The sequence below is a fragment of the Peromyscus leucopus genome, chromosome 5, assembly GCF_004664715.2.
Source record: "Peromyscus leucopus breed LL Stock chromosome 5, UCI_PerLeu_2.1, whole genome shotgun sequence".
In the NCBI taxonomy this organism is placed as follows: Eukaryota; Metazoa; Chordata; class Mammalia; order Rodentia; family Cricetidae; genus Peromyscus; species Peromyscus leucopus.
In genome coordinates this window covers 108,294,006-108,421,881 of record NC_051067.1, presented here as the reverse complement: position 1 = coordinate 108,421,881, position 127,876 = coordinate 108,294,006, and the positions used below count along the sequence as shown (strand labels likewise).

Sequence of the window (127,876 nt, the reverse complement as noted above, 5' to 3'; positions counted from 1 at the left end):
GCGTGTTCCCCTATGACTAGCTCACGTTTGTCTGTTTTTTTTTTGTTGTTTGTTTGTTTGTTTGTTTGTTTGTTTTAGACAATTTCTTCCTAAGTAACCCAGACTGGCTTTGAACTTAGGATCCTCTTGCATCAGCATCCTAAATGTAGGGATTACAAGCATGCACCACCACATCCATCAGTTCTAGTAAAAACCTAGAACTCAGAGGCTGGAGATGGCTCAGTGGTTAAGGGCAACTGACTACTCTCTTAGAGGACCCGGGTTCAATTCCCAGCACCCACATGGCAGCTCACAACTGTGACTCCTGTTCTAGGGGATCTGACACCCTCATATAGACATACACACAGGCAAAACACCAATATAAATAAAATTTAAAAAAAGACTAGAACTCAAGCTTTCCTGCTCCATAGATTGAGGCTGTTTGTTTGTGTGTTTGTTTTTCAAGACAGGGTTTCTCTGTATAGCTCTGTCTGTCCTGGAACTCGCTCTGTAGACCAGGCTGGCCTCTGCCTCTGCCTCTGCCTCCCTAGTGCTGGGATTAAAGGTGTGCGCCCAGCTAGATAGAGGCCTTTAACACCATAGCCATACCACAGTCACCAACACCTTCTTCAACGAATTCTGTCCCTGATACATAATTTTAGGATCAAAAATAAGATAGATAAACATAAGACCAGTTTCCCTGTCTGCCTGTGGCCTGCCATGTCTGGGTGCCTGGGCTACATGCTAACAAAGGCACCTTCCTATCGATCCAGGCTTTGACAAAACTACAAAACAGGGTTTGGGGAGTGCACACCAAACATGAATAAGGCCCTGGATTCCACCCTCATCCGCATAGACACGGGGGTGGGGGTGGGGGTGGGGGGTGTGCCTACTATAATCCCAGCACCTGGGGAGTGGAGGCAGGAGAATGATAACTTCAAGGCCATCCTGACTTTGAGCCCTGAGAGCCTCAAACAAGCAACCCCAAACTACCAAATGTCCCTGCAGTCACTGGCTGTGTGACCTTAGGCAAGTTAGTGTCCCCTTCTGTACCTGAGCCCAATGCCAAAGCAACCACTGAGGTGCGAGGGTTGGGCCTTTGAAAGGCCCAGCCCTATCTCCCCATCCCAGGGGATAGTCAGGATGACAGCATTTCCCATGAAGCTAATGGGGAACCTGAGCCCACAAAGAGCACAGCTTCATCTGTAGAGGTACTGCCTCTAATCCACATCACCCACACCGTCTCTGCCAGCCCACCCGGAGGCTGACCCCTCCAGTTTAATGGCTTTCCAAGCACATACCCAGCAGCCTTTTGGATTTCTGCTTCTTGGCTCCTCCTGCCTCTTAGCCCACCAGGAGGCACGGAGGGAGAGGGCTCTGGTATTTCCTTTCCCACTGATGCTCCTGCCCAGATCTGGCACTGAACAAGATAATGGAAATAAAGAGGCGTTTCCCCCCATGGGGCAGCCTTGGCGTTTATTTTTTTTTCCTCCCAGTTATGTAAAAATACATATTTTAGATCATTGCTGGGTGTAGGGAGTCTTTGGGGCTTTGATTTCTTCTGCCCAGCAAGCGCTGGCCATGGAACTCTGTGATGGCTCTCATTGACTCCTGCATTACACTCGGACAATTCAATAAAAAGGATTTTCAACAACAATTAAGGGCAGCAAGGACAGGTCAGGTCTGAAGCACTTTTGAGGCCTGATGCATCTCTTCAGATTTCTTATCAAGACCTTTTCTGGGCTTCAGAGAGGGTCAGAAAGGGCCACTCACCCTGCCCGCCCCCCCCCCCCCCCCCCACCCCCGCCCCGGCTGTCCAGACTGAAGAAAGAACACAAAGGAACTCCCTATACAGTTGGGGCCTTGTGAGGCAGTGAACTTCCTCAGTTTACTCTTCTGTCAAACAGGCATAAACCTTGAGTGTGAAGATCCACTGAGCCAGTATGTAGAGACTGCACTGTGGGAGCTGAGTTATATACCACTCACCCCTAGTCTTGGGTGGTGGTTGTCTTGCCATAGGGTCTCTAGCCCAGGATGGCCTCATATGATGTAGGTAAAAAGATAAGCATACATTTCTGATCTTCCTGCCTTCATCTCCGGAGTGCTGAGATTTCAAGTTGTGTGCCTCCATACCAGACTTCCCAGGTTGGCGGGAGTGTGTGGGAATCCAACCCAGGGTCCTGTAAATGCTAGGCTAGCACTCTACAAATTGAACTGTATATCCCCAGCCCTTAGAAGACTCCCCTACATACTCTATAGCACTTTCATTATTGTTAGTAGAAACTGAACCCAGGACACAGGCTGTGTGTAGCTATATCCCTATCCCTTTTTGTACTTTCTTTTTTTTGAGAGAAGGTCTCAACTAGTTGCCCAGGCTAGCCTTAAACTCATCCTGTAGCCCAGACAGGCTTTGAACTTGTGACCATCCTGCTTCGGCATCAACTGAAAGTTACAGGCCTGGCTGGCCATGCAACACTGTTCAGCAGCTGTCTAGAGAAACAGTCCGTGGAGAAAAAAAAAAAAAAAAAAAACATGAGTACCCTGGGAACCTCCCCAGCTCCAGGCTCTCTTTTCCCCCACACCCACCAGAAAAGCCTCTTAGGCTATCTGTGGCCTGGGAAAAACTTTCACACAATCCAGCTAATCATTTAGAACTTCTCAGGGTCATTTGCATTTTAAAGAGGGTGCTGGGGGCTGAATTTGCTGCTGACAAAGGAATGAAATCCTCAGAGCTCGTGCAGGGGACTTAACCTGATGTGTTGGATGTGCTGTGAAGAGGGTCTGTGGTTGCACCCAATGCTTCTCAATTTGGGAGGAGAAAAAAAAATTAAAATCCAGGAGTTAGGAACCTGGGAATTTCCGGCCCTAACAGGGAAAAGTGCCCTGGAGATCCCTCCGGGAAAAGTACAGACTGTCCCACTCTGAATGAATGGCACTCAGCCCTCGGTGGATCAGAAGCTATAGGCTTCTCCACTGCACAACCAGGCTATGGCTGATGGACTTTCATTTCCTGGATGCCTTACTGGTCAACGAGGAGGCTAATGATTAACCCCCTGAGCAGTCTTGGACTGCAAAAACCACTAATGGCTTCTCAGGTGTAATGGCACAAGCCTTTAATCCTAAACACTCCGGACACAGAGGCAGGCAGATCTCTGTGAGTTAGGCCAGCCTGGTCTATATAGACAGTTCCAAGCCAGCCATGGCTACATAGTGAGATCCTATCAAAGGGCCAGGGGTGTGGGTATGGGCGGGACATGGTTACTTGCATATAAACAATGTACAGTCTCCTTATGAAAGTCATTTCCAAGATGGTCAGTGATAGTGCAGGCCCTTAATCCCAGCACTGGGGAGGCAGAGGCAGGTGGATCTCTGTGAGTTCGAGGACAGCCTGGTCTACAGAGTGAGATCCAGGACAGGCACCAAAACTACACAGAAAAACCCTGTCTGGAAAAACCATAACAAAAAAAAGTCATCTCCAAATTACACAATACAGTGTGGATGTTGTACATTGCTTGTATATGCTCTCCTGGAGCTCTCTATATAGACCAGGCTGGTCTTGAACTCACAGAGATCCACCTGCCTCTACCTCCCAAATGCTGAGAAAAATGGTGTGCCTTTACTCCCAACTCTCAGATCCAATTTTTAATTTAACTTTATCATTCTTTTCTTTTTTGGATACAACTTTTATTATAATCTATCTATCTATCTATCTATCTATCTATCTATCTATCTATCTATCTATCTATCTGAGGGGAAATGCCAGGGTGTGAATGGAGTATGGAAGTCATAGGACAGATTACAGATAGACTCTCTCCTTCTATCCTGTGGACCCTGAGGGTTGAACTCTGTCATGAGGCTTGGGGACAAGCACCTTTACCTGCTGGGCCATCTCACTGGTCCAGATGCCCTTTTTTTTTTTTTTATAGCATATCTGTGCGCATGGTGTGTATGCAGTTGCAAGTGCACATGTGTCCATGCGGAGGCTAGAAGCTGACACATCGGAGGGTCTTCCCTTTATTTCCTTTGGGTCTCTCAGTGAGCCCAGAGCTTGACAATTCTGACTAGTCCAGCTTACTCTTTGACTGATTTCCTGCCATGCACCCACATGACTCTCATTTTATTTACTTATTTGTTTAAAATGGGCTCTCACTATGTAGTCTGGCTGTCCTGGAACTCACAGATCTACCTGCCTCTGGCTCCTAAGGAGTGCTGGGATTAAAGGCGTGTGCCCCCATTACCATACCAGAGTCAAAATTTTAAGCAAAAATACATCATCAGGGGTCAGTTAGATGGCTCAGGAGGTAAAGGGGCTTGCTGCCAAACCTGACAACCCCGAGTTTGACTCCTAGGACCCTCATGGCAGAAGGAGAAAACTGACTACCACACTTGTGCTATAGCATGCCTTTGCACATGAGTGAATAAGCGTAATAAAAACGCACACACACAACACTCCAGAGGCTGGGCCCTTCCTATAGCACAATATGCAAAATCAGGAAATCCTCTGGCTGTTCTCTCTTCAGAAGCTAAGATTCAGTCGGTGTCAGCTGATCCTCCAAGTTCTACATCACCTTGTGCTTTGTAGCCCAAGGGACGATGACTCTCTAGCTCGGCTCCATTATCTCATTGAGTCACACAGCAAGCATTTATGAAGTACTCCCGTGTCCCTGATGCTCTGCTCAACACAGGGGACACGGAAATAAACAAAATATGGCCCTTGCTTTTATGAAGCTCATAAGATAGTAGGGCTGTGGACAAATAAACATTCATCCATTTATTTATTAAATACTTACAGAATGTAGCCAGGTGGTGGTAGCACACGCCTTTAATCCCAGCACTCAGGAGGCAGAGGCAGGTGAATCTCTGAGTTCGAGGTCAGCCAGGGCTACATAGAGAAATGTGTCTTCAAAAACAACAACAACAAAGACCAGGAGTTGAAGGCCATCTCCAGTGTCTTAGTTTGAAACCCTGTCTCAAAACAAACAAAACAAAAAGACAAAACAAGAAATACTTAGAGAATGCAAAGTATGTGTCAGGCGTTGTGCTAGAGGCCAGCAATTCATCAGTACACATGATCTCTGCAAGTGTTACAGCTCCCGGGGGACAGGTATCCTGACTTGTCAGGAAGTCAGGCTCTACCTGAAGCTGTGAAGGGACAGCCGTGGTTTCAGGGTCAGGGTGGGGCTCTTTGGCTGGCCCTCTTATCCTATAATTTCACCTGTCCTCATCCAGCACTTTGCCGTCATAGTTTGCTTTCTATTGATAAAACCCCATGACCACAAAGCAACATGGGGAAGAGAGGGTTTATCCCCTGGAATTAGAGTTACAGATAATTGTGAGCTGCCATGTGGGTGCTGGGAATTGAACCCGGGCAGTTATGAGCTACCCAATTGGGTGTTGGGAGCCAAACTCAGGTCCTCTGCAAGAGCAGCAAGTACTCTTAATCACTGAGCCGTCTCTCTAGCCTTTTATTTATTAATTTAAAAAAAATTTTTTTTACTTTTTTTTTTTTTTGGTTGTTGTTATTGTTTTGTTTTGAGATAGGGTCTCAAGTACCCTAGACTAGCCTCCAACTCACTATGAAGCTAAGGATGACCATGAACTTGTAAATCCCCTGCCCCTACCGTCCCAGGGTGGAGATTACAGGTAAACACGATCATGCCCTGTTTGTGAGGTACTGGTGACTGAACCCGAAGCTTTCTGCATGCTAAGCAAATACTGTACCAACTGAGCTACATCCCCAACCCTTTCACTTTTTATTTTGAGGCAGGTCTCACTTAGTTGCCCAGACTGGCCTTCAACTCATTCTGTAGCTAGAATCTATAATTCTCCTGTCTCAGCTCTCTAGGTAGCTGTGATTACAGGCCTGCACCCTGAGTCTAAACCTTGCTTAATTCAGCAGGAAACAGTCTGTTGCCCTGGCTGAAACTCCAGTCCCAGGGTAGCCAAGAGTAGGCAGCCTACAAGTGGCAAGGGCACCCAGTGTTACTGTTAGTCTCCTCGGAAAGATGAAGACGTTGGGAGTCTGGAGAGAGGTCTTATTTTTAACGTTTATCTTTTGTTTTCCAGTGTTGTGTACCAAGATGGAACTTCCAGTATGGTGAGGGATGAGGAGGAACCATAAAGAGGACTGGGTCCAGGGGCAGTGGGGGCAGGCCATCCTGCAGCTTACTTATAGAAGAGAAATTTTGGCCCCAATTTACAGAGGAAGCAGCTGAGCCTCAGAGAGATGATCACAGTTTCATGGTAGAGGCCGCCTTGAGGCTGGGGTGGTGTAGGTCCAGGACTAGTCCAGCATTAGCTCCCTACACAGACTTAACATTTGTTGGTCTGGGACTGAATCCCTGAGGCCTACCAGGTTTTTGTTTTGCTTTGCTTTGGTTTAGTTTTTGTTTTCTAGTGATTTATTTATTTTATGTGCATTGGTGTTTTGCCTGCTTATATGTCTGTGTGAGGGTGTCAGATCCCCTGGAACTGTAGTCACAGACCATTATGAGCAGCCATGTGGGTGCTGGGAATTGAACCTGAGTCCTCTAGAAGAGCAGCCAATGTTCTTAACTGCTAAGCCATCTCTCCAGACCATGCCTATTAGTTTTTGTTTTGTTTTTTGTTTTTTTTTTGCTGTGGGATGGTCTGTATGTCAAATCTGTTGCTCAGATTGGTCAATAAATAAAACATTGATTGGCCAGTGGCCAGGCAGGAAGTATAGGTGGGACTAACAGAGAGGAGAATTAAGGGAACAGGAAGGGAAAGGGAGTCACTGCCAGCCACTGCCATGACAAACAGCATGTGAAGTTGCCCGTAAGCCACGAACCACGTGGCAAGGTATAGATTTATGGAAATGGATTAATTTAAGTTATAAGAACAATTAGCAAGAAGCCTGCCACGGCCATATAGTTTGTAAGCAATATAAGTCTCTGTGTTCATTTGGTTGGGTCTGAGCAGCTGTGAGACTGGCGGGTGACAGAGATTTGTCCTGACTGTGGGCAAGGCAGGAAAACTCTAGTTACAGTTTTTTGTTTGTTTTTGTTTTGTTTTGTTTTGTTTTTTGAGACCATGCTTCTGGTTTTAAGTCCCAAGTCCATCTCTGCATCTCTGTTCTTTATTTGTTTGGTTGGTTAGTTGATTGGTTGATTTTTTTTTTTTTTCTTGAGACTATGTAGCCTTGGCTATCCTGGAACTCATTATATAGAGCAGGCTGGCCTCAAAATCATAGAGATCCCCCTGCCTCTGCCTCCCAAGTGCTGGGTTAAATGTGTGCACCACCACTATACTTGGCCATTTGCTTTGTTTTAAAAGGATTATTTATTTTTATTATTATGTATGAGTATTTTGCCTGCACATGTATTTGTGCATGATGTGCCTGGTTTCCTGCAGGTTGTGAGCAGTCATGTGGGTGCTGGGAACTGAACCCAAATCCTCTGCAAGAGTAGGAAGTGCTCTTAACTGCTGAGCCTCACTCCAGCCCCTTGTTTTTTGCTTTTTTGTTTTTTTTTTTCTGAAACAGTTTTGCTATGTATAGATTGGCTTCACATTCATAGTCCTCCAATCTCAGGCTCCTGAACGCTAGAATTACAGGCATGTGTCCAATACCACATACTGCTTAATAACAAGCTTTTGAACAAGCCATTTAAACTCTCTGTCAGGTCTGGGGATTTAGCTCAGGGGTAGCATGCTTTCCTAGCAAGCTGAGGTCATGGGTTCAATCCCAGCAGTGAAAAAATAAACAAGATCTCTTTCTGGACTTCCAATTCTTTCGTCTTTCCAGGAAAATAGTTAGAGCACTTACTTTATTGAGTAAGTTTAAGAATTAGGTGAGGTGCTGGTCTGGGCAGTGAACACCTTTAAATCTCAGCACTTGGGAGGCAGAAGCAGGTGGATCTCTGTGAGTTCAAGGCCAGCCTGGTCTACAGAGTGAGTTCCAGGACAGCGAGGGCTACACACAGAGAAATCCTGTTTTGTGGGGTGAGGGGAAGACATCCAGGACTATGTAGAAAGACCTTGTCTCAAAAAAAAAAAAAAAAGGAAAAAAAATTAGGTGAGGTAACCTAAATAAACATGGCAGACAGGAAATGTTAAGTAAACATTAACTATTATCATTTCCACATTGCACATTGCTCAGGGGCAGGGCTTTCCCTGAGCCAAGTCCACAGATAGCAGGCCCTCTCCAGACTAGAGTTAGTCAGGCTTCCTGACCAAGGGTGAGAGGACTCTCCCCCATTGTATAGATAGCTTTGGACTTAGTGTCCCAAGAATGACCGATTAGGACTGCAGGATAACTCTTGAGGCACCAAGATCTGCAGCAACGTGTCCCACCTCCAAGCAAAGAAGACTCTACCTCTCCCTCTCAGAGCCTGGGAATCCGGCCAAGATCAAATCCAGTGGAGATGGAGCGATAACACCCCCCCCACTCCCCCACCCCCCGCCCAAAGAGTCATCCCTCTTAGGATTGGCAACCAATGAAATAGCTCCCTGCCAATTTCAGCCTGACTAGAATCAAAATACCAAGAGATGGGCTGGGAATTTACTTTGTATGTGTGTGCATGCATGTATGTGCTATGTGTATATGCTGTGTGTGTGTGTGTGTGTGTGTGTGTGTGTGTGTGTGTGCTGTGTGCATGTGGGATATCTAGAGACAAACAACTCTGCTTTTACTTTTTTTGAAATAGACAGGATCCCATGCAGTCCAGGATGGTCTAAAATTCACTCTGTAGCTAAGGCTGGGCTTGAACGCCTGATTCTCCTGCCTCAACCTCCTAAATGGTAGGATCACAGATATGTGCTACCATGCCCAGATTGTTTTGTTTTTCAAATTAAAATACTGTTTTCTTAGACTTTATCATTGAATACTAGATGTGTAAATTTTCCTTATGATAAGGAACTTTGAAGCCAGACATGATAATACACACTTGTAATTCCAGCACTAAGGAGGCTGAGTCAGGAGGATTATAAATTGGAGACCAGCCTGGCCTACATAGTGAGTTCCAGGCCAGCATGGACTACACAGTAAAACCCTCCTTCAAAAACACCAAGAGAGGAAAGAAAGAAACTGTGACTCCCACTATTTATTTATTTTTTTCCAATCCTAGGGGGTAACCAGACATACTGGAGGAAACTGGCTGGTGTGATCTGAAAACAAAATTGTTTTTCTTTACTAAGTCTCAGTTTCCCCTCTGAAACTCACCAGCTTAGAATGTCCCCAGTTTTCTTCTGCTCCAAGAACTATGAATTTGAGTTGATTTAATTAAATTAGTTAGTTTACTCATTCATTAGTTTTTTTTTTTTTTTTTTTTTTTTTTGTTTTGTTTTTTTTTTTTTGGTTTTGGTTTTTTGAGACAGGGTTTCTCTGTCATTAGTTTTTTTGAGAGTCTTTTTGTGTAGACCAGGCTGGCTTCAAACTCACAGATCCCCGTTTCTGCCTCCAGAGTGCTGGAAGTGAGGGTGTGTGTCACCACGTCTACTCCCTTTTATCTTTCATTTTCAGTTTTGTGAGATGGGGTCTCCAGGATCCCAGGCTGATCTGGCATTCATGAGGGTGATCTTGAACTTCTGATTCTTTTGTTTCCACCTCTCTGATGGAAGTCACAGGACTGTGCACCATGTGTGCATTAGCTATGCTGTCTACAAGATGAGCCTCAAGACTTTGTCCATGTACGCACTCCCCCTTCGAGCAGCATCCTGGTGCTCCCTAGCCATCTGAGCAGCATCCTGGTGCTCTCCAGCCTTTTTAAAATCTTTATTATTTTGAGATAAAGTCTCATTAAATTTTCAACACGGCCTTGACCTTGCTCCATAGCCCAAATTGATCTTGAATGTATGATCCTCCTGTCTCAGACTTCCCAGTAGCTGGGATTATAGGCAGCACTGTGAAGCCTGGCTGACTTTGAGCTTCTCGACATTGGATGCCATGTACTGTTTGGGTCACCTGTTTCTTCTCATAGGAGCTTGGAGTTAGTCTCAAGGAGTGGACTTTGTGGATAGTGTCCACTGATTTTCAATTTTCGGCTCAACCTCCAGAAAAAGCCCAAAAGGACTATTTACAGTTACAGAACAAAATAGAAATGTTCTAAATAATACACGATGATTAAAACTTGCTACAGAACAAAATAGAAATGTTCTAAATAATACACGATGATTAAAACTTGCAAGTCAGGCACTTGAGAGGCCGAGGCAGGCACCATGATGCAAACTGGTGCCTACTTGTATTAGGGAAAGCTTCATGGGAAAGCTGTGATTCTCTTCCCACTTAAAGAAACTGAAAGGTGATAAGATTTTTCCATGGCCAGTAAACGGCAAAACTGGGGTAAGCCATGGTGGACCAGACACTGTGCTAAACACCTCAACAGGAAAACCCATCCTTTGGGCCACTGCCCTCTCCATTACAAAGAATGACCCAACCAACACAGTGCTAGGGTGATCAACTGTCCCCATTTGCCTGAGATGAAAGGTTCCCAGGGTAGAAGACTTTCCTTGATAAAACCTGGGCAGTCCCAGCCGGGCGGTGGTGGCGCATGCCTTTAATCCCAGAGTGAGATTCAGGACAAGCTCCAAAACTACACAGAGAAACCCTGTCCGGAAAAAACCAACCAACCAAACAAACAAACAAAAAAACCCACCTGGGCAGTCCCATATGAATTTCTATAATTTGATCATCCCAGAGTCAGTGAGCATTGTGTGACCTTGCACACTTAGAGACTAGTGTGTGTGCGCATGCTCCCTTACGCCTGTGTTGGTAGAAGGGCTGAGTCTGATTTTCCCAGGTTTTATAGTAGGCAGGCTGGAGCCTGAGGCAAGTAGCAGAAACTTCCTGCCAGGGGAGGGAAACAAGAGTCATAAAATGTGGTCAAAGAACAAAGTTCCTAAAGCGGTCAGGGACAGTTCCAGAGTCCAGACTTTAGGAGAGGAGCCGGCATTCTTTAACGGCTCCGAGGTTTTAGGCTACTGTCAGTCAGTGAGTCAGTGAGTCAGCAAACACTCACTGAGCACCCCAGCCCCCACTAAGTCCCGAACTGTTGAGGGTGGGTTGTCTCTGTCTTCAAAGGGCTTTGATCTGGTAGAGCAAACAGACAAGGAAACCAGGGACTTAGAATCCAGGGCAGGGACTGCTGGGACGGCTCACGTTAGGAGTGTTTCCTGCACTTCTAGAGACCAAAGTTCAGTTCCCAGCACCCACATCTGTCAGTACACAACAGTCTGAGACTCCAGCTCCTTCTGGTCCCGAGAGGCACCTGCATTCACATGGCAGGCACACACACACACACACACACACACAACACACACACACACACACACCTTTTTGGTTTTGTTGTTTTGTTTATTTGAGAGAGAGTCTCAACATGTAGCCCCAACTGGCTTGGAACTTGCTCTGTAGACCGGGCTAGCCTCGAACTGTCAGAGATCCACCTATTTCTGCCTCCTCAGTGCTGGGATTAAAGGTGTGCCCTACCATGCTACCTCCTAATGAAAGAAAGAGAGGGAGGGAGGGAGAGAGGAGAGGAGAGGAGAGGAGAGGAGAGGAGAGAGAGGAGAGGAGAGGAGAGGAGAGGAGAGGAGAGGAGAGAAGAGAAGAGAAGAGAAGAGAAGAGAAGAGAAGAGAAGAGAAGAGAAGAGAAGAGAAGAGAAGAGAAGAAGAGAAGAGAAGGCCAGGTGATGCTGGCTCACTCCGTTAATCCCAGCACTCAGGAGGCAGAGGCAGGTGGATTTCTGAGTTTGAGGCCAGCCTGGTGATATAAAGAGCAAATTCCAGGGCAGCCAGGGCTACACAGAGAAGCCCTGCCTTAAAAAAAGGAAAAAGAAAAGGGGAAAAAAAAAAGAATCCAAAACAATAAGCAGGATGGTATCTCCAACATTTAATTCCCAGTAGAGTTGGGCTCTTGGCCACTTAGAATGGCCCAGGCATTAGTGCTGGGGTGAGGTTCCAGGCCACCCGCTATCTGGCTTTATTTATTTTTTTTTTTTTATGGACTAGAGAAAGTCACTGTTCACTAACCACTATGAAAACATTCCACACAGTATTTTAGCAACCAAGTGGGCCATATTCATGGTTGGAGTTAGGTGCCAATTATTGACTAACCAGATGATGTGATTGAGAGGCCCAGGGAAGACTTGGCAGTGGAAATATCAACCAGATGAAGCAGGCCTGGGGATGTAGTTTAGCTGTGAGAATACTTGCCTCGGGCTAAAGAGATGGCTCAGTGGTTAAGAGCACATGCTGTTCTTCCAGAGAACCCAGGTTCAATTCTCAGCAGCTCAAGTCAGCTCACAACTGCTTATAACTCCAAGATCTGACACCCTCACACAAACGTACATGCAGGCAAAACACCAATGCACATAAAATAAAAAAATAAAAATAAAAAGAGTACGTGACTCGTATGCACAGAGCCCTGGTCTCAAGCCCCATACTGCACAAACCAGGAATGTGGTTCACATAAGTAGTCCAGGTATTGGTAGATAAGGCAAAAGAACCAGGAGTTCAAGGTCATTTTTAGCTATATAAGGAGTTGGAGTACAGCCTAGGCTACAGGAGACCCTGTTTAAAAAAAAAAAGAAAAAATCATAAAACTGAGGGAACCAGAGTTTGTTTGTTTGTTTGTTTGTTTTTTTGAAAGGCCAAAGGTCACCACTTCCAGGGAAAAGCAGGATGATAGGACTCCTGAGGAGAAGAAGATGACACCGGATTTAAGGTAGGGAGTGAGCAGGGGTGTGGACTGCGCTGATTGTGAGCAGTATTTTGCCCTGAAACAACAGGGAAGTGGAGCGCTGTTTTCTCTGTTTGTTTGTGCCTGGGATGGAACCCAGGACCTCACACATACTAAGCATGTGCTCTACCATGAAGCTACAACCCAGCCTCTGTTGCAAGATTCTTCTTCTTCTTCTTCTTCTTCTTCTTCTTCTTCTTATTATTATTATTATTATTTAATTGTGAAATGTTTTATTGAGGCTTGCCCAGTAATTGAGTAAAACCAAAACTTATTATAAGCCACAGTCATCCTAGGGTCCATTCTTGTGTATGTGTGTGTGTCGGGGGGGGGGGGGGGTGTAGCCCTGGCTGTCCTGGAACTCGCTCTGTAGACCAGCCTGGCCTTGAACTCACAGAGCTCTGCCTGTCTCTGCCTCCCAAGTGCTGGATATAAGATGTACACAACCACTGCCTGGCTAGCCATACCAGTCATCTAATTATTATTATTATTATTATTATTTTAAAGATTTATTTATTATGTATACAGAAGAGGGGTGCTAGATCTCATTACAGATGGTTGTGAGCCACCATGTGGTTGCTGGGAATTGAACTCAAGACCTCTGGAAGAGCAGTCGGTGCTCTTAACCTCTGAGCCATCTCTCCAGCCCTTAATTATTATTTTTAAATGGAACTTTATACTCTCCGCTGTTGATTCTTTTTGGGGGGTGGGTGGGTGTTTGTTTGTTTATTTGAGACAGGATCTCTCTATTTATTTCTGGCTGTCCTGAAACTTGCTATGTAGACCAGGCTGGCCTCAAACTCTCAGGGATCCTCCTGCCTCTGACTCACAAGTGCTAGAATTAAAGGTATGTGCCACCAAGCCCAGCTCAGCTATTAATTCTTTTTAGTTCTTAGAAGTGTTAGTTGGGCATTGGTGGTTCATGCCTTTAACCCCAGCACTCAGAGGCAGAGGCAGGCAGATCTCTCTGAGTTTGAGGCGAGCCTGGTCTATAGAACACGTTCTAGGACAGCCAGGACTGTTATATAGAGAAACATTATCCTGAAATGTTGTGTGATGCTTTGTTTGTGTTCTGAGAAATAAAGCTTGCTTAGAGATCAGAGGGTGGAGCTAGCCACTAGTTAACCATAGAGGTCTGGAGGTCTGTACAGACAGGAGACAGGAAGTGTCCAGGCTGGGCTGAGACAGGATCTCACCCTTTTGGGTCAGAGGATCTGGAGAGGTAAGAAGTCACTGGGGACTGTTCCTTTGCTTCTCTGATCTTCAGCTTTTACCCCGATATCTGACTCCTGGTTTTTATTTGTTTTGTTTTGTTTTTTAGATTTATTTATTATGTATACAGAAGAGGGCATCAGATCTCATTACAGATGGTTGTGAGCCACCATGTGGGTGCTGGGAATTGAACTCAGGACCTCTGGAAGAGCAGCCTGTGCTCTTAACCTCTGAGCCATCGCTCCAGCCCCTGTGACTCCTGGTTTTTATTGATAAGATTAATTAGATTTACACTTCATCTGGCATCCAACTTTTGGGGCACAAATTCATGAAAAAGCCACTGGCACACATGGGAGCTGCATGTGGGGGGCTCCCCACTGGAGTCACCACCCTACTGGCGAGGTTCTCCTTTTTTTCCCCCAAGCCCTCTCAGCAAGTCTGGGATTTTTCTGTTGCGGCCTCTCTATAGCTATCTCCACAGGCACTTGGGCTCCAGACTCCACCGCAGAGTTAGCCTCTCACCACCACACATGCTTCTTTCCCACAATCCCCTGTGTGTGTTTTTCAGACAGCTGGCTCCCTCTCCTGGTGGGCTGTGAGCTTTCCTGGGACCCCCTCCTTGGGCTGCTGCCACACTAGGTAGCTGCCTTGACACCTGCTCAGGCTTCTACTGTTCTACGCTGCTGTCAGCCTCACACTTCACCCGCATCTTCACCGTCATCGTCAGCAGATTTGGTGAGACAACTGGGAATTCTTAAAGGGGGGAATTAGTTAAAGAGACAGAGACAGAGGTTTTTTGTTTTTGTTTTTGTTTTTTTCCCATGTTGAAAATGGGAAACACAGAGCTGGAGAGATGGCTCAGCATTTAAGAGCACTGGCTGCTCTTCAAGAGGACCCAGGTTCAATTCCCAGTACCTACATGGCAGCTCACAACTGTCTGTAACCCAGCTCAAAGTGATTTGACATCCTCTTACAGACATAAATGCAGGCAAAACACCAGTGCACATGAAATACAAAACAAAACAAAAAACCCATGCAATGATAGTGCAAGCCTTTAATCCCAGCACTTGGGAGGCAGAGGCAGGCGAATCTTTGTGAGTTCAAGGCCAGCCTGGTTTACAGAGTAAGTTCCAGGACAGGCTGCAAAGCTGTGCAAAGAAACCCTGTCTCAAAAAAAAAAAAAAAAAAAAAAAAAAAAAAAAAAAAAAAAAAAAAAAAAAAAAAAAAAGGAAGCACTATTACGATGGAGGAAGTTAGGTCTCTGTATGATTACACAATGGATGGTTTAAAAATGGAGCAATTAGATGAAGGGATAATCAACTGGGATTGACATAATGTTAATTAATCATTTTGATAATTCTTGTTTTATCCATAAAAAAGTTGGTTGTTTTGAGTGCCAAGATACAAGCCTTAGAAAAACTTTCTAAAACTGATTGTAGAGATATTCAGACCCAAACAGAGGAATTTAAAGAAGAACCAACCTCACTATTACATTATAAAATTAGAGAGGAACAGCCCAAGGTCATCAAATAACCAACCTTAATTATCCAGTCTCCTTAGGGGAACAATTGCCAAATGACAAGTATCCCCAAGGCTATGTAAGAGCTGACTGGATTCCTATGGAAATGTTAGATTTGAAGAAATACAAGGAAGCAGTAGTGTCATATGGTATGCCGATTTTATACGACAGCCTTTGGAAATGATTCGTGTACAGTTTCCTCAATCCATAATTTACCATTGTATGGATGATATCTTTTTTTTGTTGTTGTTGTTGTTTTTGTTTTGTTTTGTTTTTGTTTTTCGAGATAGGGTTTCTCTGTGTAGCTTTGCGCCTTTCCTGGAACTCACTTAGTAGCCCAGGCTGGCCTTGAACTCACAGAGATCCGCCTGGCTCTGCCTCCCGAGTGCTGGGATTAAAGGCGTGCGCCACCACTGCCCGGCTTACTAGCTGATTTTAATGTAGATACTTTAGAGAAAATGTTTGAAGAAGTAAAGATTATCAATTGCTCCTGAAAAAAATACAAAGAGGAGATTCGATTAATTACCTAGGATATAAAATAAGTTTACAAAAAATTCAACCCCAAAAGGTACAAATCGTGAGAGATCAATTGCACACTCAGTGACTTTCAAAAATTGCTGGGAGACATTAACTGCCTACTACAGCCCACAATTGGATTAACAGCTCAAGAACTGAGTAATTTGTTTCAAACCTTACAAGGTGACAAGGACTTAAATAGTCCAAAAAAATTATCAGCTGAAGCTGAGAGATAATTAGTTGGCTTTGGTAGAAAAAAAAGTTACAAGATGTACATGTGGATTGTTTGGATCCAGAACTTGATTGCATTCTGGTTATTTTACCTTCTACAAATTCCCCTACAGGAATTTTAATGCAGAGAGAAGATAATATTTTAGAATGGAAATTTTTAATCACACATAGTAAAAAAATAAAGAACTGTGTAGAAAAGATTCCTGATTTTTAAAAGGAAAAATTGAGATTTCATCAATTAGCAGGAACAGACCCGGAAGAAATTGTGGTACCTTTTACTAATGCTGAAATTTCCTCTTTATTGGGAAAAAATGAACATTGGCAAAGAGCTTGCAGTAACTTTTTGGGAGAGACTAACAACAAATATTCCCAAAGCAAGATAATTCAGTTTGTAAAGAGACCTAACGGGATCATTCTTCACATTGTATGAGGAACACCAATTTCCAGAGCCCCTACATTCTATACTGATGCAAACAAGTCAGGAAAGGCAGGTTATAAATCAGGAAATTTGAATAAAGTGGCTCAAAGCCCTTATGATTCTGTTCAAAAGTCAGAATTATATGCTATTCTCATGGTATTATTAGATTTTCCAGAACCTCTTAATATAGTTACTAACTCTCAATATGCAGAGTTTTTTACATATTGAAACTGCTGAATTCAGGGCTGGAGAGATGGCTCATTGGTTAAGGACACTGACTGCTCTTCCAGAGGACCTGGGTTCAAATCCCAGCACCCACATGGCAGCTCACAACTGTCTGTAACTCCAAGATCTGACACCCTCACACAGACATACCTACAGGCAAAACAGCAATGCACACAAAACTTTTTAAAAAAGTAAATAAATTTAAAAATGAAACTGCTGAATTTATTCTAGATGATACAGAATTGACTTTGTTATTTTTTCAGTTACAAGAAATAATCAGAAATAGAAATCACCCTTTATATATAACACATATTAGATCCCATATGGGTCTACCAGGTCCTCTAGCACAAGGTAATGATGAAATTGATCAACTATTGGTAGGAAATGTACTAGAAGCCTCAGAATTTCATAAAAAGAATACCATGTCAATAGCAAAGGTTTGAAAAGGATTTTTCCATCCCTTGGCAACAAGCCAAGGAAATTATAAGAAAATGTCCTACTTATTCCTTGTATAACCAAACTCCACTACCTGCAGGAGTAACCCAAAGGGTACTCAAAGAAATGAAGTTTGGTCTGGACAGTGATGGTGCACACCTTTAATCCCAGCACTCGGGAGGCAGGAGCAGGCAGATCTCTGTGAGTTCAAGGCCAGCCTGGTCTACAGAGTGAGTTCCAAGACAGATTCTAAAGCTATACAGAGAAACCCTGTCTCGGAAAAAAAAAAAAAAAAAGACAAAAAAAGAAAGAGAGAGAGAAAAAGAAAGGAAGAAAAAGAGAGAGAAACGAAATGTGTTTCATTTTGCAGTTTGGAAAATTAAAATATGTATGCCATAACATAAATACTTTTTCAGGGTTTCAATGGGCGACTGCTTTGAGTTCTGAAAAGGCTGATTCTGTGATTACACATGTGTTAGAATTTATGGTCATCATGGGGATACCTGTACAAATTAAGACTGACAAAGCTCAGCATATGTCTCTAGTAAAATGAAACAGTTGTTTGCATATTACAACATAAAGCATGTTACAGGTATACCACACAAGCCTACAGGGCAAGCAGTTACAGAAAGATCTAATCAAACTCTAAAGGATATACAGAAAGGGGCAATAAAGACACCCAGAGATAGATTATAGAATGCTTTATTAACTTTGAATTTTCTAAATGCTAATGAGAAAGGAACAACAGCTGTGGAGAGACACTGGGTAATTGGAAAAAAAAAAAAAAACTACTGAACTAATTAGCCTGTATACTTTAAAATTAGCCTGTTGACCTCAGAATGGACACCAGGCTATGTGTTATGTTGGTGAAGAGGTTTTGTTTTTGTTTCCACAGGAGAAAAGAAAAAGCTATGAATACCATCAAAATTGATAAAGATTAGATTTGGACAAGAGAGACCTCTTGATTAGAAGAGGTGATAGTTCATCAACCAGCATGACCTTTCAATCTAAACTAACTTATGAGACTAACAAATGCTTTTCATTGATCAGATATAACTTGCCAAAAGGGAAACTCCTCAGAGTTAGAGTTGGGACAGGGTTTTGTTTTTGTCTTTCTAGGAGAATAAAGGCATCCAGTTAAGGTATTTGAAGACCACTGGACAAATGAGACATCTGAAGAAAAAGGACGAATCATCCAGAGAAAATGTCCCAAGAAAAAGAGTAAATTGACCTATTGGGGGCTGGAGGGATGGCTCATCGGTTAAGAGCACTGGCTGTTCTTCCAGAGGTCCTGAGTTCAATTCCCAGCAACCACATGGTGGCTCACAACCATCTGTAATGAGATCTGGTGCCCTCTTCTGGCCTGCAAGCATGCATGTAGGCAGAACACTGTATACATAATAAATAAATAAATGTGTTAAAAAAAATTGACCTATTGGTATATCACATTTCTAACAGGATAAAATTTCATATATCTTCCCAAATGTTTGTTTCTTCTGTTCTCTACACACATATATTGCAAATGGTCTTTTTGTAGTCCCAGTTTGATTAAAAATTAAAGATGGCTTTGGAGTTGGAGCATGGCTCGCTCCTTCTCTAAACCCAAGCATGTTTGTTAAAAGGAAAATCCAAAATCTCTGTCTCATGTCAGAAGAGCCACCTGATATGGGACAGAAGAAAAAACAAAATTAAGGGACTATTCTATTGCTACTAATCTCATAATTCTTTGGTATTATTTTGACTCTTTGAAACTTTTGAAACTTTTCTTAAGGTATAAATATTATCTCAAAAATTATAAAATTTATATATATATATTTTCAACTTTTTGTCATGATATTAATGGTTATATAGAGAACTAATTCTAGAAAAAGGTTTCATCTAATTTCTTGTATGTGATTTTGGGTTTGAATCTCTATCAGATAACTAGGAATTAATTTTTATACTCTGGATGTATATAACAAATTATGGTCCTTTAACCTCTTTGAGATCTGCTGCATATGACATTTAAAATGTTTAATTTTCTGCAGTGAACCATGCCCATGCCTAACAGTGACCTTGAAAGTCTCCGAGAGGAGGAAGGGACCCCACAATAATGATTCTACCAGGACCGTGATAACACCACTAAGCTGACAAACACCACCCAAAGATCAGCTTTGGACTACAAACTGCTACCCCTTTCTAACTCTTCACCTTTTTATAATAAACAGAGGGAGGAATGTTAGTATTCAGGCAGCTGTACTGGCCTGCCCTCAGGATCACATCCTGAGGATATGTCCTCAGCTGCAGCGCTAAGAGCAACCCGTTGTGCGCATTCACAAATTCTCTACATTCCTTTATAAAAGGTGGGCCTGGGGGCTGGAGAGATGGCTCAGCGGTTAAGAGAGTACTGATTGCTCTTGCAGAGGACCTGGGTTCAATTCCCAGCACCCACATGGCAGCTCACAACTGTCTGTAACTCAAGTTCCATGGGATCCAACACCTTCACACAGACATACATGCAGGTAAAACACTAATCAATGTACATAAAAAAAGGGGGGGGGTTTGGGGATTTAGCTCAGTGGTAGAGCGCTTGCCTAGCAAGTACAAGGCCCTGGGTTCGGTCCTCAGCTGGGGGGGGGGGGGGAAAGGGGGGAGGCAGGCCTTGCCCACCTCCCATCTCTTTCTGTTCTGCTGCTCTTGTCCCCAGGGACTGGTCTCCACCCCCTTCTTGTCCCTTCTCTTTCCTCTTCCAATAAACCTCCCATGTGAGCCCTGTTGTATGGCCTGACTCCTTTCCACCATTTTTAAATAAATCATAGCATAGCGGCCGGCAGGGACAACATGGTGGCAGGAACAGTGAAAGCAGGTTGGCTCCATTGCCTCTGCAGTCAGGAAGCAGACAGTAATTTTTTTCCCCATTGTTTTGAGGTAGGGTCTGATGCAGGCCAGGCTGGCCTTGGATTCCTTTCATAGCAGAGGCTGGTTATAGACTCCTGATCTTCCAGCCCACAGCTCCTAAATCCTGGGATTACAGGTGTGCACCTCCATGCTACCTCCTAATGGCAAGATTTCCCCACCCCCATCCACCCACCCCCCAGAGCTGAGGACCAAACCCAGGGCCTTGGGCTTGCTAGGCAAGCGCTCTACCACTGAGCTAAATCCCCAACCCCACAAGATTTTAAGGAACTGAGCAGTCTGATGGAGCTTGCATATCTTCCTAGAAGACATCAAGGGACTAAAATTTTCAAATCAAGTGCCTATGCTCTCAATTGATATGTGTACCAATTCCCTATGGCCAGCGAGATAGCTAGAAGATTCTGATTGGGTAAGATCGGGTCATTGAACCAGTGCTAGGAGTCAGCTTCCCAGGACCACATGGACAAATTCTGGGAGGATTAGTTTTGGTGCCTGATTACAGAAGGTTCACTCCACATGTTTGCCTCCATGAACCTGGGCAGAACATAGAGGCTAGAGGGTGTGGCAGAGATTTTCTTAGTGGCTGGTGAGTGGGAGAGGTGTGGCTCTTTAAGGGAAAATGAATGTGTTCTCATTCAGAGGGAGCTGATTCTGTGCACAGAAAAACTAGTCCTTAAGCCCCAGCTGGCTCCCTGGGAGTCAAGAGGAGTCAGTCCCCCCGGGGCAGGCTGAGGACCTTCTCTGCAGAAACTTCCAATGGTATAACAAGGTGGGACTGACCTTGGGACTGAGTCCTGACCCCGACAGGGCCCCCTTTCCAGAACTGACCAACAGTTCTCAGTCTTACACATTTTCCCTCTTCTAGAAGTCCGAAGGGCCTGTGCCTGCTGGGGGTGGCTTGGGGACCAGTTTCCTGTAGCCATTCCTCTTCAGTAGACAAAGCTTAGTCACAGGTTGACCTAAAAATTTCAAAACTTTTTTTTTTTTTTTTAAGAGCCCAAAATAGAATGACAAATGGATTCTGGGGCCAAGTGTGCAGTCTCCGCTCCTGAGACTGGTTTATGTCAGCCCATCTCTTGTGAGCTGGCAACATCCTGTGGCTTCGCCTGTACGCATCTGTTTAAAGGCAGAACTGGGCCTTTGGTGGTGCTTGAGGACAGAGACCCTGAAGCAAGGCACCCTGGGCTCCAGTCCCAGCTCTCCTGCTCACCAGACATGCAAATTATTGGCTCGGTGAGCTTCCATTTCCCCATTATGAAATGGCTTCATGATGTCAGTAACAGCACTTCCCATTCAGTTAGCTGTCTGTGAATCAGCTAAGGAGCCCTGTGCAGACCGGTGTCTGGCGCAGAACACGCGGGGGTGAGTGGTGGCTGGTGCCGTACCACATCAGCAGCTTTCTGTCCTTCTCGGGAGCTGAGGCCGGCAGGACAAGGCCAGGGCAAGTTTGTCTGGTTTGTCAAAGTGTTTCCAGTGCTGGGGGCGGGGAAGGATGGGAGCTGGTGGAGGTTAGTAGCTGTCAGTGGATGAAGGACTCAACGGCCTTTACTCTGGGAGCTAGGACTACTGAACTTGGGCAGGCTATGTGACCGTGGGCCGTTAGCATCCCCTGTCTGACTTTGGTAAACCAGATTAGTGTTGTGCAAACTTTCCAATCAAGACCCCCAATAAAAAATAAATGACTTTTAAATTGTGCTTTAACACATTGAAATTGAATTTCTACAATTTCTATGATATACCACTTCCTTGCCAAGGAACTATGTACTGTATATTTTAATTTGATGTTTTGATAGTATGCTTCACTTTATCCTCTTCCTTTTTTTAGGGGGGGTTGCTGTTTAAAATGGGGTCTCAGCCTGGGAATGTAGCTAGCTCAGCTGTAAAGTGTTTGCCTACCATGCACAAAACCTTAGGTTCTATTTCTGGGGTCTCTCTCTCTCTCTCTCTTGTTTGTTTTTTTTTTTTTAAGACAGGGTTTCTCTGTGTAGCTTTGGTGCCTTCCTGGATCTCGCTCTGAAGACAAGGCTGGCCTTGAACTCACAGAGATCCACCTGGCTCTGCCTTCTGAGTACTAGGATTAAAGGCGTGCGCCACCAATGCCCGGCTCCAAGGCTCCAAGGTCTCTTATAGCCCCGGCTGGCCTCACACTGCATCCCCGTAGCCAACATGAGCTAGAATATCTGATCCTTGTGCCTTCACTTCCTGAGTGCTGGAATTATAGGTATGTGGTTTCTTCAGTTAATGCACATTCCACAAGTTCTGAACTGAGCTACACCCCCTTCCCATGCTTTTATAATTTTATAACTTACATTTGTACTTTTAATCTAGATTCCTTGGGCCAGCAAGACTGTTCAGTGGATAAAGGCACTAGCCACGAAGCCTGATGGTTTTTGTTCACAGAAGGAGAAAACAAACTCTCACAAGTTCTTCCCTATATAGGAGAGAAAGGGGTCAGTCTGGATGCATGAGACCCTGCCTCAGAAAAAATTAATCATCATGTTTTATTTTTAATTTATATTTATCTATTTTGTATGTGTGAGCATATGTGTGCCATGACACATGTATGGAGATCATAGAACAACTTCCTCGGGAATTGGTACCCTCCTTCTATCATATGGGATCTCAGGGATCAAACTCAGGTCATCAGATTTGGCATCAGATTTTAGCTCCTGGGCCATCTCATGGCCTCCACTCAGTGTTTTAATCACCTATAGACACATGCTAAACTAAAGAGAAAATTAAGGAAAGAGAACCACGAGTATCAGAAGACTGGTTACCTCTGGGGGATGTGAGGGAGCAAAGCCAAGAAGGATCCTTTAGGTAGATATAAGATATCCTTATGTTTGATGCTGTCCTGGTCACTGTTCTGTTGCTGTGAAGAGACACCATGCCCAAGGCAACTCTCAAAAGAAAGCATTTAATTGGGGGCTGGCTTACCGTTTCAGAGGCTTTGTCCATTATCATCATGGCCGGGAGCATGGCAGCAGGCAATCACCATGCTGGAGAAGTCTCTGAGAGATACCTCCTGATCCACAAGCAGGGAAAGAGAACTGGGCCTGACGTGGGCTTTTGAAACCTCAAAGCCCACTCCCGGTGACACTTCTTCCAACATGGCCACACCTTCTAATTCTGATAATTCTATCAAAGAGTTCCGTTCCCTAGTGAATAAACAATTAAACATATGAGCCCAAGGGGACCATTCTTATTCTAATCATCACAACTGATACCAAAAGTTAAAAAGAAAGGAGCATAAGTATTACACTGAACACAGATTATCCACATACCAATGAAACAAACACACCAGGAATGAGGCACTATAATCAATCCAACTCCATAAACACAAAGTGCCTTCAAAAATTATTGTTGTAAGATTTATTAGGCGGATCTCTGTGAGTTCGAGGACAGCCTGGTCTACAGAGAGAGATCCGGGACAGGCACCAAAACTACACAGAGAAACCCTATCTGGAAGAAAACAAAAAACAAACAAGAAACAAAACCAAAGATTTATTTATTTACGTGTATGAGTGTTTTGCCTGCATATATGTATGTGCATGCATGGCACCAGCAGAGATCCCCTGGAACTGCAGATGGTTGTGAGCCTCCATGTGAGTGTAGGAACAGAACCCAGGTCCTCTACAAGAGCAACAAGTCTCTTAAGCACTGAATCGTCTCTTTAGCCCCTTATTTTATTTATTTATCTATCTATCTTTATTTATTTTAGACAGGGTTTCACTATGTAACTCTGGTTGGCCTGAAACTTGCTCTATAGTTCAGGCTGGCCTCAAACTCACAGAGATCCACCTGCCTCTGCTTCTTGAGTGCTGGGAGTCATCACATTCAGTGCCTTCAAATTTTTAAAGCAAACCTTTCTGTCCCATCACCCCGTCCTGCTCTCTCCTTCCCTCGGAGCAGCTAATCTCACCGTCTGTGCGCCCTTCAGGAACAAACTTCCTTCCTCTGCCTGTTCTGTAGAATGCTCTGTGATACTCACGAGTTCATGATGAGTGTACCACATCAGTAAATGCAGATGCACCCACATGGCAGCTCACAACCATCTATAGTGGGATCTGATTCCCTTTCCTGACCTAAAGTTGTACGTGCAGATAGAAGACTCATATACATAAAATAAACAAATAAATAAATCTTTTAAAAAATAAATAAAAATAAAAATTTTGGTGCTGAGGATTGAATTCAGGGCTATGCACGTATTAACAATGCTAGATCATGGAGCTGTGATCCCACAGTGTTTATTCTTATATGCTGTTACTAAAAAAAAAAATACTTCTGGGGGGTGGTGGCACACGCCTTTAATCCCAGCACTGAGAGGCAGAGGCAGGCGGATCTCTGTGAGTTCAAGGCCAGCCTGGTCTACAGAGTGAGATCCAGGACAGACACCAAAACTACACAGAGAAACCCTGTCTCGAAAAACCAAAAAAACAAAAACAAAAACAAAACAACTTCATGTATGAGGCCTGCTTATTCTGCAGAGCTTTGCAGAGTTGTATGGGACAGTTGTTAGGATCAGTTTCTTAGAGTTACTGAGTCAAGAATGGCATGCACAGGACTGCAAAGAGGGCCCAGTGCATAAGAGCACTCAATGCTTTTGCAGAGGACTCAACCCTTTCTCAAAATCTCCCACATTGGGAGGCTCCTGAAACTTTTTCCTGGCCTCCACACAGGCATGGACACACATTCATAGAAATAAAAGCAAGAAATCTTAAGAAATGAGAATATGTACACGTTACGGTTTGAGCCTTCTGTTGTGCCCACAGCAAGGAAGGCGTGACCCTCTCTGAGAGGTCTGGCAACCGGCCTGGTCCTTTACGGTCTTTGTTTCTGAAGTTAGCCCCGTGGTTAGTCATTCAGCAAAGCCGTGCTAACCGTTCCCAGGACCTTCTCGTGGTGTGGCAGGAAGTGTGGTGGCTTCTCAGCGAGAGAAGAACAAGAGGCCTCTATTAGAATGGTATCCGCCAAGAGCACTTCCTTAGTACAGAGTTTGGTTTGCTCTAGGGCAACTCTCTGTAGGCTGATGTGGGACTTCGTCCCCTGTGGGGAAGATGATCTGGGGTCCAGGACGTGCCTAGACTACTTGGCCATTGGTCCCTATTCTTCTCACTTAGTAAATACAGATCACCAATAGCATTTTGTTGTTGTTGTTGAGTGTTATTTTGTCTCATAGCGTGTGTGTACTTGGGGGAGTTGTGAATATGTGTGGGTTGTGCATGCGCACATTCATATTGTGTGGGTGATGGCTGGGCCCTAGAGCTGGATGGCCTGGACTCAAATGTTCTGCTTCCTAGCTGTGTGGCTCAATATGGTGCAGGTGCCACAGTGCACTGATGCAGGTACGTGGAAATCCTGTCACCGGAGGGCTGACAAGCCCAGAAGGCTTTCTGGAACAAGAGGTAGTATCTAGACAGGAACCAAGTCTCAAGACACTTGCAGGTTAATCCAGAGGCAAAGTGGCTTTGCGAGAGACCGGCCATTAAATCCCATTATTGGAAAAGCACCTCGGAGAGGCAGAGGCTTCTCTTCTCGGATTTCAACTCAGCAATCACAGGAGTCCCAGGAACTGTGCTCAGCGCTGGGGATGGAGTGAGTGTTGGAGATAAGACGTCAGCTTGAGGCCGATGGGGGAGATGCACTTGAGATGTATGACAAGCAGACTCTGGGTGAATGAAATGGCTTCTCCCTGTTGCCAAGTCCAGTGACCTGAGTTAGATTCCCAGAACTCACATGATGGAAGGAGAGAGAAACAACTCCCACGAGATGTCCTTTGAACTCCATCCACATGTGCACTATGGCACTTGGACCACACATACAATGAGTGTAAATTAAAAAACATTCACCTAATGCAGTGGCGCACGCCTTTGAGCCCAGCATGTGGGAGGCCAAGGCAAATGGCTCTCTGAGTTTGAGACTCGTTTGATCTACAATAGCAAGTTCCTGGATAGCCAGAGCTATACCATGAGACCTTGTCTCAAACAAACAAAGTAAATTAAATTTGGAAAAAGAAAGAAAAAAGAACAGACCCTGTTGAGATCTGCCAGAGGAAGGCACAAAGCATCCCAGCCCAAGAGCAGTGAATTCCACTGCTAGGTGTGAGGAAGCTTTGCAGAGCAAATGTTTGTAAGAACTGAGGGCAGTCAGGCCTGGCGGCTCATGCCTGTGATCCCAGCACCCAGGAGGCTGAGCAGGATTGGAGGTCAGCCGAGGCTAGCTAGTGAGTTCCAGGCTAGCCTTGACTCTGGTCAGCCCCTGACTCAAAAACAAACAAAACCTATTAGCCAGTATGAAAGGGAAGATACCCGGGGTGGGGACGCTGAGGTGTCACGGTGTCAAAGCCGACGCTGCAGCAAGGGGGAGGGAAACTGTCTCGTGTGGCCGTGTGGCCTGTACCTGGAAACGGGACAGGTCAGCAGGGCTGGGTCTTTTGGACCAAGGCCAGGAATGAGAGGACTTGAAATAGCCTGCTCCTTGTATTTCCCTGAAGGGGCCGTGGGAAGGCAATGCAGGGTTCTGGCGGAGAGGGAGGAGAGCTGTGTTCTAAGAGACTGCTCTGGAAGGCACAGGCTCCTGCTCTCCACTCAATGGGGAGGTCAGTGGTCTGGCCTAGGCCAGAGGAAGTGGGCGCAGAAAGGAGGAGGCAGTGCTTGTCAGCTGACCCGAAATCCAAGGCCTGATGTTATTCCCTGGTGGCTTCGAGGGAGATGTCTAATATGCCTAAGATAATAAAGGCTCCTGACACTGGCCAGCAGCAACCTGATAGGCTTGTTGATGCTGACTAGGGAGCCCATGTTGAGAGCCACTGAATTATTAGAGGAGGAAAGAGCGCAGTTATTGAAGGGGAATGACTTATTTCATCTCCTGCTTCCTGACTGTGGCTAGGACGTGACCAGCGGTCTCAGGCTCCTGCCACCCAGACCCCCTGCCATTGTAGATTGTACCCTTGAACTGGGAGCCAAAAGCAAGCCCTTCCTTTAAAAAATTCATTCATTCATTCATTCATTCATTAAAATTAAATAAAAAAAAACATTAAATCTGGGGCTGGAGAGAGCACTGGCTGCTCTTCCAGAGGTCTTGAGTTCAATTCTCAGCACCCACATGGCAGCTCACAACTGTCTGTAACTGTTGTCCCATGGGATACAATGCCCTTTTCTGGTGTGCAGATATACATGCAGACAAAACACCCATACACACACACAAATCATAAAAAAGAAAAGACTTAATTCACTTTATTTTTCTTGTATAAAAACCCTGATGTGGTGGCTACATCTGGGGTCTAGGTCCCCTGAAGAGAGACTCTGGTGCCGGTTTTCATAAGATGCTCAATGAATTCCTGATAATGAGACTTGGTGAACGCAGTCTCTTTCCAGAGGTCGGGGGTCAGGTAGCTGGAGGTCTTGGAGACGATGGCATCAAAGGTGGCCTTGGCAAAGTTGCCCAGGGTGGCAGTGCAGCCCCTGGCTAATGTGTGGCAGTCATCAACACCGGCCATCATCACCAGCTTCTTGGGCACCAGAGCATAGAAGACGCCAGTGCATCCAGGGACAGGGGTGAGGTGCACCAGCATAACTATGGCAGCCTGTCACCTTGCACGGGACACTGGGGGCTCGCCGGTCTCATTCCCCAGGAGCCTCTCCACACAGGAACAATGGAAAGCTCGGCTGAGAGGATGGCCCTTACATGACCATTGTAGTCTCCAACAGTGACAAAACCCTGGTCCGCTGGCCAGCCCAAGTCTGCTTCTGCACTGGCATGATCTTTAGAACCTCATCCTTTGGGGATGTGCCAGGAAAAAGTCAATAATCTCTCATTCCTTGATGGGCAGGCAGAATAGGTAGATCTCTTCCAGGGACTTGGAGCCGGGGATCCACTCCTGAAGCTTTACCTCCCTGAGCCCCTGTGGCCTCGACCTAGGACATGACCTCTCAACATGACCACAGCCCCAAAGAACTCTGCTGAATGTTCCTCGGAAGTCCCAGGGGGCCTCCTAATTAATTCTGCCCGCCCCCACTCCTCAAGGCCCTCCCTCTGCATCTCCCGGCACCTATCTGCCATTTGGTGTTTTCCTGAAGAAGAAGCAAAAGCCTGGAACAGAGATCTGCCTCCTCTGCCTCCCCAGTGCTGTGTTTAAAGGCCTGAGCCACCACCGCCCCGCCAAATAAATCTTTTTAAAAAGTACATTAAATAAAGGACTGGTGTGATGACTGAGGGGTTGCGTGTTTGGCTGCTCAGTCGTGAGGACTGGAGTTCAGATCCCAGCGTTCAGGTAACAACCTGATGTCCCTCAGACGCCTGGACCTCCAGCTTGGAGTGATCTCATGCCCCTGCCTCTGACCTTGCACACACCCACACATAGGCACATGCACCTTGCCCAGGTACACATACCCATGTGCATGCACGTGGGCGAGCACACACACACACACACACACACACACACACACACACATCTTAAAAAAAAAAAGTAAAGTGACTTAATTCTATTGTTTTTCCTTCAAGGAAACAATATATAAAGTACACAATCCCCTGAAGAGTGTATCAAGTTGGCTGTGGTGGCACACTCCTGTAATCTCTGTAGTTGGGAAATGGACTGATACAGGAGAAAAAAAAAATTCAAGGTCACCCTCAGATGCATAGTAAATTCGAGGCCAGCCTGGGCTACTTGATTCGGTCTCAGAAGACAAACAACAACAAAGGTTGTCAGTGTACAGGTGTAGGCCTCCTAATAATCTTGATTCTTTCCACAAGACACAGGGAGGAGCGGAAGGAGGAACGGAAGGGAGATCACAGGTGGAGGACAGCGTGGCAAAACTACGGAGGGAAGGAAGGAGGACCGGCCAGCTGGGTGAGCAGCCGACTGCCTAATAACCTCGGAATTGTGTAGCACTAGGTTCAGATCTCAGGCAAACCTGTGGACTATTCTCCGCCGTTCTGTCATCTGGGGATCCGTGAATGGAATGTCACTGTACCTGCTGTATCTTAGATCTTGTTGCTCTGGATATTTGAATGAAGTCTGATTTTTCTAAACTGTCCTGCAGATGTGCTGGCACAGAGCAGACGCTTCAGCCGAAGGGGATACTGTGATCATCATCAGTATCGTAACTGCGATCATCATCAGCATCATTACTCAAAGTCTACAGATGGTTATTTGTTGGGGATTCACAGTGGCTGCTTGGTCACAGCTCCAGCCGTCCTTTGAGACCTTTCTGGTCCTTGACCCATGGTATCTGGCACCTCTGCACAGGGATTGTCCCTGTGCCATCTGCCTGCTTCCTCGGCCCCAGGCTTTGTCACAGCAGGGCCCGGCCAGGCTCCAGCAACACCAAGGGCAGACCACGGGACAGCCTCATTCCCCCCCAGCCCCCACCAGTCGGCACAGGGCGTCCTGCATCCTCTCATTTGGGAACAGGTCTGTGCTGTAGACTCAGGAGTGACTCAGTTTTACTTCTCTGTCCTGAAAACCACCCTGGGGAGGAGATGAGAAACACGAACTAGAAGAGGTGAGATCCCTTCACACCGCCAGCCACTTCTCCTTCCTCGTCCTTTTTCTTCCTCTGTGGCTGGTGCGGACTTCTCTTTCCCATCTCTAGTGGGAAGCAGAGCAGAGTCTGTGGGAAGCTGGGAGCGACGCCTCTCCTTTCTGGAGTCTCCTGGCTGCCACACAGCACAGAACTCTCTCCAGCACCGGACCGAACATATCCACTTGCTTGTCCCGTAGACTTCGCAAAGGCAGTGTTCAGAAGTGACTTGGGACTGGGCGGAGTGGTGTATGGTGCACATCTGGAGTTGCCGTACTGAAGAGACTGAGGCAGGGGGATTGCAGGATTGTAACCAGCCTGGGTTACAGAGTGAGACTATCTCAAAACAAAACGACCAAAATTGGGGGCTGGAGAGATGGCTCAGCAGGTAAGAGCACTGGCTGCTCTTCCAGAGGACCTGGGTTTGATCTCCAGCACCCACATGGTGGCTCACAAACTTCTGTAACTAACTCCAGTTCCAGAGGAGCCAATGCCCTCTTTTGACCTCTGCAGTCATTGCACACATTCATGCAGTCAAAAATATCCATACATATATAATAAATAAAATTCTAAAGTTAAGTAAAACAAACAAGCAAAAACTGCCTGGGCCTGTTTTTAGTTCCATGCACATGCCTTTAATTCCAGCAGAGTCAGGCAGATCTCCATGAGTTCAAGGACAGCCTACAAAGCCTACATAGCAAGTTCCAGGCCAGCCAGGGTTACTTAGAGATACACTGTCCTGAAACAAAACCAAAATGAAACAAAACAAACAGAAACCCCAACAAAACATACACACAAGATAAATAAAGTTAATTAACTAAAAAGTCCAAAGAAGAAAAACAGAACACACACACAATAAACAGATAAACTCAATGTAATAAATAACTTAAAAAAGAGCAACAACAAAACATAAACATGAACGCAGGAGTCAAGACTGCCTATGCCAGGCGGTGGTGGTACATGCCTTTAATCCCAGCACTCGGGAGGCAGAGGCAGGCGGATCTCTGTAGTTCAAGGCCAGCCTGGTCTACAGAGCGAGATCCAGGAGAGGCGCAAAGCTACACAGACAAACCCTGTCTCAAAAAATAAAACAAAAAACCAAACAAACAAGACTGCCCTTTTCCAGCCTGAAGAGGTCGCTGTCATCAGCGTCGTTGCCTTTCCTCTCCCGCAGTGCTGGTGTGAAGCCGTCCTCCCGAGTAGCCCTGAGTCCAGTTCTGGTCTCTCCCTCCAGCCCTTTACTCGCCTCAGCTCTGCAGGGGTCACCACTGTGACCTCCTCGCTTGTCCTTCCCAGACCCACTCTCCCCTGCTCGGTGCTCTAGACCCTTGATCCTTGGCAGAGACTCTCACTCCCTGGGTACTTGGATAAACTGCATGAAGAGACCCATAAGAGATGAGGTGGGAAGGAGATGAAATTGGAGTGTCCCCAGGAGAGGCTGTGTGCCCACGACCCCTGCTCTCGTCATGTGGGCCCTGACCCAGGCCTGCAGCCCTCTCCATTTCCAGCTAAGACTGTCTTCTCCTTGCCCTACTAGTGTTCAGAGAAGAATGGCTGCCTGCTTGCTAGTCCAGGGACACCCCGGTTGGCCACTGTCCTGGTTTGCTCTCTATGGCTGTAATAGACATCATGACCAAAATCAATCTGGGGAAGAAGGTTGTTTGCCTTACAGGAACTCAAGCGGGAACCTGGAGGTCGGACCTGAAGCAGAGGCCACGGGGAGCTTTGCTTACTGGCCTGCTCTCCATGGCTTGCTCAGTTTGCTGTTTTACACAACCCAAGACACCCCTGCCCAGAGGTGTCACCTTCCATAATCGCTTGGGCCCTCTCACATCAATCATTAATCAAGAAAATGTCCCAGAAGACTTGCCGAGAGGCCAATCGGATGGAGGCATTGTCTCAACTGAGGCTCCCTCTTCCCAGATGACCCTCCTGTGTCAAGCTGACAGAAAGCTAACCAATACAGTCACCCTCGTTAAGTGGTTCTTAACCAGGGATCCAGGTGGGTCAAGAGATCAGCTCTTGTCACCAGCCAGGTTCTCGTCCCACCCTCCTCCAAGAATGGAGTGGGCAGACAGGGAAGAGTGCAAATGGGAGGTACTTCGCTGCCAATTTGAGATTAACAAGCTTGTAGAAGGCAAACAACTAAAACAGACTGCAATGTAAACTTTCTTTTTCTTTTTCAAAATTCAGGTCTTAAATTTACGAGTTTTTTTCCTGCAAAAGACCTTTGACAATCATTTCAATATGTGGTGTGTGTGTGTGTGTGTGTGTGTGTGTGTGTGTGTGTGTGTGTGTATTGTTTATTTTGAAACAGGGTTTCTCTGTGTAACCCTGGCTATCTTGGCATTCATTTTGTAGACCAGGCTAGCCTTGAACTTAGAGATTCACCTGCCTCTGTCTCCTGAGTGCTGGGACTAAAGGTATGTGTCACCATGACCAGCTTTCAAACTTTAAATATATTGAAAAAAAATTTTTTAATTTTAGACTTATTTATTTTATGTGTATGAATGTTTTGCCTCCTTGTATGTCTATGAACCAAATGTGTGCCTGCTGCCCAAAGAGGGAGTTAGATCCCTTGGAACTGGAGTTACAGATGAATGGGTCATGACGTGGGTGCTGGGAACTGAACCTGGGTCCTCCTCTGCAAGAGCAGGCAGTTCTCTTAACCACTGAACCATCTCTCCAGCCACCTGCATCTTGGAACTGAAATGAAACAGCCTTCACAGTGTGGGGTAGCCCACACAATTCAAGGGATGATCTCTGCGATGGACAAGATGGCCTCACAATACGGGATGGTCCTCCCTCACTGCGCACTGAGGGATTCCACAGATGAGCAGGAGGACATCATATCCACAGCAAGATGCCAGCAGCACAGCTTTCACTACAGGGGATCCTGTAGCTGCGAGTTTACTGCCCTGTCACCAGGCTGTGAGTGGCTCATCATTTGCACTCCTGGAAGGGACTGTTTTGAAGCACTAGCACTGGAACCAGGGTTTAAGTGTGATTCACACCACTGTACCACTGGGCTACGAATATCCAGGCTTGCAGGTGATTCTGAGCACGTGTGCCTGTCTCTTGAAAGCACTCTGATGCAACCAATCACTTTCACTTTCTTCCTCCCTAACCACTCCCCATACAGATACAGGAGGGCCCCACATCTCTTTCTCTCTCCCACTTTTCCTTTCCCTTTGTTTTGCTTTATGATTGTTGATTGTTTTTGAGACAAGGTGTTCCGAATTCCAGGTCGGTCTTGAGTTTGGTATATATAACTTGAACTCCTGATTCTCCTGCCTTTGCATCCTGCATACTGGGATTAGAAGCCCATGCACCCTGCTCATACTTAGCATATATGTTGATTTAAATTTAAAAACTTAGCAAATGGGCTGTTTTGTTTTTTCTTTTATCTATTTATTTATTTTTTGGTTTTTCGAGATTGGGTTTCTCTGTGTAGCTTTGCGCCTTTCCTGGAACTCACTTGGTAGCCCAGGCTGGCCTTGAACTCACAGAGATCCGCCTGGCTCTGCCTCCCAAGTGCTGGGATTAAAGGTGTGTGCCGCCGCCGCCGCCGCCGCCGCCGCCGCCGCCGCCGCCGCCATCACCACCACCATGTGGTTTTTTATTGTTAACTTGGCACAACCAAAGTCACTTGGAAAGAGGGAGCCTCAATCGAAGTAGTGCCTTGATCAGATTGGCCTGCAGCTGTGGCCCGTGTCTGTGGGGCATTGTCTTGATTGATGATGGATGTGGGTGGGTGGACTCAGCCCATTGTGGGTGGCACCATCCCTAGGCAGGTGAGTCTGGGGCCTGTGTAAGCAAGCTAGTGCACGAGCCAGAGAACAAGGCAGTAAGCAGTATTCATTCGTCCTCTCTGGCTTTTTGTTCCTTTCTTGCTCTGGCTTCCCTCCGTGATGAACTGTAACCTGGAACTGTGAGCTGAAATAAACCCTTTCCTTCCTCAAGTTGCTATTGGTCAGAGTGTTTAATCCTAGCAATAGACTAGCACAGAAATGAAGCCTGGTATGGAGACAGATGTTTATAAACGAAGCACTCAGGAGGCTGAGGCAGGAGGATGACCTATATAGTAAGACCCCGTCTTAAGCATAATAAGGGTCTTGTTTCAATGGGAAAGGGGGTACTCTATGGCTTTAGGTCAATTGGTAGAGTGCTCAGCTAGCATGCATCAAGCCCTGGTTAGATTTCCCAGTATGTAAAAGCTGGGGTGGGAATAATACATAAAATAAAGTAAAAATTCAGTCCTCATTGCTGGAGGTGGCTTGTGGCTCTATTTGTTTTTAGTGTAAGTATAGACTGTTTCCGTCATTGTAGAAACTTCTATTGGACAGCATTGTTTTAGAATTTCTCGCACATTTAAGTAAAAAAAAAAAAACCTTGCAAAAACAAATCAAAAATCCATGTAGTCCAACTTTCTCCATTTCTACTCTGGGAGCATTGCCCTTTAAACACAGTTCTCTATCTTTCTCTGTCAGCCGGTTCTCTTGGATCTTTCCACATCAGCGCACAGCAATGTTCCTCGTTCTTTATTTTCAGTGGCAGCGCGTTCCAGGAAATGGGGCACGTTATTGGAGCAGACCCCACTAGTGGATGAAAGGTCACTGGCCATCTTTTGCTTATGCAGACAGTGCAGTGGTGGAATGAACGGCCTTTGTTCCCATGTCATCTTGCCTATGTGTAAACGTCCATCAAAAACGACCAGAGGAATCAATTCTAGCGCACCAACTGGATCAGGCTCCTGTCCCCGCGGAGCGCACACTGCTCCTGCTCTCCTCCCAAGCCCCTGGAAACATCCTGCCCAGCTCTCCATCTGGGCTCAGCTCGGGCTTCCCCTCACTAGGATCACATTCCCTTTCTCAGGCTGGAACCCTGTGCGGGAGGCATGAGGCTGCATCTCCAGGGCCCAGCCCAGGCCAGGCACTTAGCCAAGCCTTGATCCATGTCTGCAGAAGTCTGAGTCAGGCATGGAGCTCTAGATGCCTGTGTTTTCCTTTATTTATTTTTTGTGTGTGTGTGTGTGTGTGTGTGTGTGTACAGTGTTCCTGAGAGCATGCATGTAGGCAAGGGTCAAGAAGGCCAGAAGAGGGGGTCAGTCGGATCCCCGGAGAATCTTTAGGATAAAATACCGAGGGCTGTGACGTGGCTCAGCTGTGGAGCACTTGCCTAATACACGTGAGGCCTTGGGTCGAAAGCCCAGTATCTACCTCCCCTCAAACAAACAAAGCACCAAGTGCAAAGCAGGACTTTCTCCTTCAGTGGAAGTAGGTCTACTCTCTATGTGGTTCAGCGCCACCAATGTTTTAATACCTTTGCTCATCCACCTTTTTTTCTTTCTTTCTTTTTTTTTTTTTTTTAAATTGGTCTTGGCATAGCCCTGGCTGTCTTAGAATGCAGGATTAAAGGCATGCACCACCCTCTGGCTTTATCACTGTTGTGCACATGCCTGTGACCAGCACTGGGAGGCAGAGCAGACAGATCTCTGTGAGTCGAGGTCAGCCTGGTCTCATATGAGTTCCAGGACAACCAGAGTACATAGTAAGACCTGACTTAAAAAAAAAAAATAAATAAAATGCAGGCTGGAGAGTTAGCTCAGCGGTTAAGAGACTTGCTGCTCCAGCAGAGGACCTGGGTTCAGTTCCAGCACTCCATGGCAGCTCACAACTGTCTGTGCTCCAGTTCCAGGGATCTGACACCTTCTTCTGACCTCCATAGTGTACATACATACATGCAGGCAAGGCACTCATACACATAAAATAATAAAATAAATCTATAAGAAAGAAAGGAAGAAAGAAAAATGCCACAGAACTGCCCACTGGCCTGTCTGACAAGGTAATACCTCACTGATGTTCCTCTTTCAGGATGACTCTAGCTTATGGTAAGTTAATAAAAAACTCACCAGCACACCAGATGTGGTGGCACATACCTGTAATCCCAGCACTCGGGAATCAGAGGCAGCCAATCTCGGTGAGTTCAAGGCCAGCCTGGTCTAGGTGAATCAGGGCTACAAGGTGAGACCCGGTCTCAGAGAGAAGAAATAGTAATAATGCTGCTGCTGCTGTAGAGGGCAATTGAGAAGATGCCCAACACCAATCTCTGACATCCCCAGCACACACCTACACACACACACACACACACACAAAAAGAAAAACAGAGAGGGCTATCCAAGGATGGCGTCCCTGACAGGCTGGGTGGTGTCTGAGGAAGGGCATGCCAGGCAAAAGGCAAATGTAGAGGCCCCCAGGTAGTGGGTTTGATTTGGAGGGAGGAAATTTTGACCACAGTGTCCTGCAATGGGAGGTCTTTCGGTCGTGAACTTCAAGCACTAGTAAGTCCTACGTATGAGTCAGCACTGTCTTTCAGGACTGCTGCGGCAGTCAGGTCCCGGGATGACACACAGACTCTTCTGTCTGTCCTGCCCTGATAGCCACTGAGCCTTGGCTTACTAAGAGGGCAGTGGGGACAGGAATAACAGGGCCAGATTCCAGCATTCCTGACCCACCCGTCTCCTTTCAGATTCCCACCCTATCGTGCAGCTTGCTGGGAAGAGCACGCGGTGATGTGAAAGGAACGGGCAGGGCTCCTGGACCACCTCGAACTTGGAGAGGGCCTAAGAACAGACAACAGTGAGAACAGCAGCAGGTTCCTCTTACGGAAACTTAGCTGCATGTCAGGCCAGGCACTGGGCGTTCCTCAAACATCACCTCACATTTGGGCCCTTTGGGAGAAGTGACACACACACACACACACACACACACACACACACACACGCACACGCACACGCACGCACGCATGCACGCACACGCTTGCGCGCGCATCCCCCGCCCCCATCCCTGCCACACAAGGGGCTGCACTTTAACCAGGACGCTACTTTCTGACCCACTCCCAGTCTGCCCTGGGGCCCTGAGAGAAGAATCTCGCTGTTCCTGTCTGCCAGGTCTGCAACCCGACACAGGTCCAGGCAGGCCCTGGCCTCCCCCTTGGTGACTGGGGATGGCTCAGGGAAAGAATCAGGTTTTGCCAGCTCCAGAGCTGAGCTGAGTCAGGACTTTTCCCTGGATTTCCAGGGCTGGGCCTGGTCCTTCACTCAGCCTTTAGCCCAGACGTGGAGGAAGATGCCCAGCATTGGGCACCCCGGGTCCCATTCTTCACTTCCTACCACTAGGCTCTTGCGCTCCAGACATCCTAGCCTGCCTGCTGAACCCCACCCGGCCCTCTGCATAGAGCTTTTCACTTTCTGTTCCTCATACTGAGGCACAACAATCTTAAGCTTGCTCTCTGAAGCCTTTGCTCACACAGCCTTATTGGCTGCTAGAACGGAGTCCTCACTCCGGCCCTCCCCCTTGCAGATCCCAGCCCTCTCCCCATCCCAGGCCTCTCTTCCCTTTTGGCTAGCCTCTTACTGCATGGTAAGCCCTACACATTTTTTTTTTTTTCTTTTTCCGAGACAGGCTTTCTCTGTGTAGCTTTGCGCCTTTCCTGGATCTCACTCTGTAGCCCAGGCTGGCCTCGAACTCACAGAGATCCACCTGGCTCTGCCTCCCGAGGGCTGAAGCCCTACACATTTTGTTTTTATGAGACGCTTTCGCACGCAGCCCAGGCTAGCCACAAACTCTCTATACAGTAGATAGCCAAGGCTAGCCTTGAACACCGATCCTCCTTCCACCACCCGAGTTCTAGGATTACAGGTATATGCCATTGCACCAAGCCTCTCTACAGATATTTTTGCCCAGAGCCCCTGACATGTCTGAGTTCGGATTTTTAGCGGCTTACTGACTTTCTTTTTCTCCAACACTAACATGGTACCTGGTATAGGACAAGTTTGATTAATAAATAGTTGTTACATGAACAAATACAAAAGCCCTGAGATAATGCCCACCTCGCTACAAAGGACCCCAGAAGAGGCTGGAAGGGCTGATGGAGAGCACGGAGTTCAAGTCAGGCGGGTAGTCCTGCCTTAGAGCGGGACCAGCCTAACATCTGAAGGGTGTTTTGTCCTGAACGCTTGCCCTTTGGTCTCGGCTGCAATCTCCGACCGAGTGGGTGTGCCTTTTGTGTAACTTTGTGCATATTGGGCAAGGGTTCTACTTCTGAGGTGCTTTCCCAGTCCTTGCAGGGTTTTTCTTCCTGTTTTTCGTGTGTGTGTGTGTGTGTGTGTGTGTGTGTGTGTGTGTGTGTGTGTAGGTGTAGGCTGGGAGGCACCTCAGTTGGATGTTGTTCTTTAGAAGCCACCAGCCTTGTTTTGCTTTTGTTTTGCTGTTTATTGTTTGGTTTTTTTGAGACACAGTCTCCCTATGTAAGTCTGGCTGTCCTGACACTTGCTGTGTTGACCAGGCTGGTCTAGAACTCACAGAGATCTGCCTGCCTCTATCCCCTGGGTGCTGGGATTACATGCATTTGCCATCATGCCTGGCAGAGGTTTTATTCTTGATGATAAAGAGGGCTGGAGGGGTACCTCCGTTGGCAGAATGCCTGCCTGGCACTCATGAAGCCTCGGATTCAGTTTATAGTGCTTCATAAACAAGGCGTGGTGGGGCACTCCCGTTATCTTGGCATTTGGGAGGCAGAGACTGGACAATCTGGGAATTTGAATTCCAGACCAGCCTGGGATATTTGAGACACGGTCCTTAAAGGAAACAGAGAGCCCATCCTTGGGCTCCAAGAGAACTAGAGCTGAATCTGTCTCCGTTGTAGCTCTTCCTCTCACTGTGTCCATCAGGCTGGTCTGGAACTCTCAATCCCCACGTCTTAGTTTTCCTCTCAATTACTGGGACCGCAAACTCACACTCTGGTGAACCACCGTGCCCAGCACTGACCCTAACTCTCAATTTCCTTTTTTACTTTAAATTTATTCTTTGCTTTTTTTTTTCTTTTTCTTTTTCTTTTCGAGACAGGGTTTCTTTGTGTAGGCCCTGGTTGTCCTGGAACTTGCTCTGTAGCCCAGGCTAGCCTCAGACTCACAGAGGTCTACCTGCCTCTGCCTCCCAAGTGCTGGAATTAAAGGCGTCGCCACCACACCCGCTAGATTTATTCATCTTATTATTTTATGTGTACAAATGTTTTGCTTGCATGTATGTCTATGCACCGTGTGGATGCTGGTGCCCATGTAAGTCAGAAGAGGGCTTTGCATCCTCTGGAACTGTAGTTATGAATGGTTGTGAGTCACCATGCAGATGCTGGGAATTGAATCTGGGTCCTCTGCAAGAGCAAATATGTGCTCTTAACCAGAGCCATCTCTCTGGCCCTCAATTTCCTTTTAAAAAGGAAATTATAAAAAAAAATTCCCTCTCCAGGTGGCTGACAGGTTTGAGGGAATGTAAGTGATTCTTTGGTGAAGGTCATGGCCGATCACAGCCCAATAAACAAGGACTGCTGTTGTCCACAGAGACACCATCCCCATCTGAGGATGGTACATTTTCCATCACAGGGCTTTTACACTCAATGATTCAACAAGTATTTACTGAGCATGTGCTGTGTGCAGGCAGGTCTGTCTTCACAAGCGGACTTCCATATAAGGTATGCTACAGCCAGTGGCCCCGTGGTGTGTGCTCTCCCCCTTCCTGGAGTCCCTACCCTGGCAAGCCAGGCTGGGACGCAAGCTACAGATGTGGTTTGGTTTGGAGAATGGTGCCCTCTGCTGGGGAGAAAGGGAAGTTCCTTTGGGATAACCGCAGCAACTGATCACTGAAGATGTCCCAAGCAGTCGGGGAGTTTCCAGGAATTCTTCCCACTGAAGTTCACTCTTCAGGAAGGTTCCATGTATATGGAACCTATCACTCCCTCAGCCTCCTACGTCAGTGGTGCTAGCAATTTCCCTTACACAGTCCACCAGTGCAAGGCACCCTGCCGAGATGAAAACTTTTTACTCACCCATTTACAAGTAAGAAAAAATGAGGCACAGAGAGCTGAAGTGATTTGCCTAAGGCCTTATCCAGAAGTGCAGGACCTGAATTTGACCTCTGAACCTTGCCTCCTTAGAAAAGTTGTAAGGGAAGCCAGGTGGTGGTGATACACACCTTTAATCCTGGCACTCAGGAGGCAGAGGCAGGTGGATGAATCTCTGTGAGTTCGAGGCCAGCCTGGTTTAGAGTGAGTTCCAGGGCAGCCAGGGCTACACAGAGAAAGCCTGTCCTGGGGGAGAGGAGCTGGTGGGAGGCAGGAAGGAAGGCTCTGCCCTCATTTCTCTTATGGGAGGTGGCCCATAGAGTTCCCCAGTGAGCCAAACTAGACATCTATGGGGTGGGCTGCTGGTGGGGTTTTCCAGGGGGACTGTTCCAACTTTGTCATGGTGGCCTGTCACCCAGCTGACCTCACAGACAGCCCCTGCCTTGGCTGGACACCTGGCCACCGTTCTCTACTTGGGTCTTAAAACCCCTCCCAGGCTATGCAATGACTGGACGTATGGAATTACCTGCACCCTAATGGAGGAAACAAAGCATTGCTTAGGTCAGCAACAAGGTAGGAGACCTGCTACGAAGTGAGCCAGGCTGACCTCACTTGGGGTGAGGGGAATTAGTGAGGAGGATGGGAGGAGGAGGCTGAGGAGACAGGTCTCAGGGAATGTAAGATCTTCCTCACGGGAAAGCTCCAGAGCTTTTGATTTGCTGCTGTTTGAGACAGTCTCACCATGAAGCTGGGGCTGGATTTGAACTCCAGCCCCACCTTTCCCAGGACTGGGATCTTTGGTATGTGCCACCACATCTATCCTTAAAGATTCACTTTTTCTTTTTTCCGGGGTTTGGCGCTTTTTAGAAGTCTGGGGAGAGATTTGAGACTTGAAGACAGCCGACCCCAGAGGTCTTTTCAGGCTGACTAGTCATCTCAGGTTGAACTTTCCACTCCAGACCGCCCTGATCTCAGCCAGAACTGCATCCTCAGCTCTGTCAGCAGGTTGGAGGTGGCTCTGAGGCCTCTACAGAGATGGATGCCCTGGACTGTGTGACGTTGTTGTTAGAAACAAAACAAACCCCTAGAACTTGTGTTCACAGACGGTGGTGAGAGCAAATCAATACCAAAAACTGGGTGCGATGGAGCCAGCAAAGGGCCGGGCAAGCTGCTCTGCAAAAGTGAAACACAAAACGTGGGTGCAACACACGGGGGGGGGGGCATTGGAGGACCCACACACTACAAAACATAGGCGATTAACCAAATACCCTGCAGTCCTCATTAGCACGGCCGACCATCAGGGGTGTGTGTGATAATTGCTCACCAGGAATGGAGATGGTGACTCACTCTCTGAAAATATTTTGTTTTTAAAAAAATTACATTTTTTTTAGTTTGTGTGTTCCTGTGTGTGTGTGTGTGTGTGGTGGGTCTGGGGACAGCTTTAGGAAGAAAGTTCTTTCCTTTCACCGAGTTGGGTCCCAGGGATTAATGAATTCAATTCATCACACTTGGCCTTAGTCACCTTCACCTGCTGAACCATCTCACCCCTGGTTCTTGTTATAGAACCCAAGGACCACAGGTCCAAGACCTCATTTTGCAGATGGGAAGCACATCCAAAGCAAGAGAACTGTGTGGCACCCCCAACCACAACCACACATCCCAACCACCTCTTCCAGGCCGGTTCTTCCCAGATACCCAGGTGGGTGATTCGTCCCTTCGTCCCAGGTGTCTAGGTTCATTCACAGAGCTAGGTTTGGCTGTGAAAAGCCACTTCTCTGACACCCTCTGCAAGTCCCAGGGGAGAAGCCGGGCTGTTGGGTTTTGTGACTAGCTGCGGCTGCAGATAGGATTTCCCTGCTTCATTCAGTCTCTGAGAGGGGAGTGAAAGATAAGGGCAGCAGGTGTGACTGCCTGGGACACCCTATCCTCCATACCTGCTTATCAAGGAGAGCAGGGGCGGGGGGGGGGGGGGGCAGAGGCCAGGGGGCCCCAAACAGGCAGGAGCAGCCTCAGTAGCAGGGCTAACACACAACAGATCAAGGATAGGTGAGAAACCTACATAATTCCCTTAAATATTTTTTATTATATTTTTGTTAGTGTGCATGTGCATGGGTATGCAGGCCACGGTGCCCGTGCGGTGGTCACAGGACAACTTGGGAGAATCTACCACGTGAGTCCCATAGATCATACTCAGGGTTGTCAGAGCTGGTGACAGGTACCTCACCTGCTGAGCATTGCACCGGTCCCATAATTCCCTTTTGATTTCTTCATCAGATGACATTAGTTGTCAGTCTTGATATCAAACCTATGTGGGCACCCAAATCACCTGGTGTCTGTGTAACTCACCACGGGCTCCATCCCCTGCATGATATTCATCAGGTGACAGCTGGGGCTTCTAAGTCTAGACTGGATTTGAAGTACAGCTGCTTCAAGGATTTAAGCACTCCGGGGGCTGGAGAGATAGTCCAACTTGGTTCAGCTCCAGAGTGACAGGACCAGACAATGAAGTTTCCTTTATCTCATGTTCTTTAGAGGCCATTTTAGGTTTGACTAGAATTTGTCCTCCTTGATGGAGAATTCCATGGAAAATTACCAACTCTATTCTAAGAACCCAAGGGTCACGATATGCCAGGTAATTTATCTTGGTTTCTGTTAAACTTGCCTCCTTTTGCAAACCTGCCCCTGCAGCTAACTGCTTATCTTAGCTTCTGTTAAACTACCTGCTTGCACAAAACCTCCCTCTGCAGCTGCCAAACAAGAGACCAGAATGTGTTTTTTGCCTTTAAAAGCCCCTTGCTCTAAAGGCTTGGGGTTATATTTGGGTCCCAGATATCAGAGTGCAGTCCCACTCAGCCAGAATAAAGACTTTCAATTGGCTATGGACTGCATTTGAGTGGTCTTTTCTAGTGGGCTTCCCATTACACCAGCACCCACGCGGCAGCTCACCACAGGCTGTATGTAACTCCAGGTCCAGAGGACCTAACACCCTTTTGTGGCCTCCCTGGGTACCACACACACATGGTACACATACATACATGCAAGCAAAACATTCATATACATAAAAATAAACGTTAGACAAGAATCATCCACTCTTAGTCAGGGGTGGGGTCTCACATCTGTAATCCCAGCATTTAGGAGGCTAGGGCAAGATGATCGTGAGTTTGAGCCCAGTGGGCTACACAGACCACTCTCCAAAAAGAAAATAAAACAAACCAAACAGGGGGCTGGAGAGATGGCTCAGAGGTTAAGAGCACTGCTTGCTCTTCCAAAGGTCCTGAGTTCAATTCCCAGCAACCACATGGTGGCTCACAACCATCTGTAATTAGATCTGGTGCCCTCTTCTGGCCTGCAGGCATATGTGCAGACAGAACACTGTATACATAATAAATAAATAAATCTTTAAAAAACCCAAAAGAACAAAAAACCAAACAAAAGCCACTCTCATGGGAAGAAACATCCACTGTAATCTCATCAATTTTTTTTCAGCCAGACATTATTCTTTTCATTCATTGAAAAGAACAATTTTGTTGATGGCCATACTTAATGTACTCAGTATCTTCTGAAACAAATTTTGTGGGTCTGGAGAGAGAGATGGCTCAGTGGTAAAGGATGATGACTTCTCTTCTTGAGGACCTGGGTTCAATTCCTAGCACCCACATGGCAACTCACAACTGTCTGTAACCCTAGTTCTGAGGGATCCAACACACTCTTCTGGCGCCTTCTTGGGCAGAGGGGGCACTAGGCACACACATGGTAGAGTCATACATACAGGGAAAACACCCATATACATAAAATAAAACAACACCAAAAGAACAACTTTGGACTCCACTTTAAAGATGATGTCATCCTGACTCCCGGGCAGTATCAGGAACATTCTAATTTATTCTAATTTGACCAACACTCTGAGTGAATTCTCCAATTTCCCATTTTGCTTGGTTTTGACATATCATTTAAAAACAAAACAAAGTTAAAACAAAAAACACCAAAACACTCCCACAAAGGAATGAGGCCAAGTTTAAAGAAGTCTGCAAAGTTAAGTGCTGTGGGGCTTGGGAAGTCCTGAGTAAGTGGCAGTACTTACCATGAGGCAGGTTATCAATCCATCCAACCTTTGTTTGTTTGTTTGTTTGTTTAAGACAGGTCTCACCACAAAGCTCTGGTTGGTCTGGAAAGCATTTTTGTTTTCTGAGACAAGAGCTTTGATATATAACTCAGGCTGACCTTCAATTTGAGAGCTCCTGCCTCAGCCTCTGCATGCTGGGATTACAGGTAGACACCACCCACGATCCCTCTCTCCCTTCCCCCCAGTCGCTGGCCTCAGACTTGCTGCGTAGCTCACAATGACCTTGAATGCCTGATTTCACCTCCCAAATGCTTTAATTGCAGGCTCGGCCACTCAGTTCCCGGGGAAGGAAGTTAACTTGGGTTCTCTCAGAGCTCTGAAGCTGCAGGAAGAGGAGGCTGGTACCCACCTCTGCCTGTCACAGAATTACTTCCTCCTTCCTGCCCTGAGATCAATGGAGCCCACAGAGCACTCGAATGAATGCTGAGCGCATCTATACCGCAAGGGGGAGGCTGAGAAGTGAGGGGGTTTGCAAGAGCTTATAAAAAGTCTGAGAACCACTAAACAGAACTCTTCTCATAAATGCATGGTAGAGTATGAGAATTAGAATTAGTTAAGCATTTTGTTTTAAATCCACTCTCCTACCACTTCTGGGAAAAGTCTGTTTAATAAAAAAAATTCCAGAACATTTACACGATTGTCATCACTCTCCATCTACACGCAACAGAGAAAATAAAAAATGCAAGACAATTTAGACATACTCAGTAAAAAAAAATAATGATGATGATGCAACGATCCATCTCAATGTGAAGCCTCAAGGCCTAGAGATCAGAGAAATGCACCAGGACCAGTGAGCCCTGCAGGCTTCTCTTCCGGAAGGCCTGAGGGGACACTGACCCCTCCCCACCCCCAGCCTCTAACTTTTTGAGAAATGCATTAAGAAAAAAAAAAAAAAGGCTACAGTAAGAAGCCTCTTCTAAAGAGAGGGCATCAGAGCAAGTTGGCCCTGAAAGGGCAGGGCTGAGCATTGTGCAGTGGTGAGAGACCTCTAGAAGTTCAGCGATCTGAAGCAACCTTGGCTGAGAGGGAATCAATGTCAAAGTCAATGCCACACCCTTCCATCTGAAAGGCTTACAGTCCAGCCTTCATGTCAGAGGCAGTGTGCTACACAGGTCGCTTCCTGGCAAGCTCCAGAGTCCTCGGCCGAAGTGGAAGCTAGGCTCCCTTGGAGACGCTGCTGCGACCTGATCTTTAGTTCTTGCTGGATGGCTTGGGCTGGGTAGCCTAGTCATCCTCGCCGCCCCCATACATGTCAGCCAGCTTCTTGAATCGACTTCCCCATTCATTAAGGTAGTTGTAGTCCTGGTCCTGGTCGGAGGCGGAGGAGGTGAGGGAGCTCAGGGAGGCAGCATCGGAGCCACTGCCCTCGTAGTCAAACACGAGCAGGGAGTCGTAGGGCGGAGCGGTAGGGTCCGTGTTAGCAGCCTTCAGGTTCTAGAGCAACAGAGACCAGCAGTTAGGAATGGCAGGATGGTGACCTGTGGTGGTACTGTGTTCCCCAAAATATCGTGCACCCTAATAAACTTACCTGGGGTCAGAGAACAGAACAGCCACAATGTTAAACATTGATGTTAGGCAGTGGTAGCACACGCCTTTAATCCTAGCATTCCAGAGGCCGAGATCTGCCTGGATCTCTGAGTTTAAAGCCACACTGGAAACAGCCAGGCATGGAGACTCACACCTTTAATCCCATGAAGTGAGCTTTTAATCCCAGGAAGTGAGGGCAGAAAGCAGAAAGGTATATAAGGCGTGAGAACCAGGAACTAGGCTGGTTAAGCTTAACATGTTCCAAAATCCATAAGGACAGGCCGGATCTACCTCAGATAAATGTCAACATAAAATAATAATGATTCTTTTCTCTCTCTAAGTTTTTTCTGTGCCACCAGCATCTTGTCAAACAGAAAGTTCTTAGCCACAGCCAAGAGGGATACATGTCTCCAGAGCAAACAGATGACAGACAACATCCCACAACGCCTGTCTACCTCGAAAGACTCCCCTTCTCCATTACCCCAAGAGCCAACCAACGTCCAAAAGTCAGCTGGAAGCAGTTTTTGAGAGGAACGACGCCCCTATTCCCATCTACCTGCTTTTTTTATAAGCGAAAGTCTGGGATGTAAGGATTCTGTCCTTAATTACATCACCAGCCTGCGATGGCATCCTAACCTAAAAAGCGGGTGGGCCCTCTGTGTGCCCCCCTTCTCTTCCCACTCTCTTTCCTTCTGTCTGCCCCCCCCTCCTCTGGCTTGTGATTCTTCGGATCAGTACTCTCCTCTGCCATCATGGCCGCCACGAGCAGCGCCAGAGCGTAACCAACATTGAGTACATACGAAACCTTAGTAGGCTAGTACCTGACAAATAGTTGGACATCATCTTTATACTTGCAAATGTGGGAATTAAGTAAGAGAATTTGCAAACTATCTAGAAATTGTCTAGATTTGTCCAGGTGTGAGCACCCGTGTGTCTGATCAGCTTTCCAGGTGTGAGCACCTGTGTGTCTGATGCAGCACTCTTCTAAATAAAGCTCAAAAAGAGAGGCTTGTTGCTGGACTGCTTCCAACAGGCAAAAGGGGCAAGCAGGTGTTTCCATCTCTGCAGAAGACAGAACAGAGGATGGGAGAGTGTGTGTGTGTGTGTGTGTGTGTGTGTGTGTGTGTGTGGTGTGTGTGTGTGTATCAGAAGACAACTTTAAGGAGTCTGTAGTAGGCTCACATAGACCTCCCAGCTACCTAACTTATGGCTCTACAAAATAACTTATTTGGGGAGTTAAAGCTGGATGAGGGTCACATTCAGGTCAATGGAGGCCCAGTCTTGGGGAATATGTGTGGGGTTTCAGAGGCTCCAGCGGTCTCGAAAGTTCCGAGGGATTCCAGTGCCAGGCAAGTTCCAGGACAGTCAGGGCTACATAGTGAAACACTATCTCAAAAGACAAACAGGCCGGATTGGGTGGCCCATGCCTTTATCCCAGCACTCGGGAGGCAGAAACAGACAGATTGCTATGAATTTGAGGCCAGCCTGGTCTACAAAGAGAGTTCCCGGACAGCCAAGGCTGTTACACAGAGAACCCTGTCTCGAAAACAACAATAACAACAACCAAAACAACAACAACAAAAACAAAAAACACCACCAACAACAATAACCAAAAACAACAACAACAAGAAAAAAACAAACAAACAAACAAAAAACAAAAACCAGAGGCTGGACAATGGCTCATCCGCTAAGAACACCGGCTGCTGCTCTTCTGGAGCAAAGGGTTTCGATCCCCAGCAGCCACATGGGGGCTCACAATTGTCTGCAACTCCAGTTCCAGGGGATCCAACACTCCCTCTGGCCCCTGGGGACCCTGTACACATGTGGTTTACAGACTTGAAAGTAGGCAAAACACCCATACACACAAAATAATAAAACAAAATAATTTAAAAACAAGCAACAAAAAACAACACATGGGCTGGAGAGAAGGCTCCGAGGTTAAGAGCACTGACTGCTCTTCCAGAGGTCCTGAGTTCAAGTCCCAGCAACCACATGGTGGCTCACAACCATCTATAAAGAGAGCTGGTGCCCTCTTCTGGCCTCCAAGCATACATGCAGGCAGAACACTGTATACATAATAAATAAGGATTAAAAAAAATAACAGAGAGAGAGAGAAACCTTACACATCAAAAATCCAAATCAAACCTAAGTTGTCTGATTCCAGAATACTTTCCTAATAACTCAGTGCTTGAATAAATGATGAAACTATTTCTACAAATTTGGAGTTTATGGAGGAGGAAAGAGAAGCCCACGGATACTCGAGTGTTCAGAGCTCACATAGCTGGTGGGTAGAGCCAGGATTTGAACTCAGAGTCAGCACAGAAAGCCAGTGTTTGTTCTCCCACGCTACTTGTGCTTGACTCAGGGCTGCTGTGGGTTAACCTGCCATGCCTTACCTCGATGATGAAGTTGCCGATTTCATCTGGGTTGGCTGGCCGGGGACGGTACATGGGTGTGGGGATGAAGGTTGGTGCCACATCGTTGCGGAGAACCACCTCGGGCCGGGCCTCTAGCCCCCGGTGGAGTTGGGTGATGTCATAGTCCTTTATGAAAACAAATGGGAGCATGGCGTTGAGAAGGTACCCCATTCCTACCAGTTACACCTCACCCCTCTGATGCTCTGCAAGAGGCCAGAGACCCCAGAAATCCCTCATCTCTACTGCCCCCCCCTTCTTCCAAATTAAGGGCAGACTTGAGAGCCACTTGGCTGGGGCAAAGAGAATATGGTACCAGACATCGTCCCAGGAGAGGGAGTTGGTGGCCAGTTCTTCAGGAAGACCTATGCCTCTGTCAGGGCTACTCAACATAGCTAACAGAGGTTGTTGGGTGGTCCAACCACTTCCACAATGGGCCTTGGGAGCATCCATATCTGCCACCTAGTCCCTCCAGTGACCCACCTGGTCCTCTTCGCCACCACCCTCTTCACCATAATAGAAGACGTTGTCACGGGTGTCATCCTCTGGGAGCAGAAGGGGCTCTTTGACCTTTCTTTTCTTTCTCACCAACAAGAGGAGCGCCAGCAGAAGGGCTGAAAGAGTGGAGAAATGTGAGTACTCCCCCACCACGAGGCCAGCCAGGACTGCAGGCCCTCAGAGCACAGTGCATTTAGTTACTTAGGGATTTTTCAGAGAGGGTCTCATGTAGCCAGAATTAGTCTCACTGTCTAGCTGAGACTAGTCTTGAACTCCTGATCCCCCTTGGGTGACAGCTAGTTTTAGTTGTCAACTTGACTACATCTAGAGTTAACTAAAACCCAAGCATCTGGGCACACCTGTGAGGGATTTTTCTGAATTAAATCATTTGAACTGGGAAGACCACTTTTAATCCAGATCTTTTGAGGTGGGAAGATCCTCCACCTTTAATTTGGGCCACACCTTCAGCTGGCAGCCTAGATAAGGACATGGGAGAAGGAAGCTCACTCTCTCAGCCTGCTTGCTCTCCCTCTGGCTGGCGAGTCCATTCCTTCACTGGCATTAGAGCCTCCTTCTTCAGGATTCTGGTGTAGACTGAAGACCGGCTGAGAATCCAGCCTTGGGGACTGAACAACTACTGGATTCTTGGACCTTCTACTGGTAGACAGTCAGTGTTGGACTAGCCTGTGAGCTACCCTAATAAATCCCCTTACACACACACACACGCGCACACACACACACACACACACACACACACACACACACACACACGCTCACTCACTGTATCGGTTCTGTTCTTCTAGAGAACCCTGACACTCTGCCTCCAAGACCTCCCAGTGCTGGGATCCAGGACTGCGCTACGATAACCAGTTCTATAGATTTAGAGCCCTCCAGTCTCTGTCCTCCATGTACAATCACAGCTTCACCTTTAGGTCTCCACGCAACGTCGCCTCCTCCTGGGAGCATCATGACTCCAATCCTCTCGCCCGCAGGCCTAGCATTTACTACCTCAGACTTTCCATCGATATCCTCTAAGTTAGCCACGGACTTGAAGGTAAAATAAGTGATGTTGATACACTGTAGTAACTATCTGGAGGCAAACGCTGAATCGGAATCTGAAGGGGAGGACTGGCTTCTAGTGACACAGTTGGAAAGACTGGCAAAGCATCTGCCTGGGGAGAACTTGCAACTAAGGCCAGGCTGCTCCTCCCAGACGTTATGGGGTGCCCCCTCACCTCTGCCGCGGCAAACTCTCTTTGGGGTTGCCTATGATGATGATGATGATGATGATGATGATGATTATTGACTGAGAGAAGCATTGTCTCTGTGACTAGACAAGACAGACCTAGCTTTCTTTGGGGGGTCATGGCTTCTCTGGATGCACACCCAGGAATGGACTAGATGTGACTTCTTTTCTCTCTTTTCCTCCCCACTGGGTCTGGGGAAAGGCTAAAGGTAAACTGGATTTCCACCTGAGCCCAAGGCTTATGTGTTTGTGCCTACTCACTTCTCTGTTTGGCCTGGCCAGGCATATCTCTTCCCACAGCAGATCGGCAAAAGGAGACTGTATTTCCTTATTCCTTATCCTCCTCCCCCAGCGCCACCACAGTCCACAGTCACCACAGTCCATCTCACTTCCTGTTTTTAGATAGGGTCTTAGAGCCTACACTAGACTTGAACTTAGGATGTAGCCAAAAATGACTTGAACAACTACTTCTTCTTCCTCTTCTTCCTCTTCTCCATCTTCCTCCTCCTTCTTCTTTCTTCCTTTTTGCTTTTTGAGAAAAGGTTTCTCTGTGTAACAGCCCTGGCTGTCCTGGAACTCACTCTGTAGACCAGGCTGGCCTGGAATCCAGAGATTCGCCTGCCTCTGCCTCTCGAGTACTGGGAAGGCCTGGCTCACTTGGAATTTCTTATTCTCCTGCCTCTGCTTCCCAAGTACTGGGACTGCAGGTACTTAGCACCTTGCCCAGTTTTTTTTTTTTTATGTGGTTCTGGGGAAGTAGCCCAGGAGTTCATGCCTGTTAGGCAAACATTCTTTTATTAAACTCCAAGTTTCTGTTACATAGCTTGGTACTCAATAAAGGAAGTTTTGTTCAACTAAGGCAACATGTTATATTCTGTATTTCTAGGTGACTGTCTACAATCAAATACTCACAAATTCTTGTGAAGTCCACAGAAGTTTACACTCTGTCAAGGCCCAGTTCTCTTAAAGCCGACTCTTTTTTTTTTTTTTTTTTTTTTTTTTAAAGATTTGTTTATTTATTAAGTATACAGTGTTCTGCCTGCTTGTATCTCTGTAGGCCAGAAGAGAGCACCAGTTCTCATTACAGATGGTTGTGAGCCACCATGTGGTTGCTGGGAATTGAACTCGGGACCTCTGGAAGAACAACCAGTGCTCTTAACACCTGAGCCATCTCTCCAGCCCTTAAAGCCGACTCTTAAAACCTGGCTCATTTCAACTTAGTCTAAGTACCTGGATGATGTAGGAGGGAGACTGTCTTAAGAAGTCTTGCTTGCCCTTAACAGTTTATGAGATGTGACCAGCACTAGCATGATGGTTAGTTTTAATTGTCAACACAACACAATCCAGAATGACCTAGGAAGAGAATCTCAAGGATTGCCTAGATCAAATCTGCCAGTGGGCATGGCTGTGGGGGATTATCTTGAGGTAGAAAGTGCTGCCCACTGTGGGTGGCACCATTTCTTAGGCAGGGGATCCTGACTTGTATTCGAGCGAAGAGAGTGAACATGAGTTTGCATGTATCCAGTCTCTCTGTTCCTCTATTTTTATTGTATGTGTAGGGGTGCTTTGTATGTCTGGTATATGTATATATCTGGTGCCACAGAAGCCAGAAGAGGGCATCAGATCCTTGGAACTGGAGTTACAGATTGTGAGTCAACACGTGGGTGCTAGAAATTGAACCCCGGTGTCCTGAGAAAGAGAGCAGCCAGGCAGGGCTCCTACCCGCTGAGCCATCTTTCCAGCTCTTTTCATCCCGTTTTTGAGACAGCCTCACCGTGATGCTCTGGCTGGCCAAGAGCTTGTTATGTCAAGCTCACAGCAGTCCACCTGTTTCTGCTTCCAGAGTGCTGGGATTAAATGGATATACCACTGGACCTGGCTGTTCCTCCCTGTCCTGGATTGAAACCTGGAGCTACGAGTGGAAACCAACCTTCCTCCCTTAACCCAGCGAGCAAACGCCTTACCTGGCTCCTATGACTCTCGTGAACATCAGGGGACTGACTGGATAGCAGTGGGGAATCTAGGGACTGAGGCAAGGTGCAGGAGGCCTCAGGGGCCAGTTCCAAAATTCCATTATTTCTGCTTGCTCAGCCCCAAAGGCTTGGAATCACTGCCAATCTTTCTTCCCCCAAGCTGAACGAACTCTCACCACCATACTGCCATCTTGGTATGGCCACCCACCATCTTCTTACCCGTAAGTTATGGCAATAGTCTCCTGCCTCCACCCTGGCCCTGCACAGTCTTTTCAGTAGAAATTCCATAAAATTCACGTTAGCTCATAGCACTCTGATGCTTCAACTCTCCTGGTGACTGTGCAGTCACCCAGTCTTTCCGGCAGTCCACAAGATCCGTTACAAGGAGTGTGCGCCTGTCTCCCCTCTGACTTCGTTCCCTGCTTCTCCCCACCATGGCATTGCAGTTTCCATGCACCCCAGCGCATACGTTGTTCTGGACATCTGCTTTTCTTCCCTCTTCTAGATCTTTAGTTATTTAACACTGCCTTAGGCCTGTTCTGTTCATCCTAGTTAAGACCGCAGACTTCTGACCCTGTCGCTCCTCTGGCTTCCTCTCTCTTCCCAGCAGCACCCGACTGCTAAACCACTGTTCTTAGCTCTCTGTGCTGCAGCGGCCATTCTGCAGGGGCAGCCCCTGCATGTATTGTTCCATGCTGCACCCTCACCCCCACCCCCCACCCCCATCCCTACCTCCTGGTGCCTAAACACTGGTTGGGGAACAGTATCGGAAGTGGTGAAGGCCCATCCTTGTCCCACACCTATCTGGCTGCTATGAGCACTGTGTGTGAGGACCAAGCCAAAGAGCCCTTTATAGCAAAGAAATCTGGGACTTCTATGTGTATGCATGTTTTGTTTTTTTTTTTTGGTTTTTTGAGACAGGGTTTCTCTGTGTAGCTTTGTGCCTTTCCTAGAACTCACTTAGTAACCCAGGCTGGCCTCGAACTCATAAAGATCTGCCTGCCTCTGCCTCCCAAGTGCTGGGATTAAAGGCGTGCACCACCACCGCCCAGCCGCATGTGTTTTTTGAGACAAGGTTTCACTTTGTAGTCCAGGCTGGCATGAAACTTGTGATCCTTCTGCCTCAGTCTCCCCCGTGGTGGGATCACAGGTATATGCCACTATACCCAGCTCAAATCTGCATTATTGTTATTTTGGAGACTACTCTCACAATGTAGCCCAGGCTGGCCTTGAACTTGTGGTAATACTCTTGTTTTTGCTCCAAGTGTTGGGATTACAGATGTGTACTACCATGTCCAGCTCTGAGAATTTTTGTTGTTGTTGTTGAGACAGGGTTTCTCTGTGTAGCCTGAGCTATCCTGGAACTCACTCTGTAGACCAGGCTGGTCTGGAACTCAGAGTTCCACCTGCCTCTGCCTCCCAAGTGCTGTAATTAAAGGCGTGCCCCACCACTGCCTAGCATAGAAATTTTTATTTATTTACTGTGACTACTATTATTATTTAATTTTTTTGTTTTTTCCAAGACAATTTATCTGTGTAATAGCTCTGGCTATCCTGGAACTCGTTTTATAGACCAGGTTGGCCTCGAACTCAGCCTGCCTCTACCTCCAAAGTGATGATATTAAGGTGTGGGCTACCACACCCAGCTATTCTGGTTTTTAAGCTAGCACACAAAGTAACATGTGCTGCTGCATTTTGTTCCTGTCTCCGCTGCCCACTAGTGCTGGTCGTCTCTGCCCGCACAGTGCCCCTTCCGCTTTCCTATCACATGTAATCTGTCACCTCTTCCTGCTTCTCCCCTTGGGATCCCCATGCTAGCTTCATGACCTGCAAATGCATACAGATAAGCACACACATGTATGCACATGTACACACAGAAATATATTTACATATATAATTCTAAATCTGGGTCCCAGATGAGAGAGAAAACACGCGGGTAGTGTCTTCCCAAGTCTAGCTTACTTCACTTAGCATAATGATTTCCAGTTGTATCCATTTTCCTGCCAATGTCATAAAAGAAATTTGTTTTTTAACTAAACACGTCTACCTTCTGGCCCAGTGATTCTTACACTGTGGCATCATTTAAAAGCCCTCAGGGCTTGTTAAGACACAGGGAACTAGGTCTTACCCCTAAGGTCTTACCCCTAGGTCTTACCCCTAAGTTTTTGGATCAGCAGTTCTGCAGGATGGCAGACATGAGAATCTGCCTGTTCTTTTTTTTTTTTTTTTTGGGGGGGGGGGGCGGTGTCGAGACAGGGTTTCTCTGTGTAGTTTTGGTGCCTGTCCTGGATCTCGCTCTGTAGACCAGGCTGGCCTTGAACTCACAGAGATCCACCTGGCTCTGCCTCCGAGTGCTGGGATTAAAGGTGTGCGCCACCACTGCCCAGCCTGCCTGTTCTTTTTAAAGCAGGTTTATTGAGTACCCTGCAAGGGATAGCCAGCTGGAGTACCAAGAGGTTGCCTGAAGCAGAGTCTGCCTTTCTAACAAGTCCCTGCTTATGTCTCAAAATGACATGACAGGAAGACATTAGCCTGGCATGTTCTAGAAGTTCCAGAAACATCTACTGACTAAATGATATTCTCAGAATTCAGAGTTTAAAGAATGGATGAGTTGGGGGAGGAGACAGCTCAGTGGTTAAGAGCACTGGCTACTCTTGAAGAGGACTGGGTTCGATTTCCAGCATCCACGTGGCAGCTCAGAGCTGTCCAGAACTCTAGTTCCAGGCTCTCTGACCCATTATGGCTTGTACAAGCACACATGAGGTGCACACACACACACATACAGGCAAAAACACTCATACACATAAAACCAAAAAAAAAAAAAAAAAAAACAGAAAGAAATGGATGAGAAATACTGGATGCTCTCTTAGTTTCTGAGAAAAATCAGGACTCTTAACTACTGAGTTACACATGGAGGCACATGGTACTCACTCAGCAGAGCCAGGACAGCACCCAGGATGGGGAGGACGAAACCTCCCTTCCAGGGTGGGGGGCAGATCTCCACGTGGCCATGGCAGTCACACACAGTGGCTCTGATCATGGTTAGCTGCTCCCTGTTGCCATGGTCAGACAGAGAAAGGTGCAAATCATAGGTGTCTTGCTTCAGGAACTTCTTCAGGGACAAGGCCACGGTGTCTCCTGGAGAGACAGATAGTTTATTGGTCTACGGACGTCATATGTGGTGGGCACTGAGTAGACGACGATAAAGGTTTAAGAAGAGCCTTTGTCTAAGTGTAGCGCTGTGATGGAGTACCACCTGCTTAGCATCCCTGAGGCTCTGGGTCCAAGCCCCAGAACAAAGAAGGAAAGCAAAACAAACATCTCCAAAAAACGTGGCTGAAAGAAAATTTAACATTGTGAGGAGTACTGGGTTACAAAAATCCCTTCCCTTCACTTTTTAGTATATTTTCTTTATCATCTTACTATTGTTGTGTTGTTTTGGTTGCTGGTGTGTGTGTGTGTGGGGGGGCACACATGAGTTATGATGCACAAGTGACGATCCTAAGAAAGTCTTTTGGGAGTCAGTCTCCTTTGAACTGCTGGGTTCTGGGAGCCAAACTCAGGTCCATCAAGCTTGTGCAACCCTTTTAGCCTCTGAGAAATCTTGCTAGCCCACAAAATTAGTTCATCTCTCTCTTTTTTAATGTGTATGGGTATTTTACCTGCATGTATGTCTGTACGTCTGTGCATCATGTGTGTGTTTGGTGCTCTTGGAGGCCAGAGGAGGGTGGTGCTGGATCCCCTGGAACTGTGGTTACAGACAGCTGTGAGCTGCTACAAGGATGCTGGGAATTGAACCCGGGTCCATTGGAAGAGCAGCTTCCAGTGCTCTTAACCACTGAGTCATCTCTCCAGTTCCAATTAATTCATTATTTTAAAATTAACTAATAAGTTTTTTACAAGACAAGAATTTTATTCTGTAGTCTGGGTTGGTGTCAAACTCATGGCAATTCACTTGCCTCAGTCTCCTGAGTGCTGGGATTAGAGGTGTGAGCTACCATGCTTGGCTGTCATTTTATTAAAAACAAACAAGAAGGCAACTATAGTATTAGTAAAATGTGAGGTTCTGAGCCAGGCGGTGGTGGTGCACGCCTTTAATCCCAGCACTCAGGAGGCAGAGGCAGGCGGATCTCTGTGAGCTCGAGGCCAGCCTGGGCTACCAAGTGAGTCCCAGGAAAGGCACAAAGCTACACAAGAGAAACCCTGTCTTGAAAAACCAAAAATAAATAAATAAATAAATAAATAAATAAATAAATAAATAAAATAAAAATAAAAAATAAAAATGTGAAGTTCTGGAAGTCATGTAATATTGCATCAATATGCCTGGTATCATCAGCTGCTGGACTAGTCTTTGCCTCAAAAGAATACATTATAAACCAGGGAATGGCGGTACATACTTTTAATCCCAGCACTCAGGAGGCAGAGGCAGGATGATCTCTGAGTTTGAGGCCAGCCTGGTCTACAGAGTGAATTCCAGGACAGCCAGGGCTATGCAGAGAAACCCTGTCGCAAACATTATTTTAAGAAGTAGCTAACTCAATTGGTTCATATTCACATTAACTGGTTACCTATCATTTTTGATACAGGGTTTCCCTGTATATATATTGTTCTGGAACTCACTCTGTAGACCAGGCTAGCCTTGAACTCACAGAGATCCACCGCTTCTGCCTCCTGTGTGCTAGGATTAAGAAGGTATGCCACCACTGCCTGGCCTGGTTACCCATCTTTAAACAAGTATTTATTTTATTGTATGTGTATGAGTGTCCTGCCTGCACGTGTGTATGTGCACCATGTGTGTGCTTGATGCCCAGGGAGGCCAGGAGAGGGCGCCAGATCCCGACACTGGAGTTACAGATGTTTGTGGGCTACCGTGTGGGTGCTGGGAATTGCTCCTGGGATCTCTACAAGAGCAACACATGCTCTTTTCTTTTTCTTTTTTTATTTTAAAATTTTATTTAATGTATACAGGTGTTTTTCCTGCATGTATGTATATGTACCACATGCACACCTAGTGATGTGGATACCAGAAAAGAACATCTGATCCCCTGGAACTGGAGTTGCTGGTGGTTGTGGGCTACCATGTGGGTGCTGGGAATGGAACCAGTGTCCTCTGGAGGACAGCTTGTTTTCTTAACCACTGAGCCATCTCTCCAGGCCCTGAAACGGATGCTTTTAACCACTGAGAAATCTCTCCATCCCTGGCTACCTAATTTTGTTTCTGTTTCTATTGTGGATGTTGTTTGCTTATTATTTTGAGACAGGGTCTCATTATATAGCCCTAGAACTCACTAGGTAGATCAGGTTGGCCTTGAACCCCCACAGAAATCTGCTTGCTTTTGCTTCCTGAGTACTGGGATTAAGTGCAGTCACGCGTAGCCCTGTTTGTTTTGTTTTTGAAGACATCTTTTAAGGCTCCTGAGGGATTTCAAAGGCTGATATAAAGCTAAGGAAGAGCACTTGATAGCCATTTTTGAGACCATTAATTCTGCAACCCACAGATGCTGCAAGAGGAATGTATGTGGTCCTATTGTGGACACCTACCACCCAGCTGAGCTGGCAGCCTCCTGCTAACCACTGAGTTACCTTTCTCGCTGACTTCTGCTATCCAGTAGATGTCCGAATCATGTGTTAGCTGGGCCTGGAAAGGGGAGGAGTTGGGCGACAGGTCCTTGTCTGTGATGTTCAACACTTGAGGCACAGGGCTTTGGTTACAAATGGTGATCTGGCGAGGTTCTGGGAGTGGGCCATGGTCGTTGATGTCGGTAAGCGTTAGCAGGAGGGTCCCAGTGCCAGTGGTGGGAGGGCTCCCTGTTCACAATTACACATACAATCTCTTCAGCTTTTGCTCTTGTTCTCGGTTAGTGAATGAACCAATGTTAAGTTCCCCTATGCCCTACTCAATCAGCCTCTAAGTGACTCCTGGTTACCACCCAGCTATCCCCTCTTAAGTCCCTCCATACACTAACTTCATTGTAGATCAAACTGGCAATGGTGAATCCATGGCAATCTCACCATAATTCTAATCTATGTCCACAGCAGACATTACTAACAAATCACAGTGCAGCTACAGCTACTACATTCAAACAGCCATTATAATCGATCACAGAGTAAAACCTACTTGCTACCTGAAGCTAGTACAGTTGTCTACTGATCAACTTCATGGAACTTGAAGCTTCAGAGAAACCTGTCTCAAGTCCTTGGTTCACTAAATGTCAAGCAGAAATGGCATAATATCATAATCTCCCTTGGTTATGGTGCAACACCACTAACCACTTGTGGTATTCCTAGCAGTCCTTGGCAGTCAACTATCAGCAGAAACCGACAGGCCAATTTAGAGTTCAGTGAACTAAAAACAAGCTGAAAAAGGAGTCCTCAGTACCTCACTCTACACTGCATCTCTTGGGATTCAGAAAAATTAGGATCGTAGCAGTCAGGCCTTTAAATCCAGACTGGTTTGTCAATCCCCTCCCCGCCACCATCTCCTGCTAAGGAGGGAATATGCTGTGTCCTATGCCCTCGGTACCAGGTCTGCCTGTGGAAGGACTGGGTGAAAGCTCTCACCATCGTCTGTGGCCAAAACTATGACTTCATAGATGTTGTTCCTCACAAAACGCTCGTCCTCACGATCCAAGATGCCTGCAGCCGTGACTTCACCACTGTCCGGGTCCATGGTTAGCCAGCCAGCTGGGTCTCTCAAGATGTGGTAGCTGGACAGAAAGTTGAGAAGGGTCACAGCTAGCAGACTCAGGATGTTCAGAGCCTCCTCAGACCACCCGTAGAACCTTCAGCCTTGAGCATGGCCGGAAGGAGGGCTTTGGTGCAAGGATGATAGTGACAGTATTGAACAAACATTATGGTGAATGGCACAAGCCACCCAAGTGGCACAAGCCACCCAAGGGTACCCACGTACTTGGCTGACCTGGTGCCCAGTTCCCAGGTACCTGATCTTCTGAGCCTCCTTGTCTGGGTCCTGCGCAGTATAGACGCAGACTAGTTCCCCAATAGAGATACCCTCCTGGGCCTCGATGACTTTGGAAGGTGGGACAAACACAGGGGCCTCATTGACATCTTCCACGTGGACCACTACGGTGGCAGTGGCAGTCGGGAGCTTCACCACAAAGGAAGCCTCGTTGGCCACTTCTATGAACAGGGTGTGTTGGCTCTGAGCCTCAAAATCCAAGCCCTAGGAGAGAAGAAGCAGCTGAGGCAGCATTTTGTGAGGTGGCCTGTGGACATCAGAAGGGTCACAGTGAAGGGACCATGGCTCTGGCCAGCAACAATCCTGCCCCCTCCTATTCCCTATCACCCCCAAACTCCCTGTGTTTCCTAAGGGGAAACCTACTGGGGTTTCTCAGACCACCCCAAAGGTTTAGCGAGGCCTGGAAGGTTCATTCTCAATGGGGTGGTGATGTCCTCTAGGACAGCTGAGAGGCTGTGGGGCATATTAGTCGTGATGAGGGTGCCTCTGGTACCCAGCCTGGGGAGGATGCTGCATCAAACCAATGCTATGGATAAAGAACCACTTCAATGTCTCTTGTGACTTGCCAATGTCCCCATAGTCGCTCATATACTCACTGGAGTAAGAAACCTGTTTATAATTAGAATCAAGAACATATTTAATATATAAAGCAAGCTTTGGTGTGGTTTTAATATAGACTGAGTTCTCAAGGAATGCAACTTCTGAAAGGGGCTTGTAATTTAATTTGTTTAGAACGATTTCAGTTGTTTATTCACTGTTCTGAATACCAGTGGTGGTAATGCATCACCAGGCCGACATACAGGGCCCACTGCACATGGAATGTTCTACGCACAAATGCAAACATCTGACCACATCGCTGTGCTTTCTAGTGCCTCTGTCCTAAACATAGCTCACATATCAAAATATAGGAACCTCTCCTTCTATTTTATAATTCTCTATCTCTATATATTACAATCTGATAATATAGTACATATTTATAATATTTTTTTTTCCTGCTCCTCTTTCTATTTGTTTATTTAGACAGGGTTTTACTATATAGTCCTGGCTGACCTGGAACTATTTTTGTTTGTTTGTTGTTTTTGAAGACAGGGTTTCTCGGTGTAGCCCTGGCTATCCTGGAACTCACTCTGTAGACCAGGTTATCATCGAACTCAGAGATCTGCCTGTCTCTGCCTCTCGAGTGTTGGGATTAAAGACGTGGGCCACTACTGCCCAGCTTGGCCTGGAACTCTTAACTATTGAGCTTATCTCTCAATCCCTGGCTTGGAATTCAATATGCAGACCAGGCATTTGAACTCAGAGATCAACCTACCTCTCTTTGGGATTAAAGTTATATACCACCTGGCTTTTCATTTTTGTGGTGCTGCCAGGGATCAAACCAAGGGCTTTGCAGATACTGAGCAAGTGATCTATCACTGAGTCAGAACCCCAGCCTTTTCTTCTAGAAAGTACTGAGTTGGCTAAATTGTGTTATATATGGACTTCATTTCGAAACATAAGAGGTACTACAATGAATTTGTTTCAAAAGAACATATCTGAAATGTCATCATTCATCTATTTAGTATATTGTTTGTTTTAAGGCAAGGTTGGAATGGCCTGCTATGTAGACCAGGTTGGCCACAAACTTGCAGTAATCCTCCTGCCTGGGATTATAGGCCTGTGCACCATGAGGCTAGGCAGTTTTAAGAACTGCTTCTCACACCAGGCCATTCTCTACCACGAACTAGAAAGACAGCGAAGGCTGATGAAGGCTCTTTTTCTGTTTTCTTTGAGGTAAGGTCTTGCTATGTAGTCCAGGCTGGCCTCAAGCTCATTAAATCCTCCTGCCTCTACCTTCTGAGTGCTAGTAATCAAGTGTGTCACCATGCCCAAACCAGGCCCACATTCTTTTTTGGTGCTGAAGCCTGGGATCAAACCAAAGACCATTCATTCATTCATTTATGGTTTTTCAAGACAGGGCTTCACTGTGTGCCCCTGGCTGTCCTGGAACTCACTCTGTAGACCAGGCTGGCCTCGAACCCACAGAGATCTGCTTGCCTTTGACTCCAGAGTGCTGGGATTGAAGGCGTGCACCACCACCGCCGGGCCTGGTTTGGGCATGGTGACAGGCCCATATTCTTGAACCATCAATTATTGTTATTATCTTTTCTTGTTGAACTAGTCTCACTGTATAGCTCAGGCTGGCCCTGAACTCACAAGTGTGGGATCATAGGTGTGAACTACCCTGCCCTGCTCCCAAAGACTCTTTGACCTACTCTTGCCCTGTATCCTGATAAAAACAAGTCCATAAAAGAAAAGGGCCCTGAGCTCCACCGCTAGTACCACCATAGTCTCCCAACCTCCAGAGCCCTCCCAACAAAATCCATAGCAAGACCCTGTTTCAAAGCCTAAATAAGGGGTTCTCAGCACACGAGCAAGGGACAGTATCAGGAAGGAGCCACTGTCTTGGTGCAGTCCCCAGTGATGGCCCAAGGGAAGTGGCCTGAGGCAGGTGTCCTTTGTCCTAGAGGCCCAAACAGACCTACCCTCTTGGTTGTCAGGATGCCCTGGTTGGTCTCTGGGTGAGTGGTGACGGTAAAATGGTCTCCATCATCACCTCCGACGATTCGGTAGGTGGCACGCCACGCCGGGGAGTTGGGGGCATCCAGATCAGTCACCGTTAGACTCTGCACCTCATGGCCCACTGCGTTCTCAGGCACCCAGGCCTCATACTGTGGAGGGAGAGGGACAGGACACAGTGCAGTCAGAGCAGAGACAGGAGCCATCCTGACAGGCTGCTCCACTCTAGCAGCTGGGAATCCTCATCTCGCTGCTGGGAAGCCCCATAGCCCAACCCAGAGAGATTTTCAGGACACACACAGGTACAGAGAGACAATCCCAAGCATGAGCAAAGATGTGGGGACCAGGCCACACACCCTGGACCTTCTCCATGAAGGCCTGAAGCTCGGGACTCTCCCAGTCCGGGTGCCTACGCCCCTACTGTGCATAGTCCCCCACCTTAGGGCAGAGAGCGGAGGCCCCGAGAAAGACGGCAACAAGACAGGTGCCTCCTGGTGTTGGAGGACTGGCGGAAGTTTGGGGGCAGGTAACAAAGACCAGGGAGTCAGCTTTAAGTTTTACGTTTTTCTTTTTGTTTGTTTTTGTTTTTCGAGACAGTGTTTCTCTTTGTAACAGCCCTGGTTGTCCTGGAATTCACTCTGTATACCAGGCTGGCCTCTAACTCACAGAGATCCACCTGCCTCTTCCTCCTGAGTGCTGGGATTAAAGGCGTGCACCACCACTGTCCGGCTTGTTTGTTTTTTGAAACAGGGTTTCTCTGAGTAACAGACCTGGCTGTCCTGGAACTTGCTCTGCAGACCAGGCTGGCCTGGAGATCAGCCTGCCTCTCTGCCTCCTGAGTGCTGGGATTGAGAGATGGCTCAGAGGTTGAGGGCACTGGCTGCTCTTCCAGAGGTCCTGAGTTCAATTTCCAGCAACCACATGGGTGGCTCTCAACCATCTATAATGAGATCTGGTGCCCTCTTCTGGCCTGCAGGCATACATGCAGGCAGAACACTATATACATGATAAATAAATCTTAAAAAACAAAAAAAGTATGATATGCAGTCCTGATCTTCATGCCTTTACCTCCCAAATATTGTAATTACAGGCATGTGACACCCTACCTAAGCCCACAGGACAGTGTGTGTGTGTGTGTGTGTGTGTGTGTGTGTGTGTGTGTGTGTGCCTATGCATGTATTGTTCCTCAGAAGCTGTCCACCTGAGACGAGCCAGGGAACCCCAGGAATCTTATTTCCACTCCCCAACAATGGAGTTCCAGGTGTGGGCCGCCACATGCTCGCACAGCCAATGCTTTACAAACTGTGCCCTCTCCCCAGGGAAAAATGAGGCCCAATAATGTTCCAAGGCTAGAGGTTTGTGTCCATATGCAGGGATATGTCACTTCAACCGACGTTGAGATTTTCTCTTTTAATTTTTGTGTTACATTTACGTATTGGGGCTGGGGGGGGTGCACGTGCCATGGTAAGCTTGTGGAAATCCAAGGACAGGGTCAGTTCTCTCCTTCCACCACGTGGGTCTTGGGATCAAACATCATTCGGGTTAGTGGAAGATACTGTTTGCCCATGAGCCATTTCTCCAGTCCTGGCATTGAGTTCTCTATCTCAGAAGCTGTGTAAGTTTATGGACAGGTATAGATATGAGGTAGTTTTCATATGACATCAAGCCCCTGTAGTACCTGTAGATTGGAAATGACCTGTATACAGATCATTACACCGAAAATTCGGAACAATTTTTCAGGTATTTATCGTATCTCCATTTCACAGACTAAGAAATTGGGCACAGAGAGGCCTGGTGACTTGCCTAAAGTCACACAGCCAGCAAAGACAGACTTGGGCTGGTTTTAGAGAGGCAGCCAACCTCAGTCCTTTATGTGATGAGGAACGCAGGAAAGAACCGGAGTTACCTTCTGGGGTTCAAACTCGGGAGCGTTGTCGTTGGCGTCAAGGATTTCCACTATGGCCACTGCTGTGGTGGTGGAGCCCTCTCCATCCATGTCTGTGGCTTGGATGGTCAGCGTGTACTCGGGGACTTTCTGGGGAGAAAGGAGCAAAGAGGAGCCCACCGTGAGTCCAATGTGAGGGGCTTCCCTGATGGGCAACAAGACACTGCCTTGGGGGTACAGAGGCAGGGGGGCAGAGCAGTCCTCCCTTTCACGGTTTCTCGATTCCTTGGCCCACCCCTCACCACCTCCAGGGAACAGACAAGTAAACATAGGACAGGGGGTGGGTGGGGTGCAGGGTTGGGAGTCTCATCTCCTGTGCAAGCCCAAGCACCGCCAACCCTCGGCTGCTCCACACAGGAGCCTGGCGCGAGGACCTAGGCGGAGATATTAATTAGGAAACAGAAGGCAATTCCAACATCCACGGAGCTAGTTCTACTTTGTGGCACACAGGGGACAAATCTGGGCCACATGTAAACTAAATGAGCCATTCGGACAGGAAATGAGAAGCACTCAAAAGCCTGTATTTTACGGCTGCCTCCTCACCCCCTGCTGGGGATCTAGGCAGCGGGCCACTGGCCCAAAGAGCTGCGGGACAGCAAAAGCCAAGGCCGCAGCCGAGCCAAAGCAGCTGACCTGGGTCTCCGCTGCCCGGCCTTGACCTTGGGGCAGCCACAGCAGCTTCCACTCTGAGTCAGGCTTTGGCACTCATACCTTCCCCAAGGCCACTCACCTCCCGGTCCAGGCCACTGGAGATGACACTAATGGTCCCAGTGCTTTTGTGGATGGTGAACATGAGGTCGTGCGGCTCCTTTGGTTCTTGGCTATGGATGGAGTAAGCCACCACCCCATTGTACGTGTTGATGGCATCATCCTCATCTGTGGCTGTTACCTGCATCACCGACGTGCCTGCAGGGGGAGGGGACTGCTGATCACCTTTCCCTCTCTGCCCAGCGCCAGCCTGACTACTCTGGAACCCGGTGAAGTTCTGCCCTGCACACCAGAAGGATCTCTCCCCAGCTCAGTGGCAGCCAGTGTCCTGGAACCCACTTGCCATCACACCCTTCTTTCCTGGGAAGTGGAGCTTCAGTTCAGGCTGGCCACGGCCATAGCTCTGATCCTTCCAGCCACAGCTGTGCTGTGACCATGGCAGTGACTTCTGACAAATTTGGAGGAAGTTTTTTAAAGAATGTACTCGTAGCTGGTGACTCAAGCTTGTAATCCCAGATCTTTGGGAGGTTGAGGCAGAAGGACTGACTGACCATGAGTTCAAGTCTGGCCCTGACTACAGAGTCGTGAGACCCTGTCTGAAACCAAGAATAAATAAGCACGCTGTTCTTCAGCCTGCCGAGAAATGTAATGCTAATGCTCCCTCGGCCACAAGTGTGAACCGGAGGAACAGTCAAATGGCAAGACAGCAAACCTCGACCTTTAACTGAAGCCCCATGGCACCCTGGATCAACTGCCTCTGGGCTTTCTCAGTAGAAGGAAGGGGAAAAGCAACATTTTCATCTTATTAAGACTGTTGAGCTTGGCCAGCCTGCGGTCTTACACACACAGAGTTCCAGGCGCAAATAAAGTGTCTCACACAGTTAGACCACGTTCCAAACAAACCCACAAGACAAACACTACAAAGAAAGACTTCTAGAAGCTGGGCAGTGGTGGTACATGCCTATAATCCCAGCACTCAGGAGGAAGAGGCAGGTGGATCTCTGTGACTTCAAGGACAGCCTGATAGACATGGTGAGTTCCAGACCAGCCAGAGCTATCCAGTGAGACCAACATTTTTTTTCCCCCCGAGACAGGGTTTCTCTGTGTAGCTTTGGAACCTGTCCTGCATCTCGCTCTGTAGCCCAGGCTGGCCTCGAACTCACATAGATCTGCCTCCCTCTGCCTCCTAAAGGTGTGCACCACCACAGCTCGGCTTGAGACCAACATTTTTATCAGTGTTGGTACAAGCTTGTACTCAGGAGGCTAAGGCAGGAGGATCACAAGCTTGAGGCCAGCCTGGGCTACATGGGGAGATCTTGTCTCAAAAAAACAAAAAACAAAAAAACAAACAAAAAAAAAAAACAAGCAAATAAACACAACCAAATATTTTAATGGTGGCAATTTCTGTTATTGGTAATCTCTGATCAACTCATCTCTGAAACTCTCTGAAACCAGAAGGCCACCCCACCCCTGTGCCCAGCACCTGTCACAGCATCTAGTCCCTCATCTTCTAGTCCTTTCTTCTCTAGTGATGGCAACCTGTTTTTGTTCTCTGTAAGTCATATTTTAACAGCCCCCAGCCCCGGCTGCTTGCCCTGTGGCTGCGGAACTTCAGGCTGGGTGCTCCACAGCATGTAGGAATGCATACATGATACACGTGTTCTTCCTCTCTTTTGGGTGGTGCTGGTGCCCAGGGCCTATCTTACGGTCAGCATGTGTTCCACCCCTGAGCTACACCCTCAGCGGCATGTGTTATTTCTAACCTTCACAGTATTTCAGGGTTGATATTCCCATTTGGATTGAGGCTCAGAGGTCATGGATGTGCCTAAGATCACAGGCAGTAGAGAGGCAAAGTCCAGATTTAACTCTGAGTCTCTGTAGCTCCTTAGTCTAGCTGAGCCCAGAGCTTCTAGAAAGTTCTCAAATGTGAATGCCAGAGCTCTGCTACAGGTCCGGCTTGATCAGGACTCATGGGGCGGATGGGCAGTGTGCTGAGGGGACCTGACACATAGCTGTGTAGTTCTGGCTGCCCTCCAGAATGATCCCCGACTAGATCTGAACCCCGCTGACCCAGAGCAGCTCCATCCCAACCTTACCAGGCGTTGCCCCCTCCAAAACCCTCCCTCTGAAGGTCTCTTGAGTGAACTTGGGCTTGTTGTCATTCTGGTCTGTCACGATGATGGAGATGTTCATGGGCTCCTCCACAGAAGCCCCATTCTCAGACACTGCATGGCCAAAAAGCTGTGGACACAGAGGTCTGGGTCAGCTGGTGTTCCCTGCTCACCAGGCCTTGGGCCCACCTCAGAAAAGACATCCATATTGGGTACTAAAGGCTACTTACCTCATACTTGGCAATCTTCTCCCTGTCCAGGGGCATAGTCAACAGCAACCAGCCTGTCTCCTTCTCTATGGTGAAGACGCCCTCAGGGGGACTGTCAGCTCCAGGCCCAGTGATGCTGTAGAAGATCTTGGTGCCCCTGTCCTTGTTAGATTTGAGCTGGAAACCAAACAAAATGACAGCTGACAAGGTGGCAGGTGCCTCACCTGGCGGCAGGGAGCCTTCTGCAGCTCCCCACCCGGCGGCAAGAAGCCTCGCTCTTAGGTCTTCAGACAATCCATCCTGCAGACCTCAGGGCTGCCCAGGCCGAAGGCACAGTCCTACCTGATTCAGCCTCTGAGGGAAAGGACCCTTGCCATTCTCGGGGACTGATATCGGCGGCATCACCCACTCTCTCTTGCGTCTCCGTAGGATGCGTCTGGGCGGGGAGCTCACCGCAGCCTTCGCTGCCTGCAAGGAAAGATGTGAATAATACGTTAGCTTTTGCATGAAAAGAGAAAGGGGTCAGGTGTGGCGACACCCCCACAATCCCAGAGCTCAGGAGGCAGAGGCAAGGATGGGAATTAAAGGTCGTCCTCGGCTACCCAGCAATTTGAGGTTAGCCTAAACCATGTGAGACCTTGTGTTAATAAAAAAAAGAAAGAAAGAAAGAAAAGCCGGTGGTGGTGGCGCACACCTTCAATCCCAGCACTCGGGAGGCAGAGACAGACGAATCTCTGTGAGTTCGAGGCCAGCCTGGGCTACAGAGTGAGTTCCAGGAAAGGCTCAAAGCTACACAGAGAAACCATGTCTCGGGAAAAACAAAAAACAAAACAAAACAAAAACAGTAATAATAACAATTGTAATATTAATAATAAAGGAAAAGAAAAAGGAGGAAAAGTCTATTTTTATTTGTATATACACATAGAAGGAAACTGAGGGAGAGAACCTGCTCACAGTGGTTATCTGTGTCTTCTCAAGGGTGGGCAGGGACATGAGCAGATGGAGACAAAGACTGCCTGTTATAAAGCTCTAAATATTTTTGTTTTGAATATTTGACTATTCAAGAAACTAAAAGACACTAGGAAGCTGGGTGGTGGTAGCACACGTCTTTAACCCCAGCACTTGGGAAGCAGAAGCAGGAGGATCTCTGTGAGTTCCAGGCCAGCCTGGTCTACAGAGTGAGTTCCAGGACAGGCAGGGTCACACAGTGAGACATTGTTTTAGGGGAAAAAAAACAAACAAGGAAGTATGGCTAAGCGCCTCAGGTCTACAATCTTCGAGGTCCACAGGACTGGCAATCCTGTGTTGAAATGGCCTTCCCTTGGGGTTAACATGGACCAAACTGGAAGGGAGGGAGGTGTTGAAGGGATGGACAGAGCCTTGGAGAACTGGCTGATGTCAGCCACGCCCCTCTTCCCTTCCCCATGGGCTGCCTCTCGCCCGCCCTCTACTGGGCAGCTTCAATCACTTCTCTGCTCTGATTATCATCAGCTGATGCTCCCCACTGGTTGGCTAGGGGGTTAGGAGCTTAATTAAGCGCTCACTACTATAGCATTTAGGGCCTCTGGCCAGCAGTAGTCTGAACCCAACACCTTCCTTTTGTCCTGCAGACAGACAAGGCATTTTACCTGGACTGTCTCACTGTTCAGCACAGTGACTTCCCATGGTCAGCACCATGCAGCTCATGTCCAGTGCATCCAGTCAATGCTACAAGTGAGGAAAAGAGAAAGAGAATTAGAAAGCAGTTCCCTGACTACATCAAGGAGTACCAAGTGGTGGCACCCGGGAATTTGTCTTACTTTCTCTGTCCAGCAAGTGGTTACAAGTCTCAGATGTCATTTCTACCCGTAGCCTTACCATTATTATTTTTTTTTCATTTGTATGTGTATGAGTGTATGCCACATGTGTGCAGGTGCCTGTGATGGCCGGGAGTGTCAGAGGCCCTGGAGCTGGAGTTACAGGTGGTTGGGAGCCCCCTGATGGACGTGTTGGGAACTGAACTCAGGTCTTCTGGAAGAGCAGTATATGCCCTTAACCACTGAGCCGTCTCTCCAGCCCCTACATTTGCTCTTGGTGGAGGGAGGACCACCTCACCAGCAGTCTGTGTGTCCAACCCCCATGTCCACCAGGCTGGAGAACCACAGTGGTGAGCATCCAAGCCATTAGCTGCAGGGAGCCTTGCTGAGTTACAGCTAAGGGAGGAAGATGATTGCCTGGAGGCGAGCTACACACAGTCGGCATCCAAGGACTGACACTGTTCCCCACAGACACTTTCTGCAACTTCTAGCAATTTAAGTTTGTCATACTTCTTTCGAAATCTACCTGCAAGGCTACTGTCCCCTCCCCGCCCCCCCACACACAAAATTTTATTTATTTTTCATCTGTGCACCAAAGAGGCCAGAAGAGGAAATTGGATCCCTCTGGTACTGAAGTTACAGGTGGTGGTGAACTACCATGTGGGTGCTGGGAATTGAACCCAGGTCCTCTGGAAGTGCAGCTCAGCTTAACCACTGAGCTATCTCTCTCCGGCAGTTGTAATTACTAACTACAGGTCACCAGCGTACACCCAAGCTGGCTATTAGCCCCAACCCCTTTTCCTTTGTGCTGCTGGGGGTCAAGCCCAGGGCTTGGTGACTGGTAGTCAGGCGCTTTAGTATGGAGTCTCACTCCCAGAGGGAGGATCGGAGAAAGCAGATGCCTCGCGGGCATGGATGGTGGGAACGTGAATGTGAACAGCCCCTGTAGAAAAGTCTGGTAGTGGGGCTGGAGAGACGGTGAGCGGTTAAGAAGAGCGCTGGCTGCGCTTTCAGAGGATCTGAGCTCAATTCCCAGCACCCACACGGCGGCTTACAATACCTGTAACTCAGTCCCAGGAGATCGGATGCCCTCTTCTGACCTCCGTGAACACCAAGGACACACGTGGCGCACAGACACACATGTAGACAAAGCACCCGTACACATTAGATAATGAAACTTGAAAAAAAAAAATCAGAATGTATTCACAAGTCTGGGCATGTAACCCAATAGTAGAGCGTTGTCTCGAATGTACAAAGCTCCGAGTTCCATCTCTAGCATTTTTTTTTTCCTCTTAAACAGGAAGTGCCTGTTTAAGATGTTCACAGCAGCACTACTCGTCATTGCTACAACTGGGAACGGGAGGTGTCCACGTGCAAGCAGTGCGTACAGAAACAAGGTGGTATCGTCACGTCCGGAAATGACTCAGCTGCCAGGCCATGCGACAAGGGGTGGATTCAAGGAGCGCGGGAGGCGGAGGGGCAAAGCCAGACAGAAGGCAGGATGCACGCTTGTGGGGAAGCTGGCCGCGGAGCAAGAGGAGAAGCACAAGCTTATTAACACGTTCAGTATGTGTCACATGGGCGCAGCCTTCGAGTGGCTTAGAACTTGACACGCCTTCCTCAACAATGAACAGTGCAGTTCCGAGAGAGGACAAAGGGAAGCACTTACAGGACACCGTGGATGTAAATCCAGGGAGCAAATAATGGAGTGGGGGTTCTTTACCGAAAAGGGTGGCTTTCAGGAAGGAGAACCTTTAGCCGTCGCGGGAAAGCTGGGAGGGCAGAGAGAGAGAGAGAGAGAGAGAGAGAGAGAGAGAGAGAGAGAGAGAGCCCTGTCCCTTTTCTTCTCTAATTGCTGACCACCTCTCCAGCCCCTGCATTTGAATCTGTATTCATTCATCCATCTTTACTTCCCGTGCTAGGTATCGAATCCAGGTCCTGCACATGCTGAGTATATACTCCCTTGCCTTTTTTCTTTCTTTCTTCTTTCTTTCTTTCTTTCTTTCTTTCTTTCTTCCTTCCTTCCTTCCTTCCTTCCTTCCTTCCTTCCTTCCTTCCTTCCTTCCTTCCTTCCTTCCTTCCTTCCTTCCTTCCTTCCTTCCCTCCCTCCCTCCTTCCTTCCTTGGCAAAGTCTCCCTATTCAGCCTTGTAGACCAAGCTGTCTTCAACTCAGAGAGATGTCCTAGGAGCACTGAGATTAAAGGTGTGCACCACCATGCCTGGCTCTTTTGGTACTTTTTCATTGCCTTTTGCTCAAAAATATTTATATCCACGTGTGGCATTTTCTGAAGCCACACATTTCAGCTGCCTGTAGTGGGATTCCACTGTGTGAAGCTGGGGCGCCAGCAGTGCTTACGGAGGTGGACGGCGTCAGCGAAGGGGCACCAGGGCTTAACAACCATAGTGAGCCACCAGCAGCCCACAGGAGCCCAGTGCCAGCTTTCAGGAGCCCCAGAGCACACACATCCAGGCACACATTCCTCCTGGAAAGCCGGCATGTGCGAGTGAGAAAGCGAAGATTGCTTAGAGACAGCCCTGCCTCCTTGACGATAACCTCTCTGAGGAGCCCTGGGCTAACACAGGCTTGGGGAGGAAGGGAAGAAAAGGACCTGGGCTTGATTCTATTCCAGAGGGTCCCAGGAGCCATGAGACCCATAGAGTGGCCCTGCCTTTAATTCTATTGCTCATGTTTGCAGGCTCATCTGAGGAATTTTCCTTTTCCTTAATCCTAGAAAGACCAGGAATGATAGATATAAGATACAGACTAAATCACCTTAAAGAGGCATGTGCCATCACGTCCAGCTCATAGTTCCTTATTTCATCTGCATGAAGCAACTTATGAGAAACATTTTAATGCCCATTTTTGAGACTGGGAAACTGAGTGGTTAAACAAGTTCATTAAAGTCACATAGCTAAGCAATGAAAATGCTGGGAGTAATTCCCTGCCCTGTCTGAAACCCCTGTCTGAAACCTGAGTCATTCCATAACCACCGCGGTCATTCAGTCTTGCTCATCTGTCTGAAAGCCTCTTCCACCTTCCATTACTCCTCATCTACAGAAATAATAGCGATTTTTTTTTTTTTTGAGACAGGGTTTCTCTATGTAGCTTTGGAGCCTTTCCTGGAACCCACTCTGTAGCCCAGGCTGGCCTCAAACTCATAGAGATCCACCTGCCTCTGCCTCCTGAGTGCTGGGATTAAAGGTGTGTGCCGCCATCTGGCACAAACATCGACATCTTGATGCAGAACTTGGATTAATTTATTAGATTTGGAAGACCACCATTCGACTTCACAGAACCATCACGAATACCACACAGATCAAACCCCCAAAACATGACTCCATCGACCACACACAGCATCATCTAGCACTCACCAAGAGGAAACTGGAACTCCAAGGTGAGATGACTTGCCTAAATCCATACTGCTAAAGAGCAGAATTAGAATCAGAACCCAGGCATGGTCAGAGTCTAAGGCCAGGTTCTCCAGCAAGGCATTCACTCAAAAACTGCCTTGTGCAACCTGTGTACCTGTGCCATTTGCCTAGATACCATGATAAAGGATCCACAAGTATCTTTACACTCCTACGGGGCACTCCAAAGCCACTTTTTCTGGGCCGTCTATACCATTCACAAACTAATCAACAATGCATGGCTGACAGAGCTAAAATGCAGAGAAAAACCTAAATGCGTAATCGGCGAGGGACTGATTTGTGTTACTTTATCATCCATGCAACAAAATACCAACCAGATACTGCAGAAAGCTATGAGAAGGGCCAGGGATCCAGCTCAGTGGTAAGAAGCACTTGCCTAGCATATGAGGCCTTGGATTTGACTCTCTAGCACAAAAAAAAAAAAAAAAAACCTAAACAATGACAAGATCCCAGGACATATTGTTAGTAAACTTTAAAGGTAGAGAGTGATCTGTCTCCCTGCTAATATGTCCAAGTTGTACTTTATTATTTACTTGATATATTTTTTTGTGTGTGTGACAATGGGGATTGACCAGGACCTTACACATACCAGGCAAAAACTTTGTCACTGAGCTATATCCCTAGTTCAAATGTGTACTTTTAAAACTGAATCTGAGGGCTGGAGAAATGACTCAGTGGTCACAAACACTTCCTGATCAATCAGAAGGAATAGAGTTCAGACGCCAGCAATGTCAGGAGGTTCGCAAACATCTGTAACTTCAGCTCCTGGATGGGAGCTAATGCTCTCTTTTGGCCTCTCTGTCTCTCCCAACCCCCATAAATATAATGTAAAAAAAAATACTGAAAAAAATATCTCTGAAAAGCAATTCAAAAGAAATAGGCTTTTGGGCGAAGACCCCTGCAGCTGGACAAAGATAAGATGACTATCATAGACTTGCTGGAGTCCCATGGTTACTAACTGTATTAGTTGTTCAAAATATTGACTTAAAATTTGCCAGGCACGAGATCATAAGCCTGTAACTCCAGCATGTGGGAGGTGGAAGCTGGAGAATCAGGAGCTCGCTGTCTTTGTCAGCTGGAGTTTGAAACCATCCTCGGCTAAATGAGAGTCCATCTCAAAACAACAACAAACATAGGAAACGTAATAGTCCTTTTCCTGATCTTGAACTATGAGCGCCTCCAGCAGCTCTCCTATTCTAGCCTTTCATGTTACCCAGCAAGGAACTAATGACTCCCCCAATGCTCATAAGCCTTAAGCCCCCCAAACTCTAAATACGCCATACCCACAAGAAGCCAGTAACCCAGAAAAACCTCCTATTATCTCCCTACTCACCCACAAGGAGTGCCAGCACTCGCTGTTGCCCTGATTCCTGGCACTTCCCACTAGTACGTGGTGCTGGACCTTAGCATCTCAGTACCTAGGCTGTCCATCTATTCTCAGAGCGGACAGTGCCAACAACCAAGCAGGCAGCAGTCACATATTAATGGGTGTCTCAGCCTCCCCCGAAGGCTGCAGATTCCAGACACATCAGCTCCAACCCACACTCGGCAGGAAGCAGAATACAAGCACCGGGCAGGAGTTCAGGCAGGCAGGGACATGCTTCAAACACCCACTCTGCTGGAGACACTCAGCTAAATGTTTTCTTCCCCAGTCCTGGGAACTAATATTCCTGCAAGGTAGGTATTACAGCTTCCAACCCAACAACTCAGGAAACAAGAGATTGTAGGGACAAAGGGGACGAGGGTGCCTTGAACTGCCCCAGGGACAGCTTCAGAGAGAGAACGTCCCAACAGCTAGTGGGCAGCAGGACCAGACTTCAAATCTTGAAGGTAGTCAGTCAATGAAGAACACAGAGGCCCAGAAGACTTGGGCTGTCGACTGTATGTCTAGGAAATGGTGTGAGTCTTCTCACCTGAAATGGGAATAATAATGTGTGCTTGGTCCAGGATAAGCCTTCAATAAAAGGTACCATCAATCTACGTATGCACAGTTAACCAAAGTGCCTATATCCAAGTCTTGATTTCTATCAGCTCCCTTTGTATGTTGTGTATAAATGTGTCATATATGTGTATAGCACATACATGCAAGTGTGCTCATAAACACACTTGTGGAGGCCAGATCAATATATCAAGTGTCTTCTATATCTCCTTCTACCTTATCGTCTTGAAAGTCTCTTACTGAATGGGAAACAGTTCCCAGGTCGTCCCCCTCACCTTGCACGCCCCCCCCCCTCCAGCTGGACTGTCTGGACAGCAAGCCCTCAGGATCATTCAGTCTCCACCCTCCATTCTAGCTGGGGGGTACAGGTACACACAACCAAGCCAGACTTCTATGTGGGGGTTCAAATTCAGGCCCTCACACCTGCAGAGGGAGCACTCTTATGCACTGAGACATCTCGCTGGTTCCTTCACTCTTTTTTGAGGTAAGGTTTGCTATGCAGCTCAGGCTGGCTTTGAACTTACTATATGTAGGCTAGGCTGGCCTCAAACTTCCAAGTACTAGGATAACAGGTATGTGCTACCACACCCAGCTGGTCTTTTTTTTTTTTTTTTAAAAGATTTTTATGTGTACTTTTAAATTTTTATGAGCCTTTTGCAGGGGCGTGGGGCGGTGTCAGGCCTGAATGTGCATGCAGTGCCTGCAGCAGCCAGAAGAGGACGAGAGAGTCTCTAAAACTGCAGTTACAGATGGTTGTGAGCAGTCACGAAGGTGCCTTGAACTGAACCTGAGGCCTCTGAAGGAGCAGCCAGTGTTCATAATCCCTGGACCACCTCTCCAGTACTACCCTCCTCTAGATAGTCTTTTCTAGAGGAAAAGTGTGTGGGAATCTCCCAACCTGCAAAGAGGTTAGCTGTGACTGATAGACCTTAAGAGAGAAGTAGATGCCTGGTGCCCAAGAACACAGAAGAAAACTAGCTCAGTGTGCCGCTGGAAGGTGTGTGTGTGTGTGTGTGTGTGTGTGTGTGTGTGTGTGTGTCTCACTGGGGGAGGCAGAGGATGGAGATCTCACAGATACAGTGACCTTTCAAGGGAAACTTGCTGGGGCATCTGTGAGAACATGAGTCATTTTCTTTGTAAGTTGGGCATCACGGAGAAGCTGCTGAGAGGTTAAACCCTGGGGCAGACCACTACAACTTCCTCCCGGCTGCTTCCTGCTTCACGCCACTCTCTCAGACTAAAACTGAGCCCCATACCCGTCTCATCATAACTCATCCTACTTTGGTCTCGCCTTCCTGAGAGAGAGAAGATGCCTGTTCCTGGCTGTGGTAGCTTTGAAGGCCACACATCCTGGCTAACTCATGGGGGCATGAATGGGCTTGTGTCCCGCTCTTTTGAGGTGAGTTGATGAGCACCAATGAATACATGACGCAATGGTTCAGACTCTAAGGCTGGAAAACAAAGGCCTAAACAGTTCTGACTTCCATACCCACCAAGGCCCTAACGTCATCTGGCTGCTTTCCCCATGGGGGTTCGGACATGGGTATGAACTCGAGGAAGACATGCCTGCTGGACTCAGGGAAACTGACGGCTTTCAGCTGGGATCGTTTCTACAAAAACTAACAAGAATGCCAACAAAAAAGATCAGAGCCTCGTGTTTCTGCTCTAGATAGGAACCTGGAGTCCCTGGCTTGGGTTCAAAACTCCTCTCTAAAAGCCATCCTGTGAAGGCTGGCCTCAGGTCTTAAACTGACACCACTATAAACCTTGGGCATGAAGAGTCTAGTCTCTGGAGTACTGGAGCTGTGGAAGAAAGGAAGCCTTTTAAATAGATTCACGCAAACTGATGGGTATTGTGCTGAGGATGTCTGTTTCCCTTTCAGTCAGAAATGCCCAGATACTTCCTTCTCAACCCCAAGGAAACACCCTTAAAAGGGGGGAATTGGACTTCTCAGCCACAATATGAAGGTGCTACATAGCTCCAATGTCCAGTTATGTTAGATGTTCTGGCAAAAGAAAACAACCCACCTCTCTGAAGACCAAAGACCTATCGGAGCGATCAGTCCTGGCCAGTTTCCCTGCTGATATTGGGAAACTGTAGCTACCTGATCAGGGTGTGGTCACATGGCAGTCTTGAGGGTGGCAGGGGAAACTGCCCTCAAAGTCTCCGTTCTGGTTTGTTTGGGGACACAGCTGCCTCATATGGCAAACAAGCTTCCGATGAGAGGCAGCATTGGAGGGCACAGGGGACATGCTAGGATTTTCCTAAGGAAAGCTGTATGTATGTATGTATATGTGTGTATATATATATATATATATCTCACTGAGAAACACTAATTAAAAGGCCAAGTGCTGTGCACCACTGGAGAACCAGGTGCTGCTATGTACTGCTGGGATGAGCAAGAATGTAAACCAACACTCTTCCATCAATTAAAAATCCACAAATGAGCCCTTTGACCTGGGTACAGTGCCAGAAATCATCCTAGGTGTGGCAAAGACAGACTTATGAGAATCCTCAAGTCTGTTGCTTAGGTGGGAGAAAAATAAAGGACTCAATAACCTTTCAATGGAATGCTTAATTAGGCTGTATTACAAGGATTCAAATATCTAAACTATAGCCTCAAATACTATAAAAGAAAGCCTCCCAAGGAAAAGCAGTGCTCTACAAAGCAGAGAAAAGGTCACAAAGAGCCACTGATAGTAGGCGTCCAACAATTATACAATATTAATAGTTTCACACTGCACAAATGAGGAGATGGAGCCGAGCCCTGGAACCAAGAAGGCTTCCTGTCTTTGAAGCCTATCCACTAGGCATCTTCTAAACAAAGGGACACCAAGATGGCCGGTTGTGGTGGCACATGCTTACATACACCAACAGCAAAGGCTGAGGCAAGAGACCAAAAAGAGATGGCAGTGGAAAACAAAGTTGAAGACGACTGGAACTGAGCAGGCCAATGGGGAGAGGCTGGAGGGCAGAAAAGCATGCTGGGAATGTACTCCACCATGCAGGCTAAGAGCCCCTGTGCTTCTGACTGACCCAGAAGCTGTCCCAGGGCGTGCTGGAAGGCCCATCCCCACACTAGCTTCCCTGAAGTTAGTCTCCAGCACACTTGGGGGTTCTCCAAGAGCTTCTCCAGAGCGCCTATAGTGGGCAGGCCAAAAGTCCACCATGAGATTCTGGAGATGCACCCTGACACTACTGTCTTCTGGAGCTCTAAAGGCTGTGATTCTTGTTTGGAACTCATCAATCATGCGCCATTGATCCTAGGATGAAAAACAAAACCTTGCTGGATATGGGTGGTTTGCCCCTGTAGCCCAGAACTTAGGAGGTGGAGACAGAAAGATGAGAAGGTCATGTGTTCAAGTGACTGCAGAACACACAGTCCAGGTCCGACCGTGTCTACCTAAGACTCGGTTTCAGAAAACAAAAACAAAAGGGCTGGAGAGATGGCTCAGAGACTGCTCAGAGATTACGAGCACTTATTGCTCCTGGAGAGGACCCTGGCTTACTCTCCAGCACTCACACTGGGTGGCTCACAGACGCCTGTAAGTCTGGTTCCAGGAGCTCTGGCGTTCTCTTTTGGCGTCCACCAGCACTAGGATACACATGGTGCATGTAATAAACTCATGTAGGCAAAGTAGACACTGGAGCAGTCTCCTTAGAGAGCAAAATCATTCCACCCTTCAGGGAAGCTCATTGAGAAAGAAGGTGAACAACTCAGAGAGCTTCAGGAAGTACCTGAAACTGACCAGATTCATTAGGCCCCTCCCTGCCGGAGTAAACAGAGTCCAGCAGCAGAGACTCTCAGAGGCGCTGGCTGTCAAGAAGAATCTGAGACCAGACTAGCTGCCTAAAAAAAGCAGAAACCAGCTGGGCTGCCTGGAAGGCATTTAGATGCTCCATAGGATGTTTCATCTCCCCAAGAAAATTTTTGTCACACAACACATATATTAAAAAAATAAAAATAAGTCTTTAATCAAACAAGCAAAACCCCTCAAAAAATGTTAATACACAATCCTTGCCTCCACTGTCCAGCCCCATTGTCCCCCTCATTTTCTAAGTCCCCCCTCCCACCTCAACAAGATCTCACTATGTAACCAAGGCTGGCCTCAAATTCACAATCCTTAGAACTTCATCTCCTGAGTATTAAGATTACAAGTATGTACCACCTCCAATCAGTAGCTATGTGTGGTTTTATACACAAACTAATTTAATTCTCTCACTGTAGTCCAATTTTACTTTGTTTATTTTTAATAGTAACTTTTTTTCTAAGACAGAGTTTTACTATGTAGCCCTGGCTAGCCTGGAACTTGCTACTAGACCAGAGTGGGCTTGAACTCATGGAGATCCACCTGCTTCTGCCTCCCAAATAGTGGAATTATAGGCAAGAGTCAAGGCCAGATGTGGCGGTGCATGAAGAGATTCTAGCCAGCCTGGTCTGGCAAACTTGACTCTGGCAGGCCTTGCCCTTCCCCAATCCCTCTGCCTTGCTAAAAGCCATTAGATTGCATTCCTAAAGCTAGACACCAAGGTCTATTGCCTTATTTGGCCACTTCGTCCTCCTGAGGCTGACTACCAAGGTCCAGCAGTCAAAAGTCCCCTTTGGCTCACCTAATTGACATGCCCAATTAAAATTAAACACCTCATCCTAACACAGGGTCTCCCCCTTACCTTTATAAACCACCATTTTCCTATGGGCCACATCTGTCTCCGCTCCATCCAGAGGTGGTCTTTGTTACCCTCCAGGAAAAAACCCCCTATCCCCTCCTCCTCCCTTGTTCCCTTCCCCATCTCCCCAGTCTCTTATCCCCTGCCCTCTGTCCCTCTGGGGCAAATAAATCTCCTTTGTGTGGAGAATTTGGTCCTGAGCTGATACCATCTCTTAGAGTGCATTCCTTTAATCTCAGCACTGGAGGTAGAAATAGGTGGATCTCTGTGAGTTCCAGGTCAGCCAGGCTACATAGTGAGATTTTTTTTCTCAAAAACAAAACAAAAAAGCCGGGCGGTGGTGGCGCAAGCTGGGCGGTGGTGATGCACGCCTTTAATCCCAGCACTCAGGAGGCAGAGCCAGGCGGATCTCTGTGAGTTCGAGGCCAACCTGGGCTACCAAGTGAGTTCCAGGAAAGGCGCAAAGCTACACAGAGAAACCCTGTCTTGAAAAACAAAAAAACAAAAAACCAAAAAACAAAAAACAAAAACAAAAAGGCATGCATTACCATGTCTAATAATAATAATATAATTATTATTATTTTGTTTGTTTGTTTTCAAGACAGGATCTCATTATGTGGCTTTGGCTGTCCTGGAACTCACTATGTAGACCAGCTGGCCTTGAACTCACAGAGATCAGCCTGCCTCTGTCTCCCAAGTGTTAGGATTAAAAGTGTGTACTACTACAGCCAGGTAATTTTTTGAGACAGAATTTTATGTAGCCCAGGCTTTATGTGTTATGTGTCCAAGGCTTGCCTCAAACTCTCGATCCTCCTTCCTTTATTTCTCATCATGCCCAGCTAACACCTGTTTTCAAAATGCATTTAAATTTTTTTTAAAAATTTTATTCTATGTGTATGAATGCTTTGCCTGTGTGTAATATGTGCACCACATGTGTGACGGTGCCCATGGAGGTCCGAAGAGGCACTGGGTCCTCTATAACCGTGTTAAGAATGGTTTCGCGCCATTACGTTGGTATTGGAACTTGAACCTGGTCTTCTGCAAGAACTATCAGTGTTCTTAACCACTGAGCCAACATCTCTCCAGTCCCTAACGCCTCTACCTTACAGCTGAGAAACTAAGGTGCAGTGATTAGATGAACAGTCCAACCCGAGAGCCACAGCTAATAAGTGAACCAACAGAGCAGAGCCCAAGCACCCTACATGTCACACTATTGATAAACTTCACGTAAACTTCAACTATAGAAGTTTGAAATGAGGGGCTGGAGAGACGGCTCAGCGGTTAAGAGCACTGACTGCTCCTCCAGAGGACCCAGGTTCAATGCCCAGCACCCACAACTGTCTGTAACTCCAGTTCCAGGGGATCCGATACCCTCACACAGACATACATGCAGGCAAAGCACCAATGCACATAAAATATAAATAAATAATTAAAAAGAAAAAAACAAGTTTGAAATGACTCCACAAATAAAGCCCCCCTTTGTGTGCTAAGTTTAAAGACACACAAATTCCCGTGATAGGGGTTGGAGCGATGGCTCAGGGTGAAGAGGTGCTCTTGTAGAAGCCTTGGGTTCTGCTCCCAGCACCCACACGGTAGTTCATAGCGGTCTCTAACTCCGGTTCCCAGGGATCTGATGCCTTCTTTTGACTTTCCTGGGCACCAGAATGCACACGATGCACTTATATATAACGCAGGCAGAACAACATAGGAAATAAATAAATCTTTAAAAAAAAAAACAACAACCAATAAAACCCCAATTTCTCATATTAAAAAAAATTGTAGAAAGTCACACAAATGCTAAGCTGCAGAGGCTGTGGAACTGTGAAACTTCCATCTGCCCAGAGCCATGCACACCCTTCCCATTGGTTCATATGGAAACACACATCTCAAATCATGGGTGTTATGAATTATTTGAGGCTTTCTGGAATGCACCCTTTACATCAATGCAACTGTGCCCTGGGTAGGACTGTCGACCACAGCACTCTCTGGGATTAAGAAAGAATTTATAAATCTATTTCAAGGGAAAAATAAGATCAGAAGTGAGTGTCTGCTTGAAGACGGGAAACCAACTTTTGGTGAGCAAAAGACCTGCTAGCAGAATTTGAAGTCTAAAGAAAAATGTGAGGGGAGAAAATGTGTTTTCTCTCTTGTTCTGTTTGAACTATACTTTCAAGCTCTGAGTGGTTGAGAAAAATATGTCGGCATGAATACATTTGGCAGTTTACTTCTAAGTCATACAGCTTTAAACTGTCTTGATTTTTGGTGATTTCAGATGCTTTGAAAACATTCATATTATGGAGTCATAAAAAATGTTACTGTGAAAACTAATGGTTTTTAAATAGTGTAGATGCCTTATCTTGAGCTTGCAAGCACAGTCTGACCATAAAAAGTTCAGTTCATCTGGATGGGGTTAAGACGCACAGTTCACTCCATCATTATTCAGCGGCTGTCTTTCCTAATAAGGCGACTCCTGATAGATTTCTAAAAATCCAAACACTTCACAATCTTTGTGCTAGCTCCTCCCTACCACCACATCTGTAAAAGATAAAAACAGAGGCCTGGCTCAAATAAATCATGTCCCGTCTGCCCCAGGAAGACTCCAGGAGTGGTTAAAATCAAGATCGATGTGCATTTCACAATCTGGAAAGATGCCCACACCTCTCAGCTAGCAAAGCAAGCTGTATAGTAACATGTCTACAAATTCCTGTATGTCCGCTCACAATTTTGGTCAGAAAAAGGTCTACAATGGGGCCATCGAGATGACGCAGCCGGTAAATAAGCTTGCTGCCAAGGCTGATGACCCGAGGTCGATCCCTGGTGCCCATCCTGCAGAAAGAGAAAACCGAACTCCAGCAAGTTGTCCACACACACAGATAAATAAATGCCTTAAAAAATTAAAAAGGTCTACAAAATAGGATTATATTAAGCTACTAACTGTGCTTGCCCATAGGGAGTAGAATCCGGAAAAAGAACTATTCTGTATTTATTTATGATTTGGTGCCAATGACAGGGAGTCAGACTGCTAAGTCCAAATTCTGTGTCTGCTAAGATCAGTGTGACCGGGAGGGGTGTGGGATGGGTGGGGTGGTGAGAATGGGGGGTGGGTTACTTAACTGATTTCAGTTCCCTCACTTGAAAAACTGGGTGATGGTACCTCCCTCAAACAATGTTGGAGACTTTAATGAGCTAGTCCATATCAAGTGCTTAGAATCATGCCTGTCACATAGAAAGTGCCGCGTATTTTACTGCAAAAATGTTTATATCTATAGGGAGCATATGTGCATGGTTTAATTAAAAATCTCAGGAGTTGGAGAGACGGCAGCAGTTACGAGCACACACCACTCTTACAAAAGATGAACTTGCGAACGATTGACTCAGAGGCCAAAGGCAGGGATGAAACAGCGGGGGTAGGGTTAAGTCCAAAGTGGGGAATGCGAGAAAATTCTGGAATGGGATAAAGACCATAAAGGACAAGGAAAAAAAGGTCTGGGAGCCTGTTGGGAAGCTGGCTGTGGGACTCCATAGGGAGAGGCAGGGTGTGGGACTGGTGTCTTGTTCTGGCTTGTCTGTAGGGAGCCCACAAGAAGCTATTTACCCTATGCCTGAAGGTACAAGACAGGGCTTGTCCTGTGAAGGCAGATCAGCCAGCAGTCAGCCTGGCTCAGGACACCCAGGATGTGCCAAGGGGCATGGAACCTTTAGCAGACCCTCCAACTGTCTCTCTAATTGTCTGAGCAGAGGCTTATCTCCTCACAGCCCTAGGGCACTGGAGGCATTCTGAGCCTCCAGGAGGAGCTTGGAGGAGCTTGCCTCAGGTCACACAGTTTGGGGTGAGCATCAAGAAGGAAAATTCCCCTCTCTTTTAAGCGCTCAGGTGAACACCATAGGTCTGTCCCTTCTGGCTGGTTTAACAAGAGTCTAAAGGAATTTGGGGGATGGGGACACGACCTTTCCATACAGGCCAGGTCGGCATTAACTCATGGTCCTCTCGCCTCAGCTTTCTGAGCACTAGGATTACAGACCCGTGCTGTATGCTCAGTTTAGATGGTAGTTCTTACTTCTCTGTAAAATGACCAAGGACAGTGAGGTGGTCAGTTCGTAAAGGTGCCTGTCACCAAGCCCGATGGCCTGAGTTTGATCCCCAGGACCCACACGGTGCAAGGAGAGAACCAGCTCTTGCAAGCTGTCCTCTGCCCTCCAGTGCCTGCTATGGCACACATGAGACACACACACACACACACACACACACACACACACACACACACACGCACGTCACAACAATAACAACACAAGATAGATCAAGGAAGGTGCTATGGTCCTCAAGTGTGAGAAAGGAAGCCAGACTTGACAGAACACGAGCGTAATTCTATCACTTAGGAGGCTGCGGCAGGAAGGTCTCCAACCCCAGGCTAGCCTATGTTACAGAGCGATAGTCTGTCTCTTCTAAAAGAGAATCTTTTAGAAATATGTACATGCACCCCTATACACATAATTTTAGGGGATCTGAGACTTGCTAATCATGTACTCTACCACTGAGCTGGCTACACCTCCAGTACCTTAGGCAGTCTATTTTACTAAGACAAAGTCTTGCTACTGTAGAGAAGGCTGCTCGGCCCCACAATCTTCTGCCTCCGACTGTTGAGTATTAGAATTATAGGCATGCACCATCCTGCCCAGCGTTCAGGCTCTCTCTATTCTCCTGCCTCCCCCTTTGAAGTACTAGGATCCCTGGCATGTCCCACAATGCCTGGCCCTTAAGAACTCTCAAATGAGCAAAGATGGGATCCTAAGGTTTAGTGGGGAGAGGAAGGCCTGGGATTACACCTCCTCCATCCAGAGCTCCCCATTCAAGCCCCGAGGGGAAGCAGCCCACCGTCTCTCCTCACTGAGTCAGGTTCTCCCACCTGTGTGGCTGAGCCTTCTCCTCTGATGCTAAGGCAGCGACAAAGCCAACGCTGTGACTTTAAAGAAGTGGTCCATGAGGAAGGAAGCTGTTCACTGGGCTTGCTTTCCTAGGGTGAGGTATTTCTGAACAAGACCAGGGTAGCTGCGGCCTGCAGACCGGGTAGCTGGTGTAGTTTCTAGACCCTTGCTGCTAAAGCTCCCGGGAAGTCAGAACCATGAGGTTTGGAATCTGGTAGTGGTGGAGAAAAGAGGGAGGCAAGGTCTTTTAAGCTCTTCTATCCAGGGCCAGGGGCGGGAGGTGCAGGTCGAGGAGAGGCAGAAGATGAACCGCCAGTGGCAATGTCTGCTAAGAATGTCAGCCTGAGCCCTAACAGGCCTGGTATCTGAACCCCACCCCCATCCTAAAGGAGATGCCAGAGCTGTTGGACGGAAGTATTCGGCCTCACCACTCCAGGTCCTGGTGATTAACAGAGGCCAGGGGAGGGAACAGGAATTCAAGGCTCCTGAGTCAGAAGTTTAACTGTTTCCAGTCTTCCCCTAGCTCGTCTGGGGCCAGAAGACTCGCAGTAGCTTTTCCCTCAACTACTTGGATTCCCACGTGGTTAGTACTGTAGACTTAGGGGAGGGTTCAAAGCCCGATTCAACAACTTTCTAGTAAATGACACTGGGCAAGTTACAAAATTACTAACATAGGTTTCCAATCTGGCTAAATGGGGCCAATGCCACCGGCCCGTGGGGCCTTTCAGGATTAAAGGGGCTTATTACATCAAGTACAAAGTGTGATTCTGGAATGCAGTATGCTCTCAAGAAGTGGCACTTAGGGGCTGGTGAGATGAGTCAGTAGATAAAGGCGCTTGCTACCAAGCCTGACAGCCAAGTTTGATGCCTGGATCCCACGTGGCAGAAGGAGAGAACTGACTCTCCCGGGCTGTTCTCCTCCCCTCTGGATCTACGCACACACATGAACACACAGTAAATAAGCATAACAAAAACAAAAAAAGATGGCATTTAGGCTGATGGCTTTTGAACCTTTTCTTACCAGTTCCTTTGCCCAAATAAATGAAGTCAGGGGTAAGGGTCAACGCACCAAATGTCTTCTGGTCCGAGGAAAGCCAGGGAGGAGGAGCAAGGGGGGACATTGAGTGTGGGGGTTCAGCATCCTGGCTCAGAGGAAGACTTCAGCAAGGCTATGACTGCCTAAGCATCTGGCCTGCCTTTCCCGAATATTACCTTGCTGCCCTCGCTGAGGACCCGGCAGTTCTAAATGGCTCTCACTTGCTCTCTCCACCTTACACTCTATGGTCCAGCCATATGAAATGGATTTAGTCCTGGAATCCATGCTGATCACCTGGAGGAACATTCTACCATCTCTCATGTCCAACACTCCAGCCTAGATCCTTGCCAGCCTCTAAGACATCACTTCCTATGGTTCCTTTCCTAGTATTCCCCTCTAATGTCAATCTAAATTTCCACCCACCCTATACTTACTTTGCCTGTCTCTCTACTTTTCAAACTAGCCTCTGAAGCTTGGGGAGGGGGGGCTTTGTCCGTCTGCTCACTAATGTATCCCCAGCACCTAGAACAGAACCTGGCACACATCTGGAATCCCAGCACTAAGGAGGCTGAGAAAAGAGGATCATGACCATGAGGACTACACAGTGAGAGCCTGTCTAAAGTAGGGTGAGGCATGGGGTAGGTGTTGAATTGAGGGTCAGCAATTATAATTGCCTGGAGACCGACCTGTGTGTATTTCTAACTGGGAGCTCACAAGAAGCTATGGGTTTTGCTTACCTCTGAATATCTCACACCAAGTACAAGCCCAGGCATTTGTGGGCTGAATGACCATTTCAACTTGGCTTTAGATCTCAGACACTTCACTGCTTCTATAAGGAGGAGTGAACTGAATTTGTCCATGGGGCAAACCCAGAAAGCTGCTGCCCTCCCTTGCCCTGGCCAGGATAAAAGTCCCTGCCTAGAAAGCCACAGCCCTGGCCAGGCTCTGTGGTGGTGTGAATGAAAATGGCTCCCATAGGCTCATATTTGAATGTCTGGTTCCCAGTTGGTGGACGGTTTAGGATTAGGAGGTGTGGCCTTGTTGGAGGAGGTGTGTCACTGGGGTGGGCCACACCAGGCCCAGTCACTCTGCCTCCCGTTTGTGGATCAGATGTAAGCTCTCAGCTACTGCTCCAGCACCATGCCTGCCTGCCCTCACACTCCCTGCCACGATGAACCTACCATTATAGATTATAAAAAAGACCCTAATGAAATGCTTTCCATTAGAAGCTGCCTTGGTCATGGTGTCTCTTCACAGCAACAGAACAGTGACTAAGACACGCTTCCTAATCTGGGGAAGAGGAGAAACCTTTAACAGCAGACATAGGACGCCAAGGCAAAGGACCAAATACACACTAGAAACCCGCTGTTTCCTTAGCACTCGGCCATACGAGAAACCAGTCTAGGAGGGTAAGAGGATCCAGAAGAGAACAGCTGCCTTAGGACAGAGAACAGTCATTTGCTTGATCCAATACCACACAGTACCGGGATGCACAGGGGACCAAGGGATAATCTAGCAAATGTGTTCAGAAAGGTTAAGCAGAAGATTAGAACAAAAATCTTCATGGGTTGGGCATGGTGACATACATCTTTAGTCCCAGCACTTGGTGGATAGATCTCTGTGAGTTCAAGGTCAGCCCAGTCTATGTGAGCTCCATGCCAGCCAGGGCAACATTATGAGACTCTGTCTCAAAAATGAAGAAAAGATGTTCATGAGGGAATAGGGGGGATGCAGCTTAGTGGCAAAGAAGTTGCCTAGCATGCACTTTGAGAGTCCCTGTAAGAAACACGCATCTGTGTGTGTATGTACAGAATACTATTACTAACAGCCAAAGCACAAATAGAAACCACACAAATGGCCACACAGTGGACACAACAGTGAGACTCAACTGCACTCACACCCAGAATCATAAATATCTCAATATGGGCAACAAAAAAAGCCAGACTCAAGAGCTTAAACTTTATATCTTCTTTCCTTTAGCACAAGGTCTATGTCGCCCAGGCGAGCCTTGAACTTAAGACCCTCCTGCCTTTGCCTTCTGTGCTGAATTACAGGCATGCACCACCATTCCCAGTTTATATGATCTTTCCTGTTGATTTCTTATTAGCTTTTTATTTATTTAGTTTGTGTGTGTATGTAAACATCACAGCATGTGTGTGTGTGCGCGCGCGCACACACACACACACACACACACACACACACACACAGGCAGGTCAGAGGACAACTTTCAGGAGCCAATTCTTCCCTTCCTCCATGTAGATTCCAGGGATTGAACTCAGGTTTGGCAGTGGGTGTCTTTATGACATCTCACAAGACCATTTGTTTTTTTTTTTTGAGACAGAGTCTTATATATAGGCTGAGGGTGACCTAGAACTTCTCATCTTTCTGCCATTAGTTCCCTAGTGCTGGGGTTGCAGAGAGAGTAATACACACCTACATATAAAGTTCTAATGCAGGAAAATTAATCTACAATATCAGAAGTCAGAATAGTAGTTATCTTGAGAGAAGGGTAGCTAGAAGGCAAGGGGTTACTAGTTACTAGTGATGCCATTTCTTGGTCTGTGTGCTGGGTACATGGGCATTTTAAGCTAGTGATGCCAATAAGCTAATTAATTTGGCACTTACCTCAACATATTTATTCTTTTGTTAAAATACATTTATTAGCCAGGTGCTGGTGGCACTGCCTTTCATCCCAGCGCTTAGGAGGCAGAGGCAGGTGGAGCTCTGTGAGTTCAGGGCCAGCCTGGTCTACATAGTGAGTTCCAGGACAGCCAGGGTTACACAGAGAAACCCTGTCTCGAAAAACCCCCAAATAAATAATAACTAAATAAGTTACATTTTATTTTATTTTATTTAGTTACTACATTTATTTAGTTAGTTATGGCAGGGTGAGGAGGGAAAGCCAAATTACCCGGTATGCTTATGGAGGTCGGAGAACAACCTGCAGGAAGTTACCTCTTCCACCATGTGGATCCCAGAGATCCAACTCAGGTCACTGGGCTTGGAGACAAGTGCTATTGTGCTGCCATCCTGGGAGTCCTCAACATATGCTTTTCTTCAACGTGAAGCCTCCTCACAGAGACTGCTCGGCATCAGGACAGAAGCCTCACTGATCTTGGCAGGGGAGGCCTTCTCCCCTCCCCTCACAGCCCACTCCACACGTTTCACAGAACTTCCGCTTCTGACCCTAGTTACTCACTGTCCATCATAAGCACCACCTTCCTGATGCAGTAGGGAGGTGAGAACACTCGTTCTGGGTAACCTAGGAACAGAGTGCTATGAGAGGAGGTGACTCGAGGTTTGAGACCTGCTCCCCTGACACAATGGATGCTGTATAGGCCGTCTTCGGCAACCAGCCATCCCTCTGCTAAGCAGGGAAGGCAGCTGGCTGGGCTCCAACCCCAGTTCCCTACCCTTCATTCCTCTGAGGCAGATTTATTGGGCACTACAGAATCCCCTTGGGCTATGGAAGCAGCCAACCAGGATTTACATTCTGGACTTACTGCTGACGGCCCCAGTGACTCCATTTTTACATCTAAGGGGAAGAAGGTATTATCACCTGCTTTGCAAGGCAGCCACCGCACTAAAAACCAGCTCACGCCAGACTGGAAGCTTCCCAAAGGCGGGGGTTTAATCCGTTCATTGTTAGACACAATTCTAGAACAGACCCTGAAACATGTAGATATCGATTACAGTTTGCTGAAAGAATGAACTGTTAACTCCAAACTAAAGGGTTTTTTTTTTTTTTTTAATACTAATAGCTGAGCTAAACACAATCATCTTGAAAGCAGCTCAAGGCCAGTCAAGTTCATTAGTGAGCTTTGACGCCTCCTATGCTTAGCTTTCAATCTCACCCGAAGACTTCCTAAGAGTTGGTTGATACGGCGGAGGGGGCTGTCACAATTGGGACCTGAGTGTCTTGGACCAATGTCATGAAGCAGTTTCTCTCAATTGCTCAACATCAAGGATGGGTAGGTGGCTGAGGTTCCTCACTTTTCATCACGGCACTCATACCTCACAAAGTTCTCCTTTGTCTCTGCTCTCAGATCAGACTTGAAGGACTAGGGAGCCCCCACTGGGAGGGGCCAGAATACAGAAACAGCCCTGTTCTCTTTCCTTCCAGATTAACTTCTTTAGTCAAGCTCCTTATACTAGGACCCTGAGAGACTGTCTCCCTGTGGAGAAATGTTTTTTGAAAATCCTACAATAAAAAAGATCTGACTACCCAGGCATGGTGCCATATGCCATTAATCCTAGCACTCAAGAGGCAGAGGCAGAGCAGGTGGGTCTCTGTGAGTTTGAGGCCAGCCTGGTCTTAATAGTGAATTCCAGGACAGCCGGGGTTACATAGTGAGACCCTGTCTCAAAAAAATGAACAAACAGGGCTGGAGAGATGGCTCAGACATGAAAGGCTAGGCTTGCAACCAAAACAACAACCACCAACCAAGCAAACAAACAAAAGACAAAACGCTCATAGGAATAGTGAGGGTGACTGGTGCCTGTGAGGTTCGAGACCCAGCGTTCACTCTGAATCATTCGTCCCACAAAACACGGAGTCAGAAAATTCTTCAAATCCTAGCCGGGCGCTGCAACCCTGATTGTGACAAAATCATCACCACTAGAGTCTCTTTTTGTAAAATGGGTTGGCCAGCCGGGTATGGGAGGTTGGCCAGCCGGGTATGGGAGCAGAATCAGGAAGAGCTCCAAAAGTCAGTCTGATCTACACAGTTCCAGGCTAGCCAGGGCTACAGAAGGAGACCCTATCTTTAAAAAGGGGGTGGGGTGGGGAGACAAAAAATAGACTGGCCTTCACGAAGGTTGTCTTGATTTCTTCCAGTGGACCTACTGGACCTACTGGGCCTTGGGCAGGCAACAGGAAGGAACGTTTTGTCGGGGAGCCTCAAAGAGGCTTACGAACTGTTGAACACATTCAAACGAGGAAGCCGGACCTTTGTTTCTCCACCTTTAAAACTTCTGGCAGGGTTTGGCTATGGGGTTTCTCAAGTCCTAACTCTGAGATTAAGACCTCAAAGTGTTTAATATTCACCTACCCTGCTTCAAGGGACTGTTAGGGGGGTTGAGCAAGCTCTGAGTTGTAGAAGGGCTTTGAAGAGGAAGGCACACACACAAACAAGGTGCTAATTACACCAGATCATTTCTTTGAGCTCAACTGCATAGCCGCTTATAATATTCATAACCCAGGGGCAAGGAGGGACAATTGTAATGGAAAGGATTGTTTGTTTGGCCAGACTTGAGGGTTTGTATGTACCCGCAGGATAACCCTTTCAACCTTGCCAGATCCAAGGGACATGATGTTTTAAGAACAGGGAACTAGGGTGGTGGTAGTGAAGTAAAACTTCTCAGCAGTTGAGACCATGAAGAAATACACCGGGGAATAAGACTTACATATTCTTCTTGCTGTTAGGGAGTTTCATTTATTTAATTTTTTAAAATTTAGTTTTGAAAGGGCTGGAGAGATAGGTCAGTGGTTGAGAGCACTAGCTGCTCTTCCAGAGGACCCAGGTTCAATTCCCAGCACCCAGACAGCAGCTAACGCTGTCTGTATAACTCCAGTTCCAGGGGAATCTGACACCTTCACAGCAATGTATATTAAATAAAGTTAAATAAATAAAAAAAATAGTTTTGCAGTGCTACAGATCAAGCCAAGGCCTCATCCTGCCACTGAGCTATACCCACAACCATATTTATCTATTTTCTTTAAGAGATGGAATTTTAGGCAGGAGAGATGGTTCAGTGGTTAAGATCAGTCGTTGCTCCTACAGAGGACTTGGGTTCAGTTTGCAGTATTCATATCAGGTGGCTTACAAGCCCTGTACCCCAATCCAGAGGATTGGGGCCCTCTTCTGGCCTCTTTGGGCACATATATGGTACACATACATTCATGCAGGCATTCACACACACACACCACACACATACCACACACATACACACACACACTTAGGGTACTGAGTTGGCTCAGTAGGTGAAAAAGCTTGAAAACTTGAATTCAATCTTGGAAAACCATGGAGGAAGGAGAGAATAGACTCCTGAATGCACCCTGGCCACAAATATTAAATATTGGGTTTTTGTTTTGTTTTTGTTTTTTTTTTTTTTTTTTGTTTTTTTTTTGAGATAGGGTCTCTACATTGCCTTGGCTGGCCTGGAACTGGCTCTGTAGACCAGACTGGCCTTGAATTCAGAGATCACCTGCCTCTGCCTCCCAAGTGCTGTGATTAAAGGCGTGCACCACCACCACCACCACCACCACCACCACCACCACCACCACCACCACGATCTTTGCTACATTTTCTAAGTTGGCCTTGAATTTTCGGGCCGAGGGATCCTGTCACAGCTCTGGAGTAGCTGGGACTACAAGCATGCGTTCAGCTTAGAGTCTCAACTTATTAGCACCACATGGGTCCAGAAACTTGCTCTTAAAAACCCAAGTGACTTCCCATTTCCAGGGACGCCTACCCCAAGAGTCAGCAGTGTTTGCAGGGAAAATCAAGGCGTGCTAAGCACATTAGCCCAGTCTGTTTTATAAACCAGGTGCATTCTTGGCACAAACCCTACCATTTCACAACCATAAACCAGACATCCGAGAAAGGAGAATTTCCTTAGAAAAAGAAGTTTTAAAATTCGTGACATCACCGGGAAGCACTGGCCAGCTCAACCATGTAATCAAAAACCTGATCGGCACTTCCCCACAGCCAAGTAAAGTGACAGCTAAATCTGATACACACACACACACACACACACACACACACACACACTTGCTTCAGTAAGGACGATAAGACACTCACAACTCAAAGCCATACCTGTTCTCAAAATACAGCAGAGAATGTGATGGCGGGGGCGGGGAGGTGGATTTGGCAGAAGTCTGGTTAGCCATAGAGCTTCCTCGGGGAGCCGGAATTGGATTTGGGGCCCTGCCCAAGTTAACATTTTTACAGGTTGGCTCAGTTGCAGTTTGTTAGCCCGCCAGTAATAAACCCATGTGCAAGAATTTAAAGTTTATGAGGCATGGCCTCTTAATGCCTAGGCTCCGGCTCCCTACAGCCAGGCCTTTAAGGAACCTAGCCTAGCCTGGGTGTTAATTATTTTGTCAATCTGCAGAGTTATTTGAGAAAAGTTTTTTGTTTTTTTAAGGAGTTCTACAGACTCAAGGGCCTCACTTTTTTTTTTTTTTTTTGAGAAACAAAGGAGAGTCATTTTGTCCTTAAACTTTGACACTGACACACACACACACACACACACACACACACACACACACTCATTCAAGTCGTGGACACGTGTATGTAGGGAGAGTGTTTGATGGGAGCACTAAAAAGTCTAGGTGGCAAATGTTTTGAAAGTCGTTTAAACTATAGATCCCCCTTGCCAGAAAAATGCATGCAAAAGTTCTCTGGAACTTCACTCAAGGATCCCGAGTTACTCCTGGTTTTTAACAACGTGGGTCTGATCTACAGAGAAAACTCCATTGTCCTCTCTAGTCAGGAGCCCCCACTAGCTGGAAGACGCTCGGGTCTCATGACACTCGGGTCCTCAGCACCAAAATGACCCTCCACTTTCAAGTCTTTTAACTTGAATGGAGAAAACTCCAACAGAAAGATCAAAATGTGCTTTGATCGCTCACGGGCTTGGGACACAACACAGATGCCCCCCCCGCACCCCCGCACCCCGATTCAAGTGATCTAACATCCTATTAACAAGGTGCTTGGAGAACAGGACCTACTGTGTCCCCCATGCGTGATGGACTCCGGCCAGGTGTGCCAGGCCATTCGCAGGCAGGCTGCAGGGGCGCAGGCCCTCCGGGGAGGGCAGGGTTAAGAATGCATTCCAGCCCGGGAAGAAGGGGGGCGGGGAGGGCAGCCCGGAGAAGAGAAACAGACCCGGTCTGTCTGTCGGAGACACAAAGCACGGTTCACAAAGGGGGCCCGAGAAGGGCGAAGGGGGCTGCCCGGGGCACCGCTCATCCCCACACCTGCGCGGGGGTTGTGGGAGGAATGTGCGTTGCGCATTCCTCGGTTGTGGCCGGCGCGGGAGAGGTTTTTCCACGTCGGGGCTGGGTGAGGGGCTCAGCCGCGAGGCACGGAGAGGTCAAGACAAGCAGCGGCGGCGGGGCTAGGACGTTAGTGGGCGCACCGTCGTTGCTCAGCCCTCTAGAGCCCAGCCCAGCCCGGGAACCACTTTCTGCTCCACCCCAAGATGTGAGGTGGCCCCAGACGTCTCCAGCTCTGGTCTGGACACCCCACCGGAGAGCCACAGCAAAGCAGACCAAGAGTGGTCTTACGCACAGTTGTTCCATCCCAGTTTGGCTCCGGGAGGGTCTTACCTTTCCCCAGCGCTTGGCTCGGCTCCAGACCAGTTCCTCCCATCTCCAAGGTCACTTCAGCCTCCCCGAAGCCCGCCGGGTAGGGCTGGGAGGCCACGCTTAGTAGCCAGCAAACCTGCGTCTGAGAGCAGAAGGGTTAAGAGGGAGGCTGAGTCACAGGCGTGCCCGGTTCTGCACACCCATCCTTGGGAGTCCTCGGTGAGCCTCCGGGACAACTTTGGCCCCAAAGAACACAGCCCCGAGGTCCGTGCCCCGACTCCCTGCCCGACGCCCGCAGCGTGAGAACCCCGCCCGCCCTCCAGGGATCAATCTGGGTTAGGACTAGGGCAGGGCACTGTGGTACCTGAAGCAGGAGGAGCAGGGAGGCGAGAGGCCCACTACGGAGTCTCATGACGGGAGGGAGGTGAAGAGGCTGCCGAGACGGTGGGAATGCACTCCGCTAAGCTCCCGGTGCAGCTTTGAGCGCTTCGGCTCGCTAGAGCCCGCGGGAGGAGGCCAGGTGCGCTCAGGTAGCTGCTGATTGGTCCAACGTCACAAGGTCCCGCCCCCTCGCAGGTGGGGCCGAGGCTAGCCTGCGGCAGGCACTCGCGAAGCCCCTGCCAGCCTCCCTGGTGGTTCCCTCCTGTGTCCTCCCAGCTCTTCTGGAGCTACTCCCGAAAGGTACCCCGTGGCTCTCGCAGGTTCCGACTTCGCTGGAAAAAAGTATAACAAAAAAAACCCCCCAATACACTCAGCCTCTGCAGCACGGGAAGACAAATATTCCATTGCTGGCAACTACAACGGAAAAAAAAAAAAAAAGTGGAGACGCATCTGAAACCCGACAAAAAACAGAGGCTCCCCATTCATGCTGCCGGAGGCGTCGTGTTCAAAGCTTTGATGGAGGCAGGGCGTGTCTTCACACCAGCTACAGCGGGGTCTGCCCCCTGACACTTTCTCCACCTCCCAGGCGAGCGCGCCGGGAGCCCTGGGGATTTGAAACTGACATCCAGATCTCAGAGGACCGCAGTACACGATCTGATATACGTTTGAGAGAATAGTTACTTCCGTTTGCAGCTGAACAAATGGGAGGGAGCAAGTAGAGAAATCCCCAGAGTTTGGAAGTCATAGTAACTTCAAAGGGCTTGAGGTAGGGAGACGGTTATTAGCCCCATTGTTTCCACCCCCCCCCCATATAAATGCTTTCTTCCCCCAATATAAATGTTTCCTCAATTTGATGTTAAATACAAATAATGGAGGTTTTTGTCTTATTTGTTGTTGTGTGTATATGGGCCCACTGCACACATGGGCAGGTCAGAGGAGGACTTTGTGAGGTCCATTCTCTCCTTCCACCTTTAAAGGGGTTCTGGGGTTTGAACTAGGGGCATCAGGATTGTGCAGGAAGTGCTTTGCCTGCTAAGCCATCTCTTTGCCCTTCTATTTATTTTTTTGAGGTAGGGTCTCACACTGTAGGCTCATGCTGGCCTTGAATTCATGGCAAACTTTCCATCTCAGTCTCCTAACTGCTGGGATTAAAAGCATGACCCGATATGACTAGCCTAATAATGACGATTTTATAAAAAATCTAATTTATCTCTGGCTGGTCTTAAACTCAATATGCAGCTGGGAATGGTCTTGAATTTCTGCTTCTCCAGGCTCTACCTTCTTACTACTAGGATTTCAAACATGTATCCCTATGCCTGGTTTAGGTGATTATGGGAATTGAACCCAGGCTTCATGCATGCTAGACAAGCCGTCTATCAGCTGAGCTATAGCCCCAGTCCCAATAACGGCAATTTTAAATGTAGCTTTTGTTATTGGCCTGAAATGCTGTACATAATCTGAAAACTACCTGCTGCTAATGCTTGTCCCTGGGAAGACAGCTCCCCTGGTGAGCTGGGACTTGTTCCTCTAGGTTGCTCTTTCTACTATATTGGACAAGAATGACTGTCCTTGAGGCACCCTGGGGCACATAAGTCCTTGGGCAGGCATAGGCTCCAACTTGCCTTCTCTACACGCCCCTTCCCCATGTAGGCAGCCCCCCCCCCCCACCTCTCTGCAATGCTGGAGACTGAACACAAGGCCTTGCCCATGGCTGGCAAGTGCTCCACCACGGCGCTACAGCCTCAGCCGTGGAGCCGAGCTTTGTGAACCAATCTAACGCCTTTCGCCCTGAGCTCTCCCCACCTTCCATTGCTCCCTGGAGAACCCCAGGATGATGCCTCTCCTTCCCTGCCTTCTCCTCCACCTAGCTCAGATTTAAAGGTTTATTTATAGTTTTTTTTTGTTCTTCACGTATTTACCTGAACCTACCTACCACAAGTCTCTGACTGAGCCGTGGAACTTGTGACGCAACCAGGCAAGCACTGGCTCTGCTTGCTCTACTGGGTGGGATTCAGGCTCGGATTCCACCTCTTACTGGGATGGAACTACTTTGACACCTCCCCTCTGAAGAACTGTACTAGAGCCAGGAGTGGTGGGTGGTATATGCCTTTAATACCAGCACGGGATGGGAGGCAAGATGATTCCTGCAAGTTCAAGGACAGCCTGCACTACATAGTGAGCCTGTTTCAAAACAGATGGGTAGGATAGAGGAATGGCTCAGCTTTGGTAAAGTCCTGTGTTCAAATCCCCAGAACCCTTGTTATATGGAAAGCAGTGCCCATCTGTAATCTACTACGGAGGGATGGGAGAAGGATGAGAGACTCAAGGGAAGCTATCAGGCCAGCTAGCCTGGCTTATACAGTGCCCAACAACAGAACACCTGTCTCAAACAAGGTGAAAGATAGGGTGCTGGCTCGGAGATTGTCTTCAGGCCATGCACGTTGGACTCTACTCATCCACATGAACACACATCACCACCACCCATCCCCCACCACACACACACCACACATACTGTACTTGGCTGTGTTAGGATTAAGTGAATATGTGTACATGAGGATTAAACAGATTAATGTGTTAAAAACGCTGAACTCAGTAGCTGGCACCGAACAAGGGCCCAGTGTTGTCGGTATTAGGGCTCTAGGATGCGGCCCATTTGGCTTTCTCTGCCTCGTCAGCCAGCCGTACCTCTCCTGGCTAGCACTCCCATTTCCACAACTAAGAGAATGAGCAGTGTCGGAATCCTTCAATTTCACGGCTGAGGGTAGCTGGCATCTGCCATCTCTGGAGTCTGCAGTGATCCGCGCAGTCCCAGCAGCTGTGGTGGGAGGTGGCCACTTGCAGGGAAAACCTAAGGCAGCTAGCTAGGGGCCCCGCTCTCCTGCTGGGGACGCTTTCCATGTCCTAGGTGCTTGCCCGAGTTGCTCACTGGCTCTGGCCCACAGGGAACAGGGTGGCCCGACCCATCCTCTCCCCCAAAGTTCCCCCGCGCGCCGGCCCGGAGCCAGACGAAGCTATTAGGCGGACAGTTAAACACAAACGAGCCTCGGGATACAGGCCCTAATTAAGTAAACACTCGGCTGGAGAGCTGTGGAGCGCGCTCATTTCCGCCTCCTTCCCGGGCACTCAGCATTCCGGCGGGGGGCCGCGAGCCGGGCGGAGAAAACGGTGCTCAGCGTTTATGCGTGCCTGGATCACCACGCTGCCTTCTGCGCGGCTTCCCCAGCTGGCCATTCATCAATTCATTCGTTTAACTGAATGAATTTCAGTCTTGAGTTTCAGTTAAATTTACTGATAGCTTGGTCAGCTCAACATGGGATATATAGCAAGGTCTTGTCTCAGAAAAACAAAACAAACAAACAAACAAAAAAACTGCCCAGAATTTGCTTCCTCCACCCACAGCCAATGATTACCCGGAGTAGGTGACAGCCCAGCATCCTTCCTTCCAGATACACAAACCCTAAGACCCCAGACTCAAATAGTTATGCAAGAACAAAGCATTTATTATGCCACATGCATGTAGGGTCACTCACCTGTACAAAATGGTGACGACCCCCAGAGGGCCATGCAAGCTCCTTCTAAGGACAGCTAAGAGGAGTTTCAGTGTCAGTTACCTAGTTGGCTAGTATATTTTTAATTGGCTAAGATTTAGTCTTATCATTTTTGGACGCATCTGCACAAGCTTGGAAGTGACTCAGAAGGGGGCTGCTGTTTTGTCCTTGAGATACTGTGAGGCTGACTTCGGTCCTCCGTGTTTGTTCTCTCCCTCGACCCTGAATGTAAGAGCCTTGTGGATAAATGACTCTTTGTTGGAAAAGACACCTGTTTGTCCTTCTCAGAGAACTGGAACCTAAATTCCGTTGTGAAAGTGGGAGCGGTTAACCCTTTCAATGTAATTGCACCATAGCGCCCCCCTGTGGAGCAGGCTGATGCCACCCAGTGTGGGCCTAGGTCTGTGCTCACAGCACCTCTTGCCCTTCTTTATCTTATTTCTCCCACGTGGTTCCCAGCTCCTCCTGGGAACACTTCTTGATATGTCAGGCTGGGAATGTGAATCCTTATCTCAAGTTTGGGTTCTTAGAGTCCCATCATGGGCAGAACAAGCCTGGGATTGGAGAAAGACCAAGAGTTTGTGTTTGGTGATATTTCAGAAGCCTGACATGATGTGAGGAAGACGCTTTCAGGTTGTGTGTTCCAGTTCAGAGGCAGTGTCTGGCTAGGGGACACTGTCACAACGGGAAGACCCCTTACAGGGAAGGCTTGCCTAGTGGACTCCAGGCTTCTGGAGTCTTCTCATCTACATTGGTTAGTTTTCTGTCGTAATAAAAATACCCAAGACATGCAACCTGGAAAGAGAAAGGCTTGTTTGGGGCTCTCAGCTTTGAAGGTTCCAGTCCACGGCTGAGAGTCCCTGAAGTTTTGGGCCTATGCTAAACCAGCATATCACAAAACCCACTTACGCCCTGACCAGGAAACAAAGGATGGGAGAGGACCTGGACCTGGTGCTTCAGAACCAGTCCCCAAGGGGATGGGGAGACACTTTTCTTCGTGCTGTAGCCACTGGGAAGTTCTGGCAAACAAGCTTCCACTCAGGTTCGTGCAAACACCGCCTGCACTCAGACACACTGAAACCGGGGTGGACTAGGCAGGAAGGAGGGACTTGGTGGGAGCGGGGAGTCAAGAGAAGGTAAGGGGGTAAATGTGACCAAAATACATTGCATACATGCATAAGATTGTCCAAGACCAAATTCACTTTAGGAAACGAAAGACAAGGGGCTGGTGAGAAGGCTCAGCAGTTAAGAGCACTGTTGCTCAGGCCTGCATCCACATCATGGCTCTCAACCAGTTGTAACTGCAGTTCCAGGAGCTCCAACTCTCTTTTGGCCTCCTCGGGCACCAGAAACACACACGGTGTACATACATGCAGGCAAACACACACACAAAGTAAATTTTTAAAAATTTAAAAACCACAGTGAATTTGGGGCTAGAGAGATGGATCAGTGTTGAGGAGGACTCACTGTTTTTTACAGAGTAACTGGGTTTGTTTCTCAGCACCCACATGGCTGCTTACAGCCATCCTTAACTCCAGTTCCAGAGCATCTGAAGCTCACTTCTGGCCTCTCTGAGCACCAGGCATACAGAAAATGTACATGTAGACATGCAGACAAAATACTCGTACACATAAAATGAATAAAAATAAAAAAAACCCAAATTCAAATTTGTAGCATTCACATATCAAATATTAAATAACAAAATATGAGAGTGTGTTCTCAGTGATCTAAAGAACTCTCACCAGGTCCTAGATCTTTTTTTGTGTGTATGTGTGTGGGTTTTTGAAAGAAGGTTGGTTTCACTGTGTAACCTTTATTGTCCTGTGTGGAGGCCCACAGAGGTTTCCTAGTGAGATCTGAGCTTGCTTTACCCAGCAGGACTGCATAAGAGGATGACTGGACCACGGGCCTGGTTACCAGGTGTTTGGAAGGGTCTCCACTTGGCTGTATCTAGCAAGAGGGAGGTCTTTTGCCTTGCCCCTTGGTATTACTATAAAAAGCCCTTTTGAATAAAGTTCTGGGCCATTGGGTATTGACCCAAGTCCTTCCGAAGATATCCTGTGTTTCTGTCTTTCCTTTCATTGTGGTGATATTATGTTCCCCAGTATATTATGCACCCTAATAAATTAATCTGGGGTCAGAGAACAGAACAGCCACTAGACAGACATAGAGGCCTGAAAATGGTGGCACTCACACCTTTAATTCTAGCCTTCTGGAGGCAGTGATCCATCCGGATCTCTGTGAGTTCAAAGCCACACTGGAAATAGCCAGGCATGGTGACTCACGCCTTTAATCCCAGGAAGTAATGACAGAAAGCAGAAAGGTATATAAGGTGTGAAAACCAGGAACTAGGCTGGTTAAGCTTTTAGGCTTTTGAGCAACAGTTCAGCTGAGATTCATTCTGGATGAGGCTTCCAGTCTGAGGAAACAGGATCAGCTGAGGAATTGGCAAGGTGAAGTGGCTGTGACTTGTTCTGCTTCTCTGATCTTCCAGCATTCACCCCAATACCTGACTCCAGGTTTGTTTTTATTAATAAGACCTTTTAAGATTCCTGCTACATTTCATTGGATAGGCCTGTCATTCTATTTAATATTTCTTATGCCTCTCTCCTCCTCGTAGGAACCCTTTAAAAGGGGGGAGCAGGTTTCCCACAGTCCTGGAACTTACTTTGTAGACCAGGCTGGCCTCTGCCTCCAGAATGCTGGGATTAAGAGAGTGTACCACCATACCTACCCCCAGGCCCCAGCTCTTCAATATTCTATCATTTCCCATTAGTGGACCTTGGAGGCCAATCTTTTAATACATGGGCCTTTGGAGACCTGTGTGTGTGTGTGTGTGTGTGTGTGTGTATGTGTGTGTGTGTGTGTGTGTGGTGCTGGGGATAAAAGACTTTGTGTGTGCCAAGTACTGTACCACTAAGCTATTTACCCAGCCCCCTTTGGGAGACAAAGATCCAAACTATAATACCATTTCTGACAGGGTATAGCCTGCTGGACATCCTCCAGCTACGCGGGGCTGGGACTCTTCTTTCTTTCTCTTTTCCAGAGAATCACCGCTGCCCAGGGTTTCTGATTGCATTTTGTATTTACACATTTGCCATTTACTGTGCTGTACCAACCTCTGGTACCACTGCTTCCTTCTCTCTGTCGCTTTCCTCTCTACTACCTCTCTCCCTCTTTCCTCCCACCTTAAACCCTCTTGGGGACAGAGGCTAAGGCTGTCAGAATCAAACAACTCCAGCCTCCCCCACAGCACTCACATGGGGAAACGTACGTGGGATTCAAGACTGAGGCTGCCATTCCTTTTCCTTCTCTTCCTCTCCCTCCCTCCCTCCCTCCTCTCTCTCTCTCTCTCTCTCTCTCTCTGTCTCTGTGTTCCCAGTATGAGGTTACGTGTAGTGGGCAGGTGCAAGCACAAATGCATGCACGTGGAGGCTTGAGGTTGTTTGTCCGTCAGGAATCTCTTTCTAAGGCTCTTCTACCTTATCCTTTGATGTAGAGTTTCTCGTCAAACCCAGAGTTTCCCAATGCAGCTAGCTACTTTCACTAGCTAGGTTCTTTTGAGGATCCCATGTCTCCACCTTCCTAGGCTGAGATGACAGGTGAGCCACCACACCCACCCAGGATCAAACCTGGTGATAAGGGTCAAACCCAGGGCCCCGTGCATGCCAGGCACGCACTCTACCAACAGAGCTCTATCGGAAGCTTTTGTTTTTATCGAGGCAGGGTGTTTGGCTGACCTCAGACTTGATTGTGTAACCCAGGCTAGCCCTGGACTTCTGCCACTGCTTCCCAAGTGCCGGGATTACAGGAGTGCACCACCACACTCACCTACATGAGTCTGAATCAAGTCCTAGAAAATGACTGCCTGGGTTGAGCTACTTAACCCCTCTAAATCCTTAGTAACTCCCACCTGGGTGATGGATTACCCCAAACCTTCACCTTGCCATCCAAACCTGCTCCCACAATCTTTCTTAGCAAAAAAACAACTGCATCCAGCCAGCAGCTTGAGCTGAGCCATCTTTGAACCCCTGGCTCATGGCACCTGCCATCCTGGCCTCCGTGTGGTTCCCCGGAACACAGAAGCCTGCTTCTGGCCTTTGCGCATGCTCTTCCCTCAGCCAAGATTGTGGTCCAAGATATCTCTTGTATCTTTTCCATGCCTGGAAAGTTTCTGCTCAGCTGTGACTCCTCAAGGAGCCCATCTCTGACGACCCTACGTAGGGAACACACACCCTATATTTCCTCCTGTTGCCGAGACAGGGTTTCTCTGTGTAGCTTTGTGCCTGTCCTGGATCTTGCTCTATAGATCAAGCTGGCCTTGAACTCACAAAGATCCGCCTGCCTCTGCCTCCCGAGTGCTGGATTATGTTGCCTTTTTATTTTATTATTATTATGGATTTTTTTTGACAGTCTTACTCTTTAGTCCTAGCTGACCTAGAACCTTTCATGTAGACCAGACTGACCTTGAATTCACAGAGATCTGCCTGCACTTGCCTTCCGAGGGTTCCCCTTTTCAATTTTTTAAACTACATTTTATTTTTTTAAATCTTGTGTGGGTGCATGTGCCGTGGCTCAGATGTGGCCGTCAGAGGACCGCTATAGGATCGGTTCTTCTTCCACTATGTGGGTCTCAGGACAGAGCTCAGGCCATCAGGGTTGGTGGCCGGTGCCTTTCCCCCTGACCATCTTGCATCCCCCCCGCCCATCTCACTTCCCCCCCGCCATCTTGCATCCCCCCCCCCCCCCGACCATCTCACTTCCCCCCTGACCATCCTGCATGCCCCCACCACCATCTTGCTGGACTTTGTTTTGCCTCCTCCAGAGCATTTATGGGATCTTGATTTATTAGTACCTATATAACTTTGTTGTTGTTACTGAGCTGGGCGTGGTGGCGCACATCTTTAATCCCAGAACTCAGAGTCAGGCAGCTGTCTGTGAGTTCAAGGCCAAACTGGTCTACATAGTGAGTTCCAGGACAGCCAGGGCTGTAGAGAGAGACCCTGTCAAAAACCAAAATAATAATAATAAATAATAATAATAATAATAACAACAATAATTTCGTTTTGTTTTTTTGTTGAGATAATATACCATAATGATTAGGATCCAGAACTCAGAATCGTGCTATCTGACTTTAAATTTTGAATTTAGCACATTTAGTCGTGAGACTGAGTATCAATGTGTCTCAAATGTCGTCTGTATAGTGAGTGCTTGTAAAGCATTGTACAACACCAAGCCCAAAAGATTACTATATTGTGTTTATTGTCTTTCTCCACACGGACAGAACGCCCTATGTGAGAAAGGGATTTAAAAAACCCAAAACAAAACTAGATAAATCAACTTGCAGCTGAGTAGTCTGAAGAGGAACTAAACATCTTTTTAAAAATTTTTTTTTTTTTAAATTTTCTTGTATTGGCTTCTGAGATATTTTAGCCAGCTGCCATCGTATGTCTGTGCATGTGAGTGCCTGGTAACCACATTATTTATGTCATGATATGCTGCAGTATGTCTTGCATGAGTGTACCCATGCATGTGAGTGCTGTATCAGAGAAGGCTCCAGATCCCTGAAACTGGAGTTATAGATGGTTGTGAGCTGCCATACGGTTGCTCTGGAAGAGCAGCCAGTGCTCTTAATGGAATCTTTCATGGTCCTGATGAACATCTTTTAATTATTGTTTTTTATTTGTGTGTGTGTGTGTGTGTGTGTGTGTGTGTGTGTGTGTAGTACATATATGGGTGCATATTTGTGTGTGTGTACATATGTGCATGTGCTTGTGCAGGTACACTCTTGTGGGGTGTCCACCAGAGAAGACTGCTTGGACAGGACTGTAAGCCAACAGAAAGTCTTTATCAGCAATCTGGTGACTACACTGCGTGTTTGGGATCCCAGTGTGATCCCAAGCTTTTCTCAGGGTGAGCTTTTAAGCACAGAAACCACATCCTGGGTTGAGGTACTTCCAGTTAACAGGAACAGTTAGCAAGAAGTGGAACTACAGAAGCCAAAAAGCTGAGACTTTCCCAGAACTATGGGCTTTGATAGGTTAGAGTTTTGTCTTCCATTTGGGCAGATGGTGCTGTCTACATGCTGAGATTTACAGCCTGAGTGGTACCTTCCATCATGGAGTCAGTTGTGCCAAGGCATGGAACCTGTTTCACTCTAACTTTTGCATGTGATTGCAGAGGTCCAGTGCTGGTGTCCCCCTCATTTGGCTTTCTACCTCATTGTTTCTTTGAGACAGAGTCTCTCACTGAGCCCAGAGCTCACTGATTCAGCTAGGCTGGCAAGTCAGCCAGCTCTGGGGACCTGCCTCTCTGCTTGCACAGTGTTAACGTTACAGGCACATGACTATAAGTAGGTGTTGGGGATCCAACCTCAGATCCTCATGTCTGGGCATCAGAGACTGACTACTGAGCCATCGCTCCAGCCCCAGGCAGGGATTTTTGTCTCTTGTTCACTGTTAGATTCCCCAGTGCATAAAACAGCCTGGCATCAAATACTCAAACACTCAAATATTTATTGAATGAGTGAAACCAACAAAGTAACTGTTAGCATCCGGCAGGGTGCTAAATGCACAGGAGAAGCAAAATCAATGTTGTTTCCCTGGGTGACCTCACACAACAGTGTTCCAGCGCACTCACATAAGGGAAAGTGTTTTTTGCAAAGTGCCACACAAATCATGCACATCATAAGGAAATGAATGACCACAATTCGGTATTACTCACTGCATACTGGACTTGCAGCCTTGTACTTTCATGTGTGAGCTTATTCTAATCCATACAGTTCTATGAAGTAGTTCATATGATTCATATTTCTTTCCTTTCCCTTTCTTTTCTTTTTTTTTTTTTTTTTTTTTTTTTTTTTTTTTTTTTTTTTTTTTTTTTTTTTTTTTTTTTTTTTTGAGACAAGGTTTTTCTGTATAGCTCTGGCTGTCCTGGTCATATTTCTTAAGAGTAAGAGGTTCTGTCCCCTGCCCATAGCCAAACAGCCAGGACAGAAGCAAAAACCACAGTCTACCCCAGCTCTGTACTCCAAATTTTATTGCCTAACTTCGTTGCCAACCTGCTCTTGAGAAGCATTTTCTAGAATGAACTTGGAGAATATGTTTTGTATGTGAGAAAGGCTCTCTAAATATTGGAGACTTTTCCGTCTTACTGAAGACTGAACCCAGGGCCTTGCATACGGCCAAATGAGCTCCATTCCCAGCGCACAATCCTTTTCCTCAACTCTGAAAATAAACATATTTGACCTTGGTTCAAGGTTAAACTCTGGGTTTCCTGAGAACTATTTAGATAGAGACTTTCTTCCCATTTTTGGTAGTCAAATTCCTAGAGCTTTACTCCCCCAGAGCCCACTTAAGGGGATGTCTCAAAGACCAGAAGATATTTCCCAGTCTTCCAGGAAGTGGCCTTAGAACTGGGTTAAGCCATTTCTGGGCACGCCCCACCCAGGCCTTGTCACAAACTGTTTCACAACAGTCAGTCTATCCCTGAATTTCCTGGGAGCCTCCTTTTCGCTGTGTGACATCACTGGCCAGAACTTCCCATCTATGCCGAGCCCTCAAAGGTGCTGAGACAACCTCTCTGCGTTCATTGAGAAATCCCTTCTGCTTCCCTTTCCCTGAATCTTGGGTGAGGCAGTGCTGACTTCAGGGCTGACTGAATAACTGCCAAGGCCTGAGCAATTACCTGGCAGAGACCAGAAGCCAACATGCATCTCTATATACCAAGGGCCAAGATCAATAAAGCACTCAGGAAGCCTCAGCTCTCACTGCTGGGCTGAGCTCTAGAAACTCAGAATTCTAGACCCCCCACCCCCACCAAACCTTAAAGAAAATGATAACGATAATAGCAACTGCTTTCGGAACCATTCTCCGGTTCCCTCCGCAAAGCAGGGTTACCCCTTCGGATTATCTCCCAGTTCCCTTCAGAAATGACTTCCTTCAGCAGTCGGCCAATAGGACACACTGCTGGGGCAGGAGGGCAGACCAAAGGAAAAGCCTGTGACTTCATCCCATTTAATCGGAGTTTCATTTCTGTTTCCTGCTTGGCTCTTCAGGCTCTCCATTTCTCTGTTTAAATTCCTATCCGTTAAATACTTGACTGGACTCTGACTGAAAGAAAGGCTGGGCCTGGAGAGACGGCTCAACCATTAAGAGTAGGAATGAGCTTGCAGGGGACCTGATTTAGGCTCCAGTCACCCACGCTGGGCAGGTGACAGCTACCTGTGACACTAGCTGTTGGGGAAATCCATTGCCTTCTTCTGGCCTTCATAGGGAGCTACACTCAGGAGCACACACCACCCACATGGACGCATACAACATACTTCAGTCAGCTGCTGGTGCCCAGCTAGGGGTGAATAGTCATTTGTGTTGCCCTCAGGAAAAGTTAACCAAGGATGCTGGAGACTGAACCCATGGCTAACTGAACCACCTGCCATCTCCTTCTTGATAGCTTGGAGCGGAATTACTAGTGGTTGTCAGCCACTGGACTTGGGTGCTAGGAACCAACTTCTGGTTCTCTTTTTGTCCTATCTCCCCCCCCCCCCCCAGTGTCGGGATTAAAGGTGTGTGCCACCACTGCCTGGCAGATTTTTGAGGTTTATTTATTTTTACTAGTATGTGTGTTTTGACTGCATGTGTGTCTGTGTACCATTTGCATGTAGTGCCCATGGAGGCCAGAAGAGCGTTCAGATCCCCTTGGAACTGGAGTTACAGATGACTGTTAGCAACCATGTGGGTCCTTTGGAAGAGCAGCCAGTGCTCTTGACTGCTGAGCCATCTCTCCAGCCCCACCCACCCCTCTTTAAGAACGGTACAGTCTCTTAACTACTGAGCTACCTCACCAGCTGCTGGTTTACTCTGGTAAGCAGGCCACTCACTCTCCCAGTAACTAACTCACTCCTGAGGTAAGGCCGGTAATTCCTGAAGGCTCCACCCACATGACCTCACCACTTTTCATTAGCTCTCAGCTCCTAACGCCACTGCGATGGGAATCAAGCTTTCAACCCATCCATTGGGGAGATGTATTCAAACCACAGCAAAGCCCAAGCATGATGAAAAATTCCCAACACACAGAAGAATGAAAGAACATGTTCTACTCGGCTTCTTCGGGTGCAAGCTATGCCTTTGCAGAGAACACAGTTAACTGGCCAGGCCTTTCTCGTACTGGGAAATTACTAAGCCCACTTGTCGGCCGGCAGGGCCTCCATTTCCCAACAGCAGCTTTATCAGCAACGCAGGTGCCATCTGGTTCTCACCGACTGACTTCCTGTCTTCTTGTTGGTTTAGGATTCAGCTTTCTAATCTGGGTATTGAGTACTCACTTCAAACACCCCAACTGGAGTAGTCTCCTTAAAGAATCACAATAAGGCAGGCTCTTGCAGGTGTCCCAGAAGTGGCACATTCAGTGACAGCGTGGCGAGAGGCCGGCTAACACACTGTTGTGGAAGAGTGTTTGCCTTTATGAAAAGATGTATGCAGTGTGCTGTTGAATACAAAGGGAAATGTGTTGGCAGCTGGCTAGAGTATGAGTAACTAGACGGATATGTGATAAAGCAGATATACAAAAATATCACTGGGAGAATCCAGGCAGTAGTGTGTGGTTGCTTCTGGTACAATTCTTTCATTATTTTGTGTATTTTAATTCTCTCTCTCTCTCTCTGTGCGTGTGTGTGTGTGTGTGTGTGTGTGTGTGTGTGTGTGTCTGTGTGCGCGCGCGCGCGTGCGCATGTTTATGTCCTGAGTGTGTGGATGCCTCCCTAGTATTAAGGACTACAAGGATGCACCATCCCATCTATTTTTTTTTTTTTTTAAATGTAGGTTCTAAGGATCAAACTTAGGTCCTCATACTTGTAAGGTTTGCACTTTACTGACTGATATAGCCTCTTCAGCCCTTGAAAAAAATGTTGTACATGTTCATATATGCATGTGAGTGTGGTGTGTCTGTGTATAGTGTGTACACATGTGCAGGTGTGTGCACGGTCAGAGGAGGATGGCGGGTGTCCTGACCTATTGCTCTTTGCTCTATTCACTTGACACATGGTCTCTCACTGAACCTGGAGCAGGGCCGGCTGCTGGTGACCACCAGCAGCCCAGTAATCCTCCTGTCTCTGTCCCCAACAGTGCTGTGAGTTACAGGTATGTGCACAACCACACCCAGTTTTGTATGTACGTGCTGGGATCTGAACTCAGGTCCTCATTCTTGGGCGACAACTGCTCTTACGCACCGGGCTGTCTCCTCAGCTTTTCAAAATAATTTGTAATAGAATATTTGGATCTAATTGTTTTGTTAGATATGGTACTTTGTACTCAGCACTTGGGAGGCAGAAGCAGGAGAATGGTGAGTTTGAGGCCACTCTGGGATACACAGCTAGGCTCCCGTCTCAAAAATGTAAATAAATAAATAAACAAACAATTTAATTAAAAAGAATATCTAAGACCAGGTGTAGTGGTGTGCACCTAGAATATGAACCCTAGAGAGCAAGGGCAGGCTCATGTTCAAGGCCAGCCAAGCAACAGAGGAAGACTATCTCAAACAAAACAAACAAATCATCATCACCATCACCATCACCATCACCATCACCATCATCATCATCACCATCACCATCATCACCACCACCATCATCATCACCATCATCACCATCACCATTATCACCATCACCATCATCACCATCATCATCATCATCATCATCACCATCATCATCACCATCACCATCATCATCACCATCATCACTCATCATCGTCTAGCTGGGTTTCAAGGCTGGGCAGTGATTCAGCAGCTGACATTCCTCACTGTGAGGCTCCGTGTTTGGTTCTCAGCACCCACATGAAGACTCCCAACCTGCCACTCCAGTTCTAGGGCATCTGACTCCTTCTTCTGGCCTCCCAAGGCACCTGTGTGGTGCATAGACATACAATCCAAGTAAGACACTTATACACATACAATAAAAATAAAACAACTTAAAAAATTTACCAGAGCCTGATAGCGTGATCCTATAGATCTAGTTTCTTAGGATGCCAAAACCGGAAGATTGAAAGTGTCAGACCTGCCAAGGCTACATAGAGAGTTTGGGTCCAGCCTGGTAATTTGGTGAAATCTTGTGTCAAAATAACAACAGCAATAATAATAATAAGCCAGTACTCTAGAGGCGAAGACAGGAAGATCAGGCGTTCAAGGCCAGCCTCAGCTACATAGATCGTGGGTTACATGTGACCCTGTCTCAAAAACTCTAAACATTCAGGGCATGGAGTCACATGCCTAGCACTTGGGAGGCAGAGAGAAGAGAATCAAGAGTTCCAAATGTGCATCGGGGGAGGTGGCTCAGTGATGAAGAGCACTGACTGCTCCTCCAGAGGACCTGGGTTCAGTTCCCAGCACCCACAAAGTAGCTCACCACCTTTTGTAACTTCAGCTCCAGGGAATCCGATGGCCTCTTCTGACCTCCAAAGGCACCAGGCATGTACCTGATACAGGCACATCTATGTAGGCAAAGAACTCACACACATAAAAAATAAAAAAGAAATAAGTCTGTATGAAAAAATAAGGGCTAGAGGGATGGCTCAGCCATTAAAAGCCCTGACTGCTCTTCCAGAGGACCTGGGTTCAGTTCTCAGCCCCACATGGCAGCTCACAACTGTCTGTAACTCGAGTTCTGGGGGATCCAGCACCATGTTCTGACCTCCACAGGTACCAGGTACACACACACACACACACACACACACACACCACACACACACACACACACACACACACACACACAGTGCACATACATACATGCAGGCAAACCATTCATACACATAAAAATAAAATATTTAAAATAACTTAAAAATGAAACCAAAGAGGCCGGGTGGTGGTGCACGCCTTTAATCCCAGCACTCAGGAGGCAGAGGCAGGAGAGTTCGAGGCCAGCCTGGTCTATAAAGTTAGTTCCAGGAAAGGCGCAAAACTGCACAGAGAAACCCTGTCTCAAAAAACCAAAAAAAAAAACAAGGAAACCAAAGAAAAAGCAGCAGTAGCAGCTAGGCTTGGTGGAGCACACCTTTGATCCAAGCTCTTGGGAGGCAGAGGCAGGCCGATTTCTGAGTTCCAGGCCAGCCTGGGCTACAGAGAGAAACTCTGCCTGGAAAAACAAAAACAAGCACACAAAACAAACAAAACACCCTACCACCATCAACCACACAGAAGAAAGCTCGGCAGGACTGGGCCTGCTGTCTCCCTCAGTGTTTATCCTGGCGTTTCTCTGTGTGCTTGTTTTATTAGCTTGAAGCTCTGTGCTCACTGTGAACTCCACGAAGAGTCCAGGTGAACGCTCAGCACACCTATTCCCCGCAACGATACTGCCAAATGACAAGGTGTGCAGCAGTTACCAAATGAGCAAAGGAACAGATACGAAGCCTGTTCCAAGTGGTTCCAGACTCTGTGTAGCCCACACCGTAATCGAATCTCTATCCTGCTTCAGTATCATATTCTGAGTGAAAACATATCCTTGTTTTTTGCTTTTCTTTTCTTGTTTTGTTTTGCTTTCCAGACAGGGTTTCTCTGTGTAGCTCTGGCTGAAATTCACTTTGTAGACCAGGCCGGCCTCAAACTCAGAGCTCTGCCTGCCTCTGCTTCCCGAGTGCTGGGATTAAAGGCGTGCACCACCACTCAGCTGGAAATCACCTTTCGTTCTTTCTTTCTTTCTTTCTTTCTTTCTTCCTCCCTTCCTTCCTTCCTTTCTTCCTTTCTTTTTTCCTTCCTTCCTTCCTTTCTTTTTTCCTTCCTTCCTTTCTGTCTTTCTTCCTTCCTTCCTTCCTTTCTTTTTATCTATTTATTTTTATTTCATGTGCATTGGTGTTTTGCCTGCATTTATGGCTGTGTGAGCATGTTGGATCCCTTGGAACTGGAGTTACAAACAGTTGTGAGCTGCCATATAGGTGCTGGGAATTGAACCCCGGTCCTCTGGAAGAGAAGCCAGCGAGTGGCACAATTATGAGTAATTGTGTCTTCCTCTCTCATTTTCTTTTTAGCATATTTGTATATTTTTCCTATTGGTTTTTCTACAAAAAACAATCTCTGCTGGTCCAGCAAGATGGCTCAGTAGGTAAAGGCACTGGACATCAAGCCTGATGACCCAAATTTGATTCCCAGGATCCACAAGGCAGAGGGAGAGAACCGGCTCCCCCAAGTGACTCTGACCCAGTGCACCCACACACATACACCAATCGTCAATGTAGAAAAATAAAATATTTTACAATTTTGTCATTTGTGAGTTTAAAAATTTGTTTTTTGTTTTTTGTTTTTTTACTCAGAGATCAGATTTTAAGATTTGCCAGTAAAGAATCAATTGATCCAAGCCAGAAAGGACAACCTCCAGGGCAGGAAAGGGACTAACAGAAGACTCCAGAACATCTCTGCAGAGGTGCTAACAGTCTCGGGCTCCCATTGCCCCCCTCTGCCCCACTAATCTGCATTTTGTGGGGCTTGTAGGAGTTGGCTTTCACACCCTCACACACAATGGTTAGGACACCAAAGCCACCCCCTTGATAAAAGGGTAACAGCAAGACAAAAACATCCCCAGCAAAAGTCTTTAAAAATTTAAAGGTCTGATAAAGCCCTCCATTCTGCATCTGCCAGGGAAGGAAATCGCCTCCGGCAAGCACCTCTGTAGCAGCCCACCTGTATAAACACTTACCTCAGCCATTTTCTGCAGCTAGCCTGAGGGCCCAGGGCTCCTTATAGCTGGGGGAAGCCCCATCTTGTCACGTGGGTGAAACTAATGCATTGATGCTCTGGAAACGTTTTGAGGATCAAAGCCTGAGATCTGAAAACCTTGGCAAGAATGTAGCCACCTGAGGGCATAGGTGGGCCCTGAATGCAAGAGGCCAGAGCTTTCACAGCCAGGTGCAACATGTTCACCTGGCTCCACCAGCCTGCCTGCCTGCAGACAGAGATGAGGGCTGGTGCAGGGCAGGTCTCCAGGCTGAGGCTAGAGAAAAGGAAGGATTCATGAACTGGGTGGTGGTGGTGGTGAGTAGGCTGGACATTGACACCTTCCTCAGTCACTTTCTGCTTTATTTTTTAAGACAGTCTCTCACTGAATCTGGAACTCACAGATCCAGTTAGCCAGCAAGCTCTGGGGATCCACCCATTTCAGCGTTCCCCTTTCCCAGTTCAGGGATTACAAGTGCATGTACCTGCAACTCACTTGTATGTGGGTGCTGGGGGTTGGAACTTAGGTCCTCCTAGCCTGCCCAGCCAAGCACTAAAACAACTGAGCCATTTCCCCAGACCCTGTCAGTTTTTTAAAAACTTTTTATTGATTCTTTGTGGATTTTACATCATGCATTTTGATCCCGTTCATCTTCCTGTCCTTCATATCTGCCCTCTGGCCTTGCAACACCCCCCACCCCCAAAGTAAAATAAAATTTAAAAGAAAAACAAGCAAGAAGTCCTTGGCATGGAAGCTGTAGTGTGACACACTGAGTCACCCAGTATACCCTTTAGTCCACACATCTTTACTTGCAAGTGTTCATTGCTACAAATCACTGGTCTGGTGTGAGGCGTCTGGCTTGTGCTACACCATAGATGCTGGACCCTCACTGGGAGGGACTCCTGGTGGCCTGCTGTGGCCTTGTGTCATGGAGATCCTGCAGCTTTGGATCTGCAGGTCAGTGTGCATGCCTCCAGCGGCTTATAGATGATGAGTGGATGTTGGGGTGGGAGGCTTGGTTCTGGGCCTGGGTGGTAGCTGGATTGGTCAGCCTGCCAGCTTTCCCTCATCTTCCCCACCTGGGTGCGCTCTCCAGCACTGCCCTGGCTAGCTCACCCAATACAGCAGGCAGCAAGGAGCGGGGCCAGTTCTGCTAAGCAGGTCGAGACAGAATTGTGGTACATTTGAAGTGTTTTAGGCTGCTTTGGCCTACAGGGTCAGACTCTGTCAACACAAACAATGAAAATGAGTGTGTAAGTAAATTACACAACTAATGTTCTTTTTTGCATAATAAAAATAAGGCACAGCAGCTCAGAAACTGAGCGGCGCCCCCTCCTTTTCCTCAAAGAGGCAAGTTCTCTCTAGCGGACCACGGTAGCACATGTTTGCAATCCCAGCATTTGGGAGGTTGAGACAGGAGGATCAGAAGTTCACGGACAGCCTCTGCTACACAGGAAGTTTGAGCCAGTCAAGAACCAAAGAGAGCACACAGACAAGATTCTAAATAGTCTAATAGTGTGTCTGTCTTAATTACTTTACTGCTACTGTGACAAAATCCTCTCACACAGGCACCTTGGGGAGAAAGTGTGCATTTGGGCTCACAGCTTGAAGACCCAACAGTCTAGTCAGGCCTGGAAGGCAGGGGCTGAGGTAGCCATCTCACAGCATCCACACCCAGGACACAGAAATGAACCCGGACATTCGACTTTGCCTCCTTCTTAGTCTGAAACCTTCCTTAGCCCAGGGCATTCCCTCAGAAAGAAGGGGGCAGGTCTTCCGCCTCAGTGAACCTAATCTCAATATTCTCTCACAGGTGTGCCCAGAGGTTTGCTTCCTTCGGACTACAGATCCTGTCAAACTGAAAATCAACATTGACTATCACAATGCCCTTCCTGTTCCTTGAAAGCACTTTCATTTTTTGTCATTTTTTTTTTTTTTTTTTTTTTTTTTTTTTTTTTTTTTTTTTAAGGTAGGCAAACTGCTCACCCACTTCACAGTCAGGAAAAACCTTGAACTTCTGATCCTCCTTCCTCTACCTCCCAAGTGCTGGGATTATTCCCAGTTAAGGAACGGTTATGACACATTATGACTCACTTTTTTTGGCTTATTTATTTATCTATTTATTCTTCTCCCATGTATTACATCCCGACTGCAGTTTCCCCTCCTCCCCTCCCCCAATTCACCCGCAACACCTCCCTTCTCTCCCAGATCCACTCTTCCTTCATAAAAGAGCTGGCCTCCCAGGGATACCAACCAAACAGGGCATAACAAGTTACAATAAGACCAGGTCATATCCTCGTCAAGGCTGGATGAGACAACCCAGTAGGAGGAAAAGAGTCCCATGAGTAGACAAAAGAGTCAGAGACACCCCCTGCTTCCACTGTTAGGAGTCCTACAAGAACACCAGGCTACACAACTGTAACATACATGCAGAGTGCCTAGGTCAGTCCTGCGCGCGGGCTCCGTGGTTGCCACTTCATCTCTGTGAGCCCCTGTGAGCCCTGCTTAGTGGATTTTTGTGGTGTTCTCCACCCCTCGGGCTCCTACAATCCTTCCTCCCCCTCTTCCGCAGGGTTCCCTGAGTTCCATCTAATTTTTGGCTGTGGTCTCTGCATCTGCTCCCATCAGCTGCTGGCAGAAGCCTCTCTGATGATGACTGGGCCAGGCTCTGGTCTATGAGCATAGCAGAATATCATTAGGAATCATTTTATTGACTTTTTTTTTTTTTTTTTTTTTTTTTTTGTCTAGTTATGTTTGGTTCTGTTTTAGGTCTCTGGGCTAACCAGACTCTGGTTCATGGCCATCTAGGTGGTGCCAGGCATGGTCTCCCTCTCGTGTCATGAGCCTCAAGTTGGACCAGTCATTGGTTGGCTAATCCCAGAAGTTCTGCACCACCATTATCCCAGCACATCTTTCAGGCAGGGCAAATTGTATGTCGAAGGTTTTGTGGATGGGTTGGTGTCCCAGTTCCCCCACTGGAAGCCTTGCCTGGTTCCAGAAGATGGCCGGTTCAGGCTCTGTATTCCACATTTTTTTTGGTTTTTTTGTTTTGTTTTTGTTTTTTGGCTTTTTGAGGCAGGGTCTCTCTACGTAGTCCCGAATATCCTAGAACTTACTATGTATGTAGACCAGGTTGGCCTGGAACTCACAGAGATCTGCCTGCCTCTGCCTCCAGAGCCCTAGGATTAACGGCGTGTGCCACCATGCCTGACTATAACTCACTTTTTAACACACAATAATATATTTTTGAGACTTTTCCAAGTTGATACACATGACACTTTTGTGTGGCCTGTGAAGAATAGAGTCCCCCATCACACAGAGGGACTACATTTTATTGATGGTCACATCATGCCAACTGCTAAGAGCCTTTCTCTCTACCAGAGGCCAGCCTAGCTGTCCTGAATATTAGCACCTTGAATTATTTTGTGAGGTAAGAGGTGGTAGCTGTGGCTTGCTCTGCTTCTCTGACCTTTCAGCTTTCACCCTGATATCTGGCTCCAGGTTTTTATTACAAGACCATTTAGGATTCATGCAGCATCCATTGTTCAACTTTAGGGGCACCAATTCACAAAAAAGCCACTTGCTACATGAGTCTCCACCCTGCCTGGGTTGGAATCCCTATCCTGCCAGCTAAGTTTTTGTTGTAGCCTCTCTGCGGTAAACTCCATAGGTTTGGGGGCTCCAGAAACCACAGGAGTTAGCTGCTTTTACACATTCTCTGTGCTGACAGCTGACTCCACAGGCACAGGCCCAGGTTCAAGCTCAGGCTCAGGCTCCAAACACTTAGCTGCTTTCGCATGTGGAGTCATGTGTGTCATCGTCCCCCCCCCACGCCCGTCACACTGCTGGCTCTTTGGTTTCCCCCCTCTCTGGTGGGTCATGACTTTCTCTGGGACCCTCTTCTTGGGCTGCCGCCACATCGTCATCTGAATCGTTATTGTTGGAAGATTTGGTGAGTCAGCTGGGATTTCTTAAAGGGAGAAATTAGTAAAAGAGAGGTTTTTTTTTTTTTTTTTTTTTTTTTTTTTTTTCCCACATTAAAAATAAAATGGGCCGGGCAGTGGCATCACATGCCTTTAATCCCAGCACTCAGGAGGCAGAGCTAGGCAGATCTCTGTGAGTTCGAGACCAGCCTGGTCTACTGAGCGAGATCCAGGATAGGCACCAAAATGACAAAGAGAAACACTGTCTCAAAAAACAAAACAAAACAACAACAAGAAATAAAAATAGCCGTGCGGCGGTGGTGGTGGTGGTGGTGGTGGTGGTGGTGGTGGTACACGCCTTTAATCCCAGCGCTCGGGAGGCAGAGGCAAGGCAGAGGCAGGCAGATGTCTGCAAGTTAGAGGCCAGCCTGGTCTTCAAAGCAAGTTCCAGGAAAGGCACAAAGCTATACAGGGAAACCATGTCTCGAAAAAAAATAATAATAAAAAAATAAAAATAAATAAAAATAAAAAAATTAAAAAAAAATACAATAGGAAACCCTATTATAATGAAAGGAGTTTGGTCTTTGATAATACACTAGATGGTCTGAAAATGGAACAATTAAATGAGAGGACGTAATGTCAACTATAAACATTATCGTTTGGATCATTCTTGTTTTATCTCTAAGAAAGTTGGTTTACATGAGTACCAAGTTGCTTGATATGAGTGTCAAGATACAAGTCTAAGAAAAACTTATTAAAACAGATCATAGAGATATTTGGACACAGACAGAGGAATTTAAAGGAGAACCAATTTCAGCATTGCATTATAAGGTTACAGGGAAACAACCTAAGGCTTTCAAACAGCCAACCTTAATTTATCCAGTAACCTTACAGGAACTGCCAAATGATAGGTATTGACAAGACTGTATTAAGAGCTGAATGGACTTCTGTGGAAATGTTAGATTTGAGGAAATTCAAAGAAGCAATAGTCTCATATGGTATACACTCACCATTTGTGAAACAGATGTCAAATTCACGATCAACTTGTAATAGAATTATCCCTCAAGACTTTAGAGATTTGGTTACAGCAGTCTTAGAGGCTGGTCCCCAGTTACAATGGAGGACCTGGTGGAAAGATGTGTCTAAGACCATTGAACAACAGAGTAGGGGTAGAGGTATTGAAATTTGCCAAGACCAACTTCTTGGGGAGGGCAATTATGCTGATATACAAAGACAATATTTATATGGTGACCACACCCTGGCTTTATGCCACACAGCAGCCTTGAATGCTTGGACAGAATTGAAGAAGTAGGAAAGAAAATTGAGTCATTTACTAAAGTTGTACAGGGCCCAAAAGAAACCACTGATTTCTTACAAAGACTGACATCAGCAGTAAATAGAATGATACCAAATTCAGAAGCTAGACAAATAATAATTGAATCTCTGGCTTTTGAAAATGCTAATGCACAATGCAAAAAGGTAATTAGGCCATTAAAGGCAAGATCAGCAACCTTTGGAGGAACGGATCCAAGATACAATCAATATTGAATCTCATGACCATGATGATGCTTGGATAGGAGAGGTGATTTCCAGAGGTTTGAAGAAAAATAGTAATATCAAATGTTTCACCTAAAAAGGGACTGTAAACAGGGAATTCCTAGAAATAATGTTTTTTCAAGGAATAATCCCAACAGAATGACCCTCCCTTCTGGATCATACAGATGGTGTGGCAAAGGCAGACATTGGACTAATAAATGTAGATCAACAAGGGACAGACAAGGTAATCCCTTGCCTTTGCCATTAGGAAATACCCTAAGGGGCCTCTTGAAGGCCCCCATGTCAAATTCCATTCAGTTCTTTCCTGTCATCATAGAAGAAACTCCTTCCCAGACAATTAAAGAACCTAATGCCTATTGTAAAAAACCATACTGCTCTGGATGATAGAACAGCTATAGAAAAGAGAACAAAATATTTGGGAGAAACCATAAAGCATTTTTTTGGGCAAACTTCTATAAATGAACAAAGACCAAAACTAAAAATATGAATAAATGATGTTGTCACTGAAGTTCTTGTAGGCATAGGTGTGGATGTAACAATAATTGCACCAGAATCTTGGCATCAAACTGGCCTCTTTAGAAGGTAAATGTTCAGCTTTTAGGGATTGGAACATTATCTCAAGTGAAACAGAGCAAGAGATGGGTTGAATGTATAGGGTCAGAAGGACAGAAAGAAAAATTAAAGCCATATGTGGCTAATATAGTCATGAATTTATGGGGACATGATTTGTTACAGTAATGGAATACCCAGAATAACATTCTTCCAATCTCAGAAACAAACCATAAACTAACGTATGTTTCTGGGAAAAATATTAGAAGGTATTATAAGAACAGTCACCAACCATTCAGGTTGTACAAGAACAGGGCACAACAGCTGCTGATCTTTCAAAGACACCAACAGCCCTACCTTTAAAATGGTTAACAGACAAGCCTGTATGGGTTCAGCAATGGCCTTTAACAACATAGAAACTGCAGGTCTTAGAACAGTTGGTACAAGAGCAGTTAAATGTTCAGCATATTGAAGGATCAACCAGCCCTTGGAATTCTCCTGTATTTGTTATTCTTTAGAAAGCTGGTAAATGGAGAATGGTAACAGATCTAAGAGCTGTTAACAAGGTAATTCAGCCAATAGGCTCTCTACAATCTGGAATTACTTTGCCTTCTCTGTTACCTAAAGGATGGCCTCTTATAGTTATCAATTTAAAAGACTGTTTCTTCTCAATACCCTTACAAGAAAAAGACAGAGATAAGTTTGCCTTCACAGTGCCTACTTATAATAATTTCAGCCTGTTACAAGATATCAATGGAAGGCTCTCTCACAGGGAATGTTAAATAACCCAACCCTGTGCCAATGTTTCGTATGACAGCCATTGGAAGTAATATGTAAGCAATTTCCTCAATCTATAGTTTACCATTACATGGATGACATTTTCCCAGCTGATTCAAATGTAGATACTTTAGTAAGAATGTTTGAAGAAGTGAAGAAAATTTTGTCTTGTTAGGGATTACAAATTGCTCCTAAAAATACAAAGAGGAGATCTATTAATTATTTAGGATATAAAATAAGTCTACAAAAAATTAAACCCCAAAAGGTACAAATTAAGAGAGATCGATTACAGATCTTTAATGACTTTTAAAGGTTGCTAGGAGACATTTCCGATCTATGGACCACTATTGGGGCAAAAAATCATGACCTGAGTAATTTGTTCAAAATCTTAGATGGTGACAAGTACTTAAATAGTCTAAGAGAATTATCAGCTGAAGCCAAGAGAGAATTGGCTTTGGTGGAAAAGAAATTACAGGATGCATGTGTGGATTGTTTGGATCCAAAGCTTGATTGCATTTTGGTTATTTTACCCTCTAAGCACTCACCTACAGGAATTTTATGCAGAGGGAAGATATTATATTGTAATGGATATTTCTACCAAATAAACAGAGTAAGAAATTAAAGACATATGTGGAAAATATTTCTGATTTGATTTTAAAAGGAAAATTGAGACTTCGTCAATTAGCAGGAATAGACCCAGCAGAAATTGTAGTACCTTTAACTAATGATGAAATTGACAAATTATGGGCAGAAAGTGAACCTTGGCAAAGAGCTTGCAGTAATTTTTTAGGAGAGATTAACAACAAATATCCCAAAAGCAATAGAATTTTATAAAGAGAACTAACTGCATTCTGCCTCTCATTGTATGGGAAACACCAATATCTGGAGCTCCTACATTTTATTCTGATGTAAACAAATCAGGAAAGGCAGGTTACAAATAAGAAAATTTAAGTAAAGTGAACCAAAGTCCTTATAATTCTGTCCAAAAGTCAGAATTATATGCCATTCTGATGGTATTAATGGATTTTACAGAGCCTCTCAACATAGTTATTCTCAGTATGCAGAAAGAGTTGTTTTACACATTGAAACTGCTGAATTAAATCCTGATGAGTCAGAATTAACTTCGTTATTTATTCAGTTATAAGAAATAATCAGGAATAGGAATCATACCTTATATATAACACACATCCAATCCCACACGGATCTGCCAGGCCCTCTAGTACAAGGTAATGATGAAATTGATCAACTATTGATAGGAAATGTGCTGGAGGCCTCAGAATTTCATAAGAAAATCATGCCAATAGTAAGGGTTTGAAAAAGGATTTTTCCATAACCTGGCAACAAGCCAAGGAAATTATAAGGAAATGTCCTACTTGTTTTTTATACAAACTCCACTACCTGCAGGAAGTAACCCGAAGGGTACTCAAAGGAATGAAATCTGACAGATGGATAGTGTTTCATTTTTTAGAATTTGGAAAATTAAAATATGTACACCACACCATTGATACCTATTCAGGATTTCAATGGGCAACTACTCTGAGTTCAGAAAAGGCTGATTCTGTATTCACACATTTGCTAGAAGTTATGGCCATCATGGGTATACCTGTAAAAATTAAGACTGACAATGCTCCAGCATATGTCTCTAGTAAAATGAAACAGTTTTTTGCTTATTACAATATAAAGCACATTACAGGTATACCACATAATCCTACAGGCCAAGCAGTCATAGAAAGATCAAATCGAACTCTAAAGGATATGCTAAATAAACAGAAAGTGGTAATAAAGACCCCCAGAAATAGATTACATAATGCTTTATTAACTTTGAATTTTCTCAGTGCTAATGAGAAAGGAACAACAGCCGCAGAGAGACATTGGATATTAGAAAAAAAACTACAGAATTAAATCAGCCTACATACTTTAAAGATGTGTTGATCTCAGAACGGAAACCAGGATATGTGTTAAGTTGGGGATGAGGTTTTGCTTTTATTTCCACAGAAAAAGAAAAGCTATGGATACCATCAAAATTGATAAAGGTTCGATTTGAACAAGAAAGACTTCTTCTTCTCTCCTCCTCCTCCTCCTCCTCCTCCTCCTCCTTCTTCTTCTTTTTTTGTTTTTTTTTTTTGTTTTTTTGAGACAGGGTTTCTCTGTATAGCCTTGTGCCTTTCCTGGCTCTTGCTCTGTAGACCAGACTGGCCTCCAACTCACAAAGATCCACCTGCCTCTGCCTCCTGAGTGTTGGGATTAAAGGCATGCACCACCACCACCCAGCAAAAAAGACTTCTTAATTAGAACAGGCGATAGTTCATCAACCAGTATGACCATTCAATTTAAACTAACTTATATGACTAACAAGTGCTTTTCATTTGATCATATATAACTTGCCAAAAGGGAACCTCCCCAAAGTTAGGGTTGGGGAAGGGTTTTGGTTTTGTCTTTCAGGAAAATGAAGGCTAAGGAAGACCACTGGACAAATGAGACATCTGAAAAAATAAGGACAAATCATCCAGAAAAAATATGTCCCAAGAAAAAGAATAAATTGGCCTACTGGTATATCACATATCTAACAGGATAAAATTTTGTAAGTCTTCCTAAATGTTCGTTTCTACTGTTCTCTGCAGACACATAATGCAAATGGTCTTTATGTAGTCCCAGTTCAGTTAAAAATTAAAGCTGGCTTTGGAGTTGGAGTGTGGCTATCTCCTTCTCTAAACTAAGACATGCTTGTTAAAGGAAAATGCAAATCTCTGTATCATATCAGAAGAGCCACCTGATACAAGACAGAACAAAAACCAAAATTAAGGGACTATTCTTTTCCTAGTAGTCTCATGATTCTTTGGTTTTATTTTGTCTCTTTAGAACTCTTCTTAAGGTATGAATTTTATATCAATTTTTTTTTCGAGACAGGGTTTCTCTATGTAACAGCCTTGGCTGTCCTGGAACTCACTCTGTAGACCAGGCTAACCTCAAATTTACAGAGATCTGCCTGGCTCTGCCTCCCAAGTGCTGGGATTAAAGATGTGTACCACCACCGCCTGGCTTCAAAATTTATAAGATATATATTAAACTTTTGTCATTATATTAATGGTCATGTAGAGTACTAACTAATTCTAGAATAAAGGCTTCATCTAGCTTCCTGTCCATGTTTTTGGGTTTGAATCTCTATCAGTTTTCTGTAGTGAACTATGACCATGCCTAACAGCCACTTTGAAGTCTCCTAAAGGATCATATGGCCTCACAATGATGATTTCATCAGGACAATGATAACATCACTAAGCTGACAAACACCACATAAAGATTGGCTTTGGACACAAACTTCTCAGGACAATTTCAAGGTGGCTAGCTAGGATGATCCAGCCTCACAGACTGCTTGGATTTGAGACAAGTTCTGCAGTTTCCCATTATGCAGAGACTGAACAACAAATGATTCAGCTACCACTCCCAGGACTTGATAATTAACCCCAAATTTTTCTTTTCAAGATCTCCTAAAGATGCCTTTGCCCCTAGACAGCAGGAAGTAAATTTAAGAACATGATGCCCACATTCCCAAGGGGTAGGGTGGGTGGTTTTTGGTCATTCAATGAATTATGGATATTTGTCATTGTTTTGGTGGTTGATTATAAGTTGTTCTTGGTAATGGTCAGGAATAAAGCTAAACAAAGGAGATTAGATTCAGGGTTCTTGTTTGAAAAAAAGAAAAAGAAAAAAAGAGGACATAGATATGATAAGATACAAGGTAGATTATTGAATCTACTCTGAAAAAATAGAGATATAGAAATAAAGGATAAAAGAGTAGATTATTGAATCTACTCTGAAAAGAAAAAGGGAGAATATGGATATAATAAAAAAAGGTAGATTATTGAATCTACTTTTAAAAAGCATCTACAAGTTTTAAATATTTTACATTGGATTGGATTTTTGTATATTGTATACAAACTGTGTATATTGATACAAAGTTGAGATTATTTTTGTTAGACCATACACTTCTAATCTTGTTCAAGGTATTGTACCTATACAGTTCACTTAATAATGTAATGCAAATTGCTAGTCCTTGAAAGTTATTATTACCAACTAATTAGGATATAAAGAAATGCAGTTTAGTAGTTAGTCACCTATTACAATGAAACTTGTCAGGTTAGGTATGTTTTCAAGCTCAAACAGAGATATATTTTAGATAGTCTTCAAACACTTTTGAGATCTGCAAAATATGGCATATAAGATGTTTTAAGGCCGGGCGGTGGTGGCGCACGCCTTTAATCCCAACACTCGGGAGGCAGAGCCAGGTGGATCTCTGTGAGTTCGAGGCCAGCCTGGGCTACCAAATAAGTCCCAGGAAAGGCGCAAAGCTACACAGAGAAACCCTGTCTCAAAAAACCAAAAATAAAAAATTAAAAAAAAGATGTTTTAATAACATAGATTCTTTTTTTTAAATGACAATGAGAAATGTCAGCTCCTGGCAGCACCAATCTACTTCAGAGAAGATGATGGGCATTGAAGAAAACTTCATATTGAGTTTACTTTCTTTGTGGCAAAAGTTAGCCATTGGGCAAGTAAGTGCCCTTACCTCAACTGATGACAGTATGCTGTCCAAATGGACAAACAGGACACAAAAGAAGGACTGCCAAACCATGCTAAGACAAGGCAGGAAGGCCCTTCAGAATATCCTGCTTCACAGAAAAGTCTGTCAGATATGCTAAGCCTGTAGGCCGAAGATGGATGCCCCAACGTTGCAGAGGAACCTTGAGTGACTGTCCAGGCAGCCAGCTGTTTCTGTCATTTCTGGAGGTTGCTTGCATACACTTCCTGTTTACTTAGGTAATATTATTTCCTTCTCAGGTCTGCGTTGGAGTTCAATAATTTATAGTTATAGTTTTCCTTGTTAACAAATTCAGAAAAGAAACTCACTAAAGAGGTGTAAAGTGTATAAGTTTGAAAGACATCAAAAGATAGTTTTCAGTTGGTAACATATGTTAGGATAGAAAGTGAATTAGGTACAGCACTTTGGAGTCACCAAAATATGATAAACAATGGAGTATTTTCTCTGAATTTATCAATTGTTAATGGACTAGACATTATTAATGTAATTATAGACTATATATTGTATATAATTATTGTACTTTATGTGTATAGTTTTTCTTATATTTGTTATAACCTTCTTTTATTATTTTAGACAAAAAAGGGGAGATGTGGTGATATATTGTTTATAATCTAAGAAATAAAGCTCTCCTGAAGATCAGAGGACAGAGCCAGCCATAGAGTTAGCCACAGAGGTCAGGCAGTGGTGGCACATACCTTTAATCCTAGCACTCGGGAGGCAGAGGCAGAGATCCATCTGGATCTCTATAAATTCAAGGCCATACTGGGCTACATGAGATTAATCCAGTCTAAAAGAGAAACAGCCAGGCAGTGGTAGCACACACCTTTCATTCCAGCACTTGGGATCACACACCTTTAATCCCAGCACTAGTAAGTTTGAAACAGGAAGTGATATGGCTGGGCAGAGAAAGGAATATAAGGTGGGAGGAGATAAGCATTTACTCTCTTGCAGAGGCTCTGTCAGGCTGAGGATTGGTGAAGTGAGAGGTGGTAGCTGTGACTTGCTCTGCTTCTCTGATCTTTCAGCTTTCAGCTTGATATCTGGCTCTGGGTTTTTATTATAAGACTATTTAGGATTCGTGTAACAATTTTGGTGTTGTCTGTGGTGCTGACTGAACCCAAGGTTTTGTGTTTTTGAAGTTTTTCATAGTGTTTGGGCTTTGCTGTGATTTGAATACATCTCCCAAATGGATGTGTTAAGAGTTTGATTCCCCCATTGTAGTGGTTAGGAGGTGAAAGCTAATGAATAGTGGTGAGGTCACAAGGGCGGAGCCTTCAGGAATTATCGTCCTTTTTTTTTTTTTTTTGGAGACAGGGTCTCAAAGAATGATTATCCCGATCTTGAGTAGGAAAGCCCAGCCCACTTTGGGCAGCCCCATTCCCTGGGCAGGTGGTCTTGGGCTAAGTACGTGTCTGTGAGCAAACAGCATTCCTCCGTGGTTTCTGCTTCTGGTTCCTGCCCTGACTTCCCTCAGCGATGGACTGTGACCTTTAACCTGAAATAAGCTTTTTCCTCCTCCTCGAATTTAAGTTTGGTCCGAACGTGTTACCGCAGCAACAGAACAAAACTGGAACCTCAGCCTTGCTGCCTGTCTTCTCTAGCTGCTCAGCCATCTCGAGCCCCGCCTTCTTCCTGCTTCTCCTGGTCCTGGGGATTGAATTAGAGCCTCACACTTGCTTGGCAAGCACTCTGTCACTGAGCTATCCCTCAACCTCAAGCCTCCATTTTCTGTTGGTTGTTTTTCTGTTTGTTCTGCTTCCGTTATTTGGAAGCAGGGTTTCACTATAGCCCGGTTTGGCCTCAGACTCACAGAGTTCTGCCCGTCTCTGCCTCTAGAGTGCTAAGATTTCAGATGGGCACCACCACATCTGGTCTGGCAGTGTCTTTTTAAAGTATAATGCAAGTTTTCTTTTGGTCAAGTCTAATTGATCTGATTCCTTTTCTGGTTAGTCACACTCTCCATGTCCTAAGAACCCTGCCAAATTCCAGGTCAGGAAGTCTCTGAATTTTAGAGTCTTCCCTCTCAAATTTATGTGTTTGGCCCAGTTAGAATTATTATTATTTTTTTTTTTAATATGATATAAGAATCTAGTGTGGCACCAGGCGTGGTGGCTCAAGCCTTTAATCCCATTCTTCAAAGGCAGAGGCAGGCAGATCTCTGTGAGTTCGAGGCCAGCCTGGTCTACAGAGTGAGTTCAGGATAGCCAGGGCTGTTACACAGAGAAACCCTGTCTCGAAAAACAAAAAAACAATAGTAACAACAACAATAATAGTAATAAAATTCTAGGGTTAGTATTTAGATGCAGCTATCCATCTATTGTAGTCTGGCAACATTCTTTCTTTCCCCGTTGGATGATCGGGCAGCCTTGCTCAGAATCAGTTGTCCACCACTACCTCATCGGATAATAAGAGAGCAGCCTCCTGCTGTTCCCTCCTGGGAAGCAGTTCTCTTGTTTTTAGAGTTAACTATGTTGCCTAATAAGGCTTAGGATACTTGTAATATTACATAACATATTATACTGGAGTGTATAGTATACAAAAGCAATTTTAAACAGCAACAGGAATTTCCCTTTGGTTTTGGTTCATTCATGTGTAAAAAGTGAACACTGAGTTTTAGCATCCACGGCTTTTCCCTTCAGGCATTGAGATAATCCTATTTCTCTCTTTAACCAGTGTTGAAGTGTGGAGTAGTACGTGAGCAGATTTCCTGCTGTTGAAATGCCATTGAATTCCTATGTAAACCAATTGTACTTTTTTTTTTTTTTAAGTGAGATCCTTTCCTAGCCTGACTCAGTTCATGCCTTAGAGGGGCAGTATCATTTCTTGTCTTGGCTCCATGTCAGAACTCCAGTTTTGTTGGACACAGTGCCACACACCTTTAATACCAGCATTTGGGAGGCAGAGGCAGGTGGATCTCTGTAAGTTCAAGGCCAGCCTGATCACATATAATCACTTTTATCCATATATACACATATATATATACACACACACACACTTTATCCATATATAGAGATACAGATAGTTAATGTATATACACACTTTTGTCATTTCATAGAACAATTCCTTCTCATGTGCCAGACGACACTGGTCAGAGGTCTATGTGTGTTATAGTCAATGCTGCCAGCTGCCATTTCCTGATCCCTCATTTCTAGCATTATGTTGTTTTCTACAAACACTTCACTTGATCCACCCATCGCTTTATTTGATAAGTGTTATTATCTGTATTCTACACATTAGTAACTGAAGCATGGAGAGGCTAACAGGTCAATGGCCATGGCACAGAGCTGAGTTCAAAGTCAGCCTTGTCCCGTTGCAGAATCTGTGTTTCCAAACACTGCTTTTCATTCTTGAGGAACCTCACTTTGCCTGCTCCAGCGTGTCATCTACAAAACAGAGTGTGAACTCCCATGACCACGTTGAGTACAGAACGTACCGTGTGACCAGTGTGTGACTGTAAATTGCCAAGTGCAATTGGCTGGAGTCATTTGTGGTTTGATTGGTCTCGGTGTCTGCCCTGACACATGCTCACATGAGGCATCCGCAGTGTTAGCTCTCTCAGGGAAATCGTAGTGTGTACTTTTTATTTTCAAGCTCTTCAGAAAATAATATTAATAACGGCTTTATTTAAAATTTGGCCCATAATTCTCTAATTGAAAGTATGTGGTTTTGTGTTTTCATAGTCACAGACTTGTACAGCCATCACTAGTCAGTTTTAGAACATTTTCATTGTCCCCTAAAGATATCCCATCTCCTACCCAACCTCATCTCTGCCTAAGCTCCCTGGCCAGCATCAGCCACTTGTCTATCTTATATACCTGTTCAGATTTGCCTATCTCATCTATTTTGTAAAAACAGATTCATAAAATAGTCTTTCTGTTGTTTGTTTATTTTTTGAGACAGGATAGCATTTAGCTCAGGCTGGCCTGGAACTCACTATGTAGAGGAGGATGACCTTGAACTCTTGACCTTCTTGCCTCTATCTCCCAAGCACTGAATTGTACTCATGCCCCCTCCCTCCGCTCCTGGCTGCAGTAGTCTTTGTGACTCTTTTTCCTACTTTGAATTATGATTTTGTTTGTTTGTTCTCAAGCTATAGCCCGAATTGACCTCCCACTCAGCCTCCTGAGTATGGTGTGGACCACTGTGCCCACTTGAATGATGTTTTGGGGATTTATCTATGATGTGCCATGTCTTAAGAATTCATGTCCTTTTATGCCAAGTCATGTGCCATTGTATAAATACACCGCATCCATTCATCAGGTGATGGACTTTTGGGTTATTTTTATACTTTGGCTGTAAGGAATAATGCTGCAATGAATACAGCACAAGATTTTTGTAGATGTGTGCTTTCTAGTCCCATGTTTCGTTTTCATACAGTACATAGACAGTACCCTTTCTAACACAGTCCTCCCTATGTCCAAGGTGAAGACGTCCTCTGGCCCCTGTAGCTAATCTCAGTGATTTATTTCCGAGTTAGCCTTCCCTGTTCCCACTGCAGGCTCCCCTGCCTCAGCAACGTCAACCAGAGCAATTGCTTAGCTCACAGTGCTAGAAGTGACCACCAATCTCGTCCCTGCCCCCTTTTCCTGCCTTTACTACCTTTCAACCCAGTGCTGTGGGCTCTAACTGCAAAGTTTTTCCAGGATCTCCTGGCTCAAGTTTCTACCAGCTTTCCTACATTAGGGCAGTGGCCTCCTCCCTGTGCTCCCCACTTCCGCCTCTGTCTGCAGTCTGTGGCCCACTTCAGTCAGATCATGTGGCTACTGTGCCCCAGATGTCCAGAGCCCTCACACTGCCCACAGGCCAGGGGAGCCCCTGGTTCATCTTCTCTCTCCCTTTTGCGCCACTGGGTACGGTTGTCAGTGTGTCCCACCATGTCAGGAATTTAGAAAATAACACTCATTTCACACGCTCTGTGTGTTGCTGGCTGTGATTTGTCTAGGAGTCTCTATTTCCCTTTACAGCTAGCTGTGGGCAAACACAGGTTCTTTTATTCCAATCTTAATTACTAATAGAAACTCTCAGCTCACATATCACCCAGCACACAATAATTACATTCATATAGGTATATATGGAGGCTACAGGCTGGCTACAAAAGGGTTAAAAAGGCCACAGCAGACTCCAAAGAGGCCTTGCTGGAGGCAGAGGCAGAAGGCTGACAGAGTTGTAAACAGTGTCTGGGGTGAAGGGGGGTGTTTAGATAAAGAACCATGTAGGAGAACCATTGAAGGCCCTGCTGCAGGGCCAGGCCCCAGGGTCCTAGCTGAGCTGAGCTGAGTTCAGCTGCCGAAGTAAGGTGTGAGGTCATGAATGTCAGCATGGGACCTGACCCAGATGGACAAATGAGTGGATGGACAAACTGCAATTTCTGTAGGCTGTGTCGGCAGATAAAGACCAGCTGAAGCCCTGGAATACTTGGGAATTGTCCACCTGTCAGTCCCTGATGGTCAGATGGCAGGTCATTGGGGGTCCTCACGATCACAGTGTCTTCTTCTTATAGGGTTCAGGAGAGGGTGTTGCGCCCTTCCTTAGTCTGTCGTGCTCCATAAGTTCTTAGGCCTGGATTTCCTGCTATAACTTTAAATATAGTCATGTGCGCATATGGTTATTCATCCCTTCCTTTGAAGGAACAACCATGTATGTGTAATGTTCCTCCCCCCCCCCCCCTCCCCGGTGCATACCCGTGATCACAAGGCCCTCCGTGCCTCTGACAATATTCAGTTTTGAAAAGGCAATCTTGGGCAGTGAGATGGTTCAGCCGGCAAAGCTGCTTGCTGCCAGTCCCATGAACTCACATGGTGGGAGGACAAAACCAGCGCCCTGGAAGCTGTGCCCCGATCTCCATATGCCCACTAAGGCACACGTACACAAGTAAACAAAGGTCTAGAAAGTTCACGTGACTAAGTTAGTATTTATTCAGACATGAAAAGAAATAACTAAAATTTACAAAAATCCCTGACAGCCAGGTATGGTATCGTCACCTGTAACCTAGCACTTCAGAGGTTGAAGGCAGGAGGATGGAGAGTTCAAGGCCAGCCTGGGCTACATCATTCACTTGTGTGACTCTAATTAGCAGTCACTAATCTGAGATGAAAGGATGGTTCTGCTACTTTTTTTTTTTTTTTTTTTTTGTTTTTTTGTTTTCCAAGACAGGGTTTCTCTGTGTAGCTTTGCGCCTTTCCTGGAACTCATTCTGTAGCCCAGGCTGGCCATGAACTCACAGAGATCTGCCTGCCTCTGCCTCCCGAGTGCTGGGATTAAAGGCATAGTGCTGGGATTAAAGGCACGCGCCACCACCGCCCAGGGGTTCTGCTACTTTTATCGTGGGCCACTCAGGTAACAGGCCATCTTGGCGTAGACGAAGGCCTGATGGTCTCATTCCGCCATCTGTTAGTTGGTGCAGGCTCTTGGTGGGGCTTCTCCCTCCACGTGGTTTCATTCTCAGAAAGGCTGGCTTGGGCCTTTTCATACACCAGTAGAACAGCTTTAAAAAGTCAAGGGCAGCCGGGAGTGGTGTACATGCAGAGAGGCAAGTAGATCTCTGAGTTTGAGGCTAGCCTGGTCTACAGAGTGAGTTCCAGGACAGCCAGGGCCACACAGAGAGACCCTTTTTTGTTTGTTTATTTGATTTTTAAAGACAAAGGCTCTTCTACTTTCCCATGTTGCCATGGACTGCACTTTTTGCACTCTTGACCCAGTTTCTTTCTTTCTTCCTTCCTTTCTCTTTCTCTTTCTCTTTCTCTTTCTCTTTCTCTTTCTCTTTCTCTCTCTCTCTCTCTCTCTCTCTCTCTCTCTCTCTCTCTCTCTTTCTTTCTTTGGTTATCTGAGACAGGGTTTCTCTGGGTAACTTTGTGCCTTTCCTGGATCTTGCTCTGTAGACCAGGCTAGCCTCGAACTCACAAAGATCCACCTG

At 46.5% G+C, this 127,876-nt stretch overlaps 1 protein-coding gene and 1 pseudogene across 2 annotated transcripts; both read right to left on the bottom strand.

Annotated features, from left to right (window-relative positions):
• Positions 1 to 27,407: 27,407 nt before the first annotated feature.
• On the bottom strand, positions 27,408 to 34,270 carry LOC114683429 (annotated as a pseudogene).
• A 9,102-nt stretch (positions 34,271 to 43,372) lies between these two features.
• Cdh3 (cadherin 3) lies at positions 43,373 to 92,462 on the bottom strand. 2 transcript variants are annotated; one of them, XM_037206242.1, is made up of 18 exons: positions 92,306 to 92,462; positions 91,963 to 92,083; positions 75,685 to 75,693; positions 70,015 to 70,070; positions 67,464 to 67,472; positions 66,178 to 66,303; positions 65,857 to 66,012; positions 65,612 to 65,756; positions 63,538 to 63,713; positions 62,769 to 62,897; positions 60,829 to 61,014; positions 58,266 to 58,507; positions 57,886 to 58,031; positions 56,908 to 57,132; positions 54,256 to 54,462; positions 48,091 to 48,221; positions 47,590 to 47,736; positions 43,373 to 45,100 (listed from the first exon to the last, which is right to left on the bottom strand). In XM_037206242.1, the coding sequence occupies exons 1-18, from the start codon at positions 92,351 to 92,353 to the stop codon at positions 44,891 to 44,893; spliced, it is 2,469 nt and encodes an 822-aa protein (XP_037062137.1). In that variant the 5' UTR covers positions 92,354 to 92,462; the 3' UTR covers positions 43,373 to 44,890. The 2 variants fall into 2 exon arrangements, with proteins under 2 accessions (XP_037062137.1, XP_037062135.1); XM_037206240.1 differs by lacking the exons at positions 70,015 to 70,070; positions 75,685 to 75,693 and having other exon boundaries at positions 67,464 to 67,542; positions 92,306 to 92,453.
• Between the last annotated feature and the right edge of the window lie 35,414 nt (positions 92,463 to 127,876).

Excerpts from the sequence above, each read along its gene's own strand:
- Cdh3 (XM_037206242.1), bottom strand. The coding sequence starts at position 92,353 with ATGAGACTCCGTAGTGGGCCTCTCGCCTCCCTGCTCCTCCTGCTTCAG. Across the intron at positions 54,463-56,907 it reads AGCAGAAGTCAGCGAGAAAG|GAGACACCGTGGCCTTGTCC; the intron begins GTAACTCAGTGG and ends CTGTCTCTCCAG. Across the intron at positions 47,737-48,090 it reads GTGGTGGCGAAGAGGACCAG|GACTATGACATCACCCAACT; the intron begins GTGGGTCACTGG and ends GTTTTCATAAAG.